The sequence below is a fragment of the Meles meles genome, chromosome 11, assembly GCF_922984935.1.
Source record: "Meles meles chromosome 11, mMelMel3.1 paternal haplotype, whole genome shotgun sequence".
In the NCBI taxonomy this organism is placed as follows: domain Eukaryota; kingdom Metazoa; phylum Chordata; class Mammalia; order Carnivora; family Mustelidae; genus Meles; species Meles meles.
The window spans coordinates 13,187,855-13,332,033 of NC_060076.1; the positions used below are offsets into that span (position 1 = coordinate 13,187,855).

Sequence of the window (144,179 nt, forward strand, 5' to 3'; positions counted from 1 at the left end):
CCCCAGGAGCCCTGACCGTTTTTTCAACCAAGTGAACCCAAGAGCATTAAAATACTGGGCTTTCTCCCTATTTCTGCCTTTGAAAATCAGATAGGTGTGTCAGAGGCAGAATTTAATATCATAAGCAGACCAATGACTTCCAAACACAATACCAGATTAAAAAAAGATAAGCGATAGCCCTTCGTGGAAATGATTTTTAGCAGCATCTCCTTGGTTCAGTAAAGGACAGGGAGGTTGATGGGCCTCTAAGCCTTCCATCTCCTGGGCTTGTCAACTCCTTCTGACGTCATTTTTGGAATGCTGGTGAGGTCCAGAGCCAACGGCCAAGATAGAATTCTTGAGAAGTCTTTGGTGCAAAAAGGTGATTTCATTAAAGCACGGGGACAGGAGCCATGGCCAGAAAGAGCTGCTGCCCTGGGCTTGTGAGGAACGGCTGATTATATACTCGGGAGATGGGGGACAGACAAAGAAAGGGAAGTGTCCAAAAGGACTTTGGTACAAGACCCTCAGGATGCTGGAGGCCTGGCTGTTGTCAAGTTAAGGTTGCTTTTCCTTCTAGAAAGGCTTTAACATTAAATTAAGGTAGTCGAGAGCTTCCTGGAGGAATGTTAGACTCTTTCTATTCCAAGTCATTGTCACTAGCCTGCAGGTCATAAAGAAACTTAACTGTTGACATTTCCTTCTGCCTCTGTTTCCCACAGCACTCATGGAGGGGAGCGTGATGGTAGGGCTCCGGGAGAGATGGAGTTAGGGGTCTCTGAAAGTTAGGCTACTGATTAGAACACTTTTTCCTTGTGTATGACTAAGACATTGGTAAACTGGTGGGGACTGGTACAGGACTGGGATCTCTATCAGTTAACCTCCTGTGTTTCCCTTCCCTCAGTGCCGGAGGATGTCACACGGACCCGTGTCGGGGGTGGGGTACCTTGTGCTTTGTCCTCAGCCTGCCTTCTGCTCTTGCATCACTTCCAGCTTATTTATTATCATCGAGCTGGAGGAAAGCAATTATCTGATGCCCATCCCAAGTCAGAAAGCTGGCCCTTCTTTCCTTCCTCTCCTCCCATCCCCTTCCCTTCCTCTCTCCCTTCCTCCCTCCCTTCCTTCCTTCCTGGCTCTCACTTTCTCTTTCCTTCCTTCTTTCTCTATTTCCTTCCCTTGTGACTTCATTTTTCAGAGGTGACTGTGGGAATGATCCCTCAAACACAAGCTCCATCACGCCACCTTCCCTTCCTGGGGATCCTCCCCAGGCCTCCTTCTGTGGAAAGGACAAGGTGTGAATCCCTGGTCTTCCCCTTCAAAGCCTCTCTGCTATGACTCCAGCTTGAGCTCCAAGCCCCCAGGGAGGCTGATGGTCCAGGGAGTGCCCCACTGCCTGGGGACCTTGCCGGTCCAGTCCTCTGAGCCTGTGCACATATCACTTTCCGGGCTACCTGCTACTTCCTCCAAGACTCAGCAATTACATTTGCCTTCTGCTTCTCTGGACTCACTCGATCGCTTCCAAGTCGCTGCTTTAAAACACCTTTCCCTCTGGATCTGGGACTTTCTCAGCTTGTCCCGGGCTGAGGAGCTCCAGAGAGAGCTGGCAATAACGGCCAGCTCTGAAAATTCCCAGTTTGTGATGTCAAGGCCATCCCTCCCCCACCCAAATCTCATTTCCTCATCTATAATTTGAGCGGTCGTACGGACCATCTCCAGGGGCTCCGGGGCCATGTGTTTTTCTGGTTCTCTGGAAGTTTCCCTTTTCCTTGGTCTGCTATTTCTGTGGGGAGGGCTCGTCGGACTCTGAGGACCTTGGTCCTTCCCCCCAAACCCACCTTTGTTGGTATTTCTCTCCCCCCCCCGATCCTCCCCTCCCCCCAAGGTCTCAAGACAATTTTCCCTGCCAAGAATCCTCTGGATTCGCGTTCCAAACTCTGCCTGCCAGAGGTTCCCTCATGTCCACGTTCCCGCCAGGGAGAATCTGAGGAAGGAGGGACCTTGTTAAGAGAGCAAGAGGGTCCAGAATCTCATTACGTGTCCTTCCTCCATCTCTGGACACCTTTTTCCATTCAGTCAGCCCATTTCTGCCCACGTGTCCTGAGTGCCTGGTGGGTGCTGGGGATGCCACGTGGCATGACGCGAGGGGCACTGTAAGGCACTGACCTTATGGGGCAATGAGGCCCAACAACAGCTTATCCCAGGTACTTCTAAGGGCCGTGAAGGGGACATCCGGGGACCCTGACCCAGTGACCCTTCATGCAGGACTCAAGTCAGGTGTGAAGATGGAAGAATGTTTGTCTTTCCCTGTTTCTCTGCAGGAGTTCCTCTTCTACCCTGGCTACCCGGCCTCTGTTACTTACCTAGATTGTAAACGTCTCCCAGCCTGTGGTCTGTCCATGAATGGGCTCAGGCATCCTTCCTGGTTCACATTTTAATGGAGTCAAATTTATCCCTGTCTTTCTTGATGGTCAGTGCTATATGTGAGTTTCAAAAATCCTTATCTTTTTTAAAAAAAGATTTTATTTATGTTTTTGACAGAGAGAGAGAGACAGCGAGAGAAGGAACACAAGCAGGGGGAGTGGAAGAGGGAGAAGCAGACTTCCCACGGAGTAGGGAGCCCGATGTGGGGCTCCATCCCAGGACCCCAGGATCATGACCTGAGCTGAAGGCAGATGCTTTAATGACTGGGCCACCCAGGCACCCCAACAATCCTTATCTTTTTTTGAGGTGGTAAGATTGAAGTAAAATAATATTTTCCTGTAAAAGTTTTAAAGTTTCTCTTAAGGTTTACCTGTCTGTTGTTGTGGGGTGTGTGTGTGCGTGCGTGCGCAAGTGTTAGGAATCTAATTTTATTGTTTATATGTCTATCCAATTGCCCAGACACCTTTCTTATATAAAATTCATGTAACATAAAATTCGCATTTAAAATGGTTCGGTTGTGTTTAAGGGCACAGTCTAGGGGCATCTGGTACATCCATAGGGCTGTGCCATCCCACCCTGGTCTAGTTCCAGAACGCATTGGTCAGCACGGAAGGAAACCATGTACCCATTGTGCAGGCCCTTCTACTTCGCCTGCCCTCCACCGGCCCACGGCCACCACTTACCTGATTTCTGACTCCGGGAATGTGCCTATTTGCGGTATTTCATAAAAATGGCATGTAAATGTCATATAAATTGCGTCACACAAAATGGTGGCCTTTTCCATTTGGCTTCTTCCACTTAGCCCTTCACCGGGTTCGGCCCTGTTATCCCATGAATCCCAATATTTCCCTCCTCTTTATGCCGAACACTACTCCACTGGCTTGAGGCACCACATTCTGTCTATCCAGCTGAGGCCTCTTGGGCTGTTTCCACTTCTTCCTGATTCTACTGATGTGGTGGACACTCCTGTACAGAATTTTGTCTGCATACTTGTCTTCAATCCTTTTGGGTCCAGCAACATTTTCCGTCTTCCTCCCCACTTCCTTACCCCCATGGATGTGCAGTCCCCCCTCCGTCAGACACTGATTTTCCATACATGTGAGTCTCTTTCTAGGCTACTTATTTCTTTCCGTTGGTCTGATAATCCATCCCCGTAGCAGTGCACACTGTCAGAGATTCATGGTACATCTCGATATCTGGGTGAGCGAGTGCTCACCTCCCCCACCCCTACTTTGCCAAAACAGTCTTGGTTAAATCTGGCCCTTGGCTCTCCCACATGTACTTTGGGAGCAGCTTGTCAAGGTCTACAAAAACTCCGTTGAGAGGTTGGCTTGAAGGGAAGAAATTGCACCCTTTACGATGGTGAGGCTTCCCAGCAGACCCATGGGTCCTTCTCTTCCTACCTCAGGACTTTGGCACATGACCGTTTGGGTCCCCTCCCAGCCCTTCACCCAGCAAACTCTTTCTTCTTCCAGGCTCAGAGTCCTCTCCATGGGTACTTCTTCCTCAGAGCCCTGATCATTGGTCCTGAAATCATTAACTGGGTGGGTGTTGATTTATCATCTGGACTGACGACTCTTTCGGGGCTATGAAGCTGGCTTGCTTGTGTGCCTCGGTTCTTCCACCTGAAGAAGAGGAACTGATGCATAGTGGGATGCCAGGAAATATCTGTTACAAGAATGAAGGATGTAAAGGGAAGAAGGTCTCCGGGCCCTGGAGTACTTAGGCCACACTGATGTAGGAAAGACATTAGGGTTCAAAGCCGATGGCCAAGAAAGAATTCTTGAGACTTCTTCGGTACAAAAAGGTGGCTTCATTAAAGCACGGGGACAGGACCCGTGGGCTGAAAGAGCTGCACTTGGATCGTGAGAAATGGCCCATTAGGTACTTTCAAATTGGGAGGAGGTTAGGGGTGGCGTAAGTCTCTGAAGAATTTTGGAAGCAAGGTTTCCAGGACCTTGAGGGGGCCAGCTGTTGTTGGGAAAGGGTCATTTATTACTGTCTAAGAAAACCTTAGTCATGAGACCCTTCAGACGTACATCGGTAGGTCACATGCTTGGGGGATGTTTGCCAACATGGATCTTGGGGGATTTCCCAAGGAATTTTTATATGTTAAAGTAGACTCACAAGATCCTGGGGGTTGGGCTAAGATTGCCTTTTGCCCTTAGCAAAGTAGTAACATTGAGGCAGCTGAGCTCCTAGAGGAATGTCACTCTGCCTGTTTGAAGTACCCATCAAGGGGCTGCAAGTAGAAGGAAATTTAGTAATTTCTCTTCTGCCTTTTATGTCCCCCATCAATACCTAGAGAGATGGTGAACAAAGTCACTTGTCTGTGCCTTGGCTTCCTTCCCTGGAAATGGGGACGTGAGGAGGATGAGCTGATTAAGGGGGGCGGGGCGCGGTGGTCAGGTGTGGCTGGAGCGCTTGGAGCAAAGTGTCAGCGCTAGCCAACTGCCCACCTGGCCTACCCCTGCCCTCCATGAATCCAGTCTCACACTCCTGGGACGTGGCAGTACGTTCCAAGGTCACCAACTTTGATTTTACCTCCCCCAAGATCTAGTCATCTTACCCCATTTTGCACATAAGGCAAATGAAACTCCAAAGGGAGGAATGACTAATCTAAAGACTTAAACCTAGAACTCCCGACCCTAAGCCCAGGGAGCAGAGTTTTTCAAGGTGTTTTCCAGCTCAGATATTGTCAGTAGAACTGAGGTTAGAACTGTGAGAACTACAGGGATCCTCTCAAAGCAAAACAAAACTTCCAGACCCACACTGTTGACTTAAGTTATATTTATCTTATGGTTCCAGAAATAGCGATAAAACTAAATTAAGCATGAACTCCTCAAGCTCACAGCTCTAGAAACCAACCATAAAGCCCAACAAATCTTCTAAGGAAACAGACACACAACTGTGAAACCGAGAAAATCCAAATTAACAACATTTAATGAATGTGACTGATGATGTGTGGCTGAAATCCAGTGTCTGACATTGGGGTTTAACGGTAGCAGAGTAATGTTTTTACACGTTTTATGTTTCCGGTGTCATCGTCCTTTGATTTTGATCTTGATGAGCCATCCCTTGAACCACTGTCAGAGTTAGCTTCATTGTTTTCTTAAAACCCTCATTTATAATCCAGTTTGATGGGCTGAGCAACTTAAACAATGCGTTCTGCAATGCAGTAATGAGAAACGGAAATAATGCATTTCGTATCATATTAATTATTGTATATTTATGGAGATACTTACGACTGACTACAAGCGTGTTCACCAAAGACAATAATGGCCCAGTTTATGCTCTAGCAAAGGACCCATTGTGCTGATTGCCAGGGAGCTCCTCATTCCTGAGCTGCTGTGTGGGGCTGATGATTCCCTCCTCCCACCATCTCACTCCACGGGACCATTCCTGGTAGCTGTTGGAGGCCTGGTGCTGGTGAGGTCTGGAGCCCACAGCCAAGAAAGAATTCTTGAGACATCTTTGGTGCAAAAAGGTGGTTTTATGAAAGCATGGGGACAGAAGCCACGGGCAGAAGGAGATGCTGCCCTGGGATTGTAAGGAGCAAGAAGATTATATACTGTGGGGCTGGTGGAAGTCAAGATAAGGGAAGTTCCAGAAGGATTTTCATGTGCCAAAGACTCACAAGCTACCAGAGGTCTTGGATTGTCAAGCTGAGGTTGCTTTTCCCTCTAGCAAATCATTAACATTAAGACAGTAGGGAGCTTCCTGGAGGAAGGTTATATTCTGCCGGTCTAAAGTATTTGTTAATGGGCTGCAAGTTATAAGGACATTTCATTTTATCTACATTTCCTTCTGCCTTTCTTTCCCACATCAGACTCATCAGGAAACCTCATTCTACCAAGCTCCAAGACGGGCACATGGCCCACTGACAGCCTCTGTGCCTCCTCCAAGGATCCAACCAGGCTTCTGTTCCCTTCTGGTTAGCATGAGACAATTAAAATTGTACATTACACCCAGGCTTTGTGCCACTTCCCTGGCATCAAAGTATAGTTCCAATGCATTAAAATATTTAAGGAGCTGATTTCCCAGTCCTTCAAACTGACAATGGCAAAGGACCCGAGCAAAAGGAAGTTTTGACCGTTCACCCGCAAAAAAACCTGGTCGTGGGCCCCAGAGAGGGAGTAGGACGCCTGTTGTCGTCCTCAAGGCGGGCAAGCTAAGTGAGGGCAGGCGAATGTGCCCACGTCAACTGACCAGGAGCAGCCGCCCGTCATACCGGGCGCAGACGCACAAACTCTCCAGTAGATGTTGTTGGGGTGGGGGGGTGCTCCTTTTTAAATAATTCCAGTGGAGAACCCCAGGGGGTGTGTAGGGCATTTGAGAAACTTGGGCTGGAGTCTATGAACGAGCGTGGGCAGGACCCGCACCAGGTGCCCAGTGACCAGCCCCCATTTCCGGAGCTCAGGACTTGGGGGGCTCCGGCAAGAGCCGCGAAGGCTGCAGCCCGCCGGCCTGTAGCTGTCGCCCATCTGCGCTCTTCCTTCCCCAGGAAACAAATGTTGGATCAGACCTCCCAGGCTCTCGGCTTCCCAGGGTTTGGCGGCGCGCCAGGGCCCCCGAGGCCCCTCCCTGCAGTACCGGGTGACAGACCCCACCCCACTCTCGGAAGCTCCGGCTTCCGGGTTCCCCCCTCCCCCCCGCCACCCCCACCACCCCCACCACCCCCACCACCCCCACCACCCCCACCACGTGCAGCCCGAGACGGCTAAGAGGCCCAGCCACCGTCACCAGGGATTTTCTTTTCTTTTTTTGCTGGTTGCAGGCTTTTTTCTGCCTGAGTGAAAATGAAACAGACACCCCCGCCTCCCCGCCCGCAGACACTCACACGCACCCGCACTCACGCACTCGCGCCGCCGGCCTCCCGGCCGCCAGTGTCCGGGGCGGGCCCGGCTCTGCACACACGGCCGCGGGCGGCGCCGGGCGGGGAGCGCCAACGCTGTCGAGCGCTCACCGGCTCCCGCGCGCGCCCCTGCCCGCAGCCCGCCGCCCGCCGCCCGGGAGCAGCGCCCCGCGGCCCGCCCGCCGGAGCGCAGGCTGCACACCCCGCCCCGGCACGCCCCGCGGGGCTCGGGCAGAGGCGGCGCGGCGACTGTGCGGGCGGCCGAGGGCGCCGCCGGGCCGGGGGCCGAGGCGCCGTGCAGCCCCCCCGTGCGCCCGGGCTCTGCGGATCAGGTGGGTCCCGCGGGGCGCCGCCCGAGCCCCGGGGTGGCGGGAGCTGGGCTCGGCCCCGGAGCTGCGGGCGTGGCGTGGGGGCGGCGGGGACGAGGAGCGGGCCACCGCTCCGGCCCTGCCCTGTTTCTGCCCTGCCTGTGTCCTCGCTTTTGTTCTTGTCGCTATCACTCTGCCCCAGTCCCTGTCCCCATCCTGTCCCTGTCCGCATCCTGTCCCCGTCGTTGCTTCTGCCCAGCCTACAGACTCTCCAGAGGGGCTGAGGGCGGAGCTCTCCCCACGCGGTCCGCGGGATGCGGGCGGGAGAGAGGAGGCCTTGGGGGAGGGCACGGGGGTAGGACCCCTGTTCCTGAGGAATCTGGAAGGAGTGAGGGGTCTGTCCCCTCCTGTCGGGCGGGACAGAAGATGGCTCTGGCCCAGGACCGGACGGTAAGAGGATGCCCCTGGGAAGGGGGAGCCTGGGAAGGTACAGCGAGGGGCGTGCGAGCCCCTGAAAGCAGGAGCACAGAGGGGGAGTGGTCCGAGAGCGAGGACCGAGCCAAACACCCGGCGCGGCGCGGGGAAAGTTTCAAACATTTATAACTTTGGCAGCAAAAGGGCCTGCTGCACTAGGTTGAAGGGAGGAGACAGGGTCCCTTCGACTTTACAAACCACCCCGTTCCTGCTAGAAAGGGACACCACCCGCCTTTGAAAATGGCAGAAAAACAGCTAAACAGAATGATTGCACAAACTCTTGAAAGACATCCAAAAAAACAGTAAAGTGGAAAAAATTGTCAGCGCTCGAGGAGAGAAAGCAGGACGAATTGAGATTTCCCAATCTTCCCGCTGGCAGTCGGGAAGAAGGAGGAAGGCGAGGAGGGTGTCAACTCCGCTCCTCCCCGCCCCCCTCGCCCAGGAAGAAGAGGAGACCAGGGCGGCTGCTTCCGTGGCTTTGCTTGTCGTTTGCGCGCCTTCTGGCTCCTGCACAGGCCTCGTTGTCTCCTCCGTTTACCTGGAAATAGGTACGTCTCAGGAGGCAGGAGATGCCCCGGGGAGCCCGGGCCTCGCTGCTTCTTAGCTGGGGGACGCTTGCCCAGGGGCAGCCTCAGTTTCTGCAACTATGAAATGGGGATGCTGTTCTAAGAAAATGCCAGTGCGGAGGGGCCAGTGTGAGCGGTGCCGGGTGGGGACATGGTTATTCTGTTGCCCTTCTGTGCCTTTGTGGGTACACCAAGCAAGTACTTTCTATCTTGTTCCAAGTTCTTGCTAGGTTTACCTTACCTCCAGCACCAGATGGGGGCAGGTGCAGATCTCGGTTATTGCTACAAGTAGCAGATTTCTCAATGACTGAAGAAAGCAGAGCTGAAAAAGTCCCTACGGTTTTTACGTTTTTACCTGGTCTGAGAGATTTGGGGCTATGTCTCTGGGAGTCTTGTGGTCCTGGCTGCCTAACACCATAGTCGGGGAGGAGAGACTCCAGGGCAGGGCTCTGACCCCTCCCTGCCTTCTTTCAGACAGAACAAGTTTCCTTCTAGAAGCCTTTATCTCTTCTATATATTGGGAAACCCCAGGGGCTGTTTTTAGTATCACATTCTTCAGATCCAATCTGATTTGGTCGTGGTGAGTGGAGAAACTGAGTCAAGAGGTGTGCAAAGTGACTAGTGTGACTAGTGTGACTAGACTGATGGCCAGACCTTGCCAGGAAACCTGTTCCCCGAGTCCTGGGCCTGGAGCCCCTTTCCCTGGCCCTGGTGGCTCTGAGCAGCCATTCCACCAGCTGTTAGCATCGGCTCACTTGGACCCTAACTCTGGGGCCTCAGGTCCATCTCCTTCTCCTGGAAGAATCACATGGTCTGAGATTTTGTTTTGTTTTTTTTTTGTTTTTCCTTAGGACTTTTGTGGGAACTTCACAGGGGAGTTGGTTTCACAGGCTGAGATCAAAAAGAAACCCGTTCAGCAGGAGCTATTGGGCACACTGGCCCCACCTGAGCCCAGCCAGACAGGGTGGGGAGTTCAGAGAGGCCAAGGGGCTCACGGCCCCCCACTCCCCAGCATTCAGCTTTTAACTCAAGGCCGGGATTGGACTGCAGCTCTGTCTGACTCTAAGTCTTGTGCTCTTTACATGATGTTATCTCTCATGATAGATTAAAAAAAATGGCTAATGGACAGATGTCATTAAGATGGGAGCAAGGGTGAGGGGAGATGGGCTGAAGGGGGGCGCAGCATTAAGTGGGAGACTGGGCCTTCCAGGGTGTGTTTTCTGCACTGTAGTTTCTTTTTTAGTTTAGTGGCAGTTTTTTGGTAGGTACTTAAAATTATTTTATTTTTCTAATTTTTCATTAAAGGATAATCTACACACAAGAGCATCCACAGATCTTAAGTGTTCAGTTCAAACATGTCTTGGTAGTCGTTCATGGCTGTGTTGTTGCTACCCAAAATGAAATGTAAATATTTGCATCATCCTAGAAAGTTCCCACGCCAAACTAATTTTCCTTTGTCCTTACAGGCAACCATTTTTCTGATTTTATTACCATTGATTAATTTTTGCCTGCTCTTGGGCTTCACGTAAATGGACTCGTACTGTTTATCTCAGGTTTATTTCACTTGACATAGTGGTTTTCAAGGTCACCTGTATTGCCACATATATGAATATTTGTCCCTTTTTATTCCCGAGTAGTACAAGTTCCAGATGGGTATACTGTGATTGGCTTATTTATTAAGTCTCTTGTTGATGAACATTTTGGGTTTTTTCCAGTCGAGCTCTTAATTTCTTGTAGAATTCTTTTGTGGATATTGGTTTTCATGTGGGAGTGTTCCCCCAGAAATGTATGAGGCTTGTGATTATTCCACACCCTTGACGATGTCTGGTGGCGTCAGTCGTTTTGATTTTAGTTATTTTAGGGGCTGGGTGATGGTATCTCATATCTTCTATTTTTACAATGGAATTGTAAAGGTTGTTGGAGGAGACGGCATGAATTGGGGACAGAATATGGAATAAGATAGTAGTTTGGAGGCCAGTAGTTGGAATTGTGACGTTAGGAGTGTGGATTTCTGGGCTCAGTTGAGCTCTCCGTGTATCACCTGAGATTTAAGACCTGGTCCTCCTATTCAGTACACGTGGCAAGTTCATCCATGCTTATGGCTTTAAATGCAGCCTGAAGGATAATCATCTTATCTCCAGTTCACATCTCCATTTTGGGTCCCCAATTCACATGTTTAACTGCCCGTTGTTATCTCTTCTTGGAGGTCTCAGCCACACTACAGACTTGACAAGAATGGAACACCACTCATCATCTCATATTGACTTTCCATCATGGGTCACTGGATGAATGATGGCACCACTGGGAGAATATATAAATAGGAATGTTTGGGTCAAGGGCAGGGATAATGTATTTGGCTCCATGCTAAATGGTGCGGAACTGTCTGGGAAGATAAGGACAGGAAAACGGCACTGGGCAGTCAGGAGATGACTGAAATCTGCTGGGTGTAGTTTTGGTGGAATGGAGGGCAGGCAAGCTAGATCGCTGAGACCTGAGAGTGGAAGAAGCAGAAATGGTGAGTATAGGCAGCTCTTGCAAGAAATTTGTTTGAAAAGGCCAGAGGGAGATTGAGCTACAGGTGTCCAAAGACAGGTTGAAGGAAGGGATTTTAGGATGCAAAGGACAAAGGAAATGGAGGCTCGGGGGAAGGACTCAGTCCAGGAGACGGAAGGCTGGCCGATAGAGCAAGGTGCTAGGGGAGTAGGAGGGAGCCGGGAGGTTGGTTTGGAAGAAGAACGGGTGTCTCCACTTCCGAGGCTGGATGTGAGTGAACGAAGGGGAGAAAGCTTATCAGCTACAGAATTCTCTGTTGACCCTCCACATGCGCAACCTTCGTGATGTGGAAGGTTCTTCACCATCTGCTCCCTTCTCATCTCACCTGGGTCGTGTGTATCAGGTAGTTTTCGCTGCAGCTGTGCTGCGTAACAAACAAGCCTCCAGTCTTAGCTGACAGCCGCTAAAGGTTATGGGTTGCCTTATGTGGCGGCTGCAGAGCAGGAGGCCATGTGGTCTCGTGACTGCGCCCCCAGTGCCGACCAGACACATCTGCTCTATGTGTCTTCTCCCTTCAGGACGCGGGCCGAAGGACCTGCCTCAATCTGGTAGTTGTTATTTTTGTGGTTAGAGCTGGAGGAAGAAAGGAGGGATGGGATGTCTCATAAAGCCCACGCTCTGAACGGGCCCAAAGTCAGTAGGACAGATGGATGGATATATAGGCACGAGTCGGGGGGAGGGGCAGAGGGACAAGCAGACACCCCCCTGAGCAGGGAGCCCCACCACGCGGGGCTCCATCCCAAGACCTGAGATCATGACCTGAGCCGATATCAAGAGTCAGATGCTTAACCAGCTGAATCACCCAGGTGCCCCATCTGTACCGGGTTTTTTTTGCAACAGCATTTGCTCAGTGTGTCTCTGTGGCACATTTTGGTAATTCTTGCAATGTTTTTGTTATTTCAACAAACTCTTTCATTATTACTATATTTGAATTGCTACAATCTTATGACATCAACTTGGTTGTTAAAGCAGAGGCAGGATTTGAGATGCCTGACTCCAATTTTAAAAGAAGTTCTAGGGGCGCCTGGGTGGCTCAGTGGGTTAAGCCTCTGCCTTCGGCTCAGGTCATGATCTCAGGGTCCTGGGATCGAACCCCGCATTAGGCTCTCTGCTCAGCGGGGAGCCTGCTTCCTCCTCTCTCTCTGCCTGCTGCTCTGCCTACTTATGATCTCTGTCTATCAAATAAATAAATAAAAATCTTAAAAAAAAAAAGAAGTTCTAACGTGGGCAGAATGCTAGCAAACAGCATCTCTATAGAGAAATCATTCATGAAAACAAGAGTTATTGATGTAGCAAACTTCACTCTTTTCTTGTTTTAAGAAATTGCCAAGACACCTCAACCCGCAGCAACCAGCTACCCTGATCTGTAGCCATCAGCATCAAGGCAAGACCCTCTTCCACCAGCAAAAAAATTCCAAATTGCTGAAAGCCCCAATACTGGCTAGATTTTTTTTTTTTTTAAGCAATAAGGAATTTTTAAATTAAGACATATACGCTGTTCTTTTTTTTTTTTTTTTTAAGAAATAATGGTTTTAATAGACTACAGTGCGGCATAAACATAACTTTTATAGGCATGAAAAAACCACAAAATTCATTCGATTCGCTTGGTCGCAGTATTTGCTTTATTGCGGTAGTCGGGAATCGAACTTGTGGTATCTTGGGGTTATGTCTCTAACTCTGCTCTTTGGCAGGGAATGATGCTTGGAAACAGCACTCCAGTTGAGCACACATATTTGTTCATAACTCCCCAATACAAGTCTCCATTGATTTTTTTTTTTTTTTAATCTCTCAGAACGAGTCCCCATTGCACAGTCTACTCTCTGGGACAGTTGCCTCTCTGCAGGCATGGCAGTACGCTTTCAAGTCCCTGTAGCTTTGTGCACACGGTCCCTCCGTCTGGGAGTCTCCCTGGAACCAAGTGTCTCACCCCGTGCAGGCAGACAGACCTACCTCTTTGTCATCCTGTACTTCCACGCCACTGAGCCTGCTTCACTGAGGGGCGGTTCGCTCCAGCCTGGACTGCTGCTGCCATGGCTCCGTGCTCTCTGCTCCAGGCTCGTGTCCTCTAGTACATCTTGTCACTGGAACCCGTGCCTTGCCAGACACCGGGCCGATTGGGGTTTTGATCTTTCCCAGGCTCTACTCTGCCATCAAGGTATAAGGTCTCTGTTCCTTTAATGGGGCAGCCAAGATCTTGTAGGACCTGGAGCTGCCTTCTCAGCCACTCTTCAGCCCCCCCCCCCCCCACCCCTTTGAATTTCTGCTCTGACTACAGTTCCTGAAACCCTCTCCTGGCTTTATGGCTCTGGGCTCTCTCTCCCATGCTGCCCGCGCCTGCTTGGAATGCACCTGCAGACTCCTATTCATGCTTCACAACCCAGCTTGATCAGCATCCTTTCTGGGAAGCCAGTCTCTTCATCCTGCTTTCCAGGAGTCACTCCCCCTCCCCGCCCCCGCCCCCTGCCCAGGTATCCTGGGGAACCTGCAGTTACATTTTGTCACCTGTCCTCAGTTCTTTCTTCCTTGACCAAGAGCTCCCCCGGTGGTGAAGTGTGGCCCCTGTTGGCCCACTGCCTGACTTAGTATTCTTACTGGTCATCAGGCCTGGAGCAAAGCCCCTCACCGCTTGGCATGGGCTGAAGGGCCCTCTCCCAGGAGTTTTATCTTTGCTCCTGGGAGAGGGAGGCCACATGAGTTCGTTGGGGAAGCCAAAGTGATGTAGATTGGTCCATGTACCGAAGACAAAGGGATCGTCCTTTCGTATATTTAACCAAGAATTCTAAAAGTCCCGTCCATTCAAAATAGAGGAAATAAAAATATGTCATGTACATCTCCAACCAGAGAGCTGATGTGCTCAGCTGTGCTTGTCCCGACCCAGCGTGGAGGCCAGAGACCTCGGCTGCAGGCCGGCGGACCCGGCTGGGGGCGTTGCCAGGACACGCGCTCCGGCAGCCACTCTGCTCATTTTTATTGCCAAACAGAGGAGAGGTGGTGATGGCTGGTGGAGGGTGGAGCTGTGTGCTCCCGGGTTTTGTGCACCGGGGAAAGCCTGCTCTGCGTTCACAGGGGAACCGTTGGGGAAGCGGGATGCAGCCTGTGTCTTCTCTCTCAAGTCACCCGTGCTTGGCAGGTGGGAACGGCAGGAAAGATGGTGGTGCCATCCACCCGGGCCAGCCTGCACCTCGGAGAGGGAGTGATGTGAGAGGGAGGGGGAGAGCGCAGGGAGAGCAGAGTCTGGGGAAGTGGAGGAGGGGACAGAGCAAGGTTCCGGAGTGGGGGAGGGGTGTTGTCAGGAGGACTGAACGGTGCTGAGAGGTTGGGTGGAATGAGCCTGGAAGAGATCAGCTGGCTACAGGTTGACAGCAAGACCCCGGGGAAAACAGAAAAATAATTATAGAATTATTATTAGCGCTCTCTATGCCAGTCGGCAGTTCGAAGAGTGAAGTCATATTTCCATCTTGCTTGAGGGTAACCAAAGCCCTGTGAGGGCAGCAGATTAGAAATTAGGTTCCCATTTTATGGGGGGAGGGGCGGACCGAGGGATGGGAGTTCTAATGTTTCGACCAAAATCTCTCAAGAACCAATAGCAGAAGGGAGGTATGAAAGCCTAGTCCCGACTGCAGACCTGGTGTGGCTTGGAGACCCTGGCGGGGTACAGGCAGGGGGAGCGAAGATGGGTCTGAAGATTCTGGGGTGGTGGGCATAGAGCCATGTCCCTCCCAGGACACGGCTGCTCCCTGGTGCTGCTCAGACAGAAGTCATCCAGAGAGAGTGAAAGGCAGTCTCTGCAAGAGGCCGGGAGACAGAGGCCAGGTCTTGGGATGGAGTTCTCAATGGAAGTTTTTAATTCCTTCTGGGCTGGGTGCTTTTGTCTTCGGGAGGCTTGCTTTTAAATGTGCACTTCGGGGCAGGACGGTGGAAAGAGTCTGGGCTGAACGTGAGCTGATCTGGCCATACCCTGTACACATGCTGCCAGCGGGCAGAGTGGTTGGGGACCACAATCCGCCCCCAACTCCGCCAGCAAAATGGCCCGAGGCCATGATCTAGCAAACTTCTCTGTGAGCAACTCCTGCTATTAACCAGCAAGTCCAGCCTCCCTGGGCAATGAACACTCAAAGTAAAAGCCGAGAGGGAGAAGCAGTCTTGTGCCCAGAGGGAGCCCACGGGACCCCTGCTCGCCAGTTGGACACCAGGGACTGTGGTTCTAGGAAATGCACCTGTGCCAGAGACCATGCTTTGAAATTAGCTGTTCGTTCAACAGCCACTGAACCACCATAAATTCACTTGCTCACTTATCCACAGGCCCAGAATCTGTTGGGCAGCTGCTGTGTGCTGGGCTAGATGCCAGGGAGGGAGCAGCGATCAGAGACACAGTTCCTGACCACAGGGAGGTTGGGATTCAGCTGGGGGGACAGTCGTTAAAAAGAAAGACTGCACAGCAAGAGTCGTGAAGGAGAAGCACAGGGTGGGTATCAGAGGGGCCTGCACCTGTCAGGAGAGGTGGTCAGGGAGGGCTTCCTGGAGGAAGTGACCTATAAACCGAGCCCCACAGGAGTTAGAGGGTGAAGAGGAAAGTGTTTCAGGCAGAGGGAAGAAGCTATAAGGACCAATCGCCCTGACATCCTGCTGGCTGTTCCAGAACCCGGACAGCCTTGGTGCCCACGGGTGCACAGAAAGGGCAGTAAGCCTGGGACGACGGGCCAGCTGCCCAGAGGGATGACATTGGGGTTGGTAGTGTCTGTGTGCAGAACAGTAGCTGCCCCCCGTCTCTTCCCTCAGGGAACCGTGAGTCCTCAAGTGGCCTTCCAGCTGTCCCCGAGAGGAACTTGCCCGGCTTCTGTGGGGAAGGCAAGACACTTCTCAGAATCAGGGGCAGGGTCTTGGTGCACTGAGTTGATTAAGTCTGTGGTTGCCTCTGCAGTGGTGTTTTGTATAGCAAATTCTGTCTTCATGTGTTAGCCAGAACTGTGCAGAGGAAGGACCAGGTAATATTCCTATGTGCAAATTCAATTGCATGCTTAAGAATTATTTTCTGGGCATGCAAGTGCTCAGTAAATGTTTGGGCAGTTAATATACAGAGTAGCACCTGAGAACGTGTACTGGGCAGAGATCACGGTTGGAAGCAACAGCTGGAGATTCTAGATCGCAGAGGCAGACAAGGCATGTGTCGGAAGGATTTCTTTTACCGCTCACAGTATCCCTGGGGAGGCCGGAACACCAAGCTGACCAGAAGCAGTAGACGCGGGCCACAGACAACACAGTTAGGGTCCTGCCCAGGAGCTGGTTCTAGCTCTTGCTGCCACCGGAAATGCTGTAACGTTTCACGGGCATCCAAACCTTCGTGCACTTCTTTGGGATGTCAAACCCCTAACTGGCCAGGACTAGGAAAGGCTGCTTTAATCCAGGGGCACCTGGGTGGACAGGAGAGCGTCTGGCCCCTTCCGCTCTGGTGGTCGGAGGCGATTCTTGACACGAGGCTGAGAAGCCAGAGAGTCCACCAAAGCTACCAGAGTTGGGGCACCCTCAGTGCTCTCAGGACCCTGAAGGTCTATGGAGAATCACAGGGCCGGAGCTGTGGGAGGGAGAAGGCTTCTGGAGAACTCTCAGAGGGGCAGCCTGGCCTTGGTCGCCTTACTGAACGTCTGGGCCTCAGCATTCTGTGGTGCAGAGTGGACTGGAGCAGAGTTTAGAGACAAATGTGCCCCGTGGCATGGTGTTCTTAAACGGGAAACTCCCCTTGTCGTTATGCTCAGCAGAAGTAACTTCACTCGGCTGTTACCAGAACAGTTGTGTCCTCAAAGGAAGGAAACCCAGCTTAGGAAAATCTAGAAGTCAGAAGTGGACCACAAACTTTCCTACAAACAGATTCTCTGCAGGGTTCCTTTAAATTTTTGCTGCCTCAAGATACTTCCCGTAGGACTTAAGTGACCAAAATTCAATCAACTGCTGGAGGGACCTACGATAAGATACTAAGATACGTCCTATTGAAGAGACCACCTCTTTTGCAGAAACAGGCAGATCCATTTAGAGATCCTAGTCTGGCTTCCCTTCCTCACTGGGGAAGTCTTAAAAAAAGGAAGAGAAAGTTCAGGCCCCGTGACTGAAGGCACCCCCCCCACCCCCGCAACCTCCCCAATCCCCAGGAGAGTTGGGGCTACACCACCACACCCTCTGGCCGGAAGAACACAGACTCCCACAGACACAGAACACCCGGGTTAGATCTGGACACGGAGGCAGGCTGGTGAATGTTTCATGACTAGCTCCTCGAGAATTGAAAAGGCCCTGATACATGGTATTTGCCAATTTCCACAAATATTTCCACCGTGACCAGTTTCAAGCCACCAGCTGAGGACTTGGGAGCATACTGTTAGCATTTGCCTCCGTGTCTGCGCGAGGTTGGTTGGAAATAACCTCAAGGGTATACCATGTAATAAAACAATTAAGAAGTGATGAGTTTTGATGATTACCTTTGTTCTTAATACAATCATTTAATTGTAAGGTTACACAATTCAATTTTTAATGATGGCTGTGTTTAACAACTCACTTGCCAAATTCCTGAAAATTTAGCATTTGGCTCTTGCAAGCCAACATGAGCCAAATTCAGCATGCTCCTGGCTTGGGAGGTCCCTGGGGACCACGGAGAAAGGCCCATGCAAACAGGATTCCCAAACAGCCCTCCCTGCCCCCACGGTCAATCTCAAACATGTTAACACCTTTTTTCTTCTTTTTTTTTTTTTTTTTTTTTAATTTTATTTATTTGACAGAGAGAAATCACAACTAGGCAGAGAGGCAGGCTAGGCAGAGAGGCAGGCAGAGAGAGAGGAGGAAGCAGGCTCCCTGCGGAGCAGAGAGCCCGATGTGGGGCTCGATCCCAGGACCCTGAGATCATGACCTGAGCCGAAGGCAGCGGCTTAATCCACTGAGCCACCCAGGCGCCCCACCTTTTTTCTTCTTTTTTTAAAATATTTATTTATTTGAGAGAGTGAGCGTGAGGTTGGCGGGGGAGGGGCAGAGGGAGAAAGAAAGAGGATCTCATGCAGACTCCCTGCTGAGCACGGAGCCCCACCTGGGGCTCCATCCCAGGACCCTGAGATCAGGACCTGAGCCGAGATCAAGAGTCCGATGCTTACCTGAGCCCCCCAGGCGCCCCATGTTCACATCTTTTATTTGCTTTATGACTCTTTCCACCACCTGAAATTACATCCTAATTATTCATTAATTATAATTATTAGTTTGATTTGCTTACCAACTGGAATGTGAGCTCTGTGGGAACAGAGAACCTGTTTGGTTCTCTGTCATGTCCCCAGTGCTTAGAACAGCACATCTGTGCCGTAGGTCCTCCCTAGTTGTGGATCCATAGAATGAATGCAAGTAAGCCAAGAAGCCTTTGCGGGTTCGAATCCTGCCTCTGCTATAAAGGGCATGTTTTCTTGAGCCTCTTCCTTTAGCTGCAAAAGAAAAGGGTTTGAGTGGAAACCCCTAAGGTTCCTTGCCACTATTAAAACATCTCTGTTGGGTGCCTGGGTGGCTCAGTGGGTTAAAGCCTCTGCCTTTGGCTCAGGTCATGATCCCAGGGTCCTGAGATTGAACCCCGCATCGCATCGGGCTCTCTGCTCCGCAGGGAGCCTGCTTCCTCCTCTCTCTCTGCCCGCCTCTCCCCCAACTTGTAATCTCTGTCCATCAAATAAATAAATAAAATCTTTAAAAATAAAATAAAATAAAACATGTCTGTCCCTGAGAAAGACACCCCATCCACACGATGCAGCCAGAGTTTTCCAGTGAGCACGGTCAAGGGAGCTAGGGCATGGGTTTTGGGCACTGTCGGTTTTATTCTTTTCCCCTGCGGACAGCTTTTTTTTAACCCTAAGTGCCAGGGACTTTCCTTGAGCAGCATGAGTGGTTCCTGCCCGGCCTCCTGGACTGTGCAGAGAGAGCCTATGCCGTGGCGGGCCGAGACTTCAAGGCCACTGGCATTTGCCACTGTGTGAAATGCTCTCGGCTCAGGATGGCGGGTCTGCCTGGGTGAGTTGTTCCAGCAGGATCAGAGGCCAGACTCCACCTTGAACACAGGGCCCACTGAAGCCACACGGGGCAGCTGCAGGAGACAGGCTGTAACCCTGTGTCTCCTGCACCAGGCTTTAGGGCTTAGGACAGTGTGGAAGAAGAGTCAGTTCTTTGTTCCTCGTTTTCTCATCCTCCGTGGATGATATTTTGTTAAAAGACAGTAAAATGAGTATACTGTCAATTCCTCTGTCTCCTCGTGTGGGAGAAAACAGCATCCTTCTGCGGCCCTGGGGAACGTCGGCCAAGGCTCCTTTCATTCTCACAGCAGCCGGCGGAAGCAGCCAGTGAGGAAACTGAGGCCAGGCGTGGTTCCGGACCACTCTGTGAGGAGCAGGGTGAGGCAGCGCTGCCGACCCCTCCCATGCCCCTGGAGGGGAGAGACCAGCACTTCTCACAGGGGACAGACAGAGTCCCCTGTTCCCCGCTCCTCAGGGGCTGTGATGTCTGAGTCCAGCCTCCTCTTTACCTGTGATGTTCAGGACAGAGACGGAACAGAGCTAACCCCACACCTGGCATCTTCTACTGCATCTCATCAATCTTTCCAAACAGCCATCCTCTCCCGGGTGAGTGGGGGACCCTCCACCGGCGGCTGAATCTGGATGCACCCACAGACTTTCCTGGAGTAACAGCTGGCCCCCAAATCCATCTGCTTTGGGGAAGCATGCTAGGACTTTCTGCTGTTTGCCCTACACTTCTCTTTCTGTGACGAGCTTTGCTGCACCCGAGATGCCGATTGGCTTTCTCTGAGGCATGGGGCCAGGCATGGCTGGCAGGGCTGGTAGGATGGTCTGGGCAAGGTGAGAAAGGGAAGCGATCCAGAAGCCAGAGTGGTAATGAAACAACCGCTCACGCTCCCCGGGCATTTCCTCACCTCAGGTGCTGCCTGGGCGCTCTCTGGGAGGCCTGGCTTTTCATCAGCCAGAGAACCACCCCCAGCTTTGCAAATGAGGAAACTGAGGCACAGAAAGGTGAAGACATTTCCTGGGGCCACATGGCAAAGGAGAGATTTGGGGACCAGACACGGGCGAGGAGATGGTGCCCTTCATCGTGGCACTGCACTGCCTTCTGGAATCGAGCAGGGAGCCAGCGGGGAGCCAGCGTAGCCCCCACATCCAGGCCCGTTACTCTGGGAACGGGAATGGGAAACGCAGGCCCAGAGAGGGTGGGGGTTTCCCTGCGGTCGCATGGGGCGTGGCTTCCAGGGTGGGGGTGGCAAGGGAGGCATCAACAGGATCCTCTGCCCACACTCTTGGAGAAAGGTCTTGGGCGTGGAGTCTTGGCTTTAGTACAAGGTTCAGAAACTCTTTGTTTCTGCGTTAGTCCAGTCATGCTTGCGAGCAACACGCTGGCTGTCCCATTTCCTGTGTCCAAGGTATTGCTCCCAGCAAAAGGCAAGGGGAGGAGGCAGCCTCCTTACTGGAATCACTATTGTCAAGGGTGGGAAGAGCCCAGAAGGTTGTACCTGAATGCATCGTTCTGGAGATGGGGAAACGGAGGCCCAAGAATGCAAGAACCTGTTCTCCAAACTTGTCCAGTGCGCCGAACTCACAAGGGTTGTTGGGTTGGGTTGGTGGGTTGGTTGGTTGCGGGGATAAAATCAGACAATGGGTGAGCTGGCAGAAAAATAATACGTCCCCTGTCCACCTCCCCTTGTTGTGTAGATGAGAACCTGAGGACAGCGTGGCTGTGGGTGAGGACAGGAGGGTGTTTTCTGAAGCTCAGAGCCCCAAGGGGAACTTGTTTTTTGAAACATCATACAACAAAAACCATTGACCGTCTCCTCTGTGCCAGCTGATTAATGATGAGTCTTCCGTCTCGTGGCGAGGCCTGTATGCCTGTGTCCAGATAGAGTGGGCGGTGCCCCAAAGGAGTGGCGTACACTGCTGCGAGGGAGATTAAAAATTTAACGGGGAGATGTCCCTTGGAGAGTGACACTGTCATCGAAGCCTAAAGGAAAGGAGGAGGGTGCGTGGGTGTGAGGGGGCAGGGAAAGGGGTCCAGACCAGAGAGAAGAGCATGTGCAAAGGTCTTAAGGCAGGAAGTGCCTCATTTTACAGATGAGGACGCCAGAGCCCAGAGATTGGCAACTTACCTAATTTAGTGTCTCAGAATCTTCCTGTCCCCTCCATGCCTTTTCTTGAAAACTTTTTCTAAAGAGAGAGGCAAGAGGTAAACCACTAGTGGACGAAGGAGTTAGTGGTGCAGCTAGAAGTACCAGGAACCCCGCCCCCACCCCCACCCCGTCATGCCAAGGGAGTTTTAGAAAACCCGTTATCTGGCCATTCCCTCACTGTGTGACCTTGAATAACACAGAGAGCCTCTCTGAACCTCTGTTTCTTCATCTGTGAAATGGAGCCCACCTTCCAGCTCTGAGGATCTCACATGGACTCCAATGCAAGAGCTTTGTGCCAGCCAGTGTTAGAGCGAGAGCTGGGGGTTGTGGGGGCTGCTGGGCTCCCCTCCCCGGCCTTCCAGGGCTGCCCCTGAACCCTGCGTCTGAAGGAGCCTCTGTTTACCCCACAGATGTACCATAGTCCTGAAACCCACCGCTCAGCATTAACTACCTTTGGTTAACTACCTCGCTCCAGTCCACCACCAAGGCACACATGAATCTTAACTTGAACGGTGAACTTCTGAGACAGAAAGGTAGAAGCTTGAGCACCTGCTGTATGCCCAGCATCTCAGGGACACTGTGCATGTAACCCCTGCAACGGCCCTGCAAGGTGGGGGCCTTTCTTCTCCTGGGTTTGGTAAGGACTGCCTGAGGTCCCATGGCCAATGAGGAGCTGCTCTGGGCTAGCCCGGCCTCACCCTGTGCAGAGGGCCCAGGAGTTGGGAAAGACAGGTGTAGCTGGCTTAGGATAGAAGGCACCTTGGCGGGGAGACACATCAGCTGCCCTTCCAGCCAGTACCCTTTAAATATTTGGGGACTGTTGGAGGAAATGGATTTGCAGTGAGCACGGAAGGCGGGGCTCTCCTGGCTTTGTAATTCTTTCTGCCCAAGAGTGTTTTCCAGAAGCACAAGGGATAGAAATTCACCAGCAAAGTCACTTTCCCGACTGGTGTGTGAATGTCCTGAAGAAAACATGGGCTGTCCCCCACTTTTCTGTGACGTTCTTTCTCTCTTCAGTTTGCGTTTGAGCTTTCCCAAGCCAGATAGCTTTTGGGGAAGCTCACTAGAGGATTATATTTTGGGTCTGTTTTTATTTGAAAATTATTTAAATAAAAAAAAAGAAATTTATTTAAATATAGGTGAGGACAGCTATCTTAAAAAGGGGAAGCACTCCGCCTGTCGTTCATTTTGACTGAGTGGCTTGCTGTGTTCTTGAGTTGGCATCCTTGAACTTGGCTCCTTTTATTAATTGAGTACATAAAGTATTGCTTCCATTTACATAAAAGGCAACAATGCATTTTTGGAAAGTGTCAGAGAACCACCAGATTTTTTTAATTAAGCGGATTTTTGTCCAGTTTTGAAAGTCATTTGTTCTCATTGTAGAGCATTAACAAATGCGGGGAGGTGAAAGAATAAAGTGATGGCTTTCCCACAGTCTCTTCACATGATTCACCACCATTTCCACGTGAATCTGGTTCTGGCCAGTATTTTTTTTTTTTTAAACCTTGGTGAAATATACATAACGTAAAACGTACCATTATAACACTTTTTGGGTGAACCATTCAGTAGCATTAAATACATTTACATCAGTGTGCAACCATCACTACCGTCCATCTCTGGGACATTTCCATCCTCCCCAGTGGAAACTCTGTACCCATTAAGCAGTAACTGCCCATTCCCTTCATGCCCCAGCCCCTGGTAACCTTCACTCTACTTTCTGTCTCCGTGAAATCGGTGATTCTAAGCACCTCATCTAAGTAGGATCATCCAGTATTTGTCCTTTGGCATCTGGCTTATCTCATTGGGCATAATGTTTTCAAGGTTTATCCCTGTTGAAGCAGGTGTCACAAGCTTCTCCCTTTCCAAGGCTGAATCCTATTCCATTGTATGTATATACCACACTCTGTCTATCCATCCATTCATCCGTGGACATCTGACCTCTTTCTACCTTTCTGGCTGTTGTGAATAATGCTGCTTAGACTTTGGTGCACAAATACCTCTTCAGGGGGGCGCCTGGGTGGCTCAGTCTGTTAAGCCTCTGCTCAGGTCATGATCAGAATCCTGGGATTGAGTCCCATGCCTGCTTCCTGCTCAGCAGGGGATCTGCTTCTCCTCCCTCTGGCCCTCCCCTAGCTTGTGCTTTCTCTCTCAAATAAAGACATAAAATCTTTAAACATAAATAAATAAAAAACTAAAAAACCCCAAATACCTCTTCAAGTCCCTGTTTACAGTTATTTTGGGCATATACCCACAAATAGGATTGCTGGATCGTATGAGAATTCGATGTTTAATTTTTTGAGGACCCGCCATACTTGTCCAGTAATTTTGATACATTAGATCCAGAGTTGAGATCGTAGTCTATGTGCAGTTTGGTGTCTGGCTTTCTCATTTAATTTCCCATCTTATTAACTATTCTTCAAAAACAATGTTTCTTTATTGCATTGCTGTCCCCACGTTTCCCCCCTCCACTCATTGATTTCTGCTCTGCAGCAAACGATTTTAAAATGCATAACCCCGGTGAGCAGCTTCGTGCTGTGTCTGTACTTGTCTGAGGAATACGCCACAAAAGTAGGTTCCTGCCTTTAAGGACTTTAAAAATTTCTCCTTGGGGATTCTTGGGTGATCGTCCAATTCAGTGGTTTTAAAAGTTCTTTGTAGCCAAGGAAACTTCACTGCAAACAAAATAGCACACGGAAGCACAGCATATGATAACGGACAGATAAAAGGGGAGATGATCCAAGGAAGGGTGGACGGGGAGCTCAGAGCCCTGCTCTCTCGGCCTCCCCATCTCCCTTCTGTGCTTCCCAAATGCCTTTGGGAGATTCTGGGGTTCTCTAGAACATAGTTGGAAAACCACCAGGGCGACCCAGTGCCTTTATTTTAAAGAAGAGAAGACATTTTGAGCAGGGAAGGATCTTGCCTGAGTTCAAGTTCATTTTTGTCCTTCATTCATTCTTTTTTTTTTTTTTTTCTTCAACACATGGCACTTACTCCCCGCATGTTGGAATCACTTAGGGAGCTTGTTAAAAATACAGTTTACAGGGATTCTTCTGGATTCCAAAGCATTAGATGTGGGAGAGACCAGGACTGGACCCCTCGCCCCCCCCCACCCCGTCCACACTGGGCTCAGTGGGGTGCTCTCATTCTAGCCCCCTGCATTTGCACATGCTTCTTATTTAACCCATGGACACTCCTCCCCATGCGCTCACCCTTCAGATGCCGGGTTCGAATGGAGCCCCTTCCCCTCTGAAGCCTGGCACACAACCCTGTGCAGTACGCTTTCCTCCTTCCTCCTTGACCCCAGAACAGAACTTCCCCCACTGGCATTGATTTCTTATCACTGTAGGCAATAGTTTATTGCTTCGAGGCCTGGCTCCCCCACTAGAATGTAAGCTCCCTAGGGAGCCTGTGTATAATTTCTGCATTCTCTACAGCTCCAGGCACACACCGGGTGTTTTGTGATTCTTGATGGACTGGCATTGAATCTGGTACACACCCCATCTCTGGATGATAAAAAAAATCAGATAGCCGCAAATTATGGAAGGTCAGATAGCCCATTGGAGCAGTGCCAAGACTGGCACTGAATGTCCTGAGGCTTGGCCCTCGGTACTGGCCACCTGCCAAGGAGGACAGCTGTCTGGTCTGGACAGAGAGCACTGGCCCCAGCTGCCTTATTCCCGAGTCCTATAATAGCCCAGATTTTCCGAAATTTAGAGAGCTCTGCCTGCTTGGTGATTCAGTGTGTAGGTTTGGATGCCTGAAATTTGCTTTATGAAACTTTAGCATATGTAGGATGGGATTTCATGTTAGTGCTGTTTAGACTGAGGCAGTAAACAGATGCTAAGAAGGCAAGTCTAGTGGGGGACGGCTAGCTAGTCGACCCTCAAGCATAGCTGGGGCTGGGGGTCATTGTATCCAGAGGCAGCTGTCACAAACCCGCCTGGTATTCCAGTTTGTGATCCACAACTGATGCTTTTCTGATGAGCACACTGGATGCTAAATTTTATTTTTATTGGGGAAACAAGTGACTTGTTTGTTTCAATGAGGAATTGTTATACATGGGCTCATACTGCTGAAATCGAAGTATTTATGGTATTTATGTATTTATGATGTGCAGATGGGCTCAAGGAGCAGTGATTCACTCCCTGCCCTTGCAGAAAGATGGCATAGGGTCCCTTACTCTGCTTGCCCGGTCCTAGCCAGGAGCTCTGGGTTCTGCAGGGTAGGTGGGGGGACCGAATCCTGCCTCTGGAACCCAGGCACCTGCCTCCACCATGGATTCCTTTGGCATCTGGGGGAAGCCCATAGACCCCTTCTGAGAATGTTTTAAAATCTGAAAAATAACAATAAATGAGATTATAGAGGAAAGGACTCAAATTGAACTATCATTATTAAAATATTAATAGCAGGGGTCGAATTTCAGCTCAGAATGAGAGGCTTCTGCATCTGCAGAATGGGGGTGATTCGTATGTGTTCCAGAGTTGAGTGAGAACTGAATGAGTGTAGAGTGCTTAGAACACAGCCTGGCATGTTGTGTGTTCAATAAAGAGTAGCATTTGCTGCTGCTACAGCTACTATTACTAGTTATTGTGTAAAGTACTTATTCCTGCTCTTCAGAGCTCACGATCTGGCTTGGGAGACGATGTACATATGAAGTAGTAATTAGAAGGAGAAGTTCAGGTGCAGAAGGAAAGCTTGATAAAGGGCCAAGGGGAGCTCCAAGGGAGGGCCATGGCTCCGGCTGAAAGAGTACAAGTAGTGGCTAAGCTTTTGGGCCCGCCAGGCTCGGATAGTTCTGGCTCCGACCCTTAGCTGTTGGAGCTGGGCAAGCCGTATCATCTCTCTAGGGCCTTGATTTCCTTCTCTGTAAAGTGGGATAACAGAACCCACTGTGAGCCCTGCCTCCTCACCTCCTGTGATCAGTAAAGGGGAACATGTGGCCAGCTCAGTTCCGACCCCAGGAGGCTTCCAGGGCTGCTTGGCACCCTGGGTCCTTGTCCCTGGTCGGTCTCTCCCTTCCCTCTCCCAGCACCCCTGGCACCTGCTGCTCACCTGCAGGCTCTCAGGCTGCAATCTCTCTTGCTCTTATCAAGTGATCTAGCTATTTCATATAAGGGGAATCTGTAGACAACAACCCATTCGACTTCCTTATTCTTTTCAAATGCAGGTGAATGTTCAGGCATCATTGGGACTTGAGGAGAAGATTTCTCCAGGGCATTGGAGAACTCTTCTCACCTCCTCTGCCTTGTGTGTGGCCATGCAGGGCTCTTAGAGATGAGGAAGGTGAGGTTTTGACAGGGAAGAGGGTAGACCAAGACCTCAAGAGTCGCCTACTCTTTGCGAGATGGACTGCGTATCTGAGTTGGGATGGAGTAGGTTTTAGCAAGAAGCAGCCCCTCGAGGCCAGGGACCAGACCCATAGAGGTTTATTTCCTACTCTAACAGATACGGTATCCAGGGTCAGCTGGTGGCTGTGTCAGGGAACCAGGCTGCTGGAACACCTTCTTGAATATACTCCATGGCACAGAGAAAAGAGAGCCCTTGGGGATCTTTCCCTGGCTATTGAATAGCCCACTCTTACCACATTGGTCTGATGAGTCACTAGTCCCCAACCACAAGGGGACCAGGAAATGAAATCCTACAGTGAAGGTGGAGAGCTGGAAATAGTTGGTGGGACAGCATTAGTGAGACATGGGCCGGGGGAGGAGGGGAGGAGGCAGGTATTCCCTTCTGCGCCTAGCTGAGGTAAGCAGCCCAGGTGGTGTAGACAGAGCAGCCTATGAACTTTGCATCCTGCGTCCTAGGAAACCACACCCCGATTAAAACCCCAAGGCCATGTCTCAGCCCCAGGCAGAACAGAAAGGCACACATGGCTGCTGGCATGTCTGGAGAGAACAGAAGCGGAAGCTCAAGTGGAGAATGGAACGGTGAGGAGGGCAGGCAGTACCTCCCCAGAGCTCGAGGCCCTAAGCTCACGACCAAGGCCAAGGCAACGAGGTTGAACTGTGGTTTTCACACCACATTCTTCATAACAGACTCATGTGCTGTGGCCTCCGTGGAGCTCATATTTACATATTTTTGCTCCATTTCTGAGCTGCTTTATGTTTATGTGTGAGTGAGGATGTTTTTTTCTGAATTGGTTGCCTCTCTTAGCTTCAGCTCATCCCGTGCTCACCTTTTCCCAGTGACATTTCTGTCAGAAAGCCCACCGTTGGCTTCCCTAAATCATTCAAGAGCAGTGGGGCCAAGGGAGGGGAAGAACAATGATGTGGCCATCGCTGGCAGAGGCTTCTGGAGTTTTCTGGGCCACAAATAAGGAAAGTTGGGAAGAAGACCATTGACGGCAGCCTCTAGCCCCTCCCTGAGCCCTTCGATTTCCTGTGCTGTGGTTTAGAGGCAACTTGTCCTGGAGAGATGCCAGACACCTGGGTAGCAGCCCTGATCTCATGTCATTGCCAGGCGGAGCAGTCATTTCCCTTCCTCAGGGCCTCAGTTTTCTCAGCTACAAAAGGCTCAGGAGATGGGGGGCATGTTTGAGGGTAGAGTGACCTTGGGTAGTAAGGATGTTCCTGCAGCCACATGGGCAGGTGGCATGTGAGACTATGGTCCGATTCTTCCAGAAAGCTGTGGAGCTCAGAGTAAGAGAGTGACTGCATGCTGGGGGGCTCCTTTGTCTTTCCTGTCTCAAGACATTCCCCTCGATCACAGAATGCATTTGGCGGTGCGATACTTGGATTCTGGGCTCAGCTTCTCTCCAGAGCTCCATGGGAGTGAGGCCATATTGGCTAATCCTTGGACCTAGCAGGCTGAGCAGGGCCAAGTGGACATGAAATCAGTACTTATTTTATAAATGAATCAACAAGGGACTACATCATTCCCTTCCACTTTGACTGAAGCAGTGACCTTCAGACTTCCTATGGGCCAGAAGCAGGTTGGGAGAAACTCTTGGCTCCATCCAAACCCAGCTTCCAGCCCAAGGTGAGTCACCTTGGGCAAGTCCCCAGATTCCTCTGCTGGTGGGAGGAGCAGTACTCACCCTGCCTCACGGGCTAGGGAGGCTCCAGCAGGTGGGAAGATGTGAAAATGCCCCATCCAAAGGATGGGCTGGTTGTTTTTAGGACCCAGGAACATGGCGGATTCTTTGGGAACACAGAGCAGGTGATGCCAGAGCTTGTGAGCTGGAGAGGAAGCAGGGAGAGCAGAGAGACTCCCAGCCAAGGCACTAGGGGACAGGTGGAGGGCAGCGGCAGGGCAGAGACGCATCTGGAGAGGCTGGGAGAGCAGAGAGACTCCCAGCCAAGGCACTAGGGGACAGGTGGAGGGCAGCGGCAGGGCAGAGACGCATCTGGAGAGGCTGGGAGAGCAGAGAGACTCCCAGCCAAGGCACTAGGGGACAGGTGGAGGGCAGCGGCAGGGCAGAGACGCATCTGGAGAGGCTGGGAGAGCAGAGAGACTCCCAGCCAAGGCACTAGGGGACAGGTGGAGGGCAGCGGCAGGGCAGAGACGCATCTGGAGAGGCTGGGAGAGCAGAGAGACTCCCAGCCAAGGCACTAGGGGACAGGTGGAGGGCAGCGGCAGGGCAGAGACGCATCTGGAGAGGCTGGGCTTCCACCACCCCGGAGCAGCTGTAGGAAAGACTGCGGATACTGGTGAGGAGGATCCTAAGGGACCCCCAGGTAGTAAACACAGCCCTGGATTCTAGCTGGAAGGGATCTTGAAGAGGACTTCATTGGACTCTATTTTTATGGAACCATTTCTACATAGAGTGAAAGGGCTGTAGAAGGTTAACCTTCTAACTGCCCCACAACACATGTCAACGGGAACTGTCGGAGGGAAGGCAGTCTGTATGGTCGGCCTGATTTTATACGGCCTTTCTTACCGACGACACCAGGTCAAGACAAAGACTGGAGAAAGGCAAAATACAAGTGATAGAAACAGGGGGACGGTAAAAGCGAAGGAACAGGAGACAGACCCCTAGGGAGAGGAGCGCTGACTTCTTTCTGCCAGTGGCACGGCCTGGCGCTGTGCCAAGGCCAGCACGGGTGGCCTGACGGTAGGATCAGGAACTGACATCTGTAAACAGCATTTGGCATTTGTAGGTCCACGTGGCCCTCTCACCGGATATGGACTTGGAAAAGTACAGGCAGCAGGTCTGATTCAAGCTGTGCAGAGCCACGTCCCAGCACAGTCCCCGGTAAGGGGGAAATGCCCTCCACGTATGGATTGCTGGAATGAACGCTGGTGGGCACGGCTTTGCTGAAGTGTGAGAGGGAAGATCTTGTTTGCCTGCAGAGGAAAGAGTTGGATCTCGGAGAGCGGTCAGGTTCAGTGGGGAAGGCACGGCTCCGTGGACAGAGAGAGATATCTGGCTGTGTGATCTTGTCCGTGTTACTTAACCTCTGAGCCCCAGTTCTCTGCCTGGGAAATGGAGAGCATCGTCACGGAGCAGAGTAAGGGTCAGATGAAATAGCGCATGTAAATGAATGATATGATAGCCTTTATCCTTATTAATAACATTCTAGGAAGCAGAGATCAGAGATTGGTGCCACCCTGAAAAGATGTGCTTTAAACCATCAGAAAAGTCTAGAGACGGGACACCTGGGTGACTTGGTCGGTTCAGTGTCTGCCTTTGGTTCAGGTCATGGTCTCAGGGTCCTGGGATCGAGCCCCATGGTGGGCTCCCTGCTTAGCGGGGAGTCTGCTTTTCTCTCCCTCTCCCCCCCCCCCACCGCTTCTGCTCTCTCTCTTTCTCTCAAACAAATAAATAAAATCTTAAAAAAAGAAAAGTCTAGAAAAGTCTAGAGCTGAAACAGCTCTCCGTCACTAGAAGCCTTGAAGCAGAGGCAGTCTGGTGTGCACACTGTCAGTGGTGAGCAACTTTGGGGGGCAGGCTGGCTAGCGAGACACTAGGAGCATTGACAGATTACCACTGGCATAAAAGCCAGAGGGACTTGAACTCTTGCGGATGAGAGTGACTTGTTTATTTCTCTCATGTCACCTGGCAGACGTCAACCAGCCAGGGCAACACACAGGGGCAGCGAGGCTGGGCTGGGAGCTGGCCCCTTGAGACACAGGCTCTGCCTGTGGGAGGGAGACGAGGACCCGGGCAGGGGCCAGCCTCAAAACCTTCCCTTCTCTCCCTGTGTTATGCTCCCTTGCGGGTTCCAGGACCTCCCATCACAGCTGAGGGAGGCGAAGGCTGCTTGGAACTTGCCTCTCAGCGTTTGTGATCTCAGCCAGATGAAGCCGTGGATTAGGCACACCTGTTGGCTCTGCGCCGCACCCAGAGTGCCTTTCCTCCAGCCAAAGGCTGGGGCCTCCCCTTCTGCCTCTGGTGTTGGGAGCCCCATCACGACCCAGGGCCCTGAAAGCCCCAGCCGCCCCTCTGCAGGGGTCTGCAGCCAGAGTCTGTGGCCAGGCTGGAGGGGGGCCGCGGCCCCCCAGGGCTGGGATGCAGGGCAGAGCAGGAGACCCTAGCCCAAGCTTTTCATCTGCCAGGAGGTGGAGGGTTAGGGAGAGAAGGGGAGGGAAGCATGGGAAACAACCCACACATGCAGGGAGTTGCCCGCAGTGGGACGCAGGGCCAGGACCAGAACCACCTCCGGGATGGCACTCCTTGCAATTCTCAGAACAGCAGCCACCTTGCCCAGACACAAGTGTGTGGCCTTCTCCTCTCGTCCAGCGGCCAGGGGACCCTGAGGGGGTCCGACGAGAGGTGGGACTCCAGATGGCCTCACCCGTCTCCGCCTGCTGCCCTCCCATGGCTGTCTTGGCTGCAGAGGGTCCTCTCGGGCTGTCGCGATTCCTTTGGTTCCTGGGTTGACCCCCTCCCCCAACCCGCCCCAGTGCCCTGCCTCTTAGCAGTGCCCGCCTGGTTTCAGGGCGGTGCCTGTTAGGGATGCCCTGCTTTGCCCTCTATGCTACTGGGCCTTAGCACCCAGCAGACCTGCCCACTCTTGCCAGTGTGCTGGCAGCTCCCAAACTGCACCCCTCCCGGCCTCGATCTCTCCAGGACGCCCTGCTGAGCCGGCTCCAGCAGGTTCTTCGAACCCGAGGCATCTAGGATGGAACTCAGCAGCTCCCCACATTCCCACCCTTTGCACTGCATTCTTCAGAAACACCAGTACTACTAGTCCACTCCGCTGCTGCACCCAGAAACCTGGGCACCAGCCGAGGGCAGAGCTTGCAAATGGCAACGAGCGGCTGTTTCACCAAACTCCTGGTGCAGACACTGACCCTGGGCCCGCGCTGGACACCCAAGCGTCCACGCCTGCAGTAGCGCGGACTGCACTCGTCTCTGCCTCGCTCCCTCCATCCCACCACTCACTGCCAGTAGTGCTCTGAGCATGGCCGTCCACTTTTTCGAATAGTTAACATTTACCAACACGCAGGTGCCAAGCCCTGTGCGACGCATGCAGCATAGCCCACGAGATGCAGGGAGCATCGGCTGTTGTTTCGCTTTGGTGCAAAACAGATGAAAGATACTTAAAAGATAAACAAGGGGGCGCCTGGGTGGCTCAGTGGGTTAAGCATCTGCCTTCAGCTCGGGTCATGATCCCAGGGTCCTGGGGTCGATCCCCGCATCAGGCTCACTGCTCAGTGGGGAGTCTGCTTTGCTTCTCCTTCACTTTGCTTCTCCTTCTCCCTCTGCTTGTGCTCTCTTTCTCTCTGTCAAATAAATAAAATCTTCAAAAAAAGAAAAGATAAATAAGGAACCTACAAAAAGAAAGTCATTCTAAATCCAGGAATTTCTCCCCAACGAGGCATCAGTTAAGCAAAGTTGAAGGAGAACGTACTTCATGTAACCCAGTTTGCTGTGTCACTCCCAAGCGAGAATGTCTTTTGTGACTGCCCTGAACGAACACTGACAGCCTGCGAACATTTGGTCTGTAGGGTTGTCACGGATGCTTAATTCTCATTCCTCTGCAGTGATAATCAGGGTGGGATTTTGACCTTCATTTTTCCCATCCGGAAGTGGTCTTGGGTGCTGGGCCAGGCCTTCCCGCACCTGGGCTGCAGTCACCTTGGCCATAACTCTGAGGCCCCGCTGTCTTCTGCCTGGAGGTGTGGCCGGTGGACAGCTACCGCACGCTCGCTGCTAGCTCCTAGATCCATGGGTGGCCGGGACTGGATGGGCCCTAGTCACCGCGAATGATGAGATGAAGCACCCCGGGCCGGCCGGGTCTGAGCTCTTCCCTGGGTGGCCTCTGGCCTCCTTCGATCAGCACAGCTGTATGGCCTGAGGCTCATTTGCTGTTTTTTTTGCTTCTCAATTCAGGAGTGACCACAAGCGTGTGCTTCTTTGTTTTGAGAGTCTGAGTGTGACCGTAGATCAGGGAAGGAGGAAGACCGTGCCAGATCCTTAAGAGCTGAATTTTCTGCCTTCCGGGTTTTGCACACTGAGTTGAGCGGCTGTTAGCCAGCCTGGAGCCTGTTAGTCTCATGGCCTGCAGAGCGTCTCCTGGAAGCGGCCAGGGGAGAAAGAGTAGCCCCGGACTCACCAGCTGGTGACTTTGAGCAAATCCTGGAGGCTCCCAGAGTCTCCTCCTGTGCCGACCACTCTGTTGGTGATTCTGAGGATCACCAGGAGGGACTGTCTTGTCACCTGAGAAGTGAGGCCTGTGAGAGGTGCTTGCATGTGAAAAGGGACCAGATTATGTTAGCCTCTAGCCTCTGCGATCTTTCCTTTTTTGCATTGACCGTGGCTCCAGGTTTCTGGATCGTTGAATGCAGCAGATCATCCCTGGACCCTAGTAGGGAGCTCAGTGGTGCTCGGTAAAGGTAAATGGAAAAGGCACATTCGTGACAAACTTTCATGAAGTGGCCACACCTGTGTAACCACTACCTAGCCTAGAAGCAGCAGGACCAGCCCCACAGGAACTCCTCTGGGCCCCTTCCAACTCTCAGCCACCCCCATCCTTAACTTCTAGCACTGCAGATTGGTTTTGCCTGTTCTTGAACTTTGAATAAATGAATTCACCCAGGCTCCTTTCTCTGGGCATTCCGTGTGTGGGAGTCACCCTGTTGGTCTTAGCAGCTGCAACTGGCTCATTCTCACCATGGTGTGTGGAATCGTACTCTAGGACGGGACTGAGCTGCTCTGAGGATGGGCTTTGGGGTCGTTTCCGGTTTTTGCTGCGCTATGAACGTTCCGGTCCCGTGTCTCTTGGTGAGCTTACGGATCTTTTGCGTCCAGATCTAGAGCACGATGACTGGGTTGCAAGGCACACCTTTGTTCACAAGCACATTCTTGGGACTTCCAGACCCTAAACGCTGTGGCCAACCAGCTCATGTCCCCAGAGGAGGGGGTGTGAAATTTGGTTCAGAACAGCAGTAAGAGGCTGGACTCGACAGGACTCCTGGACTTTGGTTCCCTCTCCCAAGTTTGGGGTTTCCAGAATGTCCTCCCAGGAGGCATGTGGGGCCCCTCGGGAGGGCTGGAACGGAGGGAGGGGACTTTGGGGCGGGGACGGGGACGTGGGGGCTCGGAGCTTCATTTCCCTGCCTCAGCCAAAGCACTCTGTGTGCTGTTTTGCATAGCCGGGTTCTGAGAATGACTTCCTGTGGGCTTTTTGTTGTTGTTGTTGTTTTTTTTTTTAATAAACATTTGAGCAGTTTCAATGTTTAAAAATCCACTGCACTAAGGTCCTTTCCAGCTGGAAAGTTCTATTTTGGGAGCTGGAGGTGGGTGTAGGAAGGGTTAAGCATTATTCAGCCAAAGAGCAGGGTTGGGCCTCAGTGACCTTTTAAAGTTCTTATAGCTCAGTTTTCGATGCGGGAGATCTCATAACATTCTGTAAAAATAGCGTTCAAACGAAACAACTTCCGAAGTTCAAAAGATGTGGAGGAGAGGCTTAACCTTGAGGAACATCTAGGTAGCATTTCGACAAGAGTGTTGAGGACCCTCCCTCTTGCCCACCCACCCCTGCATTTTTTTTTTTTTTTAACCTCTCCATTGGCTCTTCATTTTAGTAGTCACTTGGGGACTTCTGGACCCAGAACAGTTCCCATTTTTGCCAAAGAGTGGGCGATGTGGGCAGCCTGTGGGTCCCTCTCAAGGTGGTGGCCTTCTATCCTCCAACACTAGGCCTAGTTTGGGCCTGTAGTTTCACTGGGTGAGGGAGGCCTGGCCACTCGTGGGCCCAAAGAGAAACGTCTCTGCCTTGGCATGTAGCTCTGAGTCTAGGCCCGATAAACAACCCATTTCCCGGGGCCAGCAAGGAACAAAGCCCCTGGCTGCTGCGGGATCTGTCTACCCCCCTCTTCCTGAAACAGCTGTTTATTCTTTTGACAGGAGTTGGAAGGCTGCACCTTCCCTTCCTCCCAGCCCTGCCTCCTTCTGCAGAGCGGAGCTCAATAGAACTTTGTTGTTTTGCCTTTTACTCTGCGGGGAGAGAAGCAGACGATGAGGTATGTGAAATGTTGAAATTATTTGCTTCTGCCTTGTTGGAGTCACTGGGGAAGGTGCGAGCAGGCTTCGAGGCATGAACCCACCTGGGGGAGGAAACTTGCTCTCCCCTTGACCCCTTGCTGGTGCCCTCAGCAGTCCCAGAAGAAGACAGAGTCTTCCCTCCCCGCTCTAGAAGCTGGAGCCGTGGGACGCTGGCTCAGGGATTCACTGTAAGCTCTTTATTTTGCTCCCCCAGGGGCTGGCTGGCTGGCTGGCTGGCTGGCATGGCTGCGGCCTGGGCTTTTCTCTCTAGGATTCCAAGGGCTGTGCAGAGGCCGGAGGGCCCGGGGCTGGCATTGTGAGTGGACCCACAGCCCTCCCACGGCACTGCACACTTCATTTGCCATATTTCTCTTGGGAAAACCCTGGCACTGCGACTCCTGGCCCAGGCGGTGGGGACAGGCTTGCTCGATCCAGGCCTTAAGAGTTCCTGAAGGGGATTCAGGAAAAGGCACCACAAGAGGTACCTCAGGGAGCAGGTTGTTCCGTTTGTGGTGGCTGGAGCGACAATTAGTCCTGTGTTTAGTCTGAGACCTGACTCTTCATTTCCTCTGCCTGTGTTTACTCTGAGCCTCATAATGGAAAACATCACTGGAAACAGCCTTCTGTAAGCTTTTTTTTTTTTTCCCCCACAGATTGCCCCATGTTTCTTCCAATGGGGAACATTTCCCTGTAACACCCACCATTGCAGCCGGGTTTTCAGATCAAGGGGCCCTCTCCCCTCCACACCCCCAGGCAGCCTCCTCCACTGAGAGCGGGGCCTGGGAGACAGAGGGGCTGCTTTTCAGACTCCCCTTCTGGGTGAGCGCAGTGACCTCAGTCTGTGTTAAAGCTGTTTCCTCAGCAAGACGCTGCTACTCTGACCACGATGAGGGATGAACGAGGTAGAGCAGGTGAGGAAGGACCCACCGGGCACACGGGAGGAGCCTAGAAATGGCAGCGCTGTTCAGCCAGTGCTCACCGGCTGGTCCCAGGAGAAGCCAGCCCCTCAGGGAGTCCAGCCTGTGAGTGGCCAGCTCTGGGTCAGTTGTGACCCCAGTGATTATTGTGTGATTATCAAGAGAGACAAAATGAGAGGATGTGTCACAGAGCCCCAGGTGATCAGTCCGTGGATAAGCCTTCATGCTTTTTGAGAAAAGAGGGTTAAAAGGGTGGACACTGAAGCCCAACTCCCTGGGCCTGAATCCCATCTCTGCCATGTTGTGCTGTGTGACAATGGGCAAGTTACTTAACCTTTCTGAGCCTCCATTTTCCTATCTTTAAAACGTGGATGCTGCTAGAGTGACTTCACAGGGTCGTTGTGAGATGCATCTGGGAGACTACTGGTAAAACTTTTGGCCCAGGGCCTGGCCTAGTTCAGCGGGCGAGCATCCAAGTGCTGGAAGGGCCTGGAGCTTATTTCATTTTCAGAGCCTTCTTCAAGAAAAAGAACTCAGAGTTGCGAGTACAGTATTAGCATGGAAATGAAGATTAGAATATGAGAAGAGATAACATAGCAAATAACACTGACAAATACTTCAAATAGGACTAAATCCAGGAAACGACATCATAATAAAATGATGTGAAAATCACAGAAAGACGATTAGTCTACTTAGCTGCCTAATGCGTCTGTCATAGTCTGCATAGTCTTGGATTGCCTCTTTATCTGACAACGATTTTGCAGTATCATTTTCGATCGAGACAAAGAACAAATCCATTTGGCCTCTGGCACGGTTAGCCAACGTTACTTTTTGTTACCGAGCATTTAGAAACGTTTCTTAGAGCTTCACAACTTAGTGGTGCCACATCTGTACATCTCTTGGCTGTTCCTCCCTCAGAGGACCCAGCTCTTTGACCCTGGAGGGGTTAGGGATGGGGTATGAGGTGGCCATGAAACCTGGATCACTGTGACCCCTGGGCAGGGCACAGAGCAGCATCTGGGTAAAGTCCTTCCTCTTGGGACTCAAGTGGGCAGCTCCTGGGGGCTCCACCAGGTCCACCTGGGGCAGGCTGTTACTGGGACCCAGGGGGGCATGCAGGGAGTGGGATCAGTCACTCGGCCCCACCTGCAGCCCCAGGACAATGCTCAAGGCTGGACCGATCCCCCAGATAGGGGCAGCATTCCTGACCCACTCCCCACCCTGATGATCTGGCCCTGGCTTGCAAGGAGGACTAGCTTCATTAGCTTCCGGTTAAGTCACCCTCTGTGCTCAGTGCATGCTGGTTGGTGCTCCCACCATTCTGTTGTCACAGCAAAGAACCCCCGTAGGCCATGGCAGCAGGAGCTCCCTGTGTGTCTAAGTGAGCTGCCCTTGTAAAGTGAGACTTCTAGCCCTCACCTTCCTGGCCTGCCCACCTTGAGCACCGGGCCGGGGTAGGAGGCACCATGCTGAGTAGCCGGGTCCTGAGCCGGGGACTGTCATAACAGTCATCTATTGGGGTGGGGGAGGGTTCCCCCTGACTCCTCTGTATGGTGCAGCCTCCGAGGACCCAGACTCCTCTCTCAGGCAAAGTCAGAGCTCTACTTCAGAGCCACAAATGCAGAAACCCTCCCACGGAACGGCGTCCTTATCATGATGGCTGCCATTTGCGGCATGTTTGCCCACCGCCAGGCACAACGTGCTGCATAGACACCATCCCCTTCAGTCCTTTCTCAGGAACCCTGGAGGAGGAAGTTTAAAGCTCCATTTTGTATATGCAAATAGAGGCTCTGAGTACTTGCTCAAGGCATGCGCTCCTGATTCCAGAGTCTTCCTGCTGGCCTAGTTGCCGCCTGGAGTGCTGGGTCTAAACATTGCAGGGGCAGATGTGGAGGACTCAAGAGGGTTTTGCCCAAGGTCATGAGCACCCAGTTGGTTCCTCTGCCCTCCCCTGCCTTCTCACCTGCTTTGTTCTGGTTTGCAATACTTGTCGCTACCTAACCTGTAGCCTTTTGGAGTCTCTTCGTTGAATGCAATAGTCCAGAAGTGACTTGAGGCTAGCAGGGGTCAGCCTCGTAGGGAGCGTGCCGCTGGGTTCCCAGGTTTGGGGGAGGAATCAGAGGCAGAGAGGAGGCTCTTTAGCCCGTGGGAAGGTCTGGTTTGCCTCTGTCCAATTCCTATGCTCCCGAGATAATGGCTTTTCCAGAGTTTCTGAGTGCTCTGTTACTCCGCTGAGACGTTCACCCCCTGAGAAGATGGAGAAAACATGGTCCACCAGAATTCCTTTCAGAGAGGAATTCAGTTTAGAAGGAATACCTTGACTTAGCTCCAGTGGGGTGGAACTCCAGAGATTCTCTGAAAGGGGTGCGTGTGTGCATGTGTGCGTGTGTGCATGTGTGTGTGTGTGTGTGTGTGTGTGTGTTGTTCTGTGTGGGACAGGGTGGGGGTGATAGGGAAGAATTAATTTATGGGCCGTGTGGAGAAATCCATCCAACACTTCACGTGGAAACTGTTGTGAGGGCCACATTCTACAAGGAGCCCAGGGGCAGCCCAGCCCGTGTGCGGGGTTGGAAGCATTTGGGGGGAAAAATCACAAGTGTGACAAGAGGGCCTGGGAGATGGTGGGGGGATTCGTTGGAACTGGACCTGGTTGAATCTTCCAAAGGGTGGCCCAGAGTCCCATTTCCCCACATGAGACAGGGTGGCAATTTTCAGCCCAGTTCTGTTCTCTCTACCCCTTAAATGAAGGAATTCAGAAGCAAGCCCACATTTCCATCTTGATGGGGAAGAGAGCCAACCACCAATTTTCAGAATTATCCAGTTCTGAAAATTCTGAGACAGAAACCCAAGAGAAGAACCCATAGACCACATCAACTGCCAAAGGCCTCATTTTGGTCCAGAGAAAAAAAATAAAATGTCTTAGAAGATGAGATGGCCACCCTGCCAAGCCTCCCTTCCCCCGGGGACTTGGATCCCAAATTCCAGAAGCCCAGGTACACCCATTTCAAGTGCCTCGCTGAAGGACACAGTATTGGCTCCCTGGTGAAGCTTCCGGTTGTAAGTCGCCAGCAAGAGTGACGACTGGCCATGATCAGGTTCAAGTCGTCTATGAAGTCCAGAAAGTCACGGGCTTCCAGAGTTGCCTCTGATGCTAGCTTCTGGATTCAAACAGCCTGCGCATATGTGGAGAGGCGAGGGGGAGGTGTGTCTGATTGGGACGCCCCCCACCTGGGGGAGAAGCGATCCTTCTCCACCCCGAGAGTGTGGATGTTTCTTACACTGGGAGACAGTCAGCATGGGCTCCTCAGCAGGAGGGGCTCGTGGCAGCGTGGTCACATCCTCCACACACGCGGGGTGTCAGTAGCAGGGCTCCTGGCTTGGGCTTGGTCAGTGTAATCCCACTTGCATCCCACGTCCCAGGAGCTCTTCCTCAGGCTGTGGCTTGGAACAGATAGAGAAACCTTTAGGGTCCCTCATTAGCATCTATTTGCACTTCGTTGTTTAGTAACACAGTCTTACGCTTTCTCTTCACATTTGTTTTGAACTCTTGCTAAGTACCAGGCGTGGCCCCTGGTCTCACTGGAGCCTCCCAAAGGCCCATTTTATGAACTAGCATTTTGGGGGAGCATCTCTACAGTGCCAGGTGCAGGGAGAAGCGTTTTGTGGACTCTGTCTCTTGTCATCCCCATTTTCATCCCCATTTTATTTTATTATTTTATTTTTTTATAAGATTTTATTTATTTATTTGACAGAGAGAGAGACAGACAGCGAGAGAGGGAACACAAGCAGGGGGAGTGGGAGAAGGAGAAGCAGGCTTCCCGCTGAGCAGGGAGCCCAATGCAGGACTCGATCCCGGGACCCTAGGATCATGACCTGAGCCGAAGGCAGAAGCTTAACGACTGAGCCACCCAGGCGCCCTTCATCCCCATTTTAAAAGATGAGGAAACCAATTCAATTAGAGAGCCACAATCCCTTTTCTGAAACTCCAGGGCCAAATATGTTGGCATTCAGAATTTTGGGGGCGTGGATAATACATCACGTATTAGGCGACGCCCCATTGCACGAGTGTCACTTAATAAAATACTTGAATGTTGGTGGAAAGAAACATTTAAACAGTCTCACTAAGTGGGATAAAGATTATAGAGAGCTTCCTGTCAGTTAGGGCCCTGAGGCTAGTGGAATTATAAAAAGACTTTTGGTTCGGGGCGCCTGGGTGGCTCAGTGGGTTAAAGCCTCTGCCTTCGGCTCAGGTCATGATGCCAGCGTCCTGGGATTGAGGCCTGCATCGGGCTCTCTGCTCAGCGGGGAGCCTGCTTCCTCCTCTCTCTCTCTGCCTGCCTCTCTGCCTACTTGTGATCTCTATCTGTCAAATAAATAAATAAAATCTTTAAAAAAAAAAAAAAGACTTTTGGTTCTCAGGTTTTTGGAGCTATGCGTGAGGACCCAAGGACCTATCCCAAGGAGGGTTCCCCAGCTCCACGTGCATTCGTGCTGGCCCCAGATCCACATTTCTCCGGGAGTGAAGACATCTCCTCATCATGAGAGGTGGCCACAGTCCCAGTCTAGATCTGTTCGCTCCCAACTATAGGACTTTTCTTGTACTTGTCGTCCTTTTGCCCCCTGTCCTCATCCCTGGGGAAGCTCTGTCACCTCCCCAGTGAGAGGCCTTCCCTGACCTCCGGAATTAAAGTACTTCGAATCTGTTATTCCCCACCCAGCACCCTGTCTCTCTTCAACCACAACTTCATGCAGCAATCAAGACATATTTATGCACCTATTGTGTGCCGATGGATGGATTGATTGATTGATTGATTGATTGCCTGTGGGCATGGTGGGGAAAAGCTTGGTGGGGCTGAGAAGTGAGTGAGCCTAGACTTTAAGGGACCAGGGTCGTCCTGAGGATGGGGCATGTGGTCAGTGTATCAAAGGCAGCAGAGAGCCAGGGAAGGGATGATTCCCCACAATCGGAATCAGGAGGCAGCTGGAGCCCATGGGAACCATTTACAGCTACGCCCTCACCCACCCAAGTCCATGGCGGACCCTGTGGTCAGTGAGTACACTTCCCCCCTGAGCGCCAAAGTGGCCTTAGGCTCCTTCCCCACTGGGAATTCATTAAGTTAGCCAATTCATTAAGTGAGCCCAATCTGCCATTGCAAGCCTGCTCAATTTAAGGTAGAACATACTTCTTAGCTCTAGTTAAATATTTATAAACATTTCCCCTTAGAGGGTGGAAGCCTTGCTTAGAAACCGTATCTCACCTTGCATTTATTTAATCCATTTCTTCCTTTCTCCTTTTTTGTTTCCGCAGGAGAAAATAATGAATGTCAAAGGAAAAGTGATTCTGTCAATGCTGGTTGTCTCCACTGTGATTGTTGTGTTTTGGGAATATATCCACAGGTAACTGGGGAGTGTGGTGTCCACCTTTCACTTGAATCTCTTAGTTACCGGCCAAGTCACCAGGTTGAAGCTGAAATTGAGATTAACTGAAACAATGAAAGGCAGATTCCACCCTTCCTATATTCCAAGCCCTGGACTATATTTAAAATCATTAGATCTCCAAGTACCTTGGAGCAAAATTCTCTTCCTTCCTGCTACAATCCGAATGTCCTGATTTTTATAACCTTGCCATTCCGGGTAGGCTATATCCAGAAACAAGGCCATTGTAAACCCAAAATGTGACTTTAGATGATTTGTACGATGAGCTGTGGGAATTACCTTAAGAAATTTCAGACAGGAATTTCATGAGAATTCCACCCCGAATTTTGCAATTCTAAAATATTTTCAGGGCTTAAAAGAGCAACTCAGAGTTGTTGACTTTTGCTATAAAATCCACTCCGAGTGGCGAGTGGCGGGTGATTCATTTGTGCCTGGCTGCAACGCTTGGGGGTGTTTTGTTTTGTTTTGTTAACTTTGGAAAGCAAAATGAATTAAACATTTCTGGGTTTTCACATTCATCCATTGATTTACCCAAATATACGTGCTTCTGTGCTTTGGGAAAATAAATGGTCTCAGAGGTTCCAGCTGGAGAGACTCCTAACAGAAAGAAGTCTCTGCAAACAGCTACAAATATGCAGGATGCCTTTGACTTCACTGGGACAGCTCTGTCTTGATCCAAAAAGTCCACCATACAGCTATGGGCAGGGAGAGCTGTGTTGGTGCGACTGCTGCTGTTTTCATGGTGGAGTGCTTTAGTAGCCCCCAAGTTAAAGATGACAGCCTGGATTAACATTTGAATTCTTTCAATTCTGAAATCCTAAGGTTTGATGAGCCAGCTGGACCATCTTGGCTACTAAAAAAGGCCCTGTGCCTTTAAGAATATCAGTAGGAGGAGGACTCCCCAGAATATGGAGCTGTTATTCCCTGGAATACAGGATAGATCTAACCCCTTGTGGAGCATTACTCTGTTTCATTCTGAACAGCTCGTTTTCATAAAATCAAGACAAGCTAGAGTGTGATCAAGTTCAAGGGGTCTACACCCACAGCTTTTGAATTGAGGGAGCTGGGCGAACTTAGTCCTAAGATGAGTGGATTCCGAGTTGAGTGCAGGGAGCCTGGGATCCCGTGGGTACTCGAGGGCAGAGGAGTCTGGAGCTACGTTGTCCGGAACTGGTCCTCTGCCACCATGTACCACCTCTGTGACCCCGGGCACGTTACTCAGCAACTCTGTTCGTCAGTTTCCTTCTCTTTAAAAATGGGTGATAATAGTACCTGCCTCATAGGTACGTTGTGGAGAGGATTAAATAAGTCATTGTATATAAAACATTTAGGGCAATGCCTGGGACTTAATAAGCACTCAGTAACTGCTAACTGCCACCATCGTCGTCATCATATTGGCTCCAGAGGGCAGACTAGGACACGGGGATTTGACAAATAGAAGGAAGAGCTTTAGCAGCTGGAAGACTCCCAGCAGAAGAACAAGCACCCCGTGGGGTCCCTGCCCTGAGTCGCGATGCTTGTGCGGATAACCCGCAGGCTCTGAGTGCTTGATTGTTTAAGCTTGCTGTTTTGAGTCTGAGCCAGAGTTGTACTTCCATATTTTGGGCAGCTTGCAAAATTAAAATGTGGGAGCCAAAAGCCCCAGTGTGCATTTTGGCACCAACCTCCCATAAACAGGGTTATTTTGCAGCACTGGGCACTGGCTGAACAGCAACTAGAGCAGGTTCTGGCTGCTCTTTGGGACCAGGGTTTGGCACCCTGACTCCAGGCACATCATCGTCCAGTGTGAGCAATCTGATGGGGGTCTGCAAGAGGCGTAAACGGCAGCAAATCCTTTGCCACCTCGTGAGTTGGCCGCGTGATGGCTTGAGGGGAGCTGAGGGCCCTAACCTGAGACAGGTGCACAGCACGGAGCTTAAAGAGGATTTTGACATAACTACATGGAACACATCAACTGACTGCACTCAAGGGGTTATGGTCAAGATGAGCAGGAGGCACTAGAAGTAGAGAAAGACTATCAGGGTAGAGGAAAGGAACTGGCAGAGTTAAGGAGGCTAAGATGGATTATGTTTGGCTTGGAGGGGGCATCTATTCTTTGCATTGATTTACAACTGTTTATTGAGCACCTACTAGGTGCTGGGCACTATGCTGGGATCGTATCAAGAAAGGCACAGAAGAGATGGCATTTGAGCTGCGCCTTGAAGGATGAATATGTGGGAAATGTCATATATGCATTGTGGGTATCACGGTGACTGTTGAGATGCTGAGGGATTCTGAGAGAGGAGGGTGAGGAGGAGAAGGAGGAGAGGTTAGTCAAGAGAAGTGACAGGGTAGCAAAGCTGAATTTAAAGAAATTGGTGCCCCGAATGCCAGGTGGCCATCTGAGGGGTGGGTCCCATCCTCATTCCCTCCCCCTCCCACCTCTTGTAGCATCTGGAGTTGGATTCTCCAGGTTCAAATACCGGCTCTACTCCTCACTAGCAGTATGACTTTGGGCAGATCACCTAATGCTTCTGTGCCTTGGTTTCCACCTCCGTAGAATGAGGAAGAGTAGAACCTACTTCATGGGTTGTTGTGAGGGTTCAGCGAGCTAATATATGTCAATTGCTTAGACATATGCTGAACAGTGGCTGGCCAAGCATTCGCTATTATGAATATTGTCAGAATCAGTAGAGGAACAAGAAATTTTAGAGTGTGGTCCATGAGTCCTGGGCTCAGAGGAGGAAACCATCAGCAGTAAGAGAGCATGAATTTTTTTTCCTACAAGGAGGTGCTGACACCCAACGGGGGGAGAAGGCAGAGGGAGGGGCTTAGAGGCTAAGGGGCGTTGGCAGAGTCTGCAACAGCTGTGAATCATTTGCGTTTTTCAGGGATGAGGGAGCTGGGGCCAGGCAGGGGTTGAGCCAAGGGAGGTGCCTAAACTCTTCCTACGAGGCTGTCCTCCCTTTATTCAGAGAGGAAAAGGGGCACAGCGTCCCTGCGCAGAGCAGTGGAGCAATGCATGTGACAAGTTCTGTCACTCTTCTCCCCCAAATGCCTCTCAAGTCAGTGAGCTTCCTCCCCTCTGCCTCCTTAGCTACCCTGAGTCATGCCTGGGCAATGGCCATCACTTCCGAACGGGTCACCCACATTACTCCTACACCCCTGCACTCTGGTTTCTGATGACCTTCTTCAGTTGCATGTAACACCCTGTCCCTCCCTTGCTTAAAACCCTTCAGGGGCTAAATCCCCAGTAGGTCCCAGCAAGGTCTGGCCTCTGGCTACTTCTCTTCCACTTCCTTGCACATTTCAATGCCTCCCTTTTTCCTCAAGTCCTTTTGCATGGTTTTCCCTCTGTCTGGAACACTCTTCCTACTTCCCCTTCACCTGGACTCCATTTATTCTTCAGATCCCAGCTAAAACATTCCCCCTCTTCCAGGAAGCCTTCTGGGTCTTCCTGTTAAATGCTTATAGTTACTTGTGCTTTTTTTTTTTTTTTTTTTGGTTAAGGTTTGAGATTTTCCAGTGACCTCTTTCCCACCTCTTGTTCTAAATAACCCTGACGTGACTATAAGTGAAAATTTCCAGTCCCAGTAGAAACCTAGGAGTAGTCAAAACCCAGACTTTCAGCTCAGCCCAGGGCTTCGCTGTTAATGGTTGCAAAATCACTTTTCTCTGAATTAAAAGTAACATGATATGTTTTTATTTCTCATTTGCTTTCAGCCCAGAAGGCTCTTTCTTGTGGATATATCATTCAAAGTAAGTGCTTTGAATTCTACAGGTCTATGGGAGGTCTCCCGTGTCCAGTCTGGCACCCCCTACAGTCAACTTTTAGCATGGCAACGGGCTAGGCGGTGGGGTAGAACCCTGGTCAAGGGCTCCGTGGGGATGGTGGGGGAGGTGAAGAGTGGTTTCCCAGGGATGTGGACTACCCGCCTCCCATTCCCTAGACTGGCCCTTATCCAACTGTGACTTGTATTTTGCCCTTGCTTCTCATCAAGGGTTTCTTTAAGTGGTATCACTTGGAGAACATTCCCCCTTGCTGACGAAAAGAATCAGGACAGGTATTCTCCATTATGCTGCCCAGTATATGTTATACAAAGACCTTGTAAGAAATGCCTTTGAGACAAAGGATCAGGAAAAAAAGTCAGGGTCTCCTGACAAACTAATATATTATTATTATTATTATTATTATTATTACCGAAGGCAGCGAGAACTATGTAAGCCTTCATTTTTCTATCTTTGGCTTGGTTGCCAGGAGGCTCAGGGTAAAGTCTTGCGCTTAACTGCTTGTACTTTCCTCAGCTTTCATTTCTGGTATCATTCCTTCCCTGGTGTCAAATCCTGGCTTTTATGCTCATGTTCTGTGGGATCTTAGCACTTGGCCCAAACCCATGTGGCCAAATTCTCAGCTATGAAGTGAACATGAAGGTGAAAACCTTTATTCTCATGAGTAGCGGGGATGACCAAGATCAAATGAAAACAGCTACCTGGGTGACCAAAGAAATATTTCTCTTTCTGTTCCCTTTTGTTTAAGTTGTATGTGGTCTCCCTATGGTATGGCAACCACACCTAAATTATCCACCATCTCAAACACCTCCGGAACGTAGACGGGCTTTAAAACAGGTTTCTTCCTATTATTAGGCCTGTTCCTGCCTCACCACCTGATTTGTCCAGCCACAGGGCACCGCAGCCCCTGCTTCCCGCTTTTGCTCTTTTCCCTCCTCCAGAAAGCCCCCGCCTTGGAGAGACTCTCACAATGAGAGAGGATGGAAATTTCCACGTGTGGGTGGCGAGGGTGGCTTCTGATGACAGACTGCTTCCTGAGGCTGTCCCTGCTGACCTTGGTAGCAACCTGAACTCCGCTCTAGCAGAAGAGATCATTCTTGGAAAAATACGCGGTTTTATTTTGTGTGTGTGTGTGTGTTAAGATTTACAATGCGTTCTAGTAATTTTCAACTTGTAATAAAGCTCTCTGCTATATGCGATTTCGTTTACGTTTCAAAGCTACCTTCGTGGCAGGTTTATTATCATGATTGTCACCATGGTTATATATCTGACTTTTCAGAGGAGAAAACCAAGATTCAGAGAGGGAAAAGGTCCCATCACGGTCGTACTACCAGTAAGTGGGATATCCATGACTCGGGTTTACCTATCAGTGCCCGCCCCCCACGTTGCACCCCCCCTCTCTCGTCTGTCCCTGCCAGGGCCCCCTAGTTGAGCTGAGTGCGGGGGACTGCCCAAGGGAGGAGAGGTTGGGCAGGGGTGGGTCCATCTTCCCCTGTTTGGCTAGAGCAGCTTCACTTTTTTTTAAGTTTTAATTTTAATTCCAGTTAGTTACATACAGTGTTATCTTAGTTTCAGATGTACAGCAGAGGGATTCAGCACCCCCGTATATCTCCCAGGATAGGGTAGCGTCCCTTCTGTCTGTTTTATGAACTGGCAGTTTTGTTTTGTTTTGTTTTAAGAAATTAAGTGATTTTCTGCCATGAAAGGAGTTTGGAAACCCTCCCCCGGCGAACCCAGTTTGGGACTGCCTCATTTTCTAAAATTGTCATCTTTCTCATTTCTTAGAAACCCAGACATTGGTAACATCATAAGTCAGAAGCACTGGTGGTTTCCGAGCTGGTTTAACAATGGGTAAGGTGATGGGAGGACCCTCTGTGTTTGTCCGTCCACCCAATGCTTGTAGAGAGTCTGAATGAAATGGCTTCATGGTCGTGATCTTCTCGGTCACTTGTCTTCCTGGCCCTGTTGAAGTCATACAAGGAATTTGTTTCATGGTTGGGACTAGGATATTTAACTTTAGGGGTTTGGTTTAGTTTTTCCATTTAACTTGGGGGTGAGTGGGGCTTGGGCTGAAGTTTAGGCTGTGGATGGTTACAGTGAATTCAGTTAGCTGTTCATTAGTCCAGCAAGTTCCCTGAAATAACCTGAGGGTCCTGGGTCACTAAACTGGTAACTGTGCAGACCTGGAAGGAAAATAAGAAAGGCGGGTACTGAGCCTTTCCACCAGAAGCATGTGTTTATGCACCAACGTATCGTGTATCATGAAGCTTTCTCCAGACACCCCCTCACCGCACGCGTTCTCCACTTGGGAAGGCGTGCTCACGTTCACCAGCTGTCCCGGCACCATAGATCGGCCTCCCTGCCTCACTCGGCTTACTTTCCCTTTGTACATAGGACCCACATTTCCCAAGAAGTGGAGGGCACAGATGAAGATGAACGAGAGGAAAACAACGGAGAGCTTCAGCTATCAGACTGGTTTAACCCACAGTAAGAAAGGAGGCATCCTCCACCCTTTCCCTGGGTTCAGTAAATCCATGAGCTCCCATCAGAGGTGGCGGGAGGCAAGAGTGCCATTGAGAACATTCCTGGTTGGGGATATGGTGTCTTGGCATCCATCAGACTTTTACCATAGATTAGATGAGAAACTGAGGGTCTGGGTGTTTTGACTTAGATGCTTGAGCAACAACAGAGCGATTCTGACAGTGGCTGTCCAAAGGCAGCAGGCAGATCACAGAATAGTGGGGCTAGAGGGGGTCTCACTGGCCACAGGGTATTGTGGAAAGGTGCGGCATCTGGAGTCAGAGCAAGAAAATTCTCTCTTGAGATTCAGCTAACTCATCTGAAAATTGGCGGTGACGATGAAAGATCTCATGAGGCCGTGCGTGCATTCACTAAGCGAACATACAACAAATGTTTATCAAATACCTACGATATACCGGCTGGTATTTTTCAAACTACAAGTCACAGTCCATTAATGTGTTCAGAAACTAGTTTAATGGGTCAAAATGAGTTTGTTTGTTTTTTTTTTAAAAAAGAATTGAAATCAAATACAAAATGAAGGAGGCATCACATGAAGTAGAAGTAAGGTTAAGTATTGTGAGGTTGAATTATTGTTTCCGTATGTATGTGTATGTGTTTGGTTGTGATGTAAAATGCATTTCTCACTGTAGGTTGTGGTCAAAAATACTGTGCTAGACGTTGTGTTAGGCACAGGAGATGGGAGAAATCAGTCAGTATGGTTATACTTAAGAAGTTCGTAGTCTTCTGGGGCAGGAGATGTGCAGGGAGAATTTACCAGAATTGGGAAGGAGTTGGTGGTCAGTCCGACTTAACACAACGTGGCTGGGGGAGTAAGGAGGCAGGAGCTGTCCAAGATGACCGTGACACCTGAGAGACAGGTGGGTGGTGATGGTGTTGAGCACGATAGGAGGAAGACAGCCACGACTAGGAGTCGGGGTAGGTGATGAGCTCTACTAGAGACGTTTGGATTCAGGTACCTGCTGGGCATGGGGACTGAGATTCACAGGGTGCCTGTCTTAGTCTGTTCAGGCTGCTCTAAACTACAGAAATGTATTTCTCACAGTTCTGGAGGCTGGGAAGTCCAAGATCAAAACCCCAGCAGCTTTGGTGATTGGTGTGAGCCCACTTCCAGGGTCACAGACAGCCATCCTCTCTGTCCTCACACGGTGACAGAAGGGGCAAGAGGGCTCTCTGGGAGATCTTTCCTGAGGGCACCAATCCCATTCTTGAGGCCTCCACTTCCCTAAGGCCCCACTTCCAGATGTCATCACACTGGGAATTGGGTTTCAGTGAATTCCGGGGTGGTGGGGGAAACAGACAGTCAGTCTATGGCAGTGCCCATGAACTCAGTGGAAGACGTGTGGTAGACATGTGGGCAGCCCTGGGACCTGTAGGCCTGGAGGGGGCCACCCAGGTAGAGGGCTAGAACCACATCCTGTCATATCAACATTTAAAAGGCTGGTGAAGGAAGAGAAGTCTGAGAGGGGGCAGGGAGAGCCTTAGAGAAGGATCAGAGACTATTCCAGTGGGAGGGGTATGAGCTCTGGAAAGACTGGGTTATGTTCTGGCAAGCTCTTTTTGTTTGGGGTAATGTGGAAGGATGGGAATTTTGGCCCCCACATATGTCATTCAGTGAGCTGGGCAGCAGGGCAGCTGTCTTTGAGACGCTGGGCAGCCGTCTGTGAGACGCTGAACCCTTACTGGAAATGTAAGAATATGGAAGCAGTGGAAGCACTCACCAAGTGGTGCCTTGTTAAGCCCCTTAGGCATGTGTGTTGGGGAGGGGAGGGACCTCCACGAGGCTCGGTGGGCTAGGTGAGCCAGAGATAGTCACCAAGTCCCCTTCTAAGGAGGATGGTGTTCTTCTGCTGTGGCATTTCTGCTCACTGTGCGGGACGTGGGAGGCAGGGTGAAGGCTGAGTTACCGGAGACGAAGGGAGAGACATATCGTAGCCACCAACTGTGATTCTGCTCTGCCCCATGCATGATACAAGGTCTCCTCCAAACAGATGGTGAGCAGGTATGTAAGGAATATCAATTTGAAGAGGCACCAAATTTAAGCCTTCCCAGGGCACCAAAGTACATTTCCTGCCTAAGCGAAGGATTAGATGAATGACTGCATGAACAAATAAATGTATTTCTGTAAGTGTATCCCTTCCTGGAAACGACCTATAACATGTTACAGCGTATTGTGCACACATTTCCACAGCGAGATCTCTTAGCTTCTGGGACAAAGCATCCTCTAGATTTCGCTCCTACTTCTCCGTTCTCCCTTCTCAGTCCCCTCCAGAAGTGCCTCTTCTGCTTCCCAGCCATCAGTTGTTGGAGTTTCTGGAGGTTCTCATCCATTCCCATGGCCTTAGACACCATGGTGTGAGAGTGACTCCCACCTTCCCATCATCAGCCGGAAGGTTCCCTGAGCCCTGACTTGGGTCTGAGTGCCTGCTGGACAGCTCTGCACAACGATTTCCATGACTCAGCTGGATCTCCACATTCTACCCTCCCTTGTTCTCGGTTCCGATCTCACGCCACAGTCCCGCCTATCTCTCCCGTTCATCCTTTTCCTCCATCCACCCCACAGTCTCCCTGATGGATGTGTTCTGTTAATCCTGCCTCCAAAACTCTTCCTGCATCACGTCCTTCTCTGTATTCTGCAGCCCTCATTCTTGTTCCTGTTGCCATCAGCTCTTTGCTGGGTCATGCCAGCTCCGGCATCTCACAGCTTTTCTGACCTGCTTCATGATTCACATTTTATCATACTCATATTTAAAATATTCACTTTGAACACTTCCTCTACCCAACACTTGGGGAACACGAGGTACCCATTAGTCAGTATGTAAAATTTAAAAGCTACCCATAGCTTAGGTAGGTGTGTGTTTCTCTTGTGGGAAGACTCTGGCCATCGTAGAGCTGCACACACTGACCCGGTGGGTGTTGTGCTTGGACAAAAGGCCTTTGGGCAGCTCTGAGTCTGTCCTGGCACTTTCCCCTCTTTCTAGAGCCCCGTCCTGTGATCTTGCACATCTCTGGCAGTTGGCAGTAGCAAACACTAGCTCTGACACATGGGTGGCCGCCCTGTGTCCCTTCTTTCAGGGAGCAGTGGTGTGGATGGTTTTGCTAAGAGTCCCTGATGCACAGGTTCATCTGGGAACTGATCTGGTTCTCATCCTCCCTCTTCTCTGTCCCTCACTGCCTCTGTTTTCAGGCTGTCGCCCGGCTTCTTCATCAGGGTCCAGGACATATTGGAATTGCCAGTGAAATTTAATAATTAACAGCTGGGAAATAGGACATTTTAATTTTTAAGTAAACATTAATTTTTAATATCGCTGCCTTTTTCTTTCCTGCCTAGAGGACTCTCTCCAGCCAAGCGACAAAACTAGACATGGCTTTTTCTAACTCAGTCTTTCTAGAAGATGAGGACTAAGCAGCGGTCCCATTGTATAGCAGGCTGACCATCTGTTGGGAGTGTGAGATTCTCAAAGGGTAGGAAGGAGTCTCATTTCTCTGTTCTCCATGCTCAGCAGTGGGGCTGGTGCAGCTAGGAAATGTGTGGTGAGGGACTGCCCCTTCCTATAAGGCTGACGATGCAGATCTCTTCTGCTTTTCTTTTACCCCTCCTTCCTTTATTTGTAAAATATGGGGGAGGGTGGCACCCACTTTATAAGGTGGGGGTGAGGATTAAATGAGAGATTGAAAGTCAAGTACTTGGTCCTCATGCACATAAGTATGGGTTATGTACAAGTACACTTGCTACCGACCAGCCCCCCACCTTCCTTTTTTTTTTTCTTTTTAAAGATTTTATTTATTTATTTACTTACTTAGGAAGAGTGTGAGAGCTAGTGGGGCGAGGGTCAGAGAGAGGGAGAGAGAGAATCTCAAGCAGACTCCCTGCTGAGTGAGCCCAAGGCAGGGCTTGATCTCACAACCCCGAGATCATGACCTTAGCCGAAATGAAAAGCTGGATGCTTAACTGACTGAGCCACCCAGGTTCCCTTTATTTCCCTCTTTTTTTTTTTTTTTTTTAAATAATATGACCTGCTTATAACATGTCCAGCTCATAAACAGTTGCAAGACTTGGCTAGTGGGCTGGGTCAGAACTACTGAAAGATCCTTGCTGGGCTAAAACTAAGGTCCGCAAAGAATGAGGCAGTGACACAGGGCGGAGTTCAAGTTCAGAAACGTTGGTTATAGATGTGTAAGCCGTGTGTGTGTGTGTGTGTGTGTGTGTGTGTGTGTGTGTGTGGTGTTTTGTGGTTTGAAATCCTGTCATTCAACAAAGGGGGGGTTTTATGTGACTAAAAGCATCACGTAAACTTCTAAAAACATAACAGAACAAAAGCTCATTATTTCTCATTCTGCACTGATAAAAATGCCAGGGCAGCTAAGATGAGTGGAAATGATGACAAATGCAGGCTGTAAGCCCAGCCTCACCAGCAGAGCTGGTACGTGTCCATATAAGAAGCAATACAGGGTGGCTGCTCAGAGCATGGACTCCGGAGTCAGACCATTTGGGTTCGAAAACCGACTTTGCCTCTTACTAAGTAAGCTCCGTGACATTGGGCAAACTATTTAACCTCTCTGTGCTGCTCACAGATAAGATGGAAATCAAAATAGCACCTCTGAAGGGTGATGCCCTGAGCACAGTGCCTGGTCTCACGGGACGTGCTCATATGTTAGTTTCCATCAGCGGCAGCCAAGTTAGCAAGTCTTTCTGAGCCTTGGTTTTCTTACCTGTACAAGAGACATAATATGTGGCAGGACTGTTGCCAGTACTAAATGAGAAAGTGGAGTGAAGGTGCCTGGCACAGGGTGGCGCCTTCATGATTGAAGGAAACCAAGAGCGGCTCTTCTCGGAGCAGCCAGCCCACGCAGGGTGTGAGGGCAGAGCCCGGACCCCAGACAAGATAGGGGGGCAGGAGAGCAGCCTCAGAGTGCCCCACCCCCCATCTCTGGGGGCGATTCAGCTGTGCAGGGGGAGAGGGAGGCCTGAATCAGGGCACAGGCTGGAGCCAGAGGGACTGTCGTCATCTCAAGAAGTAGAGTGAAGAGCTTGGTGACTGATGGACAGAAGAGGAGAGTCTGCTGAGGCACTTTTCCACTCTGTGGCTGGGGCTGGGGTGGGGCTGGAATGAGGTTTTGGTTGACCCAGCTTTGCCCAGCCTCACTCTGGAAACCCCAGCTTAGGTGGTGGGATTCGGGCACCTCCTCCGATGTGTGGGACTAGGGGAAGTTCTCTCTGGCTCCATCTATTTGCAGACAGGTCCCCAACAGCCTCCCCAGGGCCACATGCACACAGCCGGCTGGGCCCCGGTGGGGACAACGAGGACTTTGCCCTCATCACTGGCCTTTCCCCCTCAGTGGATGAAGTACAAGCAGGTGGTTAATGGGGACGGGCCCGTTTGTGCTGGGGTTTGAATCTGATGACTGTTTCAGTCTCTGCTTCCCAGCAGGGGAAATGCAGCCACTTCCTGAGCAGTTGGGGGTCAGAGCTGCGTCTGTGTCACCCCCTCCTGCTGGGCCCCAGCTGCTACACAGCCCTTCCACATCTACCCTCCGCAGTTGGTCAGTTTGCTGTCGCTCTTGTGTTGCTTCCTGTGTTTGCGTTGGCTTTGCCAAGTCCCTTTTGAGCATTCTAAGTGCAGAAAACATGCCTCCCCTTTGCCCTTTGTGCTCCTAGCAAAGAGGCAACGTGGTCTGAGGGGAGGGTCTGTGCCAGAGCCCCATGTTCCAGCCTTGGCCATGGGGGTGGAGGGGAGGCTCTATTGAGTCGCTGCTTTTCTGGGTGACTTTGTCTCTTCATAAAACGAACAATAACACCAGAACCCCCTTAAATTTGGGGCCCTTTTTGGCCTATAACCAAGGTTTTACCCAAAAATCCATTTCTGGCGAAAGGGAGATTAAAATAGCTTTCTCTCATTTGGCTCCAAGGTCACTCTCTCATCCTCCCAAGTCAAGGATTAGGGCATCCTGGGCCTTGGATAGCACCCACGGGGAAAGAACCCAGAGATGCCACTGGTAGTTTAGGAAGGGCTGGAGAGATAGGGGAAGGGATCCAGAAGGAAGAAAAGAACTAGGAAAGCAGCAAAAAGGGACAGAGTGATGGAGATGTACAGGTAAGATCCCCATCAGGGCCCTAAAGGCAGCCCTCAAAGGCACCTGGCCAGAGCCTCCTGCCCCTCACTCAGAAGATGCTGCCCCTGCAAAGGTCACACCAGTCCGCTGACTGCCTGGGGTGAAGTCAGGATTCAGGGGCAGTCTCAGCAGATCAGAGCTGACCCCAGTGTCCCCTGAGACAGTCTCTGCCCCACCTTAGGAAAGCTGTCCTGACTCATGGGGCCCTATATTTTGTCACCAGGAAACGTCCAGAGGTGGTGACGGTGACCGGATGGAAGGCGCCGGTCGTGTGGGAAGGCACTTACAACAGCACCATCCTAGAAAATTATTATGCCAAACAGAAAATTACCGTGGGTTTGACAGTTTTTGCTGTTGGAAGGTAAGTGTCCCTAATAAGATCAACCTCTGCTTTTTCTTGTTTCGTTGTCAGAGTGTTTGTAAGGGGCCCCCTGGGCTCACGGAGCTGTTCCTGCCTTGTCTGTATTCTTAGATAGGAGAATGTTATAATGGGACGGTTTCCATCTCTCCTCTGCTGAGCGCCACCCCCCCCCCCCCCCCCCCCGCACCCAGAGGGCTGAGAACAAAACAATAGCGAGTCAACTCCTTCCCATCTCAAAGTGAGGGTCTTGGGTTGCAGGTTAAAGTGTCCGTTCTACCCGCGGAGCCTAGGGTCTATAGCACACCCACACACATCATGGCTTTCTCTGGAAATTCCAAAAATGGCAGCTGTTGGCCCAAATGTGCCTCATCCATCCTCTTACACTCTCAGACCCAGGACCAAGGACATAAGGACCTATGGTCCAGACTGATCCAAGCACGGCGCCTCAGGTCTTCCTTGGCCCCCAGAGATTCAGCTAGCCAGAACCTCTTCTCTAGAGGTTGGGTAGGTTCCTGTTTGGGCTTTCATTTCCTTGTTTAGAATGTCTCTTCCAAAATTATAGTCATTCTTACTTGAAATTACTAAAACACTAAAATGTTACATTTTAAAACTAATATTATGGCTCTTTTGGAAAGTCTTTGGGTTTTGAGGAGTCGACTCACCATTTTGCTCTTTTGGAAAGTCTTTGGGTTTTTTTTTTCCCCCCAAAACAAAAGCAAAAGTTCAGTTTTCCTAGTCCCCACCCCCACCATGGGTCTCTCCTTCTGTTCCTTTCCTGAAAACCACATGGAAAGTTGATCCCTTGGCCTCTACAAAGAGGGTTGAAGGCTCAGGTTGATTTGAGCCTCAGATCTACCTGCCGTAGGGCCTAAAGGAGAGCTCTGTGAAGATCTGATGGTTCTCCTGAGACCTCCACCCCCCCAACCCAGAACCCAGAAGCCATCGCTATATCCGTACTAATCAAGAATGGTGACCTGGTTAGTCACAGAGACACCCTTGTCTGTTAGAGATGGGTGGTATCTCTAATAGACAAGGGTGACTCTGGAGTTTTGACATTTTCCTCAGAAGAATCTGTAGCATTCTGAGTCAGGAGCCTATACTCAGCTCACCGAATCCCATGGCACTGGGATTATGTTAGGGATTGCTTCACTCTTGGTGTTCCCCAAAAGAACAGAATAGTGCCTATGGCTCCACAACAGCTTTACCATCCAGCTGCAACTCTGCAGAACCAAACTATAAATCACGTATCCTGGGGAAAGCCCTATGCTCTCCGCTCTGAAGCTTGCAGGACTGTTTGTGTGCTCAGCAGCAATAAATCCTTGTAAGAGTGGATTTGGACTTTTAAGAGGTGTGATGTTTGGTTTGTTTTCAAGTAACAATGCAGGAAGCCAACAGCAGTGTTTTAATCCCTAAACAATGTTAAGCCTCCAGCAGCTCCCTCCCTCATCCTAGGATTGTCTCCCAAGCTTCAGAGCACAATAGATTTTTCTTAAAGTTTCAGAGTGCCCAAGAATTTCCTGGCAACCAGCCATAGAGCCATGTTGAACTCCCTGTTTATATTGCTCAGATATCTTCTTTCCTTTTAAATCACCAGGACTGTAAACTCTTGGGCTTCTGGTGGCCAGCTTTAAAAGCACACTTTGTTTTGGTAGTAAAGAAAGGAAATCCGGGCAGTCACCAAAAAGCACAATGAGGTAACAGTTACTTTGGCTCACAAAACTTCTTGATTGGCTGCAGCTATGATCAGCAAATTAAATTCAATCCACAGTCACTAAGCAAAGCATGAGTCTGGGATCTGCATGAGTTGTGTAAAGCCATGTGACTCCTACTTCTTCCTCCTCTCTGTGATCTTCCTGGCTGCACAAGATTGTATAGCTTGGGTTACAGAAGACACCAGTATGACGTATTTGGAATGAAGACATACATAGCTAAAATATCTCCACCCACCCATTAGCGTGGCCCAAATCCAAAACACATTGTCAGTACCACATACCAAATGCTGGTGAGGATGTGGAGTAACGAGCACTCTCCTTCATTACTGGTAGGAATGCAAAATGGTACAGCCATTTTGGAAGACCATTTGGCAGATTCTTACAAGGGTAAACATAATCTTACCATATAATTCAGCAACTGCACTCCTTGTTACTTAGCCAAAAGAGTTGAAGACATCTGACTACACAAGAAAACTCCCCACAGATGTTTATACCAGCTTTATTGATAATTGCCAAACTTGGAAACAACCAAGACGTCCTTCAGTGCGTGAATGGATAAATGAACTGTAATATCTAGAATGTTATCAGTGCTAAAAAGACATGTGCTATCAGGCCATGCATACTTGGAGGGACCTTAAATGCATGTTAACTTAGTGAAAGAAACCAATCTAGAAAGACTGCATACTGTATGATTCCAAAATATGACATTCTATGGAGACAGTGAAAAGATCAGTGATCTCCAGGGGTGGGGTTGGGTTGGGGGAGAGGTGCTGATGAACAGGCAGAACACAGGATTTTCAGGGCATTGAAAATACTCTGTATAGGGCGCCTGGGTGGCTCAGTGGGTTGAGCTGCTGCCTTCGGCTCGGGTCATGATCTCGGGGTCCTGGGATCGAGTCCCGCATCGGGCTCTCTGCTCAGCAGGGAGCCTGCTTCCCTCTCTTTCTCTCTGCCTACCTCTCTACTTGTGATCTCTGTCAAATAAATAAATAAAAATCTTTAAAAAAAATAAATTAAAAAAAAAAAAAGAAAATACTCTGTATAATACCATACATAGTGATAGATACATGTCACTATACAGTTGTCCAAATCCACAGAATGTTCAACACCAAGAGTGAATCTTAATGTAAACCATGGGGTGATTATGATAGGTCAGTGAAGATTAATGGATTGCAAGGCATGTGGCACCACAATGCTGGATACTGGTAGTGGGGGTGGGGGGAAGGGAACTCTGGGAAGGGAAGGCAAGCAGTGGGTACACGGGAACTCTGTGCTTTCAGTTCAGTTTTGCCGTGAACCTAAACATGGTGTGAAAAATAAAATCTGTTTTGAAAAACAAGGAAAAAAATAGTTAAACTAAGGTTAAATCAGGTTGTTTGCTCTGGTGTTAGGAGGAGTCTTACAGTGGTGGTATCTGAATGGTATATTGGTGTTTGGGGTGATCTGTGGGAGGCTCCCAGGGTGAATATGTAATATAGAAGGATATCTATGCCCTGTAACCCATTCTCTGGGTCCCAGAAGAGGATATGAGAATAGTTATGGTTAGGCATAATGTGTCCCCAAAGAACCTAAGGGTCATGTCACTCTTGTGTCCAGTAGGACAATAGCAACATTGGGTATAGTTTGAGGGAGAACTAGTGCCCCCTGATGTTGGTCAGAGGGTACAAGCTTCCAGTTACAAGATGAATAAGTTCTGGGGATCTAATGTATATCATGGTGGTTATAGTTAATAATACTGTTATTATGCACTTGAAAGTTGTTAAGAGAGTAGATCTCAGATGTTCTCATCACAAAAAAGAAATAGTAGTTATGTGACATGATTCGGGTATCTGCTAATGCTGTAGTGGTAATCATTTTGTAATATGCAAGTGTATCAAATCAATACTTTGTATACCTTAATGTTATACAATGTTATATGTCAACTACCTCAGTGAAGCTGGGAAAAAAATATCAAGTAGTACCCACTTTGCCTGCCCAGTCCGAACCAAGAGATAAATAAGACTAAGGGCTAAGCAAGATAGATGACGTGAAATCATGTTCATTGCAGTTAAGGTGGGTACTGGAGAATGTGGCTTCTGTCTGCAGACCCTAGGCTTCCTGATATTAAATCACTGAATTAGAAAGATCAGGTATCCAGGCTTCCAGATGCAGGGTAGGGCCTGTTCCAGTACTCTCACTTCAAGGCCCCAAGCAGTTGAGAACACAGGCTCCAAGAGTGAGAGTGGTGGGTACAGGTCAGTCTTCCAACATCAGCAAGTAAGTCACTCCTCCTCCCCAAAGTGGAGCGAATGAATGGTGGAGAGCAGCCAGGAATGTTGCCCTATCAGATGTGGAAAACACATGTCTGGGATGGGGAAGATCATTCCTCCCCTACACTGCCAAACACAGACAAGATCACTGGAAGATCATGGAGTCTCCCATGCAGATCCCAGCAGTTACATTTGTCCCATTCTTCTTTGTTTCAGGTACATTGAGCATTACTTGGAGGAGTTCTTAGTATCTGCCAATAGGTACTTCATGGTTGGCCACAAAGTCATATTTTACATCATGGTGGATGATATCTCCAGGATGCCCTTGATAGAGCTGGGTCCTCTCCGTTCCTTCAAAGTGTTTGAGATCAAGCCTGAGAAGAGGTGGCAGGACATCAGCATGATGCGCATGAAAACCATTGGGGAGCACATTGTGGCCCACATCCAGCATGAAGTGGACTTCCTCTTCTGCATGGACGTGGACCAGGTCTTCCAAGACAGCTTTGGAGTGGAGACGCTGGGCCACTCGGTGGCTCAGCTGCAGGCCTGGTGGTACAAGGCCGATCCCGACGAGTTTACCTACGAGAGGCGGAAGGAGTCTGCAGCCTATATTCCATTTGGCCAAGGGGATTTTTATTATCACGCAGCCATTTTTGGAGGTACACCCATTCAGGTCCTAAACATCACCCAGGAGTGCTTCAAAGGAATCCTCCAGGACAAGAAAAATGACATAGAAGCTGAGTGGCATGATGAAAGCCACCTAAACAAGTATTTCCTTCTCAACAAACCCACTAAAATCTTATCCCCAGAATACTGCTGGGATTATCACATAGGCCTGCCTTCGGATATTAAGACTGTCAAGATATCTTGGCAGACAAAAGAGTATAATTTGGTTAGAAATAATATCTGACTTTAAACTGTGCTGGTAGGCTTCTGAATTTGAGAGAGTATGATTCTGGCAACTTTCTCAGAAGAGTAACACTTAACTTTTAAACAATACTAACAAAACACCAACACCGCAAATACTTACTCTTCTTCCTTGTAACTTCAAACTTTGCAGTATGGGAGAATGAACCTATGGTAATCAGGTGTAAATTCCCAGTGATTTCTTATCTATGCTGGGTTTGGGGGAAATACAAAAAAAAAAAAAATTTTTTTTTTTTTACACAGGCAAAGAAAAAGCCAGAAACCCTCTGCACATGCCAGATAACATACTGGAGTAAAAGGTGCTAAGGAAGTGTTTAGCCACAAGATACAATTGTGAGGGGTCAGCCCCTCGACTTCAGCATCCTTGCTGAGTTGCTCAGCAGCAGAACTCTGAGGAAGGACACAGTCAGTCCCCCTTGGCAATCCTCGGATGATTCAGGAGTAGACTGCTTCAGGCCATTGGCTGTCCATGTTCTTCTCCCATCAGGAAAATGTCATTTGGCTTCTGTACACAAGATTGGTGGAGAATTCCCAGTGGATAGCATGGTGGTGAAGGTCTGGAGTCCCAGGATATGTGAATGAGCCAATGGGGGCTCAGCATGGAGTGGGAACAGACTCATAGTGAGTTTGCCATGAAGTGGCAGAGGGTGGGAAAAGAGGCTGGTCACTGTGGGCCACCTCTGAGGGGCACAGGGCACGGGGCTGGTGCTTAAACACAGAGCGGATCCAGGTGCTGTGTGGGAGGCTGTGTGGGAGGCCGTGTGGGCCATCTCCAGCCTCCTCAGACCCACAGCAACCAGGGCGGTGGTCTTGCATGGAGATGCTTCTCGTTTGGCCCAAGTCACATTCAGTCTGCTGGACTCTGCTGCTTGTGTCCTCAGTTCTGTGGCCAGAGGATGTGGATGGTGACAGAGAAGGCAAAGGCCCACAGTGGACTAAAGAGGCTGGCAAAGAGTTCCACTTCCCAAACCTGGGCTGCATGACAGCCAGTCGTCAACGTGCCCGGCCTCTGCCTGCTCAAACCCTCAGGGCCCCCCAGCCCATCATGCCCCAGAGTGGACGGCTGACATCCAGGAGTAGACCGGATTGGAAAAACCCTCCCATCAAGCAACCTCTTGTTTTCCCCTGCCCCATCTGCACTATAGCAGTGTAACAACCAGAATAACAAGGGTGAATAAAACCTGCTTCATATCAGAAGCAGACGGGATGGCAGTGGGAGACCCCATCCTCATGACTGAACAGCTTAACATGCAGTTCCCTTCTCTAAGAGAAGCTCTGAAATCCTACATATTATTTAAAGTTAAGTGATTCAGTGTCAAGGAAGTTGGGAGGCAACATCTACAGAGGCAGGAATATTTATAGTTGGCGTGTGTTCCAGTTTGGGTCATTTTGTTTCCATTTTTAAGTAATGGATTTGAAGAACCACTGCCCTGGCTCCGTGGTGGGCACAGCGGGCTCATGTGATCCAAATGAAACCCACATTTTTTTTCCCTACCATTTCACTGTGCCTCCTACTCTTCAGTCCTTGCCAAAAAATCTCACAACCTGGCAAAACCAAACCAAATCAACAAAAGTCCTAAAGAAGCGGACTTCGTGAAAGAAAATGAAGGCTACACGTCAGGGTGCTGCCTCTCCAGGATTAAGTTTTCCGGGATCCCTTCTGGAGTAGGGACAGTTGAGCATTTACGTCCTACACCAAAGAAATGCCCTATCTTAAAAGATTAGGGGAAAAGATTGATGTTTATTTACTTTTGAAGGAATCTTGATTTCCTTTTGTTTAAATTTCGATCCCAAGTGAGTAAACACAAGATCTCATGAATAGTTCTTCTTAAACATTAAAAAATAATAATAAAATTCCTGATTCACAGTCGAATAAATTATTTTCTCAGTAGATTCTGGTCTGGTCATGGATTGTGCACTTCTCCCAAAGATGTTCAGAATCGTCCATGATACAAATTTTACATTCTTAGACTCCAAAAAGTCCTGAGGTCTTTCTAAAAACATGTACACTATTAAGAAGATAGGATATGGTTGAGAGTCCCAAACTTTCAAAACAACAAATGCTTATGGAGAGCTTTTCCAAACTGGGGCATTGAAGTAATTAACTCCCCGTGGAGGAACCAGAAAGAAAAGGCTCGGCCCTGAAGCCTAGGGTGGGGGCCTAGGGTGGGACGGGGCAGAGGGAGAAAACAATGTCATAATACATTTGGGGGTTGTTAGTCTTGACCTCTGGGGAATATACATGGCCAAGGGGCTCTGGGAAAAGGCTAGATTTCCAGCAAAGTCAGGGCTGGTGGATTTGTAATAAATAGAAAGACGAAAAGTGACAAGACTGAGGGAGTGAGGTGCACTACATTTTCAACAGGGCATCGTTCCATCATGAGAATTATTTTCATTTTATAGATGAGCAAAGTGATGTTCAGAAAGGTTCGCCACCAGGCTAGGAAACAACCAAGTGGAAGCTCAGACCAGAGAAGCCGACAAGGACAGATGCGTCAACACCATACATCTGAAGGACCATGTTTCATATCAAGGAAAAGGCAGCTTTATAGAAGGATCTCATAAAGGGGTATTTTTGCCATAAGAGTTAATATTTTTAAAACTAGATATGTCTCCAAGTCTGTTGAACTATTTCCCACTTTTTGTACTAAACCTGCCCTAAATGCATTAGTTAAAATGGATCATGTAAAAAAAAAAAAAATAAAAGACTGTGACCATTTTTATCCTTTCTTCATGCATGCAGGGCTGGTTCAAGTCCTGTGGGCACACACTAGCTGTTGTGCCAAGGCAGGTGCCACGGAGGGTACGATTGGGCAGGGCAGGTGGAAGGGACAGCCGCACCTCCACTTTCCACTCCACCTCTGATCTGCGGGTCACATGCAGCTGGAAGGGGACACATTTCTTTAAGCCCCAAAGGGCCTTACTTCTCTTGTCCTTCTTGGAATGACACATCATTGATGTCTCCCAGCCAAAGTCACCTTGTGATTTACCAATAAGGGAATCATAGTTACGGCAATACTTAAAAGTATTTATTAAACGCACTGTTTGTTAAATGTGCGTTATGTAAGTGAATAACAGGCACAATAGCATAGTAACAGAGGTGAAAGTTCATAGAAAGCATGATTGCATCATATATAGTGCATAATTTTTAAGGCGAGAAAACGGGGTTTAGTGAGGATCCATTGGCCAAAGCCTCAGATCTATAAAGGTGCCAACTAGAATTCAAACCCAGGATAATCTGACTGTACATCCTTTGCTCTTTTCACAGCTTCTGTCTGCTTCCCTCACTCTCTTTCACATATGTGCAAGCGTGCACATATGCGCACACACACACATTTTAGCCATCTTGTTTCTGAAATTTGAGGACACCAGAGGAATCACTACCAAAAGCTCTCAATTCCTTTATTAGGAATTAGGAACTCAGTAGACCAAAAACTCTCAGAATGCAGGTCTAAAGCCATCATCTAGTGCCATGTTGGAGAAGTGGACAAATGAAACGGGAGCAATACGGGGTCCAGGGAAGCATGGAGGAAGGGGGGAGAAGCTGCCTCGAAGGGGCTGACACTGAGCTTTGAAAGAAGCAGGTGACTGAGGAGTGGAGCTGGAAGGAGATTTCAGAGGGATGAGCAGATGTAAAGCACAGAGGGATGCCTTCCCAGAGACCCACACAAATGGTGCTGGGGCCTTGGTACTGGCTGAAATGAGCTGGCAGAGTCTGCGTGGAAAGCAGTAAAGATCATGTGAGCACTTTGGCCGGTTGAGGACTCCACATTTGTATGGCATTTGTGGCTCTCTTTCTCCCCTCCCAGCAATACCGGGACGCTTTGATGGAGTCGACGTGATTTCCATGGAAACTGATGGCATGGTTGGAGCAAGGGATCCAGACTAAGCAAATCAACACTTTCCATCCTGTTGGTGGCAACAATTGATTTGGGGATGGGCAGGTGACCTAAACTAGTCCACTCAAAGTGAATCTCAGGTTCTTTCAGGAAATGAGGAAGCATGTAGTATTAAGAGCTTGACCACAGGAAGGTCAGCCTTAGGATGGAACTGACAACAGGACAGGAGGAGCAGGGAGGCTAAAGGAAACACAGTCCTTGATGAAAAGCCTGAGTCGCTGGCTCCAGCCTTACCTGAAGCCTGCACTGCCTGTGGGCTTTTCAAATGTGTGTGTGTTCCATTATTAAGTCAGTTGGACTTAAAACTGAAAAATACCCCGTTGAACCCTTCTAGATGTGTTAGCTCCTGAAGGGCAGGTCCACAGTCCTAGCCCCTAACTACATCTCAGAGGTGCTGCTTAACTCATACCTACTTAATGAATGAAGGAAGGAATCATCATATCGACTCCCATCATGCTAAATAAGAAGTGGTTGTTTTTCATTTAAAATTTTTAAATTTTGGTTGTGGACTCTATGTCCTACCACAAAGTGGATGCTTTCATATCTGGCACCTGGAACATCTCCCCCTGTGTGTAGTACATAACATGAGGACTTAGGAATTGCAGCCTGGGCTTCAAGCTCAAACCTGGGGCCGTAACCTACTGCGTTGCACAGGACAGCCCCCGCAATAATGATCTGGCTCAAAATGTCAGTAGTGATGAGGTTGAGAAATGGTGGTGTAACGTTCCTTTGAACTTCATTAAGGAAGAAACACTGGGGAGTCGACATGCATAATACCCAACGGTATTATGTTCCTGTCCCCTAGGAACAGTCCCTGATGGATGTCAAGAGCTTTAAACTCGCCTCTTACTCCTGTAACATTCACAGCTCAGACAGAAGTATTTCCCTATACTGGACACCAGACGGCAGGGATTTCCAAAGATTGCACGTCTCCGAAGCAAGTGCAGTGATTAAACACATTCTTCTCTGGGTCTGCTAAAGACCACACATTTGTAGAAATAGATGTGAATAAATGAAAATAGCTATAAATATCTAAAGAATGTGGCTGTAAAAAATCAGCCAAAGTTAGAACATACTTTTTAACTGACTGTAACTGTTCAGAATAAGACGTGGTTACGCCAGCTAGGTGTTTTAGTTACAAATATTTTGATTGCTGGGGTGCCAGGGTGGCTCAGTTGGTTGGGTGTCTGATTTAGGCTCAGTCATGATCTTAGGGTCTTGGGGTCAAGCCCTGCATCAGGCTCTGTGCTCATCAAGGAGTATGCTGTCCCTCTCCCTCTGCACCCCTCCCCACCATGCACATGCATGCCTCTCTCTCAAATAAATAAAATCTTTTAAAAAATATTTTGATTGCAAGGAACAGGTGTCCTCCTTGAGCTGTCTAAATCTGAAAGGGAGATTTTTGGGAGTCTCTTTTTTGGGAGGGAAAGTTCAACTAAATAAAAGGGAGAGTTGAAAACAAGACAGTAGTATACTGAAGCTGATTTATTCCCAGCTCCCTGTGCAGTGAGTGACTTTACTGTGATAGTTTGATATGGGCCATACTGAGAATACTGACACCATGGCAATAAGTACACGCTGGAAATCAGGGCTTTCCCCCCCTTCCTTTCTTTTCCATTTTTCTTTTTTAGGACTTGGTTGCATAAAAATTTTCCAGGCCATGAGCAAGAGCCAGGGAAGTTCTATCTAAAGGCTTCAACAGCTAAAAATTGTGAACTTTCCCCAGGGGTCTGTCAATATGGCTCAGCCCCAACTATTTCCAGGCTCAGGGTTTCTTCCTTCAAAACTCTTACATTCCTGGAAAAGAAAAGCAAACAGCACAGCATCCACTCCTGCTCCCAGCCGCTGTGCTATGGGGCAGGCTTAACCGGAGGGTTGACTGCACTGCGGGGCAGTTCTCAGAGAAGGACATACCGTGAGCTGGGTAGATGCCTCTCACAGTGTCTACCGCACTCCACTTATAACTGTCTAGTCGTCAATCACTTCTTCCCATATATCTAAAATATTCCCTGCTACCATGATCCAAAAACATGCTACACTACTCTAGCACAGCCCCCTCTCCTAAGAGCAGACCACAGAATCCACAGATAACATCAGAAGGCCAAGCTTCTCAGAGTCTACTGTCTCCTTTGGTTCCTTAGAGAACACATCTGACTAGTCAGCAATCTGTACAGTAAATGGTAAGCTTAGCTCACACCCGAAACACACTAGAGTCAGTGGTGAGACACAAGGAAAGAAGAGAGAAAAAATTATAGTAACCCCTGTTTAAAAGAAGGAAATGGGCACGTTTTGCATGGAGCACTGGGTGTTGTGCAAAAACAATGAATACTGTTACGCTGAAAAAAAAATAATTAAAATAAAGAAGAAAATCAAAATAAAAAAAAGAAGAAGAAGGAAATGGGGGCACCTGGCTGGTTCAGTGGGTTAAAGCCTCTGCCTTCGGCCTGGGTTGTGATCCCAGGGTCCTGGGATTGAGCCCCACATCGGGCTCTCTGCTCGGCAGGGAGCCTGATTCCTCCTCTCTTTCTGCCTGCTTCTCTGCCTGCTTGTGATCTCCATCTGTCAGATAAATGGATAAAATCTTAAAAAAAAAAAAAAAAAAGAAGGAAACGATGGTTATCCGCTCAAGAGGTATTTCCTTGAGTCTCTGCTATAAGTATCCCATCAGGGCTAGGTGCAGTCTATCCATCATTTCATTCTACTGTGGATTCTCTGAACTACGTAAGATAGGATTGGTCATGTGTCAGGGCAACAGACCTGCAAGCTGAACCAGGTGGAGAGCTTTCTCTTGTTCAGGATCCCACTGAAGCTTTTATAATATCAGGCAAATGGGATCAACGTGTATGGGGCACTGCCTCCAAAATCCAAAGTAGCCCATAGGACTTCTACCTCTCTCTTAGTTGTAGGAGGTATACAGCCCTGGTTCTCAAACTTGGCTGCACCCTAGAACTACCTGGAGAGCTAATATTGATGCCTGGTTCTGACCCCACAGATTCTGATTGAACTGGATGGGCATTAGGACTTCTAAAAGCTTCCCAGGTAGAGAGGGTTCCAGGAACATTGTGGAATTGGGAGCACCAGGCATCTGTCTCCCTGCCTAGACAATGATTGCACTTGCAGAATCTAACTATTTTGGAACTCCAGAGTCTATCAAAGGTGAGCAACTTCCAAGGGAGGGCTTGGATAGTACATTAAGGTTAACTTTGGTCAATTTCAGCTCTTAGAACGGAAGCAGCCACCCATTCTCCATTCCAGCCATGCGGCGGGCAGTTGTGCACATGTTCCTGGCATCTTGGGTGGACCCAGAAAGGGCAAAAGGGACCCAGTCCTCCGCATATCAGGGATCTGTGCTCCAATCACTAACTGTAGCTTAAGATCACAGAGATGAGTCAGAGGCAGGCGCTGTAGATGTTGCTCTTCCCAAGTTGTTGCAAGACCCTCCCCCTTCAGCTGAAGAGACCGCCCAGGGATTTAAAGGACCAGCACTCTTTTTCTCTCTTCATTTTTCTCTTTTCCTCTTTTGGGAGCCAGAGTGGAAGATTCCATAATGACTACATAAACGGGAAAATTAGTAAGTGATCATGCATGCCCAAGGATAGGCTCAGAAAAGACCTCAGAAGGCCTTAAATTTACACCTTATCCTGATTCTTGGCACAGAGACAGCCTACGACAATCAAAAAAGCAAAAACAGTAAATGAAAACAACAACAAAAAACAGTTAACCCTGGAGAAAAAAGATAATTTACTTCCAGAGTTATCACAGTATCAGATTTAAATGTCCAGTTTTCAACAACAACAAAAAATGGCAAGGCATACAAAGAAACAGAAAAGTATGGCTCATGCAAAGGAAAAATAAATAAACAGAAACTGTTCCTGAAAAAGTCCTGATGGCAGATGTGCTAGACAAAGGCAACTGTCAACAGTGCTCAAAGAACCAAAAGAAGACATGGGTAAAGTCAAGAAAATGACGTACGAACAAAGTGGAAATAACAATCAAAGAGAAAAACCAAAAAGAAAACCAAAAAGAGATTCTGGAGCTGCAAGCTACAATAACTGAAATGAAAAATTCATTAGAGGGAGTCAAAGGCAGATTTGAGCACGTGAAAGGAAGAGTCAGCGACCTGGAAGATATACGACAATAAATATCATGGAGTTTGAGGAACAGAAAGTAAAAAGACTGAAGAAAAGTGAACAGAGTTGGAGACGTGGGACACCACCAAGCAGAGCACATACATATTGGGGGCATCACAGAAGGGGAAGAGAAGGAGAATATATGAAGAAATAATGCTGAAGACATCCCAAGCTTGATGAGAGAGATGAATGTAAGCATCCAAGAAGTTCAACCAGCTCCAGGTAAGAGGAACTGAAGATGCACACTGAGACACACTGTTATCAAACTTTTGAAAAATAAAGACAAAGAGAATCCTGAGGACAGCAAGAGAGAGAAATGACTCATTACATATGAGGGATCCTCCATAAGATACTGGCAGATTTCTTGTCAGAAACTTTGGAGGTCAGAAGGGAGTCTTCCAGAGTGAAATGAAAGGACACTAGATAGTAACTCAGAGCAGCATGGAAAAATAAAAGTAAATTCATGGGGGCACCTGGGTGGCTCAGTGGGTTAAAGCCTCTGCCTTCAACTCAGGTCATGATCCCAGGGTCCTGAGATCAAGCCCCACATCTTGCGCTCTGCTCGGTAGGGAACCTGCTTCCCCCCCGCTCTCTCTGCCTGCCTCTCTGCCTACTTGTGATCTCTCTCTGTCAAATAAATAAATAAAATCTTAAAAAAAAAAAAGTAAATACATGGGCAATTACAAAAACTAGTATTGTAACAATGGTTTGTAACTCTAGCTTTTGTTTCCTATGTTACTTAAGAGACTAATACACTTTTTAAGTTACTAGTCTAAAAGCTAGTATTATAACTTCAGTTTGTAACTTCAAATTTTGTTTACTACATATTTAAAGAGGCTAATGCATTTAAAAGAATTGCTAGTTCATGGTTTTTGGGCATAGCAGGTGTAAAGATGCAATTTCGTGACATCAACCACCACAAAGGATGGAGACAGAGGTGTAAAGGAACATAGTTTTGGTATGTTATTGAAGTTAAGATGGTATCAATTCTAATTTAAGTGTTATAATTTCAGTATGTTCACTGAATATTCACCCATGATAACCACAAAGAAAGGAGCTATAGAATATACACAAAAGGAAATGCAAAAAGAATTTAAGTATTTCACTACAAAAAATAAACTAAACATAAAAGAAGACAGTAATGCAGAAAATGAAGAGCGACAACCAAAAAAGGCCCTAAGGCATATAGAAAACAAAAAGCAAAATGAAAGGAGTCTCTCCTTACAGTAATTACATAAAGGTTAGACCTTTATTCTTATGGCTAGAATGTCCAAGGTCATGGAAAACACCTACCTAAGTGACTAAATAAATATTTCTTTCTATTCCTTTTTAAAAAAAATTCTTGTGTTGTTTCCCTGTTTACTGTAACCTTACCTTCTTAATAGTAAGCCATCTCCAATACTTCCTGAGGGTAGATGGGCTTTAAAACAGACTTTCAATATTATTATGCCTGTTCATGCCTCACCATCTTATTTGTCCAACCACAGGACACTGCACCCCTGGGCTTCCCACTCTTTCCCCTCCTCCGGAATGCCCCCAACTTGGGGACACTGTCATAATGACAGAGTGTGGAAACTTCAGCATGTGGGTGGCTAAGGTGGCTTCTGATTGCAGTTTGAATGTAAATGGATTTTCATTTCCTCTCTTTTTCACGTAAGATGATTAACACTGATCTATCTTTCACTGACATTTTCTTCTATAGTATACAGTCTGTTTATAAGCCCATCCGTTAACATCCTTACTTCAAATACAGTACTTTCAAAATTCTAGAATGTCCATTTTTAAACAGCTTTCCTCTGTTCATTTGTTTTGACCAAGTTTTCCATTAAATCATCAGCCATTTTTGTAATAGTTGCTTTAAAGTCCTTGTCTACCACTTTCAGCATCTGATTTATATTGAGGTTTCGTTCTCTTCACTATGGGTCACATATTCCTGTTTCTTTGCATGTCTAGGAACTTTTCCAAAATGTATACCTGACATTACAGATAACATGTAGAGACTATGGACGCTGTTAGTTTCTTCTAAAGAGTGTTTTTGTCTGGACAGATGGTTAACTGGGCTGGACTCAAATTCCAAATTCCATTTATCCTGCAGGGGGCATTGGTGGAAATTGCTCAATTTCAGATGTTGCTATTTCCTAGTTTCCCTAGTTTTTCCTATGCGTGGACAGTTTAGTTGTCATCCAGGGGTTAAGTCAGAGTTTCTGTGCAGATTTTGGGGCACTCCATTCTGTGTTTTCCTTTCTGGGATTTTCTATATTACTTTTCAACCTCCTTTACATCTACCAATTTCATCCTCTGACCCCTCAAGTCTTTCTCTGTGAGTTCTAGCCACACAACTCCGTGTGAATTGGGAGATAACCTCAGATGAAATGTTGTATAAATGTAGATTTTACCCAATATACTTCCCTTCTTTCAAGGATGGTTTGGTCCCATCTCTTTTGTCTTCAAATTGTTTTATTTAACTTTTATTTTATTTTCCCTTCCAGGACTTATGATTGTTATCTATGGGAGCATTAGTCTGGTATGATCTACTTTCCTGTGACTCAAAACATTCTAATTCTGTATTAATTTAATTTCATTATCCTCCTTCACCACCCCCCATTTTTTCTTCTAGGAAGAATGGAGATCAACAGAAAACGTCTAACATTAATATAGATTTTATTTCCCATATGGATCATGTATGGTGTGTATTATTTGTCACTGTAAACCACTGGTGATCAGTTATTGCTTATTTGTACATCTCTTAATGTTGTCTTTTGATGAGCAAAAGTTTTCTAATTATAATAAAGTATAATTTATCATTTTTTAGTTGTTGTTTTCTGTCACCTTCTAAGGGACCTTTATCTATCCCCAGGCTAGAACGATATCTTCCTACGTATTTCTCTAAAAGTTTGTGGCATTAGCTTTTATGCTTACATCTATAATTCATTTTGAATTAACTTTTGGTATGTGTCAGATACACACAACAACATAAGTAAGTTGCTAAATCTTGAGTGAAAAAAAAAAAGAATAAATACATGCCATACAATTCTACTTATATGAAGTTCTACAGCCAGAACAACTCCACTATGGTAATGGAAATCAGAACACTGGTTTCCAGGATGGGCGAGGGTAGTGACTCAAAGGGGCACAAGAAAAAAGATACTGGGGTCATGGAGGTGCCCTGTATCTTAATTAAAGTGGTTTTACACAGACATGTACATGTGTACAAAACCCAATGAGCTATACAGTTAAATTGCTTGTGTTTTACTTCATATAAATTGTACTTCAATTAAAAATGTATCATAGGGGCACCTGGGTGGCTCAGTGGGTTAAGCCTCTGCCTTCAGCTCAGGTCATGATCTCAGGGTCCTGGGATCGAGCCCTGCATCAGGCTCTCTGCTCAGCAGGGAGCCTGCTTCCCCCTCTCTCTCTGCCTGCCTCTCTGCCCACTTGTGATCTCTGTCTGTCAAATAAATAAATAAATTCTTTTAAAAAATGTATTATAAAACAAAACCAAAGTAAGGAAAAGAACTTCAATGATTCTACCTTTTTTTCTAAATGAGACAAAATCTACTCCCTTGGTAATGACCAAGAGAAGCTACTGGCATACGAATTACTATGATTGCAAGTATCCAATTCTTCCATCATCAAAAGAGAATCTGATGACATCATCATTCCGAGAAGACTGAAATCATCAACAGGCAAACTGGGGAGTGCCATAGAACCAATACCGGGTTATCTGATTTCATGATTTTTCAAAGGTCTTAGAATGTCCTGCTTGAAAACTGTCTGCCCACGTGAGGTTTTCCACATGTCTTCCCAAATCACCATACCCTAAATGTTAAGTCTCTAAGGAAGAAACCATATAAAAGTCCTATGTGATCTTAGGAAAACAAAAGGTAAGAGTTTGTCCTTAATTTCACTCAGACTGAGCCACCTTCATTTTGTTTCTGCACACAATTTCATAAGTGCATACACTGAATATTACAAAGGAGCTTCATAAACTTCCTGGCTAAAATTCCTAGGTTAATGAACAAATAATATAAAAATTATAGGTAAGCCTTTAGCCCATTCTTGGACTCAATTTTATATTCAATTAGTTTTAAGAAAGAGCATCTATTTTATGTCGTTATTGGTCCTATCACCTGTCTTGAAATGACCAATTTCATAACATTAATTCATTAAAAATAAGTTCCTTCTACATGGAGAAGCAACATGGGGGGTTAGGAGGATAGGAGAAGAATAAATGAAACAAGATGGGATTGGGAGGGAGACAAACCATAAATGACTCTTAATCTCACAAAACAAACTGGGGGTTGCTGGGGGGAGGTGGGGTTGGGAGAGGGGGAGGGGGTTATGGACATTGGGGGGGGGTATGTGCTATCGTGAGTGCTGTGAAGTGTGTAAACCTGGCGATTCACAGACCTGTACCCCTGGGGATAAAAATACATTATATGTTTATAAAAAAAAAAAAACTGGAAGGGGAGGCGAACCATAAGAGACTATGGACTCTGAAAAACAACCTGAGGGTTTTGAAGGGTCAGGGGTGGGAGGTTGGGGGAACAGGTGGTGGGTAATAGGGAGGGCACGTTTTGCATGGAGCACTGGGTGTTGTGCAAAAACAATGAATTTGTTACGTTGAAAATAAATAAATAAATAAATAAGTTCCTTCATAACTATGTTCCTCTTAGAGTCCAAGTAAGTATTTTCACAATTATCTCTTTTCTCTGACATCCCACCTGTGCGGTAGGCTGGGAAGTGGCATTTGTATTTTATTTTCTGTAGGAAAAGCCCTGTGCACTCTAGAAAGGACAAGTGAAGATTATCAAATCTCTTGTGTCAAGGTCAGCTTAGACCAGCTAACGTCCCAAGACTTTGGGCAGCTAGCTCCCACAAAAAGTATCTCTCCACAGACTCAACTCTATTCTCATATTGACAGACATCCAAGGACTGGATGTGCCTCAAATCTTAGCCATTATCTATGAAATCAGCTGGTTTAAGTCATGGAGAATCACAATTCAACACATCTCATTCTGTATACATTGTTCTGTATTTAACCTACTTCTATCTGTTTCTTTTTCCTCTCAGGAAAGGATGAAGTATGGAAGAAAAATAATTCCGTTGTTATTACTTTTATTGTTTCTATGGGCTTTGCACAGATGGTATCATTTCAGGTAATTTTTTAAAAAGTAATGAATATTTTGGGCACCTGGGTGGCTCAGTTGTTAAACATCTGCCTTCAGCTCGGGTCATGATCCCAGGACCCTGGGATCAAGCTCCGCATCGGGCTCCCTCCTTGGCGGGAGGCCTGCTTCTCTCTCTCCCACTCCCACTGCTTGTGTTCCCTCTCTCACTGTGTTTCTCTCTCTCAAATAAATAAATAAAATCTTTAAAAATAAATAAATAAAAATTAATGAATATTTTATTCTGGGGTTTGGCAAGGATCTAGTTTGTCAGAAAGATGATAGGCTAACCCCCTGAATAAATCAGCATCCAAATGTATCAATCCAATATACCCCAAAATATCCAAATGGCATTCAAATATATCAGCATAAACACATCCTTCAGCATAAAAATCCTTTGCTTCTAATGTGATCAAAGCTAATGTAATTTTTGTAGGCTCATACATGTGAGGAGAAGCAATGTTAAGCTACCAAGATAGTGACCATGTAATTATGGCAGTTGGCAAATGTTAGAGAAACTGTCATTTTTAAATAGGTGGCACCTTTAAGAAACATCCCTAATATTGGTGACTTTGGGCACTATGTATGGTATCTGCCCTCCACATATTTACAGAAGTAGAAAGATTCATGGGTAATTAGCAAATTCCATTATTTCAATGACATTAAGTTAGCTCTTCTTTCATTTCTAGCTCAAAGAATTGGGTTTCCTTCCTTTAAGATACAGCATATGAAGTCCTTAACTGCAGTCACTACTGTTTCTCTACAACCAATAATGTACTTGGCACATAACATGTGTCTTATTCCATTTGAGCTGCTATAACGGAATACCACACCCTGGGTGGCTTATCAGCAATAGACATTTATTTCTCACAGTTCTGGAAGCTGAGAGGTCCAAGATCAAGGCGCTGGAGGACTTGGTGTCCTGGTCCATAGACAGCCGCCTTCTCCCTGTGTCTTCACATGGCAGAAGGGACAAGGGAGTCTTCTGGTATCACTTTTGCAAGGCTACTCATCCCATTCATGGGGGCTCTAACCTCATCACCTAATCATGTCCCAAAGGTCCCACCTCCTAATGCCATCATACTGGGTGTTAGGATTTCGACATACAGATTTGAGGAGACAAAAATATTCTGTCCATAATATTATGTGTTCATTGAATATTTGGCAATATGAGGTAACAAAATGCATGGATTGATGGAGTATAACTAGTCATCTTAAATGTGGACACCCGGGGTGCTGAGTGGCTCAGTCTGTTAAGCATCTGCCTTTGAGTTCAAGTCATGATCTCAAGGTCCTCCAATCAAGCCCCACACTGGGCTCTCTGCTGAGCTTCTTCCTCTCACTCTCCGTCTGTTCTCTCTCTCAAATAAATAAATAAAATCTTTAAAAAAATTAAATGTGGAAACCCTTTATATAAGTTTATTTTTTTTTAAGATTTTATTTATTTATTTGACAGAGAGAGAGATCACAAGTAGGCAGAGAGGCAGGCAGAGAGAGAGGAGGAAGCAGGCTCCCCGCGGAGCAGAGAGCCCGATGCGGGGCTCGATCCCAGGACCCTGAGATCATGACCTGAGCCGAAGGCAGCGGCTTAATCCACTGAGCCACCCAGGCGCCCCTATAAGTTTAAAAGTAATGTAATGCTTTTTGTTTATCCTAAGCACAAAGAAACTACCGCAGATATACCAGTGCTGGTAAGTCTTATTTACAAATGCTCTACGACCTCTTTGAGAACAAAACCTGTCAGAGGACAGTGGGGTACCTGCAAGTCCTTGGCTCCTGCAGGCAGGGTAAACCAAAATAACTTTGCAAACATATGCTGGAGATGCTCATGTAAGGTCAGAGGACTAAGAGTACTAGGAGTGAGAACTGGTTAGGGGAAACATGTGATGGGAGCCAGAACCCAGCTTCCAGGAATTGTGGGTCTTTTAAAGCTCTGGGAAATCACATAGGAGTAAAGTTTTGGTTAGAAAACTTGGGAGATTGTTATTAACCATAGGCCACCTACAAAATCATACTATCAGAACATGAGCAGAGAGGAAAACTTCCCTAAAAATTGCACAAGACGCCAAATCATAGTATGTTCTTCAGTTTCTCCCTAGAGTCATGGGAACCCACATAGTGAAGTAAAAGAAACTTTCTTTCTGATGCTTGTTGTGTCTAAGAGCTTTATGTCTCTGGTGGTTCTATGGTGCACAACGCTCTCACCAGGATGGTGACTCCATATCTGGGTGAGCTGCTCTGTGCATGAAAATAATACAGTAAGATGGTTTTCATGGGCAGAGTGTTTCCCCTCTATAGAGCCATGGCTAATAGGGGGCAGTAACTCTCAACTACCTGAAAACAAGAGGAAAACCCCTAGACAAAGGTGGGAACATGCAGAAGAGGCTGGGAGAAAGAATGATTTAACACGTTTTCTGGTGAAATGTACACAATGCAACACAATCTAATAATCACTCCATCATTAATATCAGCTCTCCTTAGCATCAGACCTCACACATATGGCCTTAACACACTAATGCTTGGTATCCAAAGGCTTTGCTGTCAATGAGGCAGGTGCCTGTGTAGAAGGCCTTGTCTCAGTAACACCCTGGACACTGGTATTCACTCATGACACACAACTCAGCTCCACAGCTGCCCAATCCCCTCCTGAACTCAGTCCAGGATCAACTCTCCAAGACAGGCTAGCCAGGGTGCCATTAGAGTGTATGGGAAGGAGGAAGTAAGGACTCAGGCCCAAATGTTTGTCTTTCCACCTGCTGAGCATCTGGACAAGATAATAAAAACTCTTTGTGTCTCAGTTTCCTTATCTAGTAAAATGAGGATAATAAAAATGACAATACCTATCTCATAGGGGTGGATTAAATTAAATAATACTTAGGAAAGTGTTCCATAAGAATTAGGTATTGATGAAGGAAATCCAACTTTATCTAGCAATACATCTCTTAGGTAGGGATATTTAACACAATACCTAAAGGCTATGTAGGAATTAGCTGGTTTAAGTTGTGGCACGTTTAAGGAAATTTAAAGGGGCAAGTGAGTATGGAAAGTTATCATTGTGGGGCTGGGTAGGAGATGTGGCTGGAACACTGTGAAGGGTCAGATCACTCAAAATGTCATGGCCATTTAAGGAATGTAGAGGTGATCCTTAAGACACTGGGAAGCCAATGAACCCTATTAAATAGAACAGTGGAGCTTCAGAAACATGACAGCGGAAGTACAGTGGACATAGGAGAATGGGTTGAAAAAGGCCAGTGCAAGGACAGGTAAGAGAAGGAATCACAGTGTTAATTACAGGGGATGGGAATATGGGGGTTCATTATATTCTTCTCTTTCAGTTTGTGGACCTTTGACATTTTTCATACTACAAAGTCTTGTTGAAAATGTACAAACAGTGAGACCAATTAGAAGGCTACTACCATAGCCCCAACAGATGATGGTGATCTCAAGTCACGTGGTGGCAGAGGATGAAGATAGGGGATGGATTTGAGAGATGTTTTGGAGGTACAGCCATTAGGGGTTAATGATGGATTTGAGGTCAGGATTTAGGGAGTGCTCTGAGTGTAGAACATTGCTCATAACTTCTGCTTTGTCAATCTAAGTGATAAGGCAACATATGAAAGGGACCTACTTTGGGAAGACAGGATGATTTTCACATTAAACATCATCTAGTGGCGTCAGTGCAAACTCAAGTAGAAGACTCCAGAACACAATTTGATGTCTGGGTCTTCAGTTCCTGGGAGAGGTCAAGATGCACAAACAAATCTGAAGCCACAAGAAAATGCCTGCACACATGTCAACTGATCAGATAGAAAGCCGAGGAGAAACCCTTCAAACCAAGACTCCTGAGCATATAGGATATTTAAGGCCAGAAAGTAGGGTTATATTTTTATCGCAATAAAAGGCGGGGGGGGGGGGGAATCAGTGCTCAAGATAAATTCGGAGGCAAGGTGGCAGAAGACTGAGGGAGCTTTTATGTGAGGATGGGGATTTCTCTATCAATGAGAAGAAGGAGAATGAGCATTGTGGAAACACAGGTTTCTGGGCAGCCCCGCGACTTAAGTCAAGATAAGAAATCATGATTTTCCCTGCCACTCCCATCAAAGTTGATCATTGCTTTTTGTACTGCTGCACGCTTATCTTGCACTTTGTCGGATTATAACATAGCTCATGATTTGGAAGACACTCAGTTACCACAAACTCAAATAGATACATTGTGATTCTTTGCATTATTCCTCCTGATAGGTCTGTGGATACTCAGTCAAAAGAATTAAAGCTATCAGACTGGTTTTCTCCCAGGTAAGAATTCCAAATCAAACACATGTGAGGTTGACCCATAGATCGTTCAGAAGTTAACAGACGGCAACAATACTACAAATGGCATTCCAACTGTTAGATGGCAGATGGATCTTTGATTACGTTTTAAAAAAATAAGCAGTGACCAAGAAGCATTGGGGATGGACGTTAGGGCCCCCAGTCTCCATAAATGAGAATGTAGAATGACAGAAACCCAAAGGCCTTAAAACTGTGTCAGGTCTAAGTGTGAAGAGTGTATCTAAGATCTTTTGGTTGATTTTCCTCATTTCACCAAGGAAGGAACCAAAGCCCGAATCAGATAGGTGGGCCATCGGCACACTTCTCACTTTAACACGGCAGCTTCCCTCTGGCCTCTCTGACTTCCTCTTCTTACTACACCCTCCTGTTTGTCTCCCTGGTGCTGCAGCATCTCCAGACTTATCCTCATTAAAACTTTGCAAGGAGATGTCCAGTTAAGATCATGATTGGATAATGGTCTGTGACTCTCCTCCCGTGATACCTTAACTTTTTTCAAATCTAATCAGGATACAGAAAGCACCAGAATTATTTTAACTGGGAATTTAATACGAAGAATTGTTAATGAGTACAAAGTTGTTAACTAGGTAACTTGAGCTTAAACTCTGATGCACTCCACTGATCCTGGTATCTCTCAGCTCTTGATAGGCCTCTTGGGACAGGGAATCAGCCTTCTAGGGAAGGGCACCGTGAGGCTAGGTTTTTAAGTGTTGGAAAACCTGAAATCTGGATTCAACTGCTGGTCTGGGAAGGAACTGCTGATATGGGGGTGTGGGATTTGAGGGAACGGGAGGTAGGCAAGGAGCTCACTGGAAACAGGAAAGAGCAAATTCCTTCTTCCTCTAGGCCTGTAATTTTTCTCCAGTGACCTCTGTTAGCAGAGCCGCCCAGAGTGCCCGCTGGCAAAGCAGAAATGCGGTTTGCAGAGTCCCAGCTCAGGACAATAAAGCCAAGTATAGTGTGGTGGGTTCAGTTATGAGAGATGCTAGCTTAGTAACTGGCGCAGGATCCCACTAACGAGACAAGTAAGGCATATCCTTGTACTCAGGATGATGATTCAACCCAACAATTGAACAAAGGAGAAAACCATATATTCATTTACACAGATTCCAAATAACCTGCTGATAAAATTTAACTCCCTCTGCTTTTTTTTTTTTCCCCAATCAGGGTCTCCTTGCTCAGCGGGGAGCCTGCTTCTCCCTCTATCTGCCTCTCCTTCTGCCTGCTGCTCCCCCTGCTTGGGTGTTCTCTCTCTGTTGACAAATAAATAAAATCTTAAAAAAAAAGATTTGTCAATTTTGTTGATCTTTTCAAAGAACTAACTTTTGGCTTCATTAATTCTATCATTTTTTCTCTTCTTCTAGGTCAGTTGTCTCTGCTTCAGTCTTTATTATTTCTTCCTTCTGCTTGTTTTGGGTTTAGTTTGCTGTTTTTTTCTAGTTCCTTAAGGTGGAAGGTTAGGTTATGATAGGATATCTTTCTTCTTTTTTAATATAGATGTTTACAGCTATACATTTCCTTCTGAGTATTGCTTTTCACTGCATCCTGTAAGTTTTGGTACGTCATATTTTCATTTTTATTCATCTCATTGTATTTTTTAATTCCTTTTTGTGGTTTTTTTTTTTCCTTTGGCCCATTGGTTGTTTGAGAGTGTGTTGTTCAATTTCCACATACTTGTGAACTTTCCAAATTTTCTTGTTATTGATTTCATTCCATTGTCAATGAAAAAGATAGTTTGCATGTTTCCAGCCATCTTAAATTTATCGAGATTTGCTTTATGGCTTACCATATAATCATCCTGAAAACGTTCCATGTGTATTTGAGAAGAATATGTATTCTGTTGTTGGTTAAAATGTTCTATGTGTATCTGATTCTTTCTTCTGCCTGTTCAAATCTGCTGCTGAAATCTTATGACAAGTTTGGTTTTTGATTTTTTTTTCTTTTTTTTTTTTTTTTTAACTATTATACTTCTCAGCTCCAGAATTTCTATTTGGCTCCCTTTATCATTTCTATCTCTTTATTCACATTCTCTATTTGTTAAGCTGTTGCTTTCCTGGTTTCCTTTAGTTCTTTGTCCATAGTTTTCTTTGGTTCTTTCAGCACATTTAAAATAGTTGGTTTAAAGTCTGGTTCTAGTAAGTCCAATGTCTGCAATTCCCTAGTTTTTGTCAATTCCCCAGTTTTTGTCAATTTCCCCCCTATGAATGGACCATACATTCTTGTTTCTTTGCATGCCTCATAATTTTTAGTTGAAAACTAAGCACTTTGTATATTATAATGTGATCACTTTGGAAGACAGATTCTCTTACCTCCTAGAGCTGTTCTTGCTTACTGTGAACTGTAGTTGTTTGTCTTTTTAGTGACTTTTCCAAACTATTTTTAGACTGTATTCTTTATCTTGTTTGGTCTGGGAGGTCTCTGTTCCTTTGGTTTGTGGTCAGCTAGTGGTTTGACAGAGATATTCTTAAATGACTAGAGCCAGAGTGGTGGTGATGGTGGTGGTTGGAGGGCTCTTAGAAAAGAAGGAGAAGATGAAGAGAAGGAGGAAAAGGAGAAGGAGGAAGAAGAAGAAAAGAAAAGAACAGAGAAAAGAAAAGAAGAAGAAGAAGGAAGAAATGAACCCTCTTACACAGTCCTTGAGCATTGGTTCTGTGTTTTGGTCCTCCTTCAACACGGCTCATCTATTTACAACTCTACCTTAGCCTTACCTCCCGTTTTCACTGAGTCTAAATATCATCCAGAGGTGAAAGCTTAGGATCTTCAGAGATCTTTTCTGAGCATGTGACCTGCTCTGAACATGTGCATGGATTTCCTAATTCCTTATTATACATAGGATCTTGTCAAAGGCTTTACTTTTCAAAGAACTCTCTTCCAAACGTTTCTTCCCAGGCTTTCAGCACATCTAGTGTTTATTCCAACTGTAATTTCTTGCCTCAGGTGTCAGGGGCTTGTTCCTTTTTAAAACATTTTCAAGGATTGCCCTCCACTTACCCATTTTTCCATTTTGAGAAAGTTCTGAGTTAAGCAAAACAAAGGAAAGCACTAGAAGTCCAGTCCCTTGAGGAACCCTCGGGTCAAAATGGACAAACACAATTTCTTTGGAATTAGATCCATTCTTCTTCCCCAGAAGCAGTACTCCACTGAGGACATGGTTTGCTGTTTTCAGTACCACTGCCATACTGGTAGAGAGTGGTATAAGGCTAAATTAAAATCCCACAAAGCTCTCCTTCTCCGATTGTGTTGTCATTCTTTTCTTGATTTAACTTTTGCTTGATTGCTCTAAAACTCTACCTTCCAGAGTTTTCACAAAATTGTTTCTGATAGTATGCAGTAATAGTAGCCTGGCAGCATCTTAGAATATGAAACTGGAAAGGTCATTTTTCAAAATATGGTCTCTGAAAATAATTAATGTCGAAAAGCCTAACACCAGGGGATTTTGTCCAAATATAGGAGATATTCTTACTTTAGACTTTGGGTGACATTTTATCTGTGTCCTCAAGGATCTTGGAATCACAGTATAACTAATCTGTAATGTACCTTTGTAATGATCTTGTCATTTCTGAGAAGCTGTTTCTCTAGTTTATCATAACAATCAAGACTTTGGATTAGGAGTAAGGAAATGCTGCAACCAGACACAGGCTTTATACTTTAGTAACACCTACTGAAGTTTTATTAAAAGGTATCTTGTTAAAAAAAAAAAAAAGGTATCTTGTTCATAATTCTTTTTTTTTTTTTTTCTCTTTTTATTTGACAGAGAGAGATCACAAGTAGACAGAGAGGCGGGCAGAGAGAGAGAGGGAAGCAGGCTCGCTGCTGAGCAGAGAGCCTGATGCGGGACTCGATCCCAGGACCCTGAGATCATGACCTGAGCCAAAGGCAGCAGCTTAACCCACTGAGCCACCCAGGCGCCCCTTGTTCATAATTCTTATGTCTTTCTTACAGTGAATCCATGAACCTGACTACCACCAACTGGTCAGCTCCAGTTGTGTGGGACGGCACTTTTTCATAAAGAAATATTGGAAAAGTATTATGAAAAACATAAAATTATTGTGGGATTGACTGTATTTGCTGTAGGAAGGTAGGTAATGCCAAATGTCCTTTACATTCAAGCTTTTTATTGTAGAGAATGGTAGATAATCAATAATCCCACCTCAAGAATCTAAGAAAAGTGGGACAAAATAAAGACAAAGTAAACAGAATTAAGGAAATAATAAAAATGAGAACAGAAATCCATGAAACTGAAAACAGAAAAGCCATAGAGAAAAATCAAAGAATCAAAAAGCTTTTTCCTTGAAAAAAAAAAAAATCAGTGAAGTTCACAATCATTCAGGAAGTCTGGCAAAGAAAAAAATCTGAAACAAATTACCAATATTAGGAAAGAAACAGGGTATATCACCTCATACCTTGCAGACATCAAAAGAATAATCAGAGAATACTATACGCTACACACATACATTTGAAAACTTAGGTGAAATAGGAGCTTGAAAACACTATCACGACCCACCTGACATGAAACCAACTGTTTCAATAGCCCTATATCTGCTGAGGAAATAAAATTCATAATTTTAAAAACTCCTAAAGTCTCCAGGCCCAGACGTTTTCACTGGAAAATTCTACCAAATATTTAAAGAATTAACATCAGTTCTACATAATCTTCAAAAAATCGAAGAAAAAGGAACACTTCCCAATTCATTTTATGAAGCAAGTGCTGCCCTCATATCAAAATCATACCCAAAAAGTTACAAAAAAGTATTAAGTTGAACAACTTACATATTACCCATTAAAATTATAAATTTTTATAAAGAAGTTCTCAAACTCAATACCCAAAAAACAAATAATCCAGTCAAGAAATGGGCAGAAGACAGGAACAAACACTTCTCCAATGAAGACATACAAATGGCTAAGAGACACATGAAAAAATGTTCTGCATCACTAGCTGTCAGGGAAATACAAATCAAAACCCCAATGAGATACCACTTTACACCAGTTAGAATGGCAAAAATTAACAAGATAGGAAACAAATGTTGGTGAGTATGTGGAGAAAAGGGAACCCTCTTACACTGTTGGTGGGAATACAAGTCGGTACAGCCACTCTGGAAAACAGTATGGAGATTCCTCAAGATGTTAAGAATAGAGCTCTACCCTATGATCCAGCAATTGCACTAGTGGGCTTTTACCCCAAAGATACAGATGTAGTGAAAAGAAGGGACACATGCACCCTAATGTTCATAGCAGCAGTGTTCATTTACAATAGCCAAACTGTGGAAGGTGCTGAGATGTCCTTCAACAGATGAATGGATAAAGAAGATGTGGTTCATACATACAACGGAATATTACTCAGCCATCAGAAAGGGTGAATATCTACCATTTACATCCACATTGGTGGAACTGGAGGGTATTATGCTAAGTGAAATAAGTTAAGCAGAGAAAGACAATTATCATATGGTTTCACTTATATGTGGAATATAAGGAATAGTGCAGAGGACCATGGGGAAAGGGAGGGAAAACTGAATGGGAAGAAATCAGAGAGGGAGACAAATCACAAGAAACTGAAGGTTACAGAAGGAGGGAGATGGGGGATGGGGAAACCGGGTGATGGGTATTAAGGAGGCACATGTTGTGATGAGCACCTGTGTTATATGCAACTTATGAGTCATTGAACACTACATCAAAACTAATGATGTTTATTTTGGCTAATTGAACATAATAATAAAATAAATAAAAATAAAATTTTGATTTTTATCAACTTTATAGTAACTCATTATTAAATATTGATAGTACTTTATTCTTTTTTAAAATAGACCTATTTTGTAAGTTTTTGGTTTTGTTTTTTTTAGTAATCTCTACACCCAATGTGAGGCTTGAGCTCACAACCCCAAGATCAAGAGCTGCATGCTCTTCTAAGCCAGCCAGGCACCCCTGATAGTAATTTATATTTAAAAAGAAAATAACACAGGGGTTCCTGGGTGGCTCAGTTGGTTAAGTACCTGCCTTTGGCTCAGGTCATGATCCTGAAATCTGGGATCAAGCCTCAGATCAGTCTCTCCCTGCTCAGTGAGGAGTCTGCTTCTCCCCCTCCCTCTGTTCCTCCCCCCAATTGTGCTCTCTCTCTTACTCACACTCTCTCTCTCAAATAAATAAATAAAATCTTAAAAAAAAAAGAAAGAAAGAAAACAGAAGGAAAGGAGGGAAGGAGGGAGGGAAGAATCCTTACAGAAGAAGCTCCTGTGTACCTCCTTCCCAGATCTATTCTGATCTGTCTCCATTGCTGCCCCAGGATCTGTAAGAGGGCACAATGAGTGGCCCCATGCCAGGGCAATGCTCCTACTTTCAGGACATAAATGGAGCTTCTGCTTCCTTCCCACCCTCTTTTGGTAGAACACACTGAGTCTTAAAGAGTCCTATGCAAATGAAGGGGCACTGAAACCAAAGTCTCATTAACTTTTTCATAAAAACCCTTTCGTGTGTGTTAAAGAACCACCGAGAATCTCAGTTATTAATGGCATCAAGTGCCTGTGAAAATAGGAGTATAGGTGGGACTGAAAACAGGATAGATTGAAAGTATCTATATTTGGGCTGCCTGAGTGGCTCAGTTGTTGGGCATCTGCCTTCAGCTCAGGTCATGATCCCAGAGTCCTGGGATCGAGTCCTGAATCAGGCTCCCTGCTCGGCAGGAGGCCTGCTTCTCCCTCTCCCACTCCCCCTGCTTGTTCCCTCTCTCGCTGTGTCTCTATCCATCAAATAAATAAATAAAATCTCAAAAAAAAAAAAAAAGAAAGTATCTATATGGAGCATTTAGACATGAATATTTGCAACAGGAATGAACAAATAAGCCAGTATAATAAAACATACACACACCATGCAGAAGTGAAAGACTGTGGCTATGGCTATGACATTGTGGGTCTGTAGGGAAAGGCTTCCACAAGGAGGCTGGAGAGAGGTGATGTCAGCACGAGAACACAATTGTACCTCTATGGCATGTATATATGGCAAGCGTATACAAACGTAATTCCCAGGTAGCTTGAAGACCTAAGGTTAAAGGGAAAACCATAGTGTATCTTAGTGAAATCAAGACAAGAAAGGAGTTCTTAATCAAGATACAGAAAATACTAATCATAAAGGAAAAGGTTGATAAATGTGACTGTATTAAAAATTAACTGTACCTAAGAAAACATCAGAAAGACCCAAACTGGAGAGAAACTGAGACTGCCTGGAGGAGCCTAAGGAGACATCATGATGAAATGCAATATGTATTCTGGATTGGAGCCTGGAAACTAGCAAGGCCATTTAGGGGGAAAACTGGTGAAATCAAAATAAAATCTGTGGTTTAGTTATAGTATTTAACCACTGATAATTTCCTAGTACACGGTTATAGACAACATTAACAGTAGGGGAAGGTGGGTAGAGCACATATGGGAACTCTCCATAATATGTTTGCACCTGTTTTATAAATCTAACACCATTCCAAAATAGAAAGTTTTTTAAAATTGAAAAAAAAAAGTTTGCCATTATAGTGAGAGTGCCTGACAATAAACTTTTTTTCTTGTAAATGCCCGCCATTAAGCTTTTGATCACTGAGACATCCATGTCAAAGATATCCAGCTCAGATAAACCTATTGCCAGTCTTGACGTGGTCACTAGCTAGACAACTAGGTAAAGAGCCAGGCCACCCCTCCCATGAAATTCCCCTTTGAAAGAGAGGCCTGATGTAAACTACAAAACTGACCACTTGAGTGACCCTGCGTTTTCCTTCCTGTGCTTTCATTCTTGCTATTAGGTTTTAAATTGTGAAACCCCAGGCACCCCACCCCCGACCCCAATAAAGGTGGAACCTCCAAGGTACCCCTTTCTCTCTCCCTACCTAGGACCTCGCTCTGTGACCCTGCACTTACCTTGTACCCTCCAGCGCTTGTGAGTAATAAATCTCATTTTTTCAAAGTTCTCTGGTAGTTGTGCCTGAGACGCATCTTGCAAGTGTAATAAGAACCACCAGGACTGGTCCAGCCAACATTGGCTCTGTAAGGGAAATGTCTGTGGGAGGTCTTGCCACAAGTAGCAGGGCTCAGGTGAGTCCCAGGCATTCCTGGCGAATAGGATTACTATCAAAGGCCGAGAACAACAAAAACAGCCCTATAGTATGTCATACACAAGAATTCATTCACCTGGACAACCAACTTAATGTGAAAGTTAAAGCAATAAAGCAACTAGAGGAAAACATAGGAGCATATTTTCACCACTTTGGGGAGGAAATGATTTCTGAAACGTAATACCAAAGCATGAACCATAAAAAATGTGGATAAATTGTATTTCTTTGCACTTGAATTGTTAGTTTCCAACTCAGTAGACTATTTTAAGTGATATTTTTCATAATTTATCTTGTTTTAATTATTTAGATATTTTAGATAATCCAAACTAGAAAGTTTTCTCCCAACTCCATCCGCTATGTTTCTTAAAACTTGGGTCAATATTCAGAACTTTTTTTAATGATTATATAAACATTATTTGAGGCTGAGGCGTGTATGATTGCCCGTCCTTTCTAAAATTTATCTTGGGCCATTTATTGTTCTGAGAATTTTCACTGTTTGGAGGGACCAGAAATGAGAAAGTTTTGTTTTCTAATCCCGCAAACTTAGCGCTATATTAAAGGCCATGAGGCAAAACAAGAGAGTCAGTGCAGATAGTGGTAGCTGACCAGGCTACCTGCGACCTTTCCTGCGTAATTGACTCCTCATAAAGCAAGCCACAGACATCACTCACTGCTCTTGCAATGCCCCAAGACCTTCTTGCCTACAACCTGAAAAGCAAATTCCCTCTTTTCTGATCACCCTGAAGGTTCTGGCTGTCATCTTGCCCTGGGCTCGATGCTGTTTCCTGACCTCACCAAGTTTCATTTCCCCCTCGTGAGGAAGTCCTCTTCTCTCCTATAATTCGCAGAACCCCGTCAGGGAGAGGAAAAGCAAATTATTTCACTTGCTTTTACACCGCTTAACTACAACTCAAGAAGTACTTCTTCTAATATTTGGTTTGCTTACTAGCATGTTTGGACAAACTACAGCCAGGATAACTTAAGTAGTATGTGTTTCACCAAAATGTAAGACAATGAACTCAGTCATTTCGTATTTGCTTCACAGATACATTGACCATTATTTGAAGAAAGTTATGTTCTCTGCAGATAAGTTTTTCATGGTTGGCCATAAAGTCATAATTTATGTCCTGATAGATGACTTCTCCATAATGCCTTGGATACAGCTGAGTCGCCTCCGTTCAATCAAAGTGTTTGAAATCAAGCGAGAGAAGCAATGGCAAGATATCAGTATGATGCGCATGAAGGCTATCAGTGAACACATTGAAGACCATACCCAATATGAAGTTGATTTTCTCTTCTGCATGGACGTGGATGAAGTCTTCATCAGGAAGTACGGATTGGAGACTCTGGGGGAGTCAGTAGCTCAGTTACACGCTTACTGGTACAAGGAAGACCCTACAGGAGTGCCATAGGAAAGAAGTAAGTTATCAGAAGCATATATACTTTTTTTTTTTTCCATTTTATTTTTTCAGCGTAACAGTATTCATTCTTTTTGCACAACACCCAGTGCTCCATGCAAAACGTGCCCTCCCCATTACCCACCACCTGTTCCCCCAACCTCCCACCCCTGACCCTTCAAAACCCTCAGGTTGTTTTTCAGAGTCCATAGTCTCTTATGCCTTTTGGTATGGGAGATTTTCAGTACCATGCTGCTGTATTTGCTGGCACACCCACTCAAGTTCTCAATATTGCCAGGGAGTGCTTAAAAGGAATCATGAGCGACAAGAAAAACAGCATTGAAGCAGTCTGGCATGATGAAAGTCACTTAAACAAGTATTTCTTTCTCCACAAACCCACTAAAGTCTTATCACCGGAATATTGCTGGGCTTTTTCTAAAACGGATGTTCCTTTTATTCACAACATCAAACTCTACTGGGCTAAAAAGGATTATAAAAATCTTAGGGTCACAGTGTAATTATATAGCACTTCCTTCAGGTTGCTGAAGTTAAGAGCATCATCATATCTTATTCCTGAGGAAATTAGCACTTGATAAATTTTAGCACTAAAAAAAAAATTCACTAACAAAAATGGCAAGGCCACCCACACAGTATACTCATACTTTTCCTCATATTGATCTTGGATTGTGTAAGAGTGGACATAGCAGTTGCAGAATGGACATACTGACATCAGAAGGAGATACAGAGACTTCATATCCTGTGTGAGTGTTGAGGAAATACTATTTGTTGGACCACATTGAACAAAATAGAATCTCTCACCAGAAAATCAAACCTGAAATATTTTTATTGATCCATGCAGATACACACTTCTCATATTGCTTAAGAAAGGGGATTGTCTAGAGGTGTGGTTAAGAAGTCAATGCAAGAATAGTAATATTCCCTCTAAGTACAACATTAAAGATGTTAAAGTCGCCACCAGATGGACAGATCATTACTTAGGAAACTTTGAGTCATTCAAAAATTTTTTGAATTTTTAGTTTTAAAACTACAAAGTTGTTTGTTGTAAAAACTAACTGAAAATAAACAAGATACAGAGAAAATTGAAAGCCCCCCCTTTATTCTCCCTTTGAAAACCTACCTTTCAATAGTCTTTTTATAGGCATTACATGCCTACCACATGAATACACACACACACACACACACACTCTCTCTCTCTCTCTCTCACGCTCACATGTTTACATAGTGTTTTATACAAATTGATTTATATCACACACATGTGCACATACATGCATACACACAGATTTTATCACTAGTCAGGGTCCAGTTAGGAAAACAGATACTACTATTCTCAGTATTTTAAACAGTGGGGACTTAACGCAGAGAACTGGACACATAAAAGAGGTAATAACAGACCTGAGGAGTATGCAAGAGAGTGGAGCAACCCATAATTTTTTCTTTTAAATGAAGGCAGTAGCAGTCCTAAGGCTGAAGGAAAAATTGTAGAATGTCCAGAAAGAGCTAGAACCTAGCATGAGTTGCCAGGCCCAAGTGGGGACAATAAAGAGAGGAGTCCCAGTCACTGTTAAAGATGTCACCTAAAGACAAGAGAGAAACATACAGACTTTCCTCCTTCTCCTATCCTGTCTGCCTGTTTTCCACTGTCCAGTGCTATCCATTAGTCAGATGCAAGGGCATCTGGGAGATGTAGGTCACTGCCACAGTGAGCAAAGCACAGAAAAGATGAGAGGAATCTGACAGTAAACAGACAAGTGTCTACCACAGTTCACCCATTTTGTCACAAAGCACCCACACTTCTTCCACCCATGCCTAACTCCCATAAAACAATTCATGTTTCTGCCTTGCAGAATTTAATCAACTTTTGCATAAGCAACCACTTTCTTCCCAAAAGGGTGAAACACAAAGTAACACCCAACATTGTTTCCCTCATCATGTCCAGGAACCCAAGATGACATGAGGTCCTCTCCCTTGGGACTATATGTGGTTCTTCAGTTTGGTGAACTCTGATCTAAATTGTAAAGAAAAGAATAACTAACATTCCTCCTTAAGAAAAAAAAAAAAGCAGGAGGAGAAGGGAAAATAACTAGTTAACATATAAAAAGATATACATACACACACACACATACTTACATTTATAATACAAATATACATGCCTGCTATAGTCCTCGTTTCTATAGCCAGTTCTTTTTTTTTTAAGATTTTATTTATTCATTTGGCAGACAGAGATCACAAGTAGGCAGAGAGGCAGGAAGAGAGAGACGGAGAAGCAGGCTCCCTGCTGAGCAGAGCCCGATGCAGGACTCGATCCCAGGACCCTGGGATCATGACCTGAGCTGAAGGCAGAGGCTTTAACCCACTGAGCCACCCAGGCACCCCACTGTAGCCAGTTCTAAGCTCAAGTTCATATTGATCACTTCTTTCTTCTACCACCAATTTTATGTTCCTTACCCTCTGCGAGAAGCTCAGCTGAACAGGGTTCTTTACTAGTGAGATGACATAAACCTTTTCCCTGTGGGATCTGAGTCCTTAGTGGGTCTTCAGTCATTGGATTGCCATGGTTTAGGAGGCTCCCAGGGAACACCTTGAATTCTATCTATAGCCCTCATTCCACTATTGTGTAACAGCAACCTGCTGTCATCTTGGTAGCTGTGCTCTTCCCTGAACCAGGATAGAGACCCCCTTCTCTGGCTATTGATTCAGCATGATGAGAAGGCAAAATGGCCAAGGGAAGTCTCAGATCCCAATTCAACAGGACCATCACTTTGTTTCCCTGTGCACTAGAACCTCCAAACTCACGGAGCCCAAGATTGCAGAGAAGGAAGTGAAAATTGTCCCATAGATTATTTGATGTAAAAGAAAGCTTCACATCTCTACTTCCAAGTTCCAGGATCCATGCATTCTGGCTTTGAGGAAGACAATATGATATAGCAACCACTATTTTAAGATATATCCCAAACCTTTAGGACAGAACTCCCAACTTCACCAAATGTTGCCTTATAGCTCATACTATAACTGCTTCTTCTTTAGGCCATTTCTTAAAGTTAGCTGCTTCTGGGTTAGGAGTTCCATGGACAGGAACCTATCATTGCACTTAACTGACAATAAAATCTACATTCTGTCAGAAGCAGTGAATAAAACATTCTGTAAATCCATAAGTGGTGGTACTTACAGAGGCACTGTGGAAAAGGAAGGTATATCTGTACCCAGGATATATTTGCTTAGGGACAAATTTCTTCTCCTCCTCTGATGGAAAAGATCCAAAATAACCAATATGCCACCAGCGGCCAGACAGTCCCTCAAAGAAAGGAGTCATCTGATGTAGTCAGGGTGGCCTCTGCTGTTGGGTGGTTGCACATTTAGCCACAGAGAAAGCCAGATCATCACTGATGAGAGGAAAGTCTATCTTACTGAGTCACTGGGTAGCCTCCATCCCTGCCCCCAAGGCCACTTTGTACATGTGTCATCTAGGAAGCACTGTGGTGACTACAAAAAGAGGTTGGCTAACATCACAGAAGTTTTTCTCTACTTGATCACTGAGACCCCCCCTCTACTAAGATTGCTCTGTGGTGAGTATTGTCAGGTGACACTCACCTCCTTACCCTCTGTACCCATTTCAGAAGCCCATAAAGGACCTCGGACTTTCTTGTCACCAATTTTTCAATCTGCCTGAGTCCAGTCTCATAGAAATGAGTTCCAGTGCAGCATATGTCCACGCTTTTAGTTTGTTGGATCAGAAAGCATTAAGTTCATGGTGGGTAGGAGAGGTCATAGTCGAAGTAAATTTAGAATCCCGTTGTGTTCAGTATTCATTGTCTACCTGGCTATGCAAAATGCTCTATTTAGTGCCTATATCTGCCAGTTCAACCTGGTAAGGGGCACAGATCCTTGCTCTGCAGACTGTTTTACATAGAGCCTTCTCTTGCCCTGGGTCTCTCTCAAAATGGGCAGGGTATTGGTTTCTCAATATATAGGTCCGAGTGGCACTCAAGTACAATATATGTTGCCTCCTATATCCGAAAGGTCCCACTGAGCTTTATACACACTCTGATAAGCTTTATACACACTCTGCTGGTAAGTGGTGCAAAGTGCAAGAACTTGCCTAGAGCCAATAACCCTACATGCTCCATAGAAATGTCACTGATGTGTTGGCCCCTGAATTCTTCCTGGCATACATTTGTATTAGCATGACATCTGGGATTCTTGCTCCTTTCTGCTCAAAATGCTCAGCATGGTGTTAACAATGGTAGCCTGTAAGATGTCCAGGTGGTTAGGTGGATTGTATTATGAAAACACAGGAGACTCTGTGTAACTCTGAGGTTTACTGATGTCTCTGCCAGGTAAAAGCAAACCGCTTTGGATAATCCATACTAACTGGTATAAGGAAAAACATCTGTCACCTGCAGACCAAATACCAGGGAGTGTGTTCATTTGCCCTTGCAAAGATACAACACCAGGAGAAGTAGTTTTCATTGAGGTTACCACTCGAACTTTATGATGATTGCCAGGCATTCTACAAATGTGTCTGTCTTTTATGCTGGCCAAACAAGCAAAGATATTAACAAATCTCAGGGAGGTGTACCTGTTTCAGTAACTTCAGAAATTCAGCTCAATCCAATATTATATTCCATTCATCTTAATCTAATATCATTAGCTATTAAACAAGGGTGTGATATGAATTGACAACCTGCAGTGTTTGTTTTTAATGGTTCTACTAATCTTTACAATTGCCGCAGGGAGTTGGTATTATTATATAACTTGATTTACTACTTTAGTAGGAGAGATTTTTCCATTGGCTTCAGTTTGCCCCTTCTTACCATGTTCGCCCTTACACCATGAGTCAAAGACTAATGTAAGTATTACTCTACTAGTTGCTAAATACATATATTCCAACCATGAAGTCAGGAATTCAGAAACCACAGAGAGGCTCTGTTATATGATGGGACCACTGTGAGATAAACTCAGGGGTGAAATTTAATTTATCCCCTATTCTCCATACGCCTCTGTTTAGTAGATCATGATGCTATTTCTAGACTAGAAATTGTCAACTCAGAGCTAGTGTCAATTCTGCATTTTCCTCCAAGGACACAGTTATCGTACTAAATGAAACAGGTCCTTCCTTGAGGTGACATAGACCCCTCTTCAGTCAAGAGACTCCAGATCTATAAACTGGCTTAGGTATGGAAACATAATGAGGTACCATAACTTGTTACTGTGACAATTCAAGTCATGTTTCTGCTCACTAGGCTAGGGTTTCTCCAATAATGGAAATCCCATAATTCTCATTGAAATCTGGGAGTCCATTTCAATATCAGTATCTCCCCACACTGATTCATTTCTCAATAACTTAGTGAAAAAGAGAGTCCTCTGAGTCCCCCACCATGTCCAGGAGCATAGTTGGGGGAAGGTGAATGGTGTGAACCCAATAAATTCACTTCAACATTTCTGTCTCCCTAAATGTTTGGATTTCTTCTACATCATGCCAAAACACTTATGGCATCTCAGCCTCATTGTAGGTTACCACTGAATTCAAATTTTAGTTAACACCCAAGAAAATTCTTAGAACCACTTACAGCTGACTAGGACAACATATTAAATCCAGAATATCAGGATTTATCAAATATCAGATATCAAATGTACCTATTTCAACAACTTCAGAACTTCAGCTCAATCCAATATTATATTTCATTCCTCTCAATCCAATATCATAAAAATCCATCCTCACATGTGGTTCCCTACTAACACAGATTAGCAAGAGCTTTAAATTCTTTTAGTGTACCTATATCCTACTGGAGCAGACCTTGATTTCTGACTCTAGGTATTAGGTCTTCAGGCAATGAGAATAGACATCACCTTATAAATCAACTATCTTGGGTGAGATCTTTATGGAGTCTTTAAGCAAGAAAAGACTTGTTTTCTCAGAGAAATAAAGAGGAGGGGTTGTTTCCACTGACAAGGGAAGCTGAGGAGTAGAATTATAAGTTCTCAGATTCATCTGAATCCACCCAAATGCTTTCATTCTAAGTATAGGGTTTCCAGTCTTTCCAAATTCTCTTATTTTAACAGGAGGCTTTTTAAAGTTTTTATTTAAACTCCAGTTAGTTAACATACAGAGTAACATTAGTTTTAGGTGTAGAACCTAGTGACTTACGATTTACATATAACACCCAGTGCTCATCACAACAAGTGCCCTCCTTAATGCCCATCCCCCATCTAGCCCATCCCCCAACCACCTCCCTCCAGCAACCCTGTCTCTTCCCTATTGTCAAGAGTCTGTTTTCTGGTTTGCCTTTCTCTCCCCCCCCTTCTCTCTTTTTATCTCCTATGTTCCTCTGTTTTGTTTCTTAAATGCCACATATGAGTGAAATCAGATGGTATTTGTCTTTCTCTGATTGACTTGTATTGCTTAGCATTTTACTCTCTAGCTCCATCCACAGCATGGCAAGATTTCATTCTTTTTTTTTTTTTTAAGATTTTATTTATATATTTGACAGAAAGAGAGATAGCGAGAAAGGGAATACAAACATAGGGAGTGGGAGAGGGAGAAGCAGGCTTTCTGCTGAGTAGGGAGCCTGATGAGGGGCTCGATCCCAGGACCCTAGGATCATGATCTCAGCTGAAGGCAGACACTTAACCGACTGAGCCACCCAGGCATCCCGGGTTGTAGGGCAGTTTTATTTTTAACTTTTTGAGGAAACTCCATACTGTTTTCCACAGTGGCTGCACCAGTTTGCATTCCCACCAACACAAGAGACTTTTAGAAGTTGTAAATAAACTTACATTCTAATTATGTGTATCACACAATTTGATTTGGGGCCTTATTCTCAGCCATGTGTGCCTTATGACTACAAGTACACATGCATATGCACGCACGTACACACACACATACACAAATACACAGGCTCCAAAGGAACCATCTTGGTCTTGTCCATGCCTTGACCTGAGATTTCCAATTTTTGGAGTTCTCATTTTATTTCTGTAAGTTCTCCAAAAAGTCAGAAGCAGCAATCCCATCTCGAAGACCTTGTACTTATTATGGCCACAATGGTGAGTACAGCACCTATGTAGTGTCCTGAAGTCTTCTCTTCAATGTACACTTCCTACCAAGCCATAATAGAGATAAAATAATTTAAAGACTTGTGATGTCACTACACGACACAGTAGTAACCCACAGTAGGGCAGGAAATCAGAATCCCACTTTGAGAGATTATTTCTTAGGGCCTTTGGTGGATAGTTGACAACAATGAATATTAGTATCATGTCCATTTTACATTGCCCCAGTTGATGTTCTCCAACAGCCAGATATGTGAATACAGACCCAACCTACTAACTAGCCCAACCTACTAACCAGTTGCGAGCTCTCCCAGCTGACATCAGCTAAGCCTAGCCCAGATCCGCAGCAAATGGCCCTAGACCCATAAGCAAAAGACCTCATTGTTTTCAGCCCTTAAGGTTTGGATGGTTGTTATACAGCAAAAATTAATTGATATCAGAGCTCCTAGTCTTAGGAACTATTATCAATCGGAATCCAATCAGGACAATCAGGGTGTTTCAAATGAGGGATTTTAATTTGAGAACTGGTTACACAATGATAGAACCACTAAGGAGCAGATGGGACAGTGAGGAAACTGAGGAGTTGTGATTAACCCGAGACCCAGAGAAGCCCAGGAGGGGGGAGGTGGCACTGAAGACCGAAAGCCGGGGCCCATCAGTGGGGCTAGAACCTGCTACAACCGTGAAGGGCAAGGCTATCTGGTGGGAGCTGGAGTCACAAAACAGACTTTAACTTAGTTAGGCCTTATGTTTCTTTTCTTTAAGCTCCCTAGTGCCGTTAGATACAGCCCCTTCACCTGCTTGTTGGTCCTTGATTTCTTTATGTCCTTCATTTCATTAAGTAAGTTAGCATGTGTGCATAGTACAGTGCCTGGCGCATAAGTAAGTGTTATAAGAGCCATCATTATCATATACTTTGCCTTTGATGGGCCCCTCAGTCAATCAGAGACAATGTAACTGTTTACTACTATATTTCACAGGCTGCCAGAAACCTGTCTCTGAATACTAATGTGGTTTTTAAAAAAAAAATTGACTTTAGACCCAAATAAGGCTTAGAAACCAATTCTAGATTCTAGATTCCTCCTATTTCCCCGCATGTATGTTGCCTACAAACTCCCTCTCTGGTACCAAAACCTGAATTTGTCATGGCATTGATATTGACTCTGATTCATCTAAACAGGGAAAGAATGTATCAAATGGCATGTTGGGTAAGAAAATTGAACCCTCAGACCTCAGCAGCCTAACCCAAAAACAAGTTCTCACTCACCCTACATAAGCAGTGAGGGTTGGAACCAGGAAGTCTGCTCCATCTTGTCACTTGGGGACCCAGAATGATGGAGGGTCCATTCTCTGTGATAGTTTGTTACAATGTCAGGGGAAGAGACACTGGAGAATGATGTAGGGCTCTTCAGTGCCTCAGCCTGGACTTATCACATGACCCTGCCAAGTGCAAAAGGGCTAAAAAGTAGAGCCTTCCCTGTAAAGGAAGGGGGAACCAGAGAGTGGTGAGTGGCAGTAATGTTTACTGCAGAAGACGAGGAAGCCATTCACAGTCCTTAGCAAGTAACCACTGAAAAAGAAATAGAAAAGGACAAAGGAAGGAAATACATGATACGATCCTGTAACAGGTATAATCTGTTGGAATGTCCACCCTGATCCCATCACCCATTATCTCCCAGCTGATCTCCGTACCCTTAAAAACATCTTCCCTAACATTAGTCCTTGACTCTTTCATAGATAATTTCAAATTGAACCCCCTTAATGTTTAAAGTCCTGGGTAGGAGAATCTGATTAGTATGCCAGGTAGTTCAGGTCACATGCCCACGTTTTAGCTGCAAAGGGCAGGGAGAGGAAATTTTTGCCTATTTCAGCTTCCACGCTGGATGGAAGGATGCTGTTGCTTCTTGAGTTTAACAGTTCCTGTAAATGAAGGGTGTTCAGGTTTCTGGGCACATAAAACATAAAAATGTGTATTATGTAGTTTGAATGTTTTACATATTTAAGAATTTAATATAAACAGAATCACATAGTATGTGCCCTTTTTTGCCTGGCTTCTTTCATAGTATCATCATTATTTTTTTTTTAAGATTTTATTTATTTGACAGAGAAAGACACAGGGATAGAGGAAACACAAGCAGGGGGAGTGGGAGAGGGAGAAGCAGGCTTCCTGCTGAGCAGAGAGCCCGATGTGGGGCTTGATGTGGGGCTCGATCCCAAGACCTTGGGATCACGACCTGGGTGGAAGGCAGACGCTTAACAACTGAGCCACCCAGGAGCCCCGCACAGTATCATTATTTTAAGGTTCCTTATGTTGTGGCACAAATCAGTGCTGGGTACTATTCCATTGCAAGGACACGTCACAGTCTGTTTATCCATTCACTTGTTGATAAACATTTTTTGTTTCCACCTTTTGGCTATGTGGGGGGAAAGCTACTACAATCAGTCATGGACAGCTCTCTTTATAGACATATGCTTCTATTTCTCTTAGGTAAATATCTAGGAGTGGAATTTCTGGATTGTATGGTAAGTGTGTGCTTAAATCATTAAGAAACTACCAAACTCTTTTCCAAAGAATTTATAACATTTTACATTCCCACCAACCATATGTAACAGTTCTACTTCTCCTATCCTCACCAATGCTTGGTACGGTCAGTTTTCTTAATTTCAGCCATTCTAATAGGTGTGTGGAGGTATATTATTGTAGTTTTAATTTGTATTTGCCTGAAGACTAATGTGATTTTTTTCATATACTTATTTGTCTTCTGTTTGTGTTTTGTTTTATAAAATGTTCAAATACTTTATCCACTTTTGACTGTATTTCTCCCAATCTGCAGTTTTCTTTTTATTGTCTTAACTGTTTCTTCTCCTATCTTCTCTACTACACACTTTATTATTTTAGATGTTACATTTAGGTCAGTCTTTCATTTTGAGTTAATTTTTATACACGGTGCAAAGTACTGATCAAAGTTTGTTTTGTTTTTGTTTTGTTTAAGGGTTTTTTGCATTTGGGTATCCAATTGCCCTGGAACCATTTTTTTAAAAGATTTTATTTATTTATTTGAGAGAGAGAGAGCACGAACGTGAGGGGGAGGCAGAGAGAGAGGGAGAAGCAAGCTCCTCACTGAGCAGGAAACCCCATGGGGGCTCAACCCCAGAACTCTGGGATCATGACCTGAGCCAAAGGCAGATGCTTAACTGATGGAGCCACCCAGGTGCCCTGAGACCCAGTTTTTTTTAAAGACTATCCTTTCACTAATGAATTGCCTTCTCTTATTTGTCAAAAATCAATTGTCTGTAGAGGTACAGATCTATTTCTGGACTTCTGATTCTGTCCCAAAGATCTGTTTGTCTATATTAAAACCATATGGTCTTTTTTTTCTTTTTTTACCATATAATGCATTATTTGCTTCAGGGGTATGGGTCTGTGAATCATCAGCCTTACACAATTCACAGCACTCACCATAGCACATACCAATGTCCATAACCCAGCCACCCTATCCCTCCCCCTGAACCCCCAGCAACCCACAGTTTCCTGAGATTAAGAGTCTCTTATGAAAATCATATGGTCTTAATAATGGTATCTTTAAATCTAAAATTATGTCAACATAAAAAGTTGATTAAAAAATGCAGAAAGATAGAAATCTAATAGAAAATGAACAAAAGCTATGGGTAGTTTACAGAGAAGGAATTACAATGGCTCTTAAACATTCAAGAACATGCTCAACATCAACTATAACAAAACAAGTGTAAATTAAAGCTACGCTAAAACAGAATTCAGACACTCAGATTTTCAAATACCCAATTATTTTAACAATACACTTCATATTGATGAGACTGTAAGAAAATGGGTACTTTTACCCATTGATGGTACTAGTTATACTGGAACAAACCCTATGGAAAACAATTTGGTAACATTTACTTAAACATGAAGTGGATATAACCTTTGACCCAACACTAGTTTAACATGTGCTCATACAGCAGGTTTGCACCTTCAAGTAGAAATGGAAGTGGAAACATTGTGGCATTTTTTATAATGGCAAAGACAATAAACAACCAAAATGTCTAGCAATAGAGAACTGGTTACATAAATTTGGTATATATAATATACATATTAAGGTTCCCTAGCAAAAGAATTGAGTTAGATATATGAAATGGAATGGAATGATCTTCAAAATATACTGATATATGAGATATTCGAAGTACTGAAGGATGTTTTTAGTATGCTGTCATGTGTGTGAAAAGGAGACCTATACACTTAAAAACAGATAAATGTCCTTATAGTTGCAGAATAGTTATGGAATAAATCCCAAGAAACTGAGTGGCTGTCACTGGGGATAAGCTAATGGAACAAGTTGGTGCTGAAGAAGATAAGCATTATGTAATCTTTTCTCTGTTTGAATTTTCTACTGTGTGTGTGTGTGTGTGTGTGTGTGTGTGTGTCTTTTTCAATAAGAAAAACCATTTTAAACCTTTAACAAAGGTACGTGCTATCTTAAATTAGGAGTGATCATCTCAGGAGAGGGTGACTACATTTGATTATCATTTCTTTTTTTTTTTTTTCCCTTTTTATTTATTTTTTCAGCGTAACAGTATTCATTCTTTTTGCACAACACCCAGTGCTCCATGCAAAACGTGCCCTCCCCATCACCCACCACCTGTTTCCCCAACCTCCCACCCCTGACCCTTCAAAACCCTCAGGTTGTTTTTCAGAGTCCATAGTCTCTTATGGTTCGCCTCCCCTCCCCAATGTCCATAGCCCGCTCCCCCTCCCCCAATCCCACCTCCCCCCAGCAACCCCCAGTTTGTTTTGTGAGATTAAGAGTCATTTATGGTTTGTCTCCCTCCCAATCCCATCTTGTTTCATTTATTCTTCTCCTATCCCCCTACCCCCCCATGTTGCTTCTCCATGTCCTCATATCAGGGAGATCATATGATAGTTGTCTTTCTCCGATTGACTTATTTCACTAAGCATGATACGCTCTAGTTCCATCCACGTCGTCGCAAATGGCAAGATTTCATTTCTTTTGATGGCTGCATAGTATTCCATTGTGTATATATACCACATCTTCTTGATCCATTCATCTGTTGATGGACATCTAGGTTCTTTCCATAGTCTGGCTATTGTAGACATTGCTGCTATAAACATTCGGGTACACGTGCCCCTTCGGATCACTATGTTTGTATCTTTAGGGTAAATACCCAGTAGTGCAATTGCTGGGTCATAGGGTAGTTCTATTTTCAACATTTTGAGGAACCTCCATGCTGTTTTCCAGAGTGGTTGGACCAGCTTGCATTCCCACCAACAGTGGAGGAGGGTTCCCCTTTCTCCACATCCTCTCCAGCATCTGTCATTTCCTGACTTGTTAATTTTAGCCATTCTGACTGGTGTGAGGTGATATCTCATTGTGGTTTTGATTTGTATTTCCCTGATGCCGAGTGACGTGGAGCACTTTTTCATGTGTCTGTTGGCCATCTGGATGTCTTCTTTGCAGAAATGTCTGTTCATGTCCTCTGCCCATTTCTTGATTGGATTGTTTGTTCTTTGGGTGTTGAGTTTGCTAAGTTCCTTATAGATTTTGGATACTAGCCCTTTATCTGATATGTCGTTTGCAAATATCTTCTCCCATTCTGTCAGCTGTCTTTTGGTTTTGTTAACTGTTTCCTTTGCTGTGCAAAAGCTTTTGATCTTGATGAAATCCCAATAGTTCATTTTCGCCCTTGCTTCCCTTGCCTTTGCCGTTGTTCCTAGGAAGATGTTGCTGCGGCTGAGGTCGAAGAGGTTGCTGCCTGCGTTCTCCTCAAGGATTTTGATGGATTCCTTTCTCACATTGAGGTCCTTCATCCATTTGGAGTCTATTTTCGTGTGTGGTGTAAGGAAGTGGTCCAATTTCATTTTTCTGCATGTGGCTGTCCAATTTTCCCAGCACCATTTATTGAAGAGGCTGTCTTTTTTCCATTGGACATTCTTTCCTGCTTTGTCGAAGATTAGTTGACCATAGAGTTGAGGGTCGATTTCTGGGCTCTCTATTCTGTTCCACTGGTCTATGTGTCTGTTTTTGTGCCAGTACCATGCTGTCTTGATGATGACAGCTTTGTAATAGAGCTTGAAGTCCGGAATTGTGATGCCACCAACTTTGGCTTTGTTCTTCAATATTCCTTTGGCTATTCGAGGTCTTTTCTGGTTCCATATAAATTTTAGGATTATTTGTTCCATTTCTTTGAAAAAAATGGATGGTATTTTGATAGGGATTGCATTAAATGTGTAGATTGCTTTAGGTAGCATAGACATTTTCACAATATTTATTCTTCCAATCCAGGAGCATGGAACATTTTTCTATTTTTTTGTGTCTTCCTCAATTTCTTTCATGAGTACTTTATAATTTTCTGTGTATAGATTCTTAGTCTCTTTGGTTAGGTTTATTCCTAGGTATCTTATAGTTTTGGGTACAATTGTGAATGGGATTGACTCCTTAATTTCTCTTTCTTCAGTCTTGTTGTTGGTGTACAGAAATGCAACTGACTTCTGTGCATTGATTTTATATCCTGACACTTTACTGAATTCCTGTACAAGTTCTAGCAGTTTTGGAGTGGAGTCTTTTGGGTTTTCCACATATAGTATCATATCATCTGCGAAGAGTGATAGTTTGACTTCTTCTTTACCAATTTGGATGCCTTTAATTTCTTTTTGTTGTCTGATTGCTGAGGCTAGGACTTCTAATACTATGTTGAATAGCAGTGGTGATAATGGACATCCCTGCCGTGTTCCTGACCTTAATGGAAAAGCTTTCAGTTTTTCTCCATTGAGAATGATATTTGCGGTGGGTTTTTCATAGATGGCTTTGATAATATTGAGGTATGTGCCCTCTATCCCTACACTTTGAAGAGTTTTGATCAGGAAGGGATGCTGTACTTTGTCAAATGCTTTTTCAGCATCTATTGAGAGTATCATATGGTTCTTGTTCTTTCTTTTATTAATGTGTTCTATCACATTGATTGATTTGCGGATGTTGAACCAACCCTGCAGCCCTGGAATAAATCCCACTTGATCGTGGTGAATAATCCTTTTAATGTACTGTTGAATCCTATTGGCTAGTATTTTGGCAAGAATTTTTGCGTCTGTGTTCATCAAGGATATTGGTCTGTAGTTCTCTTTTTTGGTGGGATCCTTGTCTGGTTTTGGGATCAAGGTGATGCTGGCCTCATAGAATGAGTTTGGAAGTTTTCCTTCCATTTCTATTTTTTGGAACAGTTTCAGGAGAATAGGAATGAGTTCTTCTTTAAATGTTTGGTAGAATTCCCCTGGGAAGCCGTCTGGCCCTGGGCTTTTGTTTGTTTGGAGATTTTTGATGACTGTTTCAATCTCCTTACTGGTTATGGGCCTGTTCAGGTTTTCTATTTCTTCCTGGTTCAGTTGTGGTAGTTTATATGTCTCTAGGAATGCATCCATTTCTTCCAGATTGGCCAATTTGTTGGCGTAGAGTTGCTCATAGTATGTTCTTATAATTGTCTGTATTTCTTTGGTGTTAGTTGTGATCTCTCCTCTTTCATTCATGATTTTATTGATTTGGGTCCTTTCTCTTTTCTTTTTGATGAGTCTGGCCAGGGGTTTATCAATCCTATTGATTCTTTCAAAGAACCAGCTCCTAGTTTCATTGATTTTTTCTATTGTTTTTTTGGTTTCTATTTCATTGATTTCTGCTCTGATCTTTATGATTTCTCTTCTCCTGCTGGGTTTAGGGTTTCTTTCTTGTTCTTTCTCCAGCTCCTTTACGCGTAGGGTTAGGTTGTGTACTTGAGACCTTTCTTGTTTCTTGAGAAAGGCTTGTACCGCTATATATTTTCCTCTCAGGACTGCCTTTGCTGTGTCCCACAGATTTTGAACTGTTGTGTTTTCATTATCATTTGTTTCCATGAATTTTTTCAATTCTTCTTTAATTTCCTGGTTGACCCATTCATTCTTTAGAAGGATGCTGTTTAGTCTCCATGTATTTGGGTTCTTTCCAGCTTTCGTCTTGTGATTGAGTTCTAGCTTCAGAGCATTGTGGTCTGAAAATATGCAGGGAATAATCCTAATCTTTTGATACCGGTTGAGACCTGATTTGTGACCCAGGATGTGATCTATTCTGGAGAAGGTTCCATGTGCACTAGAGAAGAATGTGTATTCTGTTGCTTTGGGATGAAATGTTCTGAATATATCTGTGATGTCCATCTGGTCCAGTGTGTCATTTAAGGCCTTTATTTCCTTGTTGATCTTTTGCTTGGATGATCTGTCCATTTCAGTGAGGGGAGTGTTAAAGTCCCCTACTATTATTGTATTATTATTGATGTGTTTCTTTGATTTTGTTATTAATTGGTTGATATAGTTGGCTGCTCCCACGTTAGGGGCATAGATATTTAAAATTGTTAGATCTTCTTGTTGGACAGACCCTTTGAGTAGGATATAGTGTCCTTCCTCATCTCTTATTATAGTCTTTGGCTTAAAATCTAATTGATCTGATATAAGGATTGCCACCCCAGCTTTCTTCTGATGCCCATTAGCATGGTAAATTGTTTTCCACCCCCTCACTTTAAATCTGGAGGTGTCTTCGCGTCTAAAATGAGTTTCTTGTAGGCAACATACTGATGGGTTCTGTTTTTTTATCCATTCTGATACCCTGTGTCTTTTGATTGGGGCATTTAGCCCATTAACATTCAGGGTAACTATTGAGAGATATGAATTTAGTGCCATTAGTAGCCTGTAAGGTGACTGTTACTGTATATTGTCTCTGTACCTTTCTGATCTACTACTTTTAGGCTCTCTCTTTGCTTAGAGGACCCCTTTCAATATTTCCTGGAGAGCTGGTTTGGTGTTTGCAAATTCTTTCAGTTTTTGTTTGTCCTGGAAGCTTTTGATCTCTCCTTCTATTTTCAATGATAGCCTAGCTGGATAGAGTATTCTTGGCTGCATGTTTTTCTCGTTGACTGCTCTGAATATATCATGCCAGCTCTTTCTGGCCTGCCAGGTCTCTGTGGATAAGTCTGCCGCCAATCTAATATTTTTACCATTGTATGTTACGGATTTCTTTTCTCGGGCTGCTTTCAGGATTTTCTCTTTGTCACTAAGACTTGTCAATTTTACTATTAGGTGACGGGGTGTGGACCTATTCTTGTTGACTTTGAGGGGGGTTCTCTGCATCTCCTGGATTTTAATGCTTGTTCCCTTTGCCATATTAGGGAAATTCTCTCCAATGATTCTCTCCAATAGACCCTCTGCTCCCCTCTCTGTTTCTTCTTCTTCTGGAATCCCAATTATTCTAATGTTGTTTCGTCTTATGGTGTCACTTATCTCTCGAATTCTCCCCTCATGGTCCAGTAGCTGTTTGTCCCTCTTTTGCTCGGCTTCCTTATTCTCTGTCATTTGGTCTTCTATATCACTAATTCTTTCTTCTGCCTCATTGATCCTAGCAGTGAGAGCCTCCATTTTTGATTGCACCTCATTAATAGCTTTTTTGATTTCAACTTGGTTAGACTTTAGTTCTTTAATTTCTCCAGAAAGGGCTTTAATATCTCCAGAGAGGGTTTCTCTAATATCTTCCATGCCTTTTTCGAGCCCGGCTAGAATGTTCAGAATCGTCATTCTGAACTCTTGATCTGACATAGTACCAATGTCTGTGTTGATTAGGTCCCTAGCCTTCGGTACTGTCTCTTGTTCTTTTGTTTGTGGTGATTTTTTCCGCCTTGTCATTTTGTCCAGATAAGAGGATATGAAGGAGCAAATAAACTACTAATAGGGTGGCAAAGACCCCGGAAAAATGCGCTGTAACCAAATCAGAAGAGACCCCAAATTGTGGGGGGGGGGGGGGGGGAAGGGGATAAAAAACAGGTTCTGAAAAAAAAAGAAAGAAAAAAATTAAAAAAAATAAAACAAATAAAAAAATATAAAAAAGAAAGAAAAAATATATATATTTAGATGAACTAGTCAAAAAACGTTAAAAAAGAAAAGGGTAAAAGTTTTTAAAAAAATTTAGCAGAAGAAGAAAAAAGAAAAAAGAAAAAAAAATTGAAAAAAGAAAAAAAAATAAAAAATTGAAAAAAGAAAAAAAAATTGAAGTAGCCGCAAGACTAAAGAATCATGGGGAGAAAGCCATGAGTTCCGTGCTTTGCTTTCTCCTCCTCTGGAATTGCTCTGCTGTCTTAGGAATTGAATCTGCTTTCTCCTTGATAGATGAACTTCGTCCTGGCTGGATATTTTGTTGATCTTCTGGGGGAGGGGCCTGTTGTAGTGACTCTCAAGTGTCTTTGCCCGAGGCGGGATTGCACCGCCCTTACCGGCGGCCGGACTAAGTAATCGGCTCGGGTTCGCTTTTGGGAGCTTCTGTTCCCTGAACGCTTTCCGTAGAGTTCCGGAGGACGGGAATGAAAATGGCGGCCTCCCAGTCTCCGGCCCGGAGGAGCCGAGAGCCTGGGGCCCCACTCCTCAGTGCGCCCCCAGAGGACAGCACCCAATCACTCCCGTATCCCCAGCCTCTAGCCGCGCTCCGAGCTCACCCAGCCCGCGACCAGTTCAAGGTAACCCCGAGCTGAGAGTTCAGTCCTCGGCTCTGTCTTTGCAGCCGGTTTCTCCGTTCTAATACCTGCGAGCTCTCCGACACTCTGACACCCCCGATCCTTCTGTGACCTTGCGGGGCCTGGGGCCACGCTGGCCCCGCGTGGGCTTCACCCCGGTTTAGCCCCTGGAGCAATGTCCCTCAGTGGAACAGACTTTTAAAAGTCCTGATTTTGTGCTCCGTTCCTCCGCCGCTTGCCGGGAGCCGGCCCCTCCCCCCGCGGTCTATCTTCCCGTCGTTTTAGATTCACTTCTCCGCCAGTCCTACCTTTCAGAAAGTGGTTGATTTTCTGTTTCTAGAGTTGCTGTTCTTCTTCTCTTCGCTCTCCCGTTGGATTTGTAGGTGTTTGCTATGTTTAGATAAGCTATCGAGCTGATCTCCTGTTACCTGATGTAGTCTCAGGCTGCTACTTCTCCGCCATCTTGACTCCTCCTGATTATCATTTCTTGTTTGTGCTTTTAAGCACTTGACAATTTTTGTAATGTGAAAATGTGTTACTTCTATAATCAGAAAAATAAGTACTTGTAAGACATTCTAAGAAAGGGTAAGAAAGGATTAGATTTACCTGGGATAATTGGACAATGCCTAAAAGAGGGTGAAGAGAAAGACAGAGCATGTTTTTTGTAATTCATCTACACATACATACACAAATAGCACACCATTCAAAATATATTTCTGTAAGTAAAAATAAGTCAACAATAAAGGTAAGAAAGTACAACAAAGGAAACTAAAAGCAAACTATTTTTTAAAATCCTTTTTCAAATGGGACAAAATTTTACCATCTGGTAGCAAAGAGAACTTGCGACCACATGTATCATTATGACAGTATCATTGTGACTTTCAAATGCTTTCATCATCAAAAGAGTCTGGTGACATCAGCACAAGCAAAGGATTCAAACACCAGGACAGTATTTTACAATATCTGATTTTTTTTTTAAGATTTTATTTATTTACTTGACAGAAAGTGATCACAAGTAGGCAGAGAGGCAGGCAGAGAGAGAGGGAAGCAGGGCCCCTGCTGAGCAGAGAGCCCGATGCGGGACTCGATCCCAGGACCCTGAGATCATGACCTGAGCTGAAGGCAGCGGCTTAACCCACTGAGCCACCCAGGCACCCCCTGATTTTTTTTTATAGATCCAAAAATATAATGATTGGGAAACATACTAGGACTTCTTTTACACCACCAAAACTAAAGGTAAGGCTCTCAGGAAGAAACTGTATGAAAAATTGGGTGATCTGGCAAAATCATAAGTAGGGGTCATCCCCAAACCTTGGCCTTAAAAGTATATTGTACAAAATAGATGACACTTCAACCTATTACTGGCCTTTAAGAATAATGTCATTGAAGGCACACTGTCAGAAAATAATCTGACTAGATGGACTATTACCACATACATAGGGTATTTCTAATGGGGTTTTTAAAGAAGATTATTTAAGTGCCTGGGTGGCTCAGTGGGTTAAGCCTCAGCCTTCGGCTCGGGTCATGATCTCAGGGTCCTGGGATCGAGTCCCATATCGGGCTCTCTGCTCGGTGGGGAGCCTGCTTCCCCCTCTCTCTCTGCCTGCCTCTCTGCCTACTTGTGATCTCTCTCTGTCAAATAAATAAATAAAAATCTAAAAAAAAATAATAAAAAAGATTATTTATTTATTTATTTGAGATTATTTATTTATTTGAGAGCATGCACACATGTGGAGAAAGGAGCAGAGGGAGAGAGAGAATCCCCAACAAGACTGTCCACTGGGCACAGAGCCCAACACTGCGCTCTGTCCCAAGACCCCTGAGATCATGACCTGAGCTGAAATCAGAGGCTTAACCAGCTGAGCCACCCAGGCGCCCCTCTAATGTTTTTGAATTTAAAAGGTAGTCATTCCACATTCCTGGAACGCTAAAATTGTGTCAAATTCAAGCCTTCCCAGTCTGGTAGAATCTATAGAAGAACTAACCAACAGAAATATAGTGCAAACCACATTTGTAACTTTAAATATTCTAGGAGCCACACTGAAAAAGGTTAAAAAGAAACAGATAAAATTCATTTAAATGGTCTATTTTATTTAATTCACCATACCCAAAATTTCATTTCAACATTTCATCAATATATGCAATCATTAATGAGATATCATCCATTATTTTTTCCATAATGAGTCTTCACACTCCACTGTTTGGACTAACAACATTTAAGTACTCACTAGTCACTAGTTGCTAATAACCACCATGTGGGAAGATACAGATCTAAGCATCTTGCTCATTAAATAAGTGTTCAAAAACTAAGTATCAGAGACCTCCATTTTACTCCAACACATACTGAAAAGCAGGACCTGTTCTTGGATAATGCCTACTGAAAACCAATTTATGCTGGTCAACAGAAATCCTTTTTTTCCCCCTTAAACTCTACCCTCAATGTGAGGTTCAAACTGATGACCCCTAGATCACGAGTCACCTATTCCACTAACTGAGCCAGCAGGGTGCCCCATGGGTAAACAGAAATACAATCTAACACTTGCAACACAAGCTCAGTGCATTGGCTGGAGCCAAATATCCCGTTTCAGAGTATAATACATTTAATTTAGATTTTTAATCACTGTTTACAAGAATATACCTTTGAGAGAGCTCGTATGTTTTTAGGTTACTAGTCCGATAGTCTTTGAATAAATTATTAGTCTTAATACCTTCATGAGGAAAAAAATATAAATATAAATCGACTTTGAGGGAAGAACATATTCCAGCACATAAAAACACTTTCATAAGGACCTCATTTTCTTTTCTCAGAAGCACAAGTGAAAAAGAGAGTTTTACTGAATTTCCTTTACGGATTCAGGGGGACTTTGATAAAAGAATTCAAAAGGAATCTCACAGACACTCTGCACCAGACCTAAAAATTATTAGTCGGCATCCTGAGACTTTTGTAGGCACTTCATACAAAATAGGTGTTTCCCTAAGTCTGCCTTCTTCCTAAGCTCAAGCATTCTAGAATCAGAAATCAGACACTTTGGTGGCCATGTTTCCATAAGTTGATTCCATAATTAATTAGTTATTAGAAGATGGCAAGGAAATTGTTTCTTACTTTCCAAAAAACTCCTTTCTCTCCCCTCACCCTTTTTTTCCCCTAGGGGAGAAAGAATTCTAAATGGAAAATGCTGTTATTAACTTCATTTGCTTTAGTGCTGATGATTATGTATCATTCCCAGTAAATATAAAAGATTGATGGATTACCACCTTTAATGATTGACAGTTGACCTAAAATGCTGAGTTTTGTGTTAAAAAAAAAGTTAATTGGAGATTTTCTCCTCTTTGAGGAACTAATTAAATTATAGATACATTCTTTCACTTTTCGACATTCAACAAATATTTACTGAACACTTTTTTGGTGCCTGTTCTAGGTGTTGGGAAAACAGTAATAACTCAAAGAAAGTGACTGCTCTTAGGCAGCTTTATAGTCTAGGTAGAGAAGAGCGACGGTAAGCAAAGACGTATATAATATAATGTCAGGAGCTGTGTATTTTATATAATAGTGCTAGGAAGAAGTAAGGAAAGATAAGAGAGAATGGGGAATGTTGGGGGTTATTTTAGGTGCATTTTAACTTAAAGCTATGTCAGTGCTCCACCTGATAGGAACGAGACTCAAAGTAATGTGCTGTAGAAACAATAGCTGCACTTGGAATCTGTCAACCTGCTAGAATTCTCTCATAGAAAAATTCGAATTCTTCCCTCCTCCCTGCCTTCCTCTTTATGGTTTCTTTAAATAAGCAATGCCATGTTATTGACTGCTATTGGACAATCAGCTATATTGTGGGAGCTAATGTCTTTTAAAATTAACCTTACTGGGGGCGCCTGGGTGGCTCAGTGGATTAAGCCGCTGCCTTCGGCTCAGGTCATGATCTCGGGGTCCTGGGATCGAGCCCCGCGTCGGGCTCTCTGCTCCGCAGGGAGCCTGCTTCCTCCTCTCTCTCTGTCTGCCTCTCTGCCTACTTGTAATCTCTCTCTCTGTCAAATAAATAAATAAAATCTTTAAAAAAAATAAAAAATAAAAAAAAAATAAAATTAACCTTACTGGTTTTGCATCATGTCTTACATGTTATTTGCCCTCTTAGGGTGTTGTACCTTAAGGGAAAGGACTCGATGTCACTTGTAATAGTATTATTATAATCTTTTTGAAGATAGGGGGCTTAGTCAAAAAGGAAATAAGAGACCATAAGCTCACTGCAGGTCTGGATTCCAGAACTGTAGCATTATTTTGGCATGTGGTAGATATTTAGTAATTGTTTGGCTAACAATACCAATGAATGGATTTGAGTTCTAGATTTTTTGTTATTCCAACTGTGATAGGCATTTGTTCAAATTTAACACTAAAATATCTTTTTTTCATATATATTAAGAATAAAGAACCACCTACAGAAGATGAATCTCTGCTGGCAAGAATCTTTGTTCTATAAATATTCTAAACTGAGGGCAAAATGGTTGGAGTCAAGTGAGTTCTGATGATGATGGAAGTCAGAAGGATCAGAAAACTGGACTGAATTCTCTAGAGCAACCAGTGACAAATTTCTTGGGTATCAGTTCAGAAATATTTGATGCACATGTATATGGCCTGTATATGAGTTTATATGGATATGCATATGTGCACATCTCCAAATTTTGCTCCCTCACCACACTCCCCTGCTTACATCAGACAGATTTTTCACATTTGCTATAGTTTAAGTTTCTCTCTCTAGGATGATATTTTTCTGTAGATTGATAGCCCTCTGTAGTCCACCATGTTTTCTACCAATGACCCAGGTAGGACCTGAAAAATTAGTGAAACCAACTCTCAAAAAAATCAACTTCTTTTTTTAAAGTTCTCCATTTGTCACTATACATTTTTAATGAAGTTAGGCATGGTCAAATTGGATTTTGAAAAAGCACAAGTCTTGAGCAATCCTATGTTAAAATATTTTTGGCTAAAAACACCTCTGAAATGTCAAAATGGAATGCACTTTCAAAGTTATTATTTAATATTTGATTTTGAAATTATTACAGATTCATAGGAAGTTGCAAAGATAGTAAAGAGGTTACATGTACCCTTCACTCAGTTTCCCCCAGTGTTACATCTTATGTAATTGTCATACAATATCAAAACAGGAAATTGATGCTGGGACAATGTATGTATATAATTATGTAACACTTTCTCACATGTGTAGATTTGTAGACCTCCATGGCAATCGATACAGAAAACTATTCCATCACCACAAAGATCTCCTCTGAGCTAACATTTATACTCAACCCTAACCTCCTCTCCTCAACCCTTTCTAACTCCTAGTTACCACTAACCTATTTTTATCTTTATAATTTTGCCACTTTGAGAATGCTTTATAAATGGAATCATACAATATACGATCTATTGAAATGAGCTTTTTTTCCACTTAGGATAATGCTCTTGACATCCAGCTCCCTTGTTGTGTATTTCAATAGATCACTCCTTTTTGTTGCTGTGTAGTATTCCATGAAGTGATGTACCAAAGTTTGTTTAACCATTCACCAACTGGGGGACTTAAAAAAAAGAGATGTATTTATTTATTTGAGAGAGAGTGTGCACATGCACGGGCGGGAGCAGTAGAGGGAGAGGGGGAGATAATCCCAAGCAAACTACTCCCTGCTCAGCACAGAGCCTCAATCTGGCAACCCTGAGACCACCACCCAAGACTAAGTCAACTTTCAGGTGCTTAACCAACTGCTCCACCCAGGCACCCCTACTGGGGGACAGTTTGGATGACAGTTCTTAAAGCACCTGAAAAATATTGTTCTACTTCCTTTTGGATCCATAGTTTCTAATAAAAAATCCATTTTCTTACAAGTTATCTTTCCCCTATAAGTGAATCATTTTCTTCTGTCTGTTTTCAAGATTCTTTTCACCTTTAGCTTTCTTTTCATCTTTATGTTTCAGAAATTTGGCTATCATGTGCCTTAGCAAGGTTTCGTTTTCCCTTAGGATTATCCCGTTTAGGGGTCACTCGGCTTCTTGAATCTGTATGTTTATCTTTTGCCAAATTGGGGGGGGGGGCATGTTCAGCCATATTTTTAATACTTTTTCAGTCCCCTCCTCTCCCTTTCCATTGGGATTCCAATTACATAAATATTAGATCTTTTGTTTTGGTCCTACATGTCCCTGAAGCCTTTTCTTCCTTTTCTTTTCTTTTCTTTTTCTCCCCTCTCCCCTCAGTTTTTTCTCTCTGTTGTTCAGGTTAAGTGATTTGTTAGTCTGTCTTCAAGTTCACTGATTCTTTCCTCCATCATCTCCATTCTGCTGTTAAGCCTATTTCTTGAGTTTTTATTTCAGTTTTATATATATATATTTTTTAAAGATTTTATTTATTTGACAGAAATCACAAGTAGGCAGAGAGGCAGGCAGAGAGAGAGGGGAAGCAGGCTCCCCACTGAACAGAGAGCCCGATGTGGGGCTCGATCCCAGGATCCTGAGATCATGACCTGAGCCGAAGGCAGGGGCTTTAACCCACTGAGCCACCCAGGCGCCCCAGTTTTATATTTTTAAGTTCTAAAATTTCCATTTGGTTCTTCTTTATATCTTCCATATCTTTAATAAGACTTCCTATTTCTTTGCTGTGACTTCCTATTTTTTTCTTGTTTCAAGGGTTTGTAATTGCTCATAGAAGCACTCTTTTTTCCCCCACTGAAGCACTTTTACAAGGGCTACTTTAAAGTCCCTGTCAGATAATTCTAATATTTGTCATCATGGCATCTATAGATTATCCTTTCTCATTCAAGTTGAGATCTTCCCAATTCTTGGTATGATGAGTGATTTCTTTTTTAATTGAAACTTGGACAGTTTGGGGTATTACAAGACTCTGGATCTTATTTAAATCTTACGTTTTCATAGGCATCCTCTAACACTGTTCCAGCTGGGAAATAGGGTGGCACCACCTCATTACTGTCAGTTGAGGGGTGAAATTTTGGTTCTTGACCTGCCTCCTTTAAAATCCAGTGGGGAGGGGCTCCTTATTATTAATGAGCAGGGATGGGAGTTTGGAGTCCCCATGTGATCTCCACTGACATAACCACAGAAGGACTGCCAAAATTGCTGAGCAATGGTGACAGTTTTAACCCCCATTAACCTCTTCTAACTCCATATCAGTGAGGGAGGGAGGAGATCCTTATTATGGTCTGGTGAGGGTAGTCTAAGCTCTCTACTTTGTCTTTGCTGGAGGGATGGATATGGGGCTACAGTTTTTTGGCAGCAGTGGGCACAGTGCTTGGGCACAGTGAGTAGTGTCTACAAGTTCTCTGCCTTGCTGGGTTGCCCTTTTCCTGGTCCTTTAGTTTCAAAAGCAGCCTTTCTCAAGGATCTTTTTTGGCCCCGTTTGTGCCCATTGTCATCTCTGGGTTGCTGGTTTCTCTGGCACCCAGTCTGGGCTATATACGGCAGAAAACCCAGGGAACTCATTGCCACGTCGATCCTTGAGTCCCAGTGCAACTACCTGATCTGCTTTCTTCTTTTCACCTTTCAGAGTCTACTTTTGTTTGTTTTAAATATAATGTCCTGGGTTTTTAGCTATACTTAGTGTCAGGAATGGGGAAAATGAGCACTTAGTCCATCTTTCTGGAAGTACTAGTCCCTTAAAATTATTCTTATTTTACAAAATATTCCCAGTTTATGAAAAAGAAGTTCCCTCATAGCCTTGTTAATTAAATAATTAACTTAAAAGTAAAACAAAACCTTAGGTGGATCCTATCTTTAAATGAAAATCAAAGACAAACATCCAGATCCCTGTTGTAACCCCTTTATTTTAACATGTCATTAAGTATCTGTCACATAGTAAGGTACAAATACTTGATAAGTGAATTAAATACATCTGTATTTTTGTCTGAATATGCATTATTTTTCCTGCTCTGTTAATTTAAAAAATATATCCCCCATTCAAGAACCATACTATTCCTTGCCTTTCCACCTTTGTTCATGACCCCTTCACCTTACAACTCCTTATCCTTCCAGACCCAGTTTACATATTTCATCTACAAATAGTTTCCCTTAACCCCACATTTAGGTTGGATGCCCCATTTATATGCTCCCATGGAGATCTGTTTTTCCCTATGAGTGGTTAACACTCTGTACTGGAATTGTCTATTTACTGTTGTCTTTCCAGCTAGTCTATTGGCTTCTGGAGAGCAGGAGCTGATCTAAATGTTCATAGTTATAGAACAAGCACCAAAGAGTGCCTGCAATTACAGGGACACAATAATTACTTGTTGAATAAGTGGATTACTCTTAACTTGACTTTTTCTTTGTATCTGGGATCATGAAGCAGAACTCTCAGCTCTCAGACTGGTTTAATCCTAAGTAAGAAAAAATATTCTGCACACATCGTCATCATCATCATCTCAATTTAAATGGGGGAGATTATTTTTCCCCATTATCAAATTGTACGTATCCTGGGAGGCTTCTAGGCCTCGGAGTTTTTACTTTCTTTTAATATTTTTATTTTTTAAACTTTTTTTTAAAAGATTTTTAAAAATTTATTTGACAGATAGGGATCACAAGTAGGCAGAGAGGCAGGCAGAGAGAGAGAGGCCAGGAAGCAGGCTCCCTGCTGAGCAGAGAGCCTGATGTGGGGCATTATTCCAGGACCCTGAGATCATGACCTGAGCCGAAGGCAGAGGCTTAACCCTCTGAGCCACCCAGTTGTCCCCTCTTTTGATATTTTTAAAAGATTTTATTTATTTATCTGAGAGAGAGAGAGCATGAGAGGAGAGGAGAGGGAGAAGAAGGCTCCCCGCCTAGCAGGGAGGCTGACACGTGGCTGTATTCCAGGATGCTGGGATTATGACCTGAGCCGAAGGCAGATGTCACCCAGATGCCCCCTTGGAGTTTTTATTTTTAAGGCTTTTATACATAAACCTAGTGTCTCTTTATCAAGAACCAGGCAATTAAGTTTAAATTTAAATTTAATTAAAAATATTAAAGGTCATAATGAGAAAACTGTTATTTAGTTTAATGTTCCTGGTTTTATAAGGGGAAAGAAAAAAAAATCTTTTTAGTAGCAGCCTGAAAATGCCATTAAGGACTTCTCTTGATTTTGGCATTTTTCGGGGGAAAATCTCATTCCTTATAATGGCCACCAAGTATTCTATTTTATGGCTGTATACCATAATTTATATAGCCAATTCCCTGTTGGTTTTGAATCGTTTGCAGTTTGAGGGCTGTTGTAAGTCATGCTTTGTTGAACATCCTTGTACATATATTTTCTGTCCCTCTTGTGTGAACTTAACCATATGATAAATGCCTATTGTAGCGTCATTAGTTTAAGAGACGTAGACATTTTACATTTTTATTCAGGTTGCTAAATTGCCTTTTAATAATTATTTCATTTGCTTTCTAATTCACAGCAGATAAATGTGAATAATGTTTTATTTGTTTTATAAATTTTACATTTTATTCTAGTAGATTAAATATTATTGGCAAAAACTGCTAGTTAAGATATCTCAATTCAATTTGCACTTCTGTAATTATCATTGAATTTGGACATCTTTTATACGTGTGTTCTTTATTTGTATTTCATGATCTGTGAATTCTATTTTTATATTTATATTTTATATTTATATATTTATGTCTGTTTGTTTGTTTTAAAGATTTTATTGATTTGACAGACAGAGATCACAAGTAGGCAGAGAGAGAGGAAGGGAAGCAGGCTCTCTACTGAGCAGAGAGCCGGACACGGGGCTCGATCCCAGGAGCCTGGGATCATGACCTGAGCTGAAGGCAGAGGCCCTAACTCACTGAGCCACCCAGGCACCCCTCATATTTATGTTTTTAAAATAACCTCAAGTGCACAGAATGAGATAATAATCTTTGCTTCATGACTCACTCTCATCATTGTTATGCAAGATCCACTGTTTACTTGCTTGCTTATTTTTAATGAAACAAGAACGTCAACATTCAATAACTTCAACACCCAGCTCTGCCTTTTCCAGTACCCCCATGCTGTCTCTTCACCCTCTGCCCTGAAACAACCTCTGTCCTGAATTCTGTGTCATCATCCCCTTGCTTTCTCTTTTTTTTATAAGTTAGATTTTCCCTATGTGTTCTGGAAATAGCGTATTTTTAAATTTTAGTTTTGGTAACTTTATAAAGAGGATATAATGCTGTGTGTAATCTCCAGGGACTTAGTTCAACCCTTAATATTAGAGTGCTTAGATTCATCCAAACTGCATATCACTATTATTCATTTTGATGGCTGTGTGATAGTGGATTATAGAAATATACCACAGTTTGTTCATCCATTGCCTTAGTAATGGGCACTTGAACTGTTTCTAGGTTTTTGTTATTATGAACATTAAGAAGTAACACTCTTGTAAGAGGTCTTTTTAAAGAGTTCAAAGTATTTAAAATATGAAAAAAATTATAGATAAAATAGCTGCCCAATATCTATCTCTGGCCTCATCTTCAACTATTGTTTCCCTCCCTCCACTCCACTCATGCTGGCTCCTTACTATTCTTTGGATGCACCAAACATGCCCTCACCTGGGGATCTTTGCACCTGCTGTTCTTTCTGCATAGACTATCTGTCCTCCAAACAGCCAAATGACTCATTCTTTCACTTCCCTCAGGACTCCACTCAAATGTAATCAGTAAAGCCTTCTCTAATCACTCCATATAAACCCGCACATCATTCCCTTTGTCCCTTATCCAGATTTATTTTTTTCATTGCTCTTATCAACATTTGACACACTGTATATTTGCTTGCTTATTCACTTATTATCTGCCTCTCCCATGAGAATGTGCCTAGGGAAAAAAAAAGCCCAGATATAGTATAGATTCAACATTTGTAGAATAAGTAAATACATGAGACCTTTTGTCTAATTGAAATGATAGCCCCTCCATAACAATGTAATAGTAGCGGTAGGAGGCATTGTGTTTTATTATGAAGCACCATATTGGCTTTTAGTTCAAAATGAAATGACCTCTTCAATACTGAAATATCAGGAAGGAGTTCATTTTCCATTCTTATTAAGTAGAAAAAACTATAAGCTTGAAGTAAATAAATATAAAAAATAAATGTCTCAGAACATCCAAGGAAAGTGTGAAAAATAAGAAAGTTAAGAGGATTTTGCCTTAAATATCTGAACATATTCTAACATCATTATGATCAAGTCAACATGGAATGGATCAGAGGAGTAGTAAATCCAGAATTAGATCACAGTATGTATCAAAGTTGATATATAACAAAAACGGTATTTTAAAAAATCAGTGAGGAAAGGAAGGATTATTTCATAAATTATACTGACACTACTAGGAGACTAAGTATGGGGGGAAATGGGGCCTTACTCCTATGTCATAAAGATAAATTCCTGATAGATTACAGACTTGACTGTAAAAAATAAAGCAGTAAAATTTTGTTAGAAAATCAGTATGACAACATGTAAAGTCTAGGTAAGAAGGAAATCTTAATTCATGCTGGGAAGTTCCTAGCTATTTACAAAGGCATATTTTATTATATATAAAAAAATAAACGTTTATTTGGTTTAAAACCAAAAATTTAGTAGACAAAAAGTAGGAAAAAATTAATTGTAATACAGATAATTACTGAAATATAAGGAACTTTTATGAAAGAGAAAAAATTAACAATTCAGTAGAGAAATATGAAATTTGGGGCATCTGGGTCGCTCAGTCAGTTAAACATCTGAGCCTTAATTTCAGCTCGGGTCATGATCTCAGGTCATGAGCCCCACATTGGGCTCTGTGCTGAGCGTGGAACCCACTTGAGATTCTCTCTCTCCCCACCCCACCCATCCCCTGTTGCTCATGTGCGTGCTCTCTCTAATATATATATATATGTGTATATATATATATATATATGTATATATATATGTGTGTGTGTGTGTGTGTGTATATATATATATATTCACATTAGAGCAAATTGAGATAGCCAATAAATATACAAAAAGATACTCAAATTCACTAGAAATCACAGAATTGTAAAATGATGTAATAATGAGCTACTATTTATACCTATCAAACTGAAATCTTTTTAAAGCTACAGTCTAAAATATAGAGGAAATGCAGGTGGGAAGGTGAAGTATTGCAGCCTTTCAAAAAGTAATTGGGTAACAACCCAATTTTTAAAAATATTTATTTATTTGTTTATTTGTTTGTTTATTTGAGAGAGAGCGTAAGCACTCCCTCTCAAAGTGGGGGAAAGGGCAGAGGAAGAGAATCTTCAAGGAGGCTCTCCACAGAGCACGGGGCCCTATGCGGGGCTCGATCTCAAGACCCAAGAGATCAGGACCTGACCTAAAAGCAAGAGTTGGTTGCTTAACCAACTGTGCCACCCAGGTACCCGGGTAACAACTATTAAAAAGGAACATAGGTACACAGGAATCCTACTCCTGGGATTAGCCAGTAAAAGTAACAGCAACAATACCTAAGGACATAAGATTAAGGTTGTTGTATCACTTTTTATAAAGACAGCAATCCCAGAAATAAAATGAAAATCTTTTCGTAAGGAAATGGCTAAACAAACTGTGCACACCTTGGAATATTATGCAGCCATTACAAAGAGTGAATAAGAACTAGTCCAGATAACCTGAAAGGATGTCCACAAAGGTGTGTTGAGTAGAAAGGCAAGCTGCAGAAAAGGATGCATTATCTCACTATTATGAAATAAACAAGGTTCTAAAGCCTGGATATATGTATTTAATGTATATGTGCAAGTTATACACATATTATCGATAGAATTCTATGAATATGGTGGGGGGAAGAAAAGGGTACCAACTAGGCTGCTAGTATGGCAATCTGGCTGGGAAGAAGGGAGGTGGAAGATTGTATACTGTGGAACAGGAAACATACACCATGGAAATTCTCTAGTACTACCATGATTCTGTTTGCTCATGGTATATTTATCTCTATGACACCACTTCTGCTTCTTACACTTTTTAGACTCCTATTCAGTTTCCTAAAACTAGATATACCGCAATATATCCTGGACTTACAGGAAGAATCCCCATCCCCTCTCTCCAGAACTACTTTTTGAACAAATTATTTGTTTTGTTCATCCATGTTGAACCCCCCCATATTATTGTCATGATCATATCTCGTCAAATCTTAGTAATGCCTTCTAGCATTGGAATAATTTCTAATTCATTTTAGCACCTATTCTCTCTCTATTAGGAATGTGGACATCTGAGGCCATATATATGATTTCCCTCCTTCATTATCGTCCTTCTGTGTCAGACCTATGATAGTCTATCGCACTACGACACTTCAGCATTCTCACCTGTGTACCTTCCTTCTGCAAATTTTCATTGTTAGCGATACACTTCATGAGTAGGTCAATTTGTATACTGCCAAATACCACCTGCTCGGGCCTCCTGAGGTATTTTCTAAGCTCTTCAGATACTGAATCTATCAGGGTATGAGAGAAACAGCTCAACTGAGATGAAGTAACTTTAGTGAAGGGGTGGTTGGCAGATGTGTGAACAAGGTGAAGAGACCCAGCAAAGGATACAGAGGCATCAAGAGACTTACAACAGTAAGAAGCTGTGACCACACTCAGCCTAAAGGGATAAGAGAAGGGATGGTGTTCTTGGAGATTTTCAGGGATTTCTGGAACCAGGAATGGGCTGCCCAACAGAAGTTGTAGTTGTATATGGACACAGCCACTGTCAAGATCTCAACAGAGCTGGGAGAGAGAGAAAGAAAATAGACAACCTCCTTTCCTGTCCTCTGATCTTATGCTGGTGCCTCCCACTAGTAGAACTCACAGAAAGCCATACAGCTGGGAACTTTGGGCGATCAGTTAGCTCCCAAGTCAGGCCAGGTAGAGAAGGGCTGAGGATGCATAGCAGAACAGTAATTGGAGTATAACTAACACAATCCAACCTTTTTGCCACTAAGCATCATTTCTCAAATTTGACTTAGATTGAGAAGCTCATGTTCCCTAAACAGGAGAAATAGGAAGTCACATCAGCTAATGGGTATCATCAAGATGATGGCAATCCAGCCATATTCCCAACCTAAAATGTAACCTAAATTGTAACATTTGCCATCTCTAGCACTCTTCATATAAGGTGGCGAGGGGGAGAAAATAATTAACATAGCAAATCACGGCTACTATCCCACTTCTGCAGCTGTACAGGTGGCTGGCAATTAAAGGAGGCAGCTAACAATTAGTTCCCCATGATTTCTTTACTGTCTGCTAACCCGTTTGATGGCCAGAGTTTCTATCTGATAGGGTGACTCAAACTGCCATTCCTGAAGAGTCTGATTCTCTTTGTGGTCTGACCTTATGGAGTTGCCACAACTTCCCACTGACCATTATTACTGGAAACGAGAGTAGCAGGGGCAACTTGCCAGAAACTCTTGCATTCTACATGAAGCCCTCCTTGCCACCACTGTATAACCTCATCTTGATATCTTCTTGGTGAGGAAGATCAGTCATGCCAACCAGATGTTTTTGCCTGTTAGCTCTGGAGCATGAGGAACCACAAGTGACCTGCTATCAGGTTCACAGAACTATGAGTTCCTAGAGGAAAGACTCCTCCCTTGGGAACTGAGAACACTACACATACTGAGCACAAGGTCACAACAATGGCAAGTAAACATTCTGTAAGTGAATTATGAGATGCAATCATGAGCAGGAACATCCCCACATCCACCTTGTTTTATGAACTGCATGTTAGCTTTGGAAGAAACAATGTTTCATAGAGTTCACTGATTCAAAGCATGAATGGCATACTACTGCAGAACAATTCCTCAGCCTTTTCAGGGGAATTAATCTCGGAACTAGCACTGAATTTGAGACTTTCCCTGGCTATTCCACTTTCTACCAGGCTAGCTGCCTCTAGACCATGAGGCACAGAGTCAAAGCAGAGAACTTTATGAAGTGGGCCAACCGTTATACTACTTTCACCATGAAATGAGTACCTTGGATACAGGCAGTGTTATGTGTGATACAATGGCAATTAACAAGATATTCTGGAAAAAAAAAAAAAGATATTCTGCAAGTCAACAAAGCTGATCTATTTGTAGACAGGAAAAGCAAATCCCTACCCAGAACATAAAACATTCCCCTTGAAGGAAAATCTTGTCCCTTTCTTTTATAAAAGTCTGATCTAATCAACCAACTATCTGGCTGGCTGATCTTCCTGGGAAATGGTGTCATAGTGTGGGCTCTAATTGTCCCCTGTCGTTGACAAGTTAGGTGCTCAGGACTGGACATAGCTTGGTCTTAGCAAAGAGATATCCATGACACTGAGGCCAGGCATAAACTCTACTGGACTCCAAGTAGCTGAGGCCACTTTACACAGAGACTCTAAGCCAGCCACGAAGGAAACTGGGCAAGGTGTCTAGTTGCCATCCAGAGGGTAGATCTACTTGTCTGCCAGACTGTTAAACAACTCCTTTGCAGAGAATGCCCTCTGGCCAGCATTTACCGTCCAGAGAAGGAGTTCCATACCTGTAACAGAAATCTAATGACTCTAAGTCTCTCCTACTTCCTCTTTTGTTTTACCAAACAATTTCTTTTTTTGTAAGATTTTATTTATTTATTTGACAGATGGAGATCACAAGTAAGCAGAGAGGCAGGCAGAGAGAGAGGAGGAAGCAGGCTTCCTGCTGAGCAGAGAGCCCAATGTAGGGCTCGATCCCAGGATCCTGAGATCATGACCTGAGCCGAAGGCAGAGGCTTAACCCACTGAGCCACCCAGGTGCCCCTACCAAACAATTTCTAAACATAAGGTTTTAAACTGCCTTCTGCTTTCAGAGACCCTTTTTGTTCTGTTAGCAAATCTTTAATCTGACCTAATGAAGAAGGAGGGATGATCTTCAAACCCTTTCATCTTCTCAAGTAGATATTGATTTGCAACTGTGATGTGCCTAATTGATAAGCATCATCACTGTGATAAGGGCACATCTGGCCAGTATTAAGGTGGAGTTTGAGACTTGTGAATCAAACAGAAGTGCATGACTACAGACTTTAAGTAGGGTTTTAAAATAAATGTATAATAAGTAAGTAAATGTGAAAGTTTAAAAAATCCCTAAAATAAAATCTTTTGAAGATCTTGAATCTTGACTCTGCCATTTATTAGCTGTGGGATACTAAATAATTGACTCAATCTGTGCTCATGTTTCCTCATATGAAAAATAGAGATAATGATAGTACTTATATTATGGGACATTGCAAGGATTAAACAAAACCTGTAAAGCATTTAATCACTGTGCCTGGTACATAGTAAGTACTTTATAATCATTAGCTATTATCACTTGGACCAAAACTTCTGTTGTCATGATAAGGTGGTAACTTAATTGGTTTCGTGTTTGTTCAGCAGAAAATGTCCTGATGTTAAAAACAACAACTGATCGGTTTATGCCAATCATATGGGAAGGAACTTATGATAGACAAGTCCTAGAAAAGTATTATAAAAGGCAGAACATTACTGTAGGCTTGGCTGTGTTTGCTACTGGAAAGTAGGTGCTACTAACATTCATCCTTTTTTATTTTGGAAGAACATGGATAAGCATCCATGAACTCTTTACACAGCCAAAGAATTACTCATAATTAACCCTAATCATGATTTCTGACTGAACTGCATAATTATTTATAGTGGTTATTTTCTCTAGCTATGGCTCAGGCCTTTACATGACTTAGCAATCTTCTTACTAATATCCACTTAGCTCTCTTCTCAACCAACTTTATGGCTCTTCTGAGGCCCCCAAGCTCACTACCTCCTCTTTCATTAACCAATACAGTTAAGCTCTAATAATACAGGTGTTAAGTGACATGTAATCTCCTGAGGAGTTTTCAGAATGTTTTGTTTTTCATGTTTCACAGGTTTGTGGACCAGTACCTGCAACAGTTTATCCAGTCTGCTAATAAATACTTCATGAGTGGCTACAATGTTATCTTTTACATCTTGATGGATGACTTCTCCAAACTACCTCCTATAGAGCTAGGTCCCCTTCAAATATTTAAACTATGTATTATACTCAGACAACATGTGTGGAAAGACCTGAATTACATATACATGAGGAACTTGAATAAGTACATCCTAGAACACATCCAACATGAAGTTGACTTTCTCTTCAGTATGACTAAACCAGATCTTCAAGAATGACTTTGGGGTAGAAGCCCTGGGAAAGTCTGTAGCTCAACTCCATGCATGGTGGTATTTTGGACATGACAAAAATTTCCCTTATGAGAGAAGCCCTAACTCAACAGCTTTCATCCCTTTTGCAAAGGGAGATTTCTATTGCCATAGTGCAATTTTTGGTGGCACGCCCTCTGAGGTTTTAGCCTTCATTGAAGAATATAAAAAAGGAGTTCAAAATGATGTTAAAAGTGGATTTAAGAGTGCATATGAACGTTACCTAAACAAATACTTGTGTATCAATAAACCCACTAAGTTGTTATCACCAGAATACAATTGGGATCCAAATTTTAGACTTCCCCCCCAAATTAAACACGTGAAGATAGAATGGCAGTCAAAAAGTGTTTGATGGTTATAGCATTAAATTTATGAGTTAATAAGTGAATCATCAAAATAATTCTTCAAAGATAAAACTTATTAAAAGTTTCAGTATTTTAGAAACTTACAAAAATGTGCAATCTTTCAAAATTGTTTTTCTCCTGTCAATTTTGAACCATCTAAATCTACCTAAACTGGATTAAAAATAAATGGATGTTAATATTAATGCACAGTGATGTTATAATCTACATATCACAAATAATGTAGAAATACTTTTGGAGGCATAAAATGAAGAAGCACACCCAGACTCTAGTTCAGAAAATAAAGATGGATAGAGAGATGACAGATAGATGATAGAAGGATGGACAGATAGACAGAAAGACAGATATACATATACATGTACACAATGTCAAAGGGAGATATGTAAGGGAAAAAATATTCATCAGATAAAAACTTCATCAAATACCCTTTTATAGTGTTGGGAGATGTATACTTTTTGTAATTAATCTCAATTAGTACTTAATCTATTATCTGATTGAACTTAGGTGAATTAGAGTCATTCTAACAAAAACATATCTTACCTCTATTGTTACAAAGACTCATTCTTTGTAATATTCTTTTGCACTCATTCTTTTTTCTTTGGCAGGGAGGCATAGGGAGAGGGAAATCCTGGAAATAATTGTAGACAACTATAAGAGGACTCTGAAAGGTAGAACAAGGAAAGCAAATGGGCTAGGGACCCTAGGGACCTTAGGGACCTTAGACCTTGAGGACTGATATGGAGGGAGTTCCCTGGAATTCCCTTTGTCTCCCACATACCCCAGACTGGCCACTGCAGAGGCACACAGCTCAGAACCACCAAAAGGCAAAGCCAGGGGGAAAAAAAAAAAAAAAAGCAAATAAACTCTAGGAGCAGCCAGGAAAAAGCCCAGGAAAGAGGCAGCTCATCAGAGACCTAATGGGGAACCCCATCTCCATGCCTTACCTGGCAGCCTGCTCTGCCTACACCGACAGCACCTGCAAAGAGAAGACAGAGAATTCCACCCAGAAACTCAGCGTCTCTTGGCCCTCACTTAGCAGTAGATGGAGACCCATTCTAGCATCTCTTGGGCCTCTACCCAGTGGTAAGAGATGACCTCCACCGCTACCACCAGAGGCAGAAGGAGGCCCAGGTACCTGCTTCTCTCCCTCAGGGGCATTGGCAGAGATGGGGAAGAAGCCTGTCAGCACTAGATGACCTAGAGAGATGGCCCTGGAAAACACTCCATCCTCCTCCCACCACCTAGAGCCCAGGAAAGCATCTTCCATGGCCTCAGACAATACCAGCAGTGATTAGGTAGATACAGGGTGGCCCAGACAACAGGCTCAGGGAAGCACTCACCGTCTCATAGCCTAGCATCTCCCACATTCCCCCTAGCAGGACCTGCCTGGGAAAGAGCTCTTCACCCCTGCGGGCAGCATGGCACAAGCAAACAGGAGCCCAGATGGTGCCAGGTGAGTGAAATGGACCAGAATAGCACTATACAGGTTCTGAATCCTATACTGTCACTGGAACCACAGGCCAGAAGAGAAAGCCAGGGATGATGCCTCAAACATAAACAGGGTGACCACTGGCTGAAATAAAAACTTAAAGAGGATCCAAGGACTCAACACTTACTATTCAAAATTTCCAGGATAAGATAAAAAAAAATCATACCAAGGACAAGAAAAGTCACAACCCAAACAAGAAAAGGCGATCAACAGATGCCAATATAGAGATAAATCAGATGCTAGAATTATCTGACAAAGATTAGAACAGCCATCATAAAAAACTGCTTCCATGGGCGCCTGGCTGGCTCAGTTGGTGGAGCACGTGACTCTCGATCTCAGGGTTGTGAGTTTGAGCCCCACATGGGGCATAGAGATTGCTAAAAATAAAACAAACTACTCACTAATTCAACAAGCAACTCCAAATGATCTCAAAACAAATTTAAAAATAGAAAACTGCAGGAAGGGGCGTCTGGGTGGCTCAGTTGTTAAGCGTCTACCTTTGGCTCAGGTCATGATCCTAGGGTCCTGGGATGGAGCCCCACATCTGGCTCCCTTCTTGGTGGGAAGCCTGCTTCTCCCTTTCCCACTCCCCCAGCTTATGTTCCCCTCTCTCGCTGTCTCTGTCAAATAAAATCTTAAAAAAAAAGAAAACTTCCGAAAAAAATGTTTTTAACTGAATAAATAATATTTAGCAACAACTGTGTGGAAGAACACGTGCCATGTACTATCCTTTATATATTACTTTAAGGATGCAAAATAACAGTACATGCTGCTTAAGAATATATGTGTACAGGCAAAAATGTAGATATAAATGCAAGGATAATATTTGTGATTATGGTCAACCTCTGCAATAGGAAATGTAACCAGAAAGGGATATACAATATATTTCATCCGTACGTGAAATGTTTTATTTTCCAAGCTTGGTCACTGGTACTAAATTGTTCATCATAGGGGCACTTGGGTCATGATCCCAGGGTCTTGGGATCAAGCCCCACATTGGGCTCCCTGCTCAGCAGGAAGCCTGTTTGTTCTCCCTCTCCCACTCCCCCTGCTTGTATTCCTGCTCTCACTGTCTCTGTCTCTGTCAAATGAATAAATAAAATCTTTAAAAATAAATAAATAAAAAATAAAGTGTTCATTATAATAGTCTTTACATTTTTATGTCTTAACTATAATAAAAAAGGACTTTATTGAACAACTCTGCTGAGTGATCTCTGTCTCTTGTAGTTTAAAAATTTTCACTCAGTGCCTTAAAGCTTTAAAGCTTAATTTGCTAATTTTTACTTTAACCTTTAAAGTTTTTAGGTTACAAAATCTATTGCCCCTACCAAAGACTGTAAAAAAGGCATATCTTTCAAAGGAGAACAAATATTTACATGTGAAATCACTATCTACAATAAAATCTAGAATATGACCATACCTAAGAGGAAAGATGGTCAATGTTATAGTTTTTAAATGAGGTAGTGGTTTCTATGTAAAAAGAGTAATGAAATTGACAAACTACTCTCAAAATTTAATAAGAAAAAAAGAAAGAAAACACAGTGTCATGAACAGGAGAGATCTTGTTACCAATAGCACAGGTACTTCAAATACAATTAAAAAAATACTTTAAACAAAAATTTTCAATAAGTTTAAATATATGAAGAAATGGAAATTTTTAAAGAAAAATATAAAATTGCCAATGACACAGGAAGAAATAGAAAAATAAAATATCTTAAAGAAACTGACTCAGGGGAGGAAAACAAGTCTTCCCTCAAAAATGACTAGGTCTTGGGTGAAACAGGTGAAGGGGATTAAGAGTACACTTATCATGATAAGCACTGAGTAGTATATAGAATTGCTGAATCACTACATTGTACACGTGAAACTAATATAACATTGTAGGCTAATTATGTTGGAATTAGCATTTTAAAAATCTGTAAAATAAAAAATAAACCCTTACCTCATACTGTTAAAAAAATTAACTCAAAATGGATAAAAAATCTAAATATAAGAGCTAAAACTAAAAAATTCTTAGAAAAAAACATAGGGACAAACCATGACCCTGGATTTGGCAATGGTTTCTTAGATATGACACCAACAACATGAGCAAAAGAAAAAAAAACTCAAAATACAAAGCTTTCATTTTCATTTTATTTTTATTTATTTGATAGAGAGTGAGAGCACAAGTGGGGGAAGGGGCAAAGGGAGAGGAGAAGCAGACTCCCTGCTGAGCAGGGAGGCCAACGTGGGGCTCCATCCAACGACCCTGGTATCATGACCTGAGCTGAAAGCAGATACTCAATGGATGGAGTCACCTAGTCACCTCCAAAAACTTTTATGCATCAAATGACATGATTAAGAAAGTGAAAAGACAACCACAGAATGGGGAAAAAATATTACAGATCATTTATCTGATAAGTCTAGTCTCTAGACTTACCTATATAAAGAGTTCTTACAACTCAACAACAAAAAAAGGACAAACATTCCACCCTAAAAATGGAATGGGCATTTTTCTTAAACTATATATATAAACAGCCACCAAGCATATGAAAAGATGCTTAATATCATTAGCCATTGGAGAAATGAAAAAACATTGAGATACAACTTCACACCCACTAGGATGGCATTAATATTTTTAACAGATTTTATTTATTGTCAGAGAGAGCACAAGAGAGCACAAGCAGGGGGAGCAGCAGAGGGAGAGGGAGAAGCAGCCTCCCCACTGAGCAGGGAGCCAGACATGGGGCTCAATCCCAGGACCTTGAGATCATGATCTGAGCCGAAGGCAGAAACTTAAACAACTGAGTCACCCAGGCACCCCAAGAGGGCTATAATTTTAAAAGATGGAAAATAACAATTGTCAGAGTGTGGAGAAGTTAGGGCCCTCATACATAGCCGTGAGAATGTCAAATAGTGCTGCTGTGGTGGAAAACATTTTAGCAATTCCCCCAATAAGTTAAATATAGAATTATCACATGACCCAGAAATTCTGCTCCTAGGTATAAATCCAAAAGAGCTGAAAACGGGTGTTAAAACAAAAACTTGCACATGAACGTTCACAGCAGCACAATTCAGAACAGCCAAGAAGTGAAAACAATCCAAGTGTCCATCCGTGGGTGAATAAACAGACTGTGGTTTACACACACACACACGGTATTTTATTCAGCCATAAAGAGGAACAAAGGACTGATACATGGAATCACATGGGTGAACTTGAAAACATGACGGTAAGTGAAAGAAGCCAGTTATGAAAGAACACCTATCATCTGGTTCCATGTACATGAGATGTCCAGAATAGGCAAATCATAAGATAGGAATAGGTCAGCGGTAGCTTAGGGCTGAGGGGAAAAGTTAACAGCTGAAGGGCACGTGCTCTCTCTTTGTGGTGACAAAAATGTCCTAGGGTTGACTGTGGTGATGGCTGCATATATCTGTGACTAAAAAACCACTGAACTGAATGCCTGAAATGGGTAAACTCTCTGATATGTGAATTGTATCTTAACAAAATTGGGACAAATTATTAATTTAAAAAATAATTCCAAGCTCTGATGTGTTCTTCAGCAATTTCAAAGAAGAAATAATGCCAAAATTATACAAACTCAAGGATGACAGGAAAGGAAAGATGCATCAACTCATTTTCAGAGGCTGGTTAAACTCTGATACCAAAACCTGACTGTGCTCTCGGGCATCCTTTAACCAACAAAGACAACGAAAGTTAGAGGCCAATCTCGTTCATGGACATAAATATAAAAAATAATAAAGAAAATGTTGGAACCCAAATTGAGAAATCTATTAAAAAGATAATCAGTCATGATCAAGATGGATTTCTCCTAGGAATGTAAGATCAGTTTAACATTAGGAAGTCAAACAGTGAGATCTACCACATTAAAAAATTAAAGCGGGGGGGGGGGGAATCACAGTATTTCTAGTGTAAATCTTTTTTAAAAATTTTTTATAAAATTCAACATCCATTCATGATTTTATTTAAAACTTTCCCCCAAAAATATATTGGAATTTTCTTAATTCAATCAACAATATCTACAGAAAACCAAAGTAAACTTACCATTTGCTCAATGTTGAATATTAGAAGCCTTTCCTCTGAAAAGAACAATTAAAGATTCACTGGTATCACTACTTCTGTTCTAGGTTGTGCTAGTGATTCCAACCAGTACATGAAGGTCAGGAAAAATAAATAAAAGGCATAATTATCTACAGATGGTATATTATGTTCATAGAACCCCCAGGAAAGATGAGCCATTAGAATTAATAAGAGCTTTTAGCAAAATTGCTAGATGAGGAATCAAAATACCCAAATTAACTGCATTTCCAACTACTAGCCATCAACTGTTAGCAAATATATTATTTAAAGATGTCTTTTTACAATAGCATAAAAAATCAAGTATCTAGAAATAAACCTATCAAAAGATTTACAAAACCTCTAAATCTATTGAAAGTCACTAAAGACCAAAATAAATGGTGAACTGGAAGATTTCACAGGGCTAAACATGCTAATTCACTCAAAAACAATTTATCAATTCAATTCAATTCTAATTAAAATTCCCAATAGGTTTAGTTTTTTGCTTTTGGTTTGGGGTTTTTTTGTTGTTGTTTGAATTTGATAAATTAAAAGAAATTTTTTTAGAGACAGAGAGAGAGCACACATATGCATGAGTGGGGCAGGGGAGTACGAGCAGAGAAAGAGGGAGAGAGAGAATCCCAAGCAGGCTCTACGTTCAGTACAGAGCCAGACAAAGGGCTCATCCCACGACCTTGAGATCATGACTGAGCAGAAATCAAGAGTCCCTTGCTTAACCAACTGAGTCACCCACATGACCCTAGACAAACTGATTTAAAACTTTATGGAAATTTTAAAGGCCAAGAATATCCAGAACACTCTTTAAAAAATAAGGTGAGAGTTCTTGCTGTATGAAATATGGACTGATTATAAAGTAAAAAAAAAATAAAACACTAATACTGTCACAGAAATTGACAAATCAGTGGAAAATAAAAAAAAAAAATCTTAAATGAACACTTTATATATGACAGTAATGGTAATGCATGGTTATAATCTTTTCAGTAAACTGTGCTGGGAAAACAGAATATTCCTATAAAAAATGAAGTTGTATTCTTTCTCATCATACAGAAATCAAATCCAGGTGAATTAAAAACCTACAAGTGGCCCCTTCCTTTCTTTTCCTTACTTTCCCAAATAATTTAGTCCCAAAGCCTTGAGGTAGGGCAGAGCAAAGTAGGCATTAACAATTTCTTACCACCTTACTCCCCCTTCATTGTCATCCATCCGGCTCATGTTGTAATCTCTCACTTGGATTATTAAAATAGCATCTTACTGCTCTCCCTGCTTCTGATCTTGCCTTTCAGTCTGTTCTCAACACAGCAGCCAGGGTGATCCTATTAAATGGTACACAAGGGGCACCTGAATGCCTCAGTTGGTTAACTGTCTGCTTTCGGCTCAGGTCATGATCCTGGGGTCTTTTTTTTAAAGATTTTATTTATTTATTTGATAGAGAGATCACAAATAGGCAGAGAGGCAGGCAGAGAGAGAGAGGGAGAGACAGAGAAACAGGTTCCCCACTGAGCAGAGAGCCTGATGCGGGGCTCGATCCCAGGACGCTGGGATCATGACCTGAGCCGAAAGCAGAGGCTTTAACCAATGAGCCACCCAGGCGCCCCTGATCCTGGGGTCTTAAGATCAAGCCCCACATCGGGGTCCCTGCTCAGCAGAGTCTGCTTCTCCCTCTCCCTCTACTCCTCCTCCCTACTTGGGCACATGCTCTCTCTCTTTCTCTTTCTCTCTAAGAAAAAAATAATAAATACACAATATCATGTCCCTGATCAAAATTCTGTTAGGATTTTCAACCTCTAAATAAATGTGATAGTCCTCACTGTGACTCCAAAGGCTCTTATCTCCTAATGATCTCCCCCAGTTCAGCCTTTTCCTCCTCACTGTTCCTTGAACTCGGCAAGCTTTTCACTTTGGGGTTTTTGCACTATTACCTCTGCCTGAAATGCTCCCTATCTCATTTTTAATCAGAGGCTTCCCTGACTACCTGATTTAAAATTATAGACCCTCTCCCCACAAAACCTTAAATTTAATCCTTCCTTCCTTCCTTGATTTATTTTCCCCCCTTCACCTGTATAACTATATAGCATAGGTTTCATTTTACTTATGCGTTATCTTTATCCCCTCAAGAATGTAAGCTTCCATAAATTCAGGGGTTTTGTCACCGTTTTAATTTCAATACCTAGAAAAGTGATTTGCATATAGAAAGTATTCAATCAGTATTTGTTGAATGAGAAAAATAACAAATGACTGATGACTTTGGAAACTTAACAGATTCTTAATTCATGAACTAGGACAAAAGAAGTACATCAAAGCTAACACTAGGTGGCGCAATACTATCAGAAAAGTATCCTAATCAACCCAGCCTTTCCTCCTGTGATACTGCTTCCAGAAAAGCCAGGGTTGCCAACTTTCCTCTGGCCTCCCCACTCCCCAGCCTGTTGATGTCATGTTTGCAGTAAGAACTTAAAATTCACCGGTGAATGCCCCACCTGCGTGAATGTTATTCTGTCCTGCCAAGCACATCAGTTCTTCTATAAGCGCTAGTACAGAACATGCCATTGTATGTTACCAAGTTCCTACTCCCCATCCCTTGCAATACCCCCAACCCAACTTCAACTGATGTCACCATTGCACCAAAGCCTTCAAGGTTCCAGAGCAGTGGGGTGGTCTGTGGTGAGAAGGAATCTGTCTCCCCTGGGTTACACTCTGATTTTACTTCCAAACTCCTATCTCTCTAGAGCCTACACTGACCCATAGCATCCGTGGGTTAGGAATTGACGTGAATGGTAGCTACCATGGAGGACTAAGAATCACTGCTTCCCTGCACCACTAAAAGCTCTCTTACTGCAAGTTTAAGGCTTCTTGACTGGTTACTCCCTAAGGACCGGTTATCCCAGGTGACTGGACTCCATGCTTCTGCCAAGAAGTTGCTGTCACTAATCTGCCCCACCACCTCCTACCCAGCCGGGGTAACCAACTTGTGTCAGTTGCCAGGGGCATTTCCAGTTTTAGCATAGGAAGTTTCAGGTTCCAGGAAATCTCTCCATCTGGGGCAAACTAGGAGAGTTGGCAACCCTACATTAAGCCCAGATCTGCCTGTAGTCCACTCAAACTCAGACCAGAGCCATCACATGGGTGCTACAAATATTACACCGTTCTCTCATTCCACCAGTGGTTATCACCAAGCATGTCATTTCTCTCTCCTTTGTGTCACCTACGTTCATTTTCTCCTCAACATGCCCATTGTAAAAGTTAGTGGAAAACAGTAACCAAGAAAAGACAGGACCACGGAAGACTCAGAGCCTTCAGGAGTGAAGTTTGGATCGTGTCACCTGGGGTAGGCGCTGGCTCAGAGCAAAGGGAAGATGAAATGAGCAGGGGAAGAAGGAAGTTAGAAATGTCAACCACAAGCTTACACCCAGACAGAAAAAAAGACTAATATCTAGGCATTATTTTCTTCTTTGCTCAATGTATGTGCACATGTGTGTATGTTTATGTATTTTTGTATATATTAAGTAATTTTTTCTTCTCCCTTCCCATGGTGCTTTTAGGAATTAATGGCAGTGGTTAACTTACAATTTCATCTTTAGGCTACAGAATATTCAAAAAGGACTCCAACTGAACATGAGTAATTGACACCATCCAGACATGAATGTAATGACATTTGGAAACTTTCCTTTTTGGGGTTAAAGGTGAGAGTGCCTATTTCTACAAAGTGTAGTTGTATCTTGTTAGAGAAATGGCAGGAATTTGGTATTGCTGCACAGGGAGTTGAAATATATGGAGAAAGTTGTGTATGGACATGGAGTAGAAATGAGGAGCTGTCCCTGTCATTAAACCATTGCCTCTCAGTCCAAGCCTACTTTCATGCTCTGCCTTGTGATGCCCGGGCTGGGACTATAGGAACTCTATGTCTGCGTTGCCAGTTGACTTCCTGTTGAATTCTACAAGGCAGAGGACAGAAGAAAGGAAGAACTGCTTTCCAGACAAGTAGTTAGCAACGGTAACATTCAACTTATGGGAAGCACTTCTAGAACCAGGCTCATCATGCCTAGTCAAAGATATCAGCAACAGTTAAGCTGAGGTACCTGCTCTGAGGTCTGAAGGCCCCTCCTTTGAGCTTCCTGCTGTCACCCCAGTGGTAGCTTCATCCTGGAGTTCCCCTCTCTAGGTTAGCTTGGTATCCTCTTCTCTGCCTTTTCAATTCTCCAAAACTGCTTAACCAATTCCCTACATTAAATTCTCTCTGTTGAAATTCTGTGTTTTCTATTGTTCTGAAGTATCCTGACTGATCCAGTCACCCTAAAGAAACGTTACCACCTGCAGTGCTGGCTAGAAACAAAGGAAACATGAGGGAAGTGCTCAATATGGACTATGACTTTTTACAGTGATAAAGACTGCACCACAAATGTGTATTTTTGTTATGTACATATTAACCAATGATTTATACTTTTTCCCCTTCCCCTTTAGTTTTGTATGGAGCACAGGTGGAACTTAGTTTACAATTTTGTTCATAGGTCACCAGGCCACAAGTTACCTCTAGACCTGCTGCAGAGGAATGAGGATCACCAGTATACTGGTCCTGAACTTGCAAAGGATACAATGACTAATGGGACTTCGAGTCTGTCTTCCTGTTTGGGGAGAAGGAGTGTCTCTGTTTGTATGACGGGCAGAAGTAGGAAAGTATTAAATGTGAGTAGAAGAGTGAACTGAAATGCTAAGTGGTAAAAGGGATGGGCTCTATAGTTGTTGAGCCCACTTGTCCTCGGATTCTGTTTGCCCTTCCACTGCTCTGCAATCTATGGGAGGAGATGCTGGCTGCTCTTAACTGTGGTGCCCTGCCTCACTATCAGCTGGTTTCTGAAAGACTGGAGAAGGAGAGTAGGAAGGACAAAGCCAGGACATTTCTCTCCCTCTCCCTTCTACCTCAGGGACTGCAACTCCGCAGGGGCCCCAGTGCTCACTAGACAGGTCCTTAGAGGTCTGCGGCTCCAGAAGATGAGCCCCAGCCCTGGGACTCAGAAACACAACTTTCCTAATTTTGTCTCTCCAGGTTACAGACAGTGGTTCTTCCACTGCTACTAATCTCAGCGCTGCTTTCTCAGTTACGCACTCAGTTCTGTCATCTGGCAGTCACGTCCCTGCAGGAGATTTTCTCTGTTGTAAATACTAAAGACGGTTGCTATTTCCCTCGTTGTCCCTGACTATTAAGACAGATGATAGCTGACTATACTATACACTATAAAGCTAAGTCAATATTCTGTGATTTTCCCACTTCTGGGAATTTATCTAAAAAATATATCCACATACCTACAAAATGAGATTTGTATGAGTTTATCCCATTTGCAAAGCCAACAATATATTGAGAACAAACTCAAGTCATTTTCTGTAAGGGAACTGGTTAAATAAATATTAGGACATCAACAAAGCTCTAAAAGAAGAACAAGGAAAACCCTATGAACTAATACAAATTCTTCAATGAAGAGAGCACAGAATGGTTATCTTTTGTGCAAGAAGAAGAAGAATATGTTTGTAGTTGCATAAAGAAGCCCAAAACTCACACAAAAAACTAAGGAAACTGGTTACTCAGTGGGTAAGGCAAAGGAGAGCAAGGCAGAGACAAGAGGGAGTATTCTCAACATACATTCTGTGTTGTTTGGGCTTTTGAGCCATATAGTAAAGTATATAAAGTAACACATAGTAAAGTATATAAAGTAACAAAAACTATAAAAATGCATAGGAAAAATGCAACCTCATCACTAAATGATAATCATTTGTCATTTATCAAAACATTATCAAAACACTTTATATAAAATTGTAGGAAAATAAGAGGAAAAAAAGACGATATACTGTATGATTCCAACTCTAGGACATTCTGGAAAAGACAAAGCTATCAGTGGTCATCAGGGGATTGGAGGGGGGACGAATAGGCAGAGCGCATAGGATTTTTAGGGCAGTGGAAATACTCTGTATGATATTACGTGATATTACAATGATACATTATATGATGTTATAATGATATATTATATATTATAATGATAGACATATGTTGTCATACACTTGCCCAAACCCATATAAAGTAGAACACCAAGAGTGAACCCTGAGGTAAACTATGGACTGTGGGTGATTATGATACGTCAATAGAGATTCACCCTCCGTAACTAATTTATTTATTAAAACAAAAATGTACCATTCTGGTGAACAGAAGAGGCTTGCCTGTGAGGGGGCAGGGAATATGGGGGAACTCTCTGTACCTTCCTCTCCCTTGCACTGTAAAGCTAACATCACTCTAGAAACACAAAGATGAGAGACAAAGGAGAGGAAAAGAAAGCAGCAAGTAGTCAGAGGGCTCCAGTCCTCATTTATGCTACTGATCAAGAAGCCAGTGTGGAGATTTTAACTCCCCTTCTCTATCCATTCAAGTTTTGCTTGTCTTTGGCAAGTGTAAGCCGGGTAAGGTTCTTTGCCTGATTAAATAACCCAAACTTAGATTCCTGAGGTATCCTGGTCTGCCTCATTTTTTGTTAGACTTAATAACTGGGCATGTAAAAAGAAGCATTCCCTACCCTGCATAATCCTGGCTTTACAGCAGTAACCCTAATTTACCTTTGATAATGAGGGCCAATCACACCGACCGACACATCTCTAGCTGTGAACTGAGTTTCTTGACTGATCACAGTCTTTTATGACATACAGCAATGAATACCCCCCCAAAAAGCATTCAGTGATTCCATGGATTACATTAATGGCAGAATTAAAACAAACAGAAATGGCAAATCCAAACAGATTAAATGTCAATTTTGATGATTAAAAAATGTTTCCCCCAAGGCTTCCAGATAAGGATGGCAGATTGAACATAATAATTCAATTTCATTTCCTCCGAAATCCCACTAAAACTACCATAAGGGATCTTTCAAAGCTCATAGAACTATAAATACAAAGACAAGGGAGACAATAGAAACAAAATCTTGCTAGCTGCAATGCAGAAAAGCACTTGGGATATAGTGTGGAAAGCCAAGAACTGAATTGATGCATATCACAGAATCTTCCAAGGGCTCAGGAACTGAGTGGACTTTTAGAAGTGGGGGATAAAGAGGTACCTGGGTGGCTCAGTGGGTTAAGCTTCTGCCTTCAGCTAAGGTCATGATCTCAGGGTCCTGGGATCGAGCCCTGCATCGGGCTCTCTACTCAGCAGGGAGCCTGCTTCTCCCTCTCTCTCTCTGCCTTCCTCTCTGCCTACTTGTGATCTCTGTCGAATAAATGAATAAAATCCCCCCCCCCAAAAAGCGGGGGATAAAAAGAGATACTAAATAAGCATTGATAGAATGCAGTTTTGAAACACATTCCCCACCTGAGTGTGGGCTGGATTTAGTGACTCTCTTCTAAAGAACAGCATAGGGAAAGAGAAACAGTAAGTAGAGAACCCTGAGATACCACCCTAGCCAAAGTGCTCAAGGTTAACATCACCGGTCCTTAGCCATGTTGATGCCGGGCACCCCTGACATGACACAGCTCATCCCTGTGGTGTTCTTCCCCAAAATGCATATTCCCAGTGTAATCACAGTAAACCCAATGGAAGGACAGTCTGAAAAACACCTGACCAGTACCCTTCGAGACTGTCAAGGTCATGAGAGACAAGGAAAGACCAAACAACAGTCACAGATTGGAGACCAAGGGAACATGATGACCGAAGGCAATCTGATATCCTGCAACAGGAAAAGGACATCATGGAGAAACTGGTGAGATCCAAATAAAGTCTGTGGTTTAGTGAACCATGTCATCCTCCTCTTAATCATAAGAGATGTTACCATAGGAGAAGCTTGGGGGAGAATATACAGCCACTCCATAATACCGTCACTTTTTTTTTTTTTTTTTTTGGTAAATCTAAAATCATTTCAAAATAAAAGGATTTTTAAAAGACAAAAGGAGGTAAGAGTTCTCATTCCCAAACAAGACAAAACCAGAGAGGGAGACAAACCGTAAGACCCTTAATCTCAGGAAACAAACTGAGGGTTGCTGGATGGGAGTGAGGTATCAGGGATGGGGAGGCTGGGGAATGGACATGGGGAGGGTATGTGCTATGGTGAGTGCTGTGAATTGGGTAAGACTGATGATTCACAGATCCATACCCCTGAAACAAATAATACATTATGTGTTAATAAAGAAAATTTAAAAATAAAAACAGGGGCGCCTGGGTGGCTCAGTGGGTTGAGCCTCTGCCTTCGGCTTGGGTCATAATCTTAGAGTCCTGGGATCAAGTCCCACATCGGGCTCTCTGCTCGACAGGGAGCCTGCTTCCTCCTCTCTCTCTCTCTCTCTCTGCCTGTCTCTCTGCCTGCTTATGTGATCTCTCTCTGTGAAATAAATAAAATATTTTTTAAAAATTAAAAAAAATTAAAATAAAAACAAAATCTGAAATAAATAGATAGATAACTATTGAAAAAATAAATCCCGCATGGCATTGACTGGTGAATGGGGAGTGACCGAGCAGCTGCAGGAACAAGAACACTACTGGAAAATAGGAGCAGGACCTAAATGCCTGCATACGAAGTGCTAAGACCCAATACCAGCCTTAGACCCAGGCATCGGGGCCCCACACGGTAGAGGTCCTACAGGTCAATACATTGATGAAAGAACCAGTAGGTACCATTATCACCCAAGAACCAGCACTCGGTGCCAGCACAGTGCAGCCTAGAACCTTAGGTGTTTCATTCTGTGACGCTATCTTCATTTAGGCTGCAGGGAGACACTTCTCCACTTCTCTTGCACTTGTCCTCCTTTCTCCTGGAAGTAAAAGGTGACTGTCCCTGAACGCTCTGTAAGTGTGTAGGTTGTGCCTCTGCTATCAGAGACAGACTTTGCTACAGAGAGAATGTGTGGAGTAGGAGCACTTTGGTAAAAGAAAATACAAATTAACTAGAGTGACAAATCCTTCCTCTCCGAGAGCATGAATGAAATAGATACTTGTATTTTAAAGTCTCTGAGTATCGAAAATCCACTTTCTTTTAACCTCATTTCAGATTCCACTCGGAGAATTCAGTGATACTCACTAATTAGCATACTGTTCGACACTGTTACACATAGCAGCTGAGCAACATTTTGTAGGATTAAATAATCCATATTATTCTTAAATCTGTATGTCTAGAAGTAATATGTGTGAAGCAAGCTATGCATATTTTACACTGACAGATGGATACTAATTCTAGAATTGTAATTACTTTCACTTTTATTAAGCATTTGATACAATTTAATTAAATTTTCAAAATATAGTTAAAAATTCCAGCTTTAAATATTTTATTTTAAATGTTTGTATTTATTGACTATCATCAGTCTCTTACCTTTTAGTTTTAATAGGTTATCTTGAATGTTTTAAAAGAAAAATACGTAAAGTCTACAATGACTCAAGAAAGGTCTAATGTGATGTTATTGTCAATAAATCAAATTTTATGTGACATTTCAGGGTAATATATTTGCTGAAATTAAGAAAAAGAAAATTCATAGCAAAGAACATAATCATTTATTAGTTTGGCAAGCCTTTACTTTACTATTCATCCAAACATCACTAACTTTCAGACATATGCAATAAAAATTAAAATTCAGGTGCCTAATAATTCACAGCCTTTCAGTCATATAAAAACCACAGACTGAGATAATTTTCAGTTTTATTGTGAAGGTATTTATGTCAACCCAAGAGAAGAAAAGAGGGTTTATTTAATAGTTTGATTTATAACTTTCAAATATTTACACATGTGGTGTGTGGGCCTCCATTAGCATTTATCCTGGGACACATAAAATTATACTGAAAAGCAATTTAAATCAGTAACTTGTATAAAGAAAAACAAGAAATTTTTAAATAAGCAATTTTAGGGGCGCCTGGGTGGCTCAGTGGGTTAAAGTCTCTGCCTTCAGCTCGGGTCATGGTCTTGGGGTCCTGGGATTGAGTCCCATATCGGGCTCTCTGCTCAGCGGGGAGCCTGCTCTCCTCCCCCCACCCCCCGCCTGCCTCTCTACCTACTTGTGATCTCTGCCGGTGAATGGATAAATAAAATCTTTAAAAAAAATAAATAAATAAGCAATTTTAACCTCAGAAAAAAGCACAAAATAAGAAAAGAGATATGCTTGTAATGTATTATATTTGACTATGTATAATATTGGCATAGGTATAGTGTAAATACTGAACATTCACTCAACCAAAAATTATGTTGAGAGGATAGAGTCGGGAAGCAGAGAGGATGACAGGATGAGAGATAAATCCTCAGCTCTCATAAGGAAAGTCATTACTTAAGATCTAAAATTGCTATTCCCCACTCCCCATAGCAGAAGAGATCTACTGTGACATATGTGTCAACGGAGAACTGGCAAGGAACCTACAGGTACAATGTCAAGTGCAGAACCCACAACTGCCTGCTGCTGCTAGTAAACCGAGTCCTCAGCAATGGCACAGACCAGGGCACCCTTGAAGACAAGAAGTCTATGTTGCTGAAGCCCATGCATAGCCTCTACCACTAACACCATGGCTACTGTGTTGACAAGTCCATTCAGCAAGCACCGGGCTGGCTGGAGACAAAAGACAACTGGCATCTACAGGGTAAGCCATCTCGAACATCCTAGTGTCAAGAAGTTCTTCTGGAGAGGAGAATTTCTGCTGAGCATTTCATGAAAGCAAGAGGGATTAGAGGAAAGAAATCTAGGGAGTATTTGCTTTTTATCTATTTTTTAAAGATTTTATTTATTTATTTATCAGAGAGAGAGAGAGCACACAGGCAGGGAGAGCAGTGGGGGAGAGGGAGAAGCAGGTTCCCCTCTGAGCGGGGAGCCCGACATGGGGCCCCATCCCAGGACCCTTGGGACCATGACCTGAGCCAAAGGCAGGTGCCTAACCGACTGAGCTACCCAGGCATCCCAATTTTTAATATAGTTTTAAAATTCTTACTTTATTTATTCTTATTTTAGAATTCTTTTAATCTATTTTTTTAAAATCCTTAGTAATAAGAAATAGTCACATATTATTCCTATGACCAAAAATAAATTTTCGTGAATTAACTATGGTAAAACCTCCCTGAGATGTGATTGTCACATTCCCCCTGCTACGTGATGAGCATGCCTACGATTTGCTCATTTCTGTCAAAGGGCTCTGCCACCCCCACGGAGGTTATAGCTCTCACTCCAAATGAGGCCCTATCCGTCAGCATTCTCAGCCTAGAAAGGGCAGCCAGTGGAGTGCATTTTAAAGACTCTCATACTTCCTTCACAAACCCATTCCTTGTGGCAAAACTAAACTGAGGGTCTTCTGGAGTCTATCAGGGGACCTATGAGGGGCCCACAGGCAGTTTGCATGACAGATGGAACCCCGCCCTTCTATACCTAAAATTTTTTATCCTTTCTTTTAGACCAAATTTTTTCTGGCTCTTCAGTGTTATTTGGGACAGGCCAGCTCAGTGCCTCGTTGGAAGTATGGCTGACTGCCCAAGGAACCACAGTGGCTGCAAGCGCAATCTTATTACTTTGGCTTAGTCTGAAAATTCCATTTTCCTAGTCAAGAACCCTCAAATGTATTCTGCCAATATTCCTCCCAAACGAGCAAATTCCTATCATTCTGGTGGATGTTAACACTCAACTACGGATGTGCCACAACTGAGAACTGTTTCAGATAAATCTAGGAGTTTGGGGTTCTCTGAGGCTTGGTTTCTGTCATATATCTCTATTCAATTTGTCAAGACCCCCTCTCTTCCCTAATCCAGCTTAACCTACCATTCATGTAAAATATATGGCCAGGTATTTGAATTCATGTACTCATGTAATTTACCAAACCACAGAATCAATCTTTGCATTTGGTTTTCAGATACCTCAGCACTATGACTATAAGCTAGAAAAGACTTTTTTCCAGACCATCCCATAAAGGCTTGAATGTCATTCCACTAGGGCAATATTTTCGCAATTTGAGCACATCATCTGCTTGCTTTAAATCATCCATGCCCTTAAAGGCATCCATCAGGGTTCAATCACTCCTCTTACCCTATAAATTGGTCTATGGCAATAGTTATCTTCCCCAGAACTTCCTCTTAGCGAGCACACAGTCTAATACGACCATACACGATAAGTTGATTAGCTATTTTGCCATTTCATAGTACAGAATGCTACCTTATCATCCCAGAATATGAAAGGAAGTCTCCGCCTTTTGCCTGATCTCTACATTATTACCATTTCCCTGAAGCTGTGTTACCCTCAATCCTCTGTCTGGAACCACTAGACAGTAAACTCCATGGAGGGACTATGTCTGTCTTATTAATCAGTGTATCCCCAGCACCTAGGCTGTACCTGACACACAGTAGGCACCTAGTTAATATTTACCAAACTCATTAATAAAACCAAATGTCAATTCCTCTAAGAAACATTATTATAGTGCTTATTACATGTTTTTCCTTCTGGGCTGAGTCTCTCAATACAGAAACCTGTCTTTTTTTTTTTTTTTTTTAAAGATTTTATTTATTGTGCTCACATTGGCAGCACATATACTAAGATTTTATTTATTTATTTGACAGACAGAGATCACAAGTAGGCTTGACAGAGAGAGAGGTATCACAAGTAGGAGTAGGCAGAGAGGCAGACAGAGGCGGGGCGGGGGGGGGGGGGGAGAAGCAGGCTCCCTGCCGAGCAGAGAGCCCGATGCAGGGCTCGATCCCAGGACCCTGAGATCATGATCAGAGCCGAAGGCAGAGGCTTTAACCCACTGAGCCACCCAGGCACCCCCAGAAACCTGTCTTGATCTTGGCATTATAGGTTCGAGCCCCATGTTAGGTATAGAGATTACTTTTTAAAAAGAAACAGAGGGGACTGGGTGGCTCAGTTGGTTAAGTGTCCAACTCTTGATTTCAGCTCAGGTCATGATCTCAGGGTAGTGGGATCAGGCCCCACGTAGGGCTCTGTGCTAAGTGTGGAGTCTGCTTGGGATTCTCTCTCTGGCCCTCTGCCACACTCTCTCTCTCTCAAATAAATAAATAAAACTTAAAAAAAAAAAAAAGAACAGAAACCTAATAACAAAGATATCTAGTAAACTAGTAACAGAGGTACAGGAAAGATCTCAAACGATGCGTATAATAAAACCAATGTCCCTACTATCACCATCAAAGGAGATACTGTGAAATAACTGAGAGCTTAAAAACTTACAGGCTCATCTGCATAGGAACATGGAAAAGCTGGAACAGCTTAAGGTTTCTAACACCTGAAGAACCCGTCTCCTAAGAGATAAAAAAATTGCTTTCATCCCTACCCCCCCCCCCAAAATGCCCTTTTGGAAACAGCCTGTATTTCTTTTTATATCATTATAATAAAAGAAATTCCTTCAAATTTAAACTCATTAGGTGTGAATGGGTATTCTTCATAAAAATAACAATTACCTCTGAAAATGTTAAGAGGCTGGCTTTTCACTGGGTGTTGTGCAAAAAGAATGAATACTGTTACGCTGAAAAAATAAATAAAATGGAAAAAAAATTAAAAAAAAAAAGAGGCTGGCTTTTAATAATCCATGTACTTGTTAGGGCAAATCAATTCAATGAAGTTTCTGTTTTTCTAGTATCAGAGATTTTCCAGGAGAGGAGTGTAGGTAATTTTGGTGCAAAGAGAGCTTTGATGGGGGGAAAAAAACATGTTTGGATTGGGGCAATGTGAAAATCAGAGTACGTTAGCACCACACAGTATGAAGGAGAGGAAAAGTAGTTAAGAACAGCAAAAAGATGCTAAGGACAAACAATTTACAAACCACCTCCAGTTGCTTCAAGACTTAGAACAAAAAATTTTTTCCTCTTGTTTCTGCGCCTTACCCCTTCCTTTGTCTCCAGTTAGTGCTGCTGTTTATCTGCTTCTAAATGAGGGGTTACAGGAAGGATTCTGAGAGTCTTCTTTTGAACATGAACTCCACTAAATACGACTACTATGCTGTTCGATCTTCTTGCAGTCAGAAAACTGTGAATACCCAATGCTCTGACTGGTACTACTGAGGCAACAATGAACTTTCTGCCACTTTGGAAGGTCTAGAATTCTCAGAAAAGCCTTGTGATGATTTCAACACCTGAATAAATTACCTGACAGAGAGGTAAGAACAATTCAGTGAGTGCATACGGAACATAAAACTAATTAGCCTTGCTCAAGGGGGAAAAAAAATCACTGACACAACCAAACACTTTCATTAATTATCATATTGCCAATCTATAAAAATATGGTAGCTTTTACACTTAAAAAAAATGAAAGTTCCACTACACTGAATTAGAATCAGTTTGTTGAATTCTGTGACTAATTTAATTTTATCACTCTTTGAGGAATTTTGTATAAACTTACCCTTTCATTTTATGATGGGCAGATGATAACACAGACTGTTTGCCATGATTTAGTGTACGCTGTGTCTTTTTTCCCCCAATATTTTATTTATTTATTCATTTGTCAGAGAGAGAGATAGAGAGCCCAAGTGGGGCAGTGTCAGGCAGAGGGAGAAGCAGGCTCCCTGCTGAGCAAGGAGTCCGATGTGGGACTTGATCTCAGGACCCTGGGATCATGACCTGAGCCAAAGGCAGATGTTTAACTGACTGAGCCACCCAGGCGTCCCATCAAGTCCTGTCTTTTCATTTTCTTTTCAGTCTATAGACAGTTGGTTAGTCATAAAAACAGAACTCAACCCAGAAATCATTCTCAACTTCTTTCCTTCTGGTAGAAAAACAGTTTGCATTTCTCCATCAAGAAACCAATGTTTGGAGGAAATGTGGAGTAGTAAAAAAAGTCACTTTGTTCTTATATTTTAAAAAAAAGAAGCTAAAAGTGAAAGGAAAATGGCAATCACTATTTCCTTAATTCCTCTATATGGTTTGACTGACTTTTAGTAACCAGAGCTCCTATGTTTAGTACAGATTAAAGGAAACCTTATATGTATGTAGACCACTTTAACTTTTCAGGGGATATAAATTCTATCAGGAATAAAATGTGGATTTAATCTTTACTTGAATCTCTGTGTTTCCCATAAAAAAAAAATCACCAGGCACTGCATAGAAGAAGACCTGAAGACATGAACATATATATATATATCTGTGATGAGGAAACTGGGCGGGCAAGCATTGCGGGTTTCCAGGTTCCCTCAACGAGCCAACTAGTATCTTTAAATTTCTCTTTCAACCTGAGCTACCTGCCATCCCCTCTACACAGCACTTCAAACTCTAGACATCACTTTTTCCTTTGAGCTTCCTTTGCCTAAAAAAGACCCTTTCTTGAATGTTTTCTGTTCTTCATAAGATAGAGCACTTTTTCTCAGATCACCCCAGCCCAGGAGAAGGTCGGATCACAGTAAGTCTCCCTATGCTATAGGTCTCTGACACTGACTCCACCTCCACAGGCACGTGAAGAGCTCCAGTTTCTTGGCTGAATGGCTCTGGGTGTCCCAACCGCTGGTTCATTGATGCTCTACAGAAAAAGCTGCTTGGTTACCCGTTTGCCGGCGACAGTGTACTCCTCTGCTAATGATTTCCCCTGGTGCTGCTAATGAACCAAACAGGGCCAGGCTGCCGTGCCCATTGATGGGCATGCCATCGTCAGTGCCACCAACAGGGACCAGCGCTGATGGACTGCCGGTGTCTGTGCCATGGATCCTGTCCTTTGACCATCCCAAAGCCTGGCCACTGATGCTGCTGACGTTTCTGCTGTGGGTGATACAGCCTCTGTAATTTGTACACCATTTTTCTCTTTAACTACCACGTTTTATCATTGTGAGCTGCAAAGCTGGGCCGTAGAACTATATGCAGAAGCCTCCGCTATACTCAAACCATTTGTCTGCTACAAGGCGAGCTGACCACCCTTAAATCAAATATGGGCTCCTGAAAAGTCTTCTTTCTTTTAAATAATTACACATTTACCCTGCCTTTTTAGGAAAAACTTAATTCCTCTCCAGTTGATTAAAAAAAAAAAAAAAAAAGCTCTTCTTTATTGAAGAGTGCTAGATAATGATAATAGATTGTAGTAGGAATAATAAAATCAGAAAATCACTGTTTGATAACCCCTGCCCTCCAATAAAATAATTGATTCAGACAACAATTACCAGTGGGTGACAAAAAAATAAGCAAATGAAACAAATGCTGCAAAATGCTAGCACTTACTGAATTAAGTAGTGGGTCAATTCTTTCAACGTTCCATGTGATTGAAATTTTTTCAGTAAAAAGTTGGGGCAGGGGTAAAAGTCTCCCTTGATTTACAGTGAGGTGGGTCTCTTTCACGAGGATTGGTACTGCCTTAGGTACAAAACCCTGGATCAGTTAGGCATGCCCAAGATATACTGACTTCCACGGCAAACACACTTCAAGCCTGAGCTAAGAACCCAGCTAGACTGACTCATAATTTTTGTCCAGATGCCTCTTTCCCATCCTCTCAGTTCTGTTTCAGAGCTGTTTTCACTTCTCATGTGTTTTAAGAGCAACCCCTAAAACAAATATGAGTCTACAACCACAGAGTCACAATAGAGGGCAAGCCGGAACCATCTGGGAAGCTTTATCAAAGTACACGCATCCAGAGCCTGACCCTTTGATGTTTCAGTTCACTAGTTCTTGGGTGGGGCCCAGGCATATGATTTTGAAAAAGTCTCCAGATAACTCTGCTATGCCTCTCTGAAACAGAGAGGTATTTCTTTGAAACTATACGTAGGCTTTTACCTGAAGAATCTATATACAGGAGAAGGGATGGGGGCATATTTAGAAATGGAAAAGATAAATATCAAATTAGGAAGCCCGGAAAGTTCAAATTATTGGTATGGCAGTCATTAATGCTGCTCACTGATGTCTAATTCTCCTCTTTCCTGAACCTCCAAAACTGCGCTTTCCCCTTCTTGTTTAAAGTTGGACCCGGCCATGCTACTGGCTTTGGCCAATGAAATAGAAACAGTAGTGGCATGTGTCACTTCCAAGCAGAAGTCTTCAAGACACAGTACGCAAGTCACCACATCCCTTTTTCCTGCCTTGGTGATGGTGGAAGTGCATCGAGATGGTGCCTCCATCTGCTGAGACCCGTGGGGGACTATGATGAAACAGCCCTGTTATCCCATGTAGGTCATGAAATGGGAGTGAGAAACAAACATTTTTGTGATAAATCACTCAATTATGAAAGCTGTTCAGGACACCTGGCTGGCTCAGCTAGTAGAGCATGAGACTCTTGATCTCAGGGTCGTGAGTTTGAGCCCAAGGTTAGGCATAGAACGTATATAAAGATGAATGAATGAATGAATGTGGAGATATTTAAAAAAATATGAAAGCTGTTCATTAATACAACATAATCTACTCTATCCACATCTTTTTTTTTTTTCACTGAATCTAAGTAACTTATAGAGAATGAGTTCTTTCTCCATCAATAACAAAACATTTACAAAGACAGGGTTAAAGAGAGGGAAATGAGGGAGTTTTAGGGTCTGAGATCCCTAAGTTTAAACTTGTGGTATTGCTTGTTTGTTCTAATAAAATTAGTATATAATGTCTGTATAACATACAATTACCTTTAGTAACTGCTAACATTTTTTAAGTTCTTACTCTATACCAGGCACTGAGCTGAGTAAATGACATGGATTATTTCACTTACTTTGCCATTTTGCTGATAAGAAAAATGAAGTTTAAAGAAGTTAAATAACTTGCCCACGATCACGGAGCAGGAAATGGTAGAACAAG

At 44.3% G+C, this 144,179-nt stretch overlaps 2 protein-coding genes and 1 pseudogene across 6 annotated transcripts; all 3 read left to right on the forward strand.

The window, feature by feature from the left end:
* Window positions 1–7,457: 7,457 nt before the first annotated feature.
* Window positions 7,458–60,676, forward strand: GGTA1 (glycoprotein alpha-galactosyltransferase 1 (inactive)). Of its 5 annotated transcripts, none has more exons than XM_046023225.1 (10): window positions 7,460–7,587; window positions 8,480–8,585; window positions 34,628–34,743; window positions 40,991–41,079; window positions 44,821–44,856; window positions 46,166–46,219; window positions 46,672–46,737; window positions 47,281–47,373; window positions 53,762–53,899; window positions 58,077–60,676. In XM_046023225.1, exons 4-10 carry the CDS (start codon window positions 41,000–41,002, stop codon window positions 58,768–58,770), a joined length of 1,161 nt encoding a protein of 386 aa, XP_045879181.1. In that variant the 5' UTR covers window positions 7,460–7,587; window positions 8,480–8,585; window positions 34,628–34,743; window positions 40,991–40,999; the 3' UTR covers window positions 58,771–60,676. The 5 variants fall into 5 exon arrangements, with proteins under 5 accessions (XP_045879180.1, XP_045879181.1, XP_045879179.1 ...); XM_046023223.1 differs by having other exon boundaries at window positions 7,529–7,587; window positions 8,417–8,585; XM_046023224.1 differs by lacking the exon at window positions 8,480–8,585 and having other exon boundaries at window positions 7,458–7,587.
* An 11,219-nt stretch (window positions 60,677–71,895) lies between these two features.
* Window positions 71,896–86,314, forward strand: LOC123952542 (annotated as a pseudogene).
* A 33,486-nt stretch (window positions 86,315–119,800) lies between these two features.
* Window positions 119,801–120,930, forward strand: LOC123952543 (glycosyltransferase 6 domain-containing protein 1-like). Its single transcript, XM_046021822.1, is given in 3 exon segments — window positions 119,801–119,901; window positions 120,266–120,523; window positions 120,525–120,930. Coding segments are annotated over 3 exon segments (765 nt in total).
* Window positions 120,931–144,179: the final 23,249 nt, after the last annotated feature.

What these genes read in the sequence shown, in the direction of transcription:
- GGTA1 (XM_046023224.1), top strand. Translation starts at nt 41,000, where the DNA reads ATGAATGTCAAAGGAAAAGTGATTCTGTCAATGCTGGTTGTCTCCACT. An exon ending in TTTTGGGAATATATCCACAG is followed by an intron (nt 41,080 to 44,820) that starts GTAACTGGGGAG and finishes ATTTGCTTTCAG; the next exon opens with CCCAGAAGGCTCTTTCTTGT. An exon ending in CCATCACGGTCGTACTACCA is followed by an intron (nt 46,220 to 46,671) that starts GTAAGTGGGATA and finishes CTCATTTCTTAG; the next exon opens with AAACCCAGACATTGGTAACA.